This window comes from Notolepis coatsorum, assembly GCF_963971535.1.
Source record: "Notolepis coatsorum genome assembly, chromosome: 7".
NCBI lineage: Eukaryota > Metazoa > Chordata > Actinopteri > Aulopiformes > Paralepididae > Notolepis > Notolepis coatsorum.
Genome location: NC_140171.1, coordinates 97,228,570 through 97,372,748, shown reverse-complemented (window position 1 = coordinate 97,372,748; position 144,179 = coordinate 97,228,570). Strand labels below are relative to the sequence as shown.

General features: G+C 45.6%; 1 protein-coding gene across 1 annotated transcript; it reads right to left on the bottom strand.

Annotated features, from left to right (window-relative positions):
- Positions 1–40,605: 40,605 nt before the first annotated feature.
- Positions 40,606–138,220, bottom strand: grap2b (GRB2 related adaptor protein 2b). Its single transcript, XM_084319287.1, is given in 7 exon segments — positions 40,606–41,255; positions 79,252–79,414; positions 90,337–90,456; positions 109,594–109,685; positions 137,470–137,496; positions 137,499–137,625; positions 138,183–138,220. Coding segments are annotated over 6 exon segments (639 nt in total). The 5' UTR covers positions 137,550–137,625; positions 138,183–138,220; the 3' UTR covers positions 40,606–41,069.
- Between the last annotated feature and the right edge of the window lie 5,959 nt (positions 138,221–144,179).

Below are 144,179 nucleotides of genomic sequence, written 5' to 3'. Positions count from 1 at the left end.
AAACGGAGCTGGGAGGAAAACACTCAGCATATTTTCCCCCCTGGAGTCGGGGCACTCAGAAGTTCACGTTTCCACCTGACTACCTAACGTGACATCCCATTAGTAGTATAAAACTGTCTGGCGTCACTCAGTCTAGTAGTCTACTACAAACATGTCTGAACATCATCCCCTCGCGGAATTGATTGAAAATGTTATTAACAGAGCGGGCACGTTCGAATCCTCTATTAGTGTATCTAACATTTAGCACTTTAATAGCAACTTATTTTCACCGACGGGACATTTACTGAGGACCAGCAGAGCACACCACTGTGGATATTATGATTTAACAAATCTATCTGGCAAGAGGAGGACCACATTATTGACCAGGTAAGCACTGAGCAGCCTGACTGACTAACTAACGTTATCAGGCAAGCTTGTATACCCTTTCATGACTGCAATGCAAGCCAGGGGCTGGAATACGCAGTCACTTATTCCTCCGTAGTAGCCAGGTTAATGTGCACCATCAAGCACTGCTTAAAAGCTAGCGGTGGGTCCAAAATATATCGGATATAAATGTCAAAGGTACCCAGCGTTCCATTAGGGTTTCACACACAGATGCGGCGGGGTTTGAAAGCTCGGCGTTGCTAATAAACATTTTAAATCATTTTTATAAACGAGTAAAACCGAGGCTGAAATGGCTGCTTCCGCATTTTACAGTAGGAGCGCTCTGATGGCTGGGCGCGCCGCGCAACAGACACGTGAATGAATGAATGAATGAATGAATGAATGAATGAAAACTTTATTTAACAGATTGCAGAATGGGTACAATACAGTACGGCTCAATACACACAATTGTTAAGGGGATGCAGACCAGAGAAATACGTTTGTCTTGTTGTCACATTTCAAGTTTCAAGTTTCTTTAATATTTGTCATACAGAAGTACAGAATACTTTTATACAAAATGCTTCTTACTGTTACGCTCCAGAGACTGTGCAAGACAAGATAAGTATGAAATAAAATAACATAGTAAAATTAGAAGTAAAAAAATGAGGTCACAGTGTTCAGTTTAGACATATGTACAATGTTCGATGCAGAATAGACGTAGTTACCATACAATATACAATACTGTGCAGTGTACTAATATACAATACTATATAGTGCAAGGCAGAAATGGGACGAGGTGCAATTTAGGTACAATTCACAGTAGGTGTACGAGTTGTAGTGCAAATCCTTTATCAATAAATATAAAGTGTAAAGTGTGTTTGTGTGATCTAAAGTGTGGAGAGTGGGTGCTGCAGTGTGTTGTTTGTTTGAGTGAGTGTGTGCGTGTGGGTGTGTGTGCTGTGTGCATTTGATGGTTGTTGCATAGTGTTTATTGTTCGTTTAGCAGCCTGATGGCCTGGGGATAGAAGCTTCTTCTGAGTCTTTCTGTGCTCGCCTTAAGACTCCGGTATCGCTTGCCTGACCGCAGCAGTTCAAAGAGGCAGTTGTTCGGGTGGCTCGAGTCCTTAATAATTCTCTTAGCCTTCCCCTTGCACCGCTTGTTGTAAATGTTCTGGAGGGTGGGAAGCCCCCCTCCAATTGTGCGTTCGGCTGAACGTGTCACTCTTTGTAGTCTGCTACGGTCTTGTGCAGTGCTATTCCCAAACCAGGAGGTGATGTTGCCGGTCAGGATGCTCTCTATTGTACATGAGTAGAAGTTCCTAAGGATCTTCTGACTGACTTGGAACTTCCTTAGGTGCCTGAGGAAGTAGAGGCGTTGTCGTGCCTTCTTCACAACACTGTCAATGTGTGTGGTCCATGTCAAGTCCTCGGATATGTGGGCTCCGAGGTACTTTAAACTGTTCACTCTCTCAACCGGTGCCCCGTCGATGCTGAGGGGGCTGTAGTCCTTGACCCCCGACCTCCTGAAGTCCACAATCATCTCTTTTGTTTTGCTGACGTTCAGGGAGAGGCAGTTCTCCTGACACCACTGTGACAGGTTCTCTACCTCTTCCAGGTAGGCCCTTTCGTCGTTGGCAGAGATCAGGCCCACCACTACTGTGTCATCAGCAAATTTGATGATGGTGTTGTTGTTCCGCTGTGCTACGCAGTCATGTGTGTACAGGGAGTAGAGGAGGGGGCTCAGAACACAGCCCTGGGGGGCCCCTATGTTGAGCGTGATGGATGAGGAGGTGCAGTTGCCGGCTCTTACCACCTGGGGTCTGCCCGTCAGGAAGTCCAAGACCCACTGGCAGAGGTCATAGTTCAAGCCCAGGTCCCTGAGCTTGGCTATGAGTTTGGAGGGGACTATGGTATTGAATGCTGAGCTGTAGTCGATGAACAGCATTCTCACATAGTTCCCCTGCCTCTTGTCCAGGTGTGATGCTGCTGTGTGCAGCACATGGGCTATGGCGTCCTCCGTGGACCTGTTGGGGCGATATGCAAATTGCAGAGGGTCCAGGTTGATGGGGAGGGAGGAACAGATGTAGCCCTTCACTAGCTTCTCAAAGCACTTCATGGCTATGGAGGTGAGGGCTACAGGGCGGTAGTCGTTGAGGCAAGCGGGCGTAAATTTTTTGGGTACAGGGATGATGGTGGACTTCTTCAGACAGGTGGGGATGACAGCCTGTTCCAAGGACAGGTTGAAGATGTCAGTGAATACCGGGGCCAGTTGGTCGGCACAGACTTTTAGGACGCGGCCGGGGATGCCGTCCGGTCCTGCTGCCTTCCTGATATTCACTTTTTTAAAGATCCGTCTCACCTCATGCTCTGTTACCCTGAACACTGAGTCTCCATCAGCAGACCCCCCCCCCCATTGCCGTGGTTTGTAGGCTGGTGTTGTTATTCACAGCCTCAAACCTCGCATAGAAGGAATTGAGATCATTTGCTAAGGAGATGTCACTGTTCAGTTTGAGGGGGGTGCCTTTGTAGTCTGTTTGTCTAATAGACAGTCATATTCTCTCCCGGCCATATGTATATTTCTCTCCCACCCACCCACCCCCTCCTAATGTACAGTCCCCTCCCCATCATATGTATATACTCTGTCAGGATCTATGGGTAACAGTACTGTATATTTGATGTCATGATGTCTTGTATGTCATAAATGTCACTATGAATTGAAAATGGGGGACCCTGATGTAAACAAGACAAACGTCTTTCTCTGGTCTGCATCCCCTTATACAATTGTGTGTATTGAGCCGTACTGTATTGTACCCATTCTGCAATCTGTTAAGAAAGTTTGACTGGCCGCCGAGCCATACTGTAGTGTAAATGGTGACTGCTTGACTTAAAAAAAAAATTAAAAAATATTAATAAAAATATTTAATAATTCTTTTTTAATAATTTTTTTTGGCTTCCCCTGTTATTTTACCCATGCGACGCCACTGGGTAGCAGTCGCTGTCGCTGCCCCCTGATGTGGAGCCTGGAGGCTGCTAGTCGCTGCCCACTGTTGTGGAGCCTGATGACCGCTAAGGTACCCTAACCGGCGTGATACACGTCATACGTTATATGTTGTAGTCTGTGCCGTTTAGGTGGGAGTCAGACACACTCAGTGATCAGACATTCCTATTAGTTCTCAAGTCCTGCTGCTAACATAAACTTATATAAAGCCTTAAGTGTTGTTTCATTACTCATGAATGGGTTTTATTCTTTAAATGTGTAAACTGTTGACCCTGTTACTTTAGAATGAAAACACCCCTTCAGAGATAATGGGCTGTTCCAAGAGTCGCGGTTTCCAGGAAGTGAAATGGTCTGCCTTTTCTGAAGTTGATGGTGAAAAGACAAGTGTCTTCTTCTTTTAATACATTTTCTTTTAATGAATGTATATAATGTCTGACAGAGGGGGGCACACTCATTGTGTCAACCCTGTTACCATAAAAGCACATTATTTGTTTGAAAATGTACAGTAAATGTACATATATAACAACATTTAAGCCTCTCATGAATGCTCTTCATGTGGTGTCATGACCTTTACCACATGGCTAATAATGGCTGCCAATATAAAAAAAAATTGTCAACCCTGATTCCATTCTGGGGTACCCCCAGGGTTGATGGCAGTATATGTGGCTCGTCATGGTCAACTTTTCATATTCAATATTCATCCAAGCTCCTCAATATTCTCACTTTACAAACACACTTAGTGTAACAAGGGGGGTTTTATCTTTCATAATATATCAGATTTGTTCTAAATATGGGTTTATAACCTTCTCAAACAGTAATTTATATACAGGGTTGATAAAACACACATTCTTCTGAGAGGTAAGGATCTACTTCATCCAAAAAATTACCGTAAAAACTTTAGAAACAGTACTTTGAAAATTAAACATTAAGAATGGGAAATGGCACGTTGTCATGTAATGACTTAGCACATGAACTATATAGGCTACCACACAACAGAACACCCCAGGTTGTAAAGCCTCTGATCTCTTTTATAACCCGCCATTTAACCCGCATGACAGATCATAGGCTTTCCGGTAATGGCGTCTTTTCACAGAATGTCCATGGAAGAAACAACGACTGCTACAGTATGTGCAAAACAGCGGTTGCTATGTGTTGTTATATGAGAAATATATCAACAACTACAAAGGTGGGCTCAGTAGAGTGCAAATCTCCACCAGGCGGCAGCCACCTGTTTCCTTTCTATTGGCTTACACATTAGGCAAGTGTAGGGGGCGGGGCAAACAAGGAAATCAGATCTCCCAGCATTATTCCTATTATACTATTACAACTATGTATACACTAAGTATGACTATGTACTATACACACTGAGTACTACTATATACTACACACACTGTGCATGTTTTTTTTTTAATTCTGTCAACTGTATGCTGATTTTATGCCTATGTTCCTTTTATGCTATTTGCTGTGGGGCACTTTGGACTGAGGTCCATGTGTGAAAGGTGCTATATAGATAGTTATTATTATTTATTATTATTATTATTATTATATTGTAAAAAATGTATGCATTGAAATGTCTGTAAGTCTCGACGACATTGAAAATGAGGGTGACCCCAATTGTCCTTTTCGAGAATAAATAAAGGTTTGAATGAATGACACTGAGTACTACTATGTACTATTTTTTTATTTGATTTTTTATTTGAAATCTTTATTTCGAACATGTAAATGAATACAACAAAATAAATAACTAAACAAAATCAAAACATAACTCAAACTAAATAAATAACTAAACAAAAGCAAAACATACTCAATTTACATGTTCGAAAAGGAGTAGGAAGAAGTATACACTTATTTAATCCTACCCCTTTTCCACTACTCAAATTAGTGTACTAATTTAAAACATTTCAAAAAATATATATATGCCCAAAAAAATTTATATATATATATATGTAAAACATGAAAGAAACAAAATAAAAATTGTAAACACCCGTGAATATCAAGTCCCTTCCTCATCCCTGTACCTCGTTGAGAGAAAATGGTGGTTTTTTCAATGTATATTTGGTTTATAAACTGCTTTAAGAGGGTAATATCATTATCATCACGGGATGATATTGACGGTGGAGAAGAAGCGGTTTCACAGCACACTGCCAGCGAGGGTGTTTGTTTTGAATTCCTTGGAAGAACACATAGATAAGAGCGAGTGTAGGCCCAGACCATGGGAGAGAGGTTCATCTTAATGAAACGTTTAATGGTGTGAAAGGTTATTAGCACGTCGCATGACAACCAGAAGGCGGGGCCGTCGTTGCTACGACGAAGATCTATAAGTCGAACAGTGTTTCCGGGTGTGAGGCAGACCAAAGAAACGAATCCCACAGGAGGGGAGAAACCAGAAGAGACTCTCTCTCCTCTCACCACGGAGGGGGGGGGGGGAGGAAGGATGCCACATCATCATTAGCTTCGGCTACCACGAGGATGGTCTTGGCTACAGACCAGGCCTGACCACCAGTGGACTGAATAGCAAAAGGACGATAGATAGACTGAACACACCGAAAGATCATTAGAATACACTCTTCAAGGACAATACAATCTGTTAACATCTGAGCTGAGGTTTCTGTTTATCAAATAAACCACGCTTCTCCTTGTAAGGTATTTCACGTTGTCGAAGTGTCGAATTCTTATGGAGGTGGAGAATTATTATGGTTCGCGGATTGTACTAACGGGGAGAGATAAGGATTTGATCAACCAGTATCGGAGACGTCAGGACCATTAAAATGACACAACGCAGAGGAATTGGATGGAGAGCCAAACAGACGAAGACGTGATACTGGCCAGATTGATCAGGATCTAACACTCGTGAACATCATCTCCTTATAAATCAGTTTGAATTGTCTCATATTTGGACATTGCTTCAGCACCACATCCAGACTGTTCCACAGTTTCACTCCACATATCGAGATGCAGTGTCTTCTCATGGTAGTGCGTGCATTAAGAACTTTTAAATTGAGTTCTCCCCTCAGATTATAACCCCCCTCCCTATCAAAGAACAGTTCTTGAATGTTTCCTGGAAGTACATGACCTATAGACACTGTCTATACACACTGAGTATTACTATGTACCTATGTACTATATACACTGAGTACTACTATGTACTATACACACTGAGTACTACTATGTACAGTACTATACACACTGAGTACTGCTATTATACACACTTGGCTACTACTATGTACTATAAACACTGAGTATGACTATGTACTATAAACACACTGAGTACAAAAATATACTATACACACTGAGTACTACTATGTACTATACACACACTGAGTACTATATACTATACACACTGAGTACCAGAGGTGTGGACTCGAGTCAGACTCAAGTCACGAATGACTTTAGACTTGACTTGACAAAATCAAAAAAGACTTGCAACTCGACTTTGACTTTAACAACAATGAATTGTGACTTAACTTGGATTTGAGCCTATTGACTTGAGAAGACTTGATACCTTCCCCCATGCCCAACGATTAAAAATTATTTTGTGTTTGGCCACCGACCGTTGAGTGCCATAAACGTAAAAAGTCGTTTTTGGATCGTTTGATCTTTTTACTTTGATCCCCACTCTACACAGTTGCCCAGAGCGATCTGCATCATTTAGGCACATCCCGACACATTGGAACTGCATTCTGATCGACTATCACCAGGTGCCAGTATCGTCCCGTGTCTGAACTGCATGGGGCTCTGGGCTGATAGTCAGCTTCACTTTCAGTTTCTCCTTGCGAGTGGCCCCTCCTTCTCGTGGGACAGAAATTCACAGTCCTCGCCTCGGGATTCCGTTGCATAAGCGTATTTGACCATCGGAACGCGTATAGACATATACACTGGTAATCGCGATGGCGATGCGATCACTTGGAATTATTCTTTTGGAATACCTTCTGGCTAAGGTAAGGTACATTCTATGTCTATTTTACCTAATCTGAAACGTGTTTTTCTAACTATCACAGTTCTGTGTTTCAACGGATGAAAAACATGCTCGGCAAACGCGATCATAGTTTTGAGTAAAAACGACCCCCCCCCCCCCCTTGATGATTTTGTGATGATACATATATACAAGTCATATACCTTTGATATGGGAGTATTCAGGGTTTCAGGGGATCAGCCAGAACGGTTTGGGCTTATTGCACATAACGTGTTTTATCTCACCATCTATGAAAAAATACTGTATTATCTTGGAAATGCGCGATGTTTAGCGTGTAATAAACTACAAACTACAGTGTGTGGAAACAAACTATTATTCCCATGCTGGACTACAAGTAATGTTTGTCAAAATGAGCCACACCATGTCTCATAGAGCTATAATACATAGTGCAAACATAGTGCAACGACCACGGAAACGACTAGAAGGCTGGCATTCTAAGGGTAACTTTAACCTAACGTGCCACTGAAAGTGTTAAATGTGCCATGAATTAATTCATTTCCAGCTAATCAACACTTCATTTCCCAGATCCACTTTGTTTGAAACAATCCAACAGCATCAATCAAGTTGCGCGAGAGAACCACAGAAGAAGAACTAACGTTACAATTCAAAAAGACGGATCCAGTGGAAAAATGATACCAAAGATGATTTTGTTTGCTTATAAAAACTACATGGTGGTCAACAAAAAACGAATTGCAGTATGCAAAACATGCGGGTCGAAAATCCTAGACAGAGACGCAACAACTTCCAACTTCGTTCGACATTTGAAGCTGCACAAAGAACGGTAAGTAACTTGGCTTGCTAGCTACAGTAAATCAATGAGCCATCGACACATCGTCAGTGTGTTACGATTTGGTTGGTGTGTTGGACTCAGGTGCAGTGCAGAACGGATAAACGAGAGGCAGGTGTTGATTCTCAAACAAAGGATGCTTCTTTATTATAAATGAGCAGGACGTACACACGACAATGGTGTAAAAAGAGGAGAATCCTTTGTCTCCAAAATGGGAAAGTAAAGGGGATAATTCTAGTCTCCAAAAACACGCTGTAGCTGTAGCAATACACATAAACTGAGCTGTATCACAAAACGGGGAAAGCAAAGGGGAGAAACGCTGTCTCCAAAACACATAACAAAAGAACATGTCGAGCGACGGTGCTACATCAGCACACAGCAACGTTATACAAAATGAAAAGCAACAACACGATAATTGTTACAAAGGGTCAGATTAAACCGAATATATATATTTAATGCCTGAGATCCCATGTATAATATTTGTATATCGTTTGATATCCCCTGTATATTCCTTGTACAATATATACGGAATATCCCTTTACCTGGTAGCAGGACAGACCATAATATTCGTTCTCCTATTGGAAGCGATCCCCTAGGCGCCAGCGCCTTACCCCCTCGAGCTGACTTCAAAGGTACCGACGAGATATGTCTGTACATGCCCAGCTTCTGCCCACTAATACGGCTACCGAAAGCAGAATGGCACTATTTGTCCACGGTACATATAAATAGGGCGCAAGAAATGTAGAACTCCCCTTGCAGTTCCCTTTCAGTTCGCCTTCAGTTCAGTCTGGTTCAGTTATCCAAGCAACGCCTCACCCACTACGCAACGTGGGCATAGCAGGGCTCGCATTGCCCCAAGATAGTCTCGTGTTATCCTAATACGTCTGTTTGTCGTATCGTTCGCTATTTATTAGTAAACCTTCATTACGAGTCAAAGACCACGTGGAGTGAGTGATTGTGCGTCTACATAGAGCACTTATTGCCCGTGCTAATAGTATAGTAACGTCAAGGTCAACCGTGCACTACCGCACCGGAGGATATCTACACCGGAGCAGCAGCACCACGGGGGATTTACACCCCGCCCGCAGTGCCACTTTTCCGGCAAGGATTATTATTCTTCATTCTTCACCAAGCTGCTGGAAGCAGAAAACCGTCTACACCCACTGCTGTGGGATCCACGTGCCCGTGGGGACATCACTCAAGCCCGTCTTTGTCGTACCAGAGACCCCACGGCTTCACCTGCAAGGCGCGCAACCTGGGACCAGGCTGCCTATCCCCGCTGACACGGGGGTGACATCGCCTCCTTGAACCCTGGACTTGCATAGAGCTTTGGCCCCCTCTGCTGGCTTACAACCGGTAGTACCCCCCATCCCAGAGTACCAGAGATAATCCTTAACTAAGTCATGTAATATAATCCCTTTTATGTAATAAATATTGTAAACGAGTATTTTGTGTGGAAAACCGTGTTATTGTGGGAGTGTTCTAATCTAACATACTTATGTACAGTATTGGCCAGGAGTACATAGACGGTAGTGATTTAATGATATCAGTACTTGATTAATACAGTCAGGGAATTGTACCCCTCAGTTACAATAATCAATATAAGAATTGCGAATGAACTTATCCTCTGTGGCAAGGAGTGATAAGGCTTTAACCTCTTCCGCCTGTGCAAATGACATCTGGTCATAAATTAATATTTTCCAGACTGTTCTATAAAAATAGCGATTTAAATTTCAAACGTATTCAAGTATAAACATCATAACCATGTCACAACTGCATTTAGAATGTATATTATCATCAATACGTTAGTTTAGGAATAGGTTAAAGTGTGTATTAGATAGATTTTCCTCTTCGAAATGTCTATAATCCGCGAGAGGCGACCATTTTGTAAAACCTTAAATCATGGGAATTGTAGTTTTATTGCGGCCATTTTGTAGCGGAGATCCAGAGCTATGGATTTGCGTTGGAATTTTTCAAAACTACACTTCCTGTAAAGTTCTATGGGGTTCAAGGTTAAGAGTTCTGTATGAATTATTTCAATAATTTTAAATAAATTATTTGGGATAATTCTACCACAAAAGGTAAAGTTTTTGACAAATATTGAAACAGAGTTAGTTTCTCTTCCCTATTGTTAGCATGCAGCAACAATTAGATCTGAAATTAGTTTCAAAACGGTTGCTGTAACAATCCCAGACCCAGTCCGGGCTGCGTGTACCACTTCCGCAACGGATTTGATTTCCGGGGTTGGCCTGATTGGCCACTAAGCCCACGTGACCCTATGCTAGCCCGCCCCCCTTGCCCCGCTTACGCCTGAGAGTCACACACCAGCTAGCGGCAGCCAGAGAGCCTTGCTACTACTAGCCGAGTGATGAATGAAGTTCTATCTGTTTCACCTAACAGCACTATTGCTCCGTGATCATAGCCATCCATCTCTAAAGCTAACCACTATTTGTAAAAGCCACAACCACGTTACCATATGTAATAATCAGGGCCGCCTCAGGGGGTGTGCGAGAAGTGCGGTCGCACAGGGCCTCGCGGGAAGGGGGGCCTCGCACAAAATTTTTTTTTTTTTGCGAGATCCCCCTTCCCGCGAGGCCCTTTTTCATCACAGACCTAAAATCTAGTTTTGCTTATATGCTTATATATTTCACATTAGACACGTTTGTAGAATGTGTCTGACTTGTTCCTGGCTCTGCAGGCAGCTCTGAGGCTCTGCAGGCAGCAGAATTGGTTTCAATGAGGGGAGGGGTTACAGGTAAGGTAGCGTCTGTTGAGTTCATTGTGTGTGTCTGTGTGTGTGCCGGGGGGGGGGGGGGCGTGAACCGACTCATTGCCAGACATGAGCGATTCGACTCACGCTCACGGCAATGAATCGGCTCTTATGAACGAGTCGCTCATGACCGACCCATCACTAGCGTCTGACTATTTCCTGCGTTCCTTGGTGCAGGTAAGATGTCCATTGGACATTACCCCACTCTTCCTTCCTTCCCCTCCCGAATGTTTTGTTTTTCCAGGCAAAACATATGTTACTTCACAACATTTGGAGATACGACATGTGCTGTGTGTGAATTGTCTTGGTCGTTTGTGTAGCTTGGGTAGCGTTGGCCAAAGCTGTGTGTGGCCTGGTGTCAGTACCTGGCTACTCTATTTGCAGTTAGCCTATTTAGCTGATGTCGGCCATTGGCTCCTTGCTACTTTGTTTTCTCTGGTATAGACCCTCTTCTCTTTGGATTTAAGTGTTGATCTTTGTCCTTTTGGATCTATGTATATTCATGTTGCCTTTGTGAAGTTATCTTTTTCTTCTGTTTTGTTCTTCCATTAAAAGGTGAATATCCTTTAGGGGCTCATCTTTGCTTATCTCTCTCTCATACATGCTCTCTCTCTAACACACACGACACACAGACATGCTCTCTCTCTCTAACACACAAACACACATGCTCTCTCTCTCTCTCTCTTTCTAACACACACAGTCTGCCTATGGCGGCCTTTCTCGATGGCTAAGCTGTGCTCGCTGAGTCTGTACCTAGTCAAGGATCTTCAGTCACAGTGCTCAGGTATTCTGCCACTGTGTACTCTCTGTTTAGGGCCAAATAGCATTTCAATTTCTTTCCAATGTCTCTCTCTCTCTCTCTCTCTCTCTCTCTCTCTCTCTCTCTCTCTCTCTCTCTCTCTCTCTCTCTCTCTCTCTCTCTCTCTCTCTCTCTCTCTGTACACTGTATATTGACTGTAGAACGGGAGCTGTCTCTCGCTCTCTCTCTTGCTATATGTTGACTGTATCATGCCCAGCCTCGGGCAGCGCTATTATTTATAGGGGGGGCCTCGCGTTTAAATCTCGCACAGGGCCTCGCATTTCTCCCAGGCGGCCCTGGTAATAATGTAAATCATTGTGTCGTTGTACATATTGTGTACACCGTTAGAAGCTAACGCAGCTTAGCCTGGTAGCTATTGTTGTGCTAACAACATCCGATGTAGAAGGCATAGACGCAGGTCGCTTGTTGGCCGGCATGAGTGCCCGATTTGGGGTGGTTCTCTCCTCTTTGTGTGCCTTTGTCCTTGCGGGTGTTCTGCCGGGGGAGCTTGTGGACGCGACAATAGTGGTGGTTGTAGGGTGTTTGAGCTTGTAGCGCTAGTTAGCTCATAGCTACCCAGCTTGTTAGCCAGCATGAATACCCGATTTAAAATGGTTCTCTTCTCCTTGTATACCCTTGTCCTCACAAGTATTCTGCCAGGGAACTTATGGACATGACAATAGTATTTATAAGGTGTTTGATCATTGTGTCGTTGCACATATTGTGTATACACCGTTGCGTTAGAAGCTAACGATAGCTGCGAGCTAACTAGGCTACAAGCTCAAACACCCTACAACCACCACTATTGTCGCGTCCACAAGCTCCCCCGGCAGAACACCCGCAAGGACAAAGGCACACAAAGAGGAGAGAACCACCCCAAATCGGGCACTCATGCCAGCCAACAAGCGACCTGCGTCTATGCCTTCTACATCGGATGTTGTTAGCACAACAATAGCTACCAGGCTAAGCTGCGTTAGCTTCTAACGGTGTACACAATGATTTACATTATTACATATGGTAACGTGGTTGTGGCTTTTACAAATAGTGGTTAGCTTTAGAGATGGATGGCTATGATCACGGAGCAATAGTGCTGTTAGGTGAAACAGATAGAGCTTCATTCATCACTCGGCTAGTAGTAGCAAGGCTCTCTGGCTGCCGCTAGCTGGTGTGTGACTCTCAGGCGTAAGCGGGGCAAGGGGGGCGGGCCAGCGTAGGGTCACGTGGGCTTAGTGGCCAATCAGGCCAACCCCGGAAATCAAATCCGTTGCGGAAGTGGTACACACGTCCGGGCTGGGGTTGTGAGGACAAGAGAAACAATGATCTCATGCCTCCTTCTAGTGGGCACCATCAAATGGTGCAGGCTATCATTATACCTGTGTTGACAAATATGATTAGTATGATTAATGTGATTTCATTATGCGTGTTGTCAGGGGCGGACCTTCCTACAGGCGATATAGGCGGTCGCCTAGAGCGCCACCCAGAGGGGGGCGCCAAAAAAAATTAAAATCTTTTAATTTTTTTTTTTTAATTTTAAATAATTTTTTTTTCTCTGTGCAGTTTTGGCGCCCCCTCTAGATCTGCAACCATATTTTTACATAAAAAATTCTAACATAAGGGAAAATGAGCCAAAAATCTAAAACCGTCGGTCGGTCTGAGCCTCAGCTTTAGGTGTTCACAGTCAGAACATGCTAGAGCGCTGTGCATTGATGGGTATCGGTCAAGTGTTTATAGAATTGAGCGTTGAGGAAAGAAAGACTAACGTTAGAGAACTATGAAGAGGCAAAAGCCATCTGGCCATCCAGTTTAAAAAGAGAAGAAAAGAAGAAGGCGAGAAACGTGCCAAGGTGAAAGGTATGCAATTTTGTACAACTTCCAAGACCTGCCACACCAAGAGCTGATGAAGCAAGCAGAGGCACTTGTACACACCTTAAACCATGGAGCGCAATCTGATTTGGATGGGAAGGAGCTGGCTCAGGAGTTGGACAATTTGATGTGATTGATGACTTTGCAGCGAGGAAGGCCAGAAGGATTGCACTGTAAATGGAAACCAGTAGGAGCTACAGGCTAACCTTGAAGTGTGATGATAGGGAGTGGAATGTAAATAGTTCTTTAGACAAAGTGAATTTGTAATTTTTATTTATTTGTTTGTTTATTTAGCATATTATATTTTGATTATATATGTGTAACATATTTTACAATACATAATTTTCTTTTAAAGCAAATTTGCACGTTATTTTATTGTTTGTTATTATTATTATGTGTTAGCTAAGTTGTTTATTTGTTTTAATTCTTTAGTGTGCATTTTACATTTATTCTTAGCTCTTGTTCTTGCTTGTAAAAATTATAGGTGCAGTACTTTACTGTATAACTGTTAACCCTTTCACTGCCACACGACGGAGGGTTAACCCTTTACTATCACACAACCGACGGTCGTGAAAGGGTTAACCTTCGGTGTATTGTCGCAGTGAAAAGGGTTAACTGGTTGGTAGCGCGGCGATGTTTTGATTTGGGGGGGGGGGGGGGCTCAGACCGACCGACCGTTTTAGATTTTTGGCTCATTTTCCCTTATGTTAGAATTCTTTTTATGTAAAAATAATGGTTGTAGGTATATAGAGGGGTCTGCCAAAACTGCGCAGAGCAAAAAGAAATATATTAAAAAAAAATAAAAAAGTAAAAATATTTTTTTTGGGGGGGGGGGGGGGGTGCTAGGTCCGCCCCTGCGTGTTGTTGTTGGCTTTCCCTTCCCTTGTGTGATGTTGTCCTCCTGTCTGGTTGGGTTATTGTAATAATGCTTTTGTGTCTAGTTTGGTTGATTTTGTGTTTTGGACTGGCTGGCCAGCTGTTACCAATTAGAATTAGTCTTGTGGGTCTGTCTTCACTTCCTTGTGGCGTCATACCTCCTGTTGTGAAGGGCCAGATTAACACTGAGAATCTACGTTTTATTGTTTTATATAACTTGTATATTATTTATTAGGGATGTCCGATATTATCGGCCGACCGATATTATCGGCCGATATCGGCAGTAAAATGTGATATCGGAAAATATCGGTATCGGGGGAATTTTTTTTTTTTTACATTTATTTAACCTTTATTTACCCAGGCAAGCAAGTAAGAACCAATTCTTATTTTATTTATTGTCAAAAGTATGCATGTTGGTTTAATTCAACAACAAGAGATATGTAATGTTAATTTTTACTTTTTTAATTATCATATTTTGCACAGATAATGCTTACATTTAGAAAGCCTTTTGAATGCATCCAGTGAAATTATTAATTACCTGAAATTATTCATTTTATTTGGGGGGAAACCCTGCATATATCGGTATCGGTTGATATCGGTATCGGTATCGGTATCGAAATTAAGAGTTGGACAATATCGGAATATCGGTATCGGTAAAAAAGCCAATATCGAGCATCCCTATTATTTATATATATAAGCTATATCCCTTTAAGCCTCCGTTTGAATCATAGCATTATTCGCTTTCCTCATTGGATAATGCCCTTGACGTTCGCGGCGCCAAGGACCGCGCCCCTGAGACAGGTTCAAAGGCGAGTCTGGACAAGTTGGGACATGCCTGGTGCCAGCGCATTGATTCCAGACAAGAGCTGAGGCTGGGCACTAGAAAGCCCTCTAAGTATATATATCGTGGAAGGCGCGAACAGTGGCAGTTCGGAGTTCGGCGTTCGTGTGTGAAGTAACGTGAAGTTCGTCCGGAGTAATGCAACAGCAGTAGCTGCACCTAGCGTATAGTAGAGTCAAGTTCGACCTAACTTAATGTGAAGTAAAGAGTCGTCATTTAGTGTGAATCGTATTACAGCAGTTCGTTCGGTGTGCAGCATTAACAAGCAGTTCGTTCGTTTAGTAACTAGTGTGAACCTTAGCAAGTGTGTGTGGACTTAGTAATTAGTGCCAGCACACGAGGAGGGCCTAGTAGCAGAACTATTGGACATGTGCACATTGGAACCTACCGCGGCGATATTGTAGAACCATTATTGGTTGGATTATAGTGATTGTGGAACGTACTACTGTGGAGAAGAGCATCGTTAATACCCACTGTCGTTTGGATTTAACTACCTTGAAGATCTTACCTTGGGCTAGCTTCGAGGACGAAGCTGGCTGGCTATCATCATTGCTACTGAGCACTTGGATTATAAGGACCGGATCCGTATGAGAACCCCTTTTCTTCAAGTGAACAGCCTGAGTATCCGTACCTTCTTCCTTCCCCTGGAGCTTACAACTCTGGGAGGATATCACCTGTCTCCAGCGGTACCCTCGTTTGCCCCCCTATATTGCCATCCCACGCCAGGCGGCGTTTGGTCTAGTATACCCAGCTTAGGAATTATTCATTCCCACTGACTTTGCTACTCGCTGACTTTCTCATATTATTCGCCATAAAAGAGCGACCAAGTCATTCCCATTTGTATATTGGCTGCATAATAATAAATACTATAAATGATATCTCCTTGTCACCGTGCCGTCTATTCTGAGTGTCTGCCATATTTAACTGTACAGTCTGGCAAGTAATAATAATAATATGTAGTAGTGGTTTAATCTATCACAATCTTTAATACAGTCAGGGTTTTGTAACCCCTCAGTTACACCTCCGGTTACCTTTTTCCTGTCCACGTCGTCCTTTCCCTGTAGTTGTGTTCTTGTCTAAGTAAGTGTTCGATAGTATTCTGTTTTGTTGCCTTTTATTTTCGTGTTCACAGTTCGTTTTTCCTCAGTGCCAGCTCGGCTGCACCTGTTATGTTCTTTTGTAACGTGCCTTTGTTTACCGGCTTGCTCTGCAAATACATTTCATTATTTACTACTCTTTCGTCTCTGCCTCCACTCTCTCGTCATCATTGTCCTGCAATATTAGGTTCTACTCTCCTTCCCTCACCACCCCCAATCCTAACAGGTTGCACTGTGGTTCAAATAAAAAGTACAGTAGATTACAGTAGATTTTATTATATGTTCTTATGCACGCCTGGTGATACTAAATCCAAATTGAACTTTGGCAACAATATTTCTGACACTGGGAATACATTCACTGAGGTCCATAGATGTCCCTAGATACCAAGAATATGCAAATTGTCCTTGTAGAAGTGGAGCAATATTCCATGTATTTTAGGCAGATTTTCAGAAAATAGGCTCCGGGTGGAAGAGGTTAAGAAGGTATGGTACTACTCACGACAAGGTTCAGTGATCGACTGACAGTCTCAATAGTAACCAGGAAGAGCATATAAAGCCAACCTAACTAGACACACCAGGTGCCAATGAATGCAATCAGGGCAGATAGACAGGTACTTACCATCAGGTAACGAATAGGGCTTTGCTCCTTGGAAAATCCCTGGAAAATAAGAAAATAAATCCCTGGAAAATAAGATAAAATGCGGCTTCTTTGTTTGCACTACTTGTTTTTTTTATTAAGTTCAGTCGCACTTGTTTTAACAGACCCTTGACTAAATTATTGTAATTAGCCTATATGACAGGAATAACTTGTGTGTCTAGAGCAGGCCAGCCGGTTTGTTTTTGTTGTCATATTGATGTGCCTTTCTCATGGGTATGTATTTCCATGGAATTATTGGAGGTTTATTTGGAAAGTAATACATAAAAAACATTTAAACCATTCATGCATTACATTGTGTAAATGTAATATATTATTACTCTGGTATTACATTTGGTTAAGCGTGCATTCTGACTTGTTTAGGACTCAAACCTCAAAGGTTAGGACTTGGGACTTGACTTGGGACTTGTCAGTCTTGGGACTTGGCTGTCTTGACTTGGGACTTGAGTACCAAGACTTGAGACTGACTGACTTGCAAAACAATGACTTGGTCCCACCTCTGCTGAGTACTACTATCTACTATACACACACTAAGTACTACTCGTAGTGCTGACCAAGGTGGTGGATGTCTCGGGGTCTTGGCCAAGATTGCAGCGACTGTTCTACGTGCACCACCGAGGCCATGGATCAGCTTCTTACCATCTTCTGTCCGTGGTCTGTCAACGTGGTTTCATTGCTGGGTTAAGTACTTCTATTCTATTCACATAATATGCTTACTTCATATATCTATTCTATTCACATATATGCTTACCACTTGTATCTATTGCTATGTCCGCCCATCACAATCACTCAAGCTGTCTAACGCCTGTCCCGTCTCCCTGTCTGCCTGTGAGTGGCTGTCCCGGAGTGATGACCTGAGTGTCGGACGTCCCGTGATGAAGACGGGGAGGTTGCGACCCTCTCTGCGTGCCCTCCTGTCTCCCTGTCTCCGGCTGTCTCGTAGTGATGACCGGAGTGCTGGACGTCCCGCGATGATGACGGGGAGGTTGCAACCCTCTCTGCGCCGCCCCCTGTCTCCGGCTGTCTCAGAGTGATGACCGGAGTGTTGAACGTCCCGTGATTAAGACGGGGAGGACGCGACCCTCTTTGCGCCGCCCCTGTGCCTCAAATAGATCTGCTATCAGCTCTATCTTTAATCTTTCAAAATGTTCAGTTGCTATCGCTATCAGCTCCATCTTAAATCTTTTAAAATGCAGTTGCTATTGCATGCACTCATCTGTGTTTCACTACACACATGAGTGCATGCTTACCAACTGTCCGTCTGCAACACTACTATCACCGACATCTAAGAAGGGAGATCCCCCCTTGAATGGCCCTTCTAAGGTTTCTCTCCTCCACATTGCCTGTGGTGCATTTTTTCCTATTGCTAGGTTTTAGTGAGTTTTTCCTTACCTTCGCATGGGGTATGTCTGGGAGTGTTGCATTCATTTATTTTGCATTTATTTAAAATTTGTTGGACCTTATGGTGTTCTTGTTTTGTTCTTGACTTATTGTGATGTTTCTTCTTGACTTGTTTAAAGAAGACACTGGTAACGTCGAACCGTCCGACTACATGCGAGCTGGACCAGCTACCCTCCCCACTCCTCCAGACCATAGCACCGGACATCCTCCCATTCCTAACTGCAACCATCAACTCCTCACTCAACTCGGGGGTGGTCCCCACCTCCCTAAAACAAGCCAGAGTCACGCCCCTCATAAAAAAACCAACCCTGAACCCCACCGTCATAGCCAACTATCGTCATGTCTCTCTTCTCTCCTTTCTTTCTAAAACACTTGAACGTGCTGTATCCAACCAACTTACTGCTTATCTCTTACAGAATGACCTCCTAGACCCCAATCAGTCTGGCTTCCGGACTGGCCACTCCACAGAAACGGCCCTCATTGCGGTCACAGAGGCACTTCACTTAGCAAAAGCGAAAGGCCTCTCCTCTGTCCTGATTCTCCTAGATCTATCTGCAGCCTTCCACACAGTCAACCATCAGATCCTCCTCGCGGCCCTCGCAGGAATGGGAGTGGCTGGATCTGCGCTGACATGGCTGACATCATACCTCAACGACCGCTCCTACCAAGTGTCATGGAGAGGGACTCTGTCGGCCACCCGCCCCCTCCGGACGGGTGTCCCCCAGGGCTCGGTCCTAGGACCCCTTCTCTTCTCCCTCTACACTAAATCACTGGGTAACATTATCACGTCTCATGGCTTCTCATATCATTGTTATGCCGATGATACTCAACTCTTCCTCTCCTTCCCTCCCTCAGATATCCACGTCTCTGAGCGGATCTCGGCCTGTCTGTCCGACATCTCCGCCTGGATGACGACCAACCACCTCAAACTGAACCTAAGCAAAACAGAATTGCTCCACCTGCCGGCCAAATCCTCCCCCCTGACCGACCTCTCCATCACAGTCGAGAATGCAGCTGTGACCGCGTCCCCGACCGCCAAGAACCTTGGTGTTGTCCTCGACGACCAGTTGAACTTCTCTGCTCACATCACAGCGACAACCAGAACCTGCAGATTCCTCCTGAGCAACGTCAGAAGGATACGCCCCTTCCTGACAAAAGAAGCCACCCAACTCCTCGTCCAATCAACAGTCATCTCCCGCCTCGACTACTGCAACGCACTGCTAGCTGGCCTCCCGGCCACTGCCACCAAGCCTCTTCAACTCATTCAAAACGCAGCGGCCCGCCTGATCTCAAACCTACCGAAGTCGGCCCATGTCACCCCACTTCTTAGGGACCTGCACTGGCTCCCCATTGCTGCACGTATCCGCTTCAAGGCCCTCGACCTAGCATACCGTGCGGCAAAGGGAACCGCTCCCGCCTACCTCCGGTCAATGGTCTCTAACTACACACCCTCAAGACCCCTACGCTCTGCATCTTCTGGCCGCCTCAGACCTACTCCTATCCAAGCTCCCGGAGGGTCATCAAAGAGAAGCCGCCTATTCTCAGTCCTTGCCCCACAATGGTGGAATTAACTACCCATCCCAGTTAGGACAGCCGAATCCCGTCCAATCTTTCGCCGTCGACTAAAGACTCACTTCTTCTACCGATACAAATACCACAGAATCAATTCAGGGAGTGGGACAGACTGATATCGAGGTTCATATGGACGGGGAGAAGACCACGGGTCAGATATAAAACACTACAACTACCAAAGGAAGAGGGAGGGATGGCAGTACCCAGCCTACAAGATTATTACTATGCAGCACAACTGAGAGCAGTGACGTGCTGGTGTAACGACAGATATGAGGCAAGATGGAAAGACATTGAAAAAGAAGGGGAGGGATACAAGGTACAAGCTCTGGTGGGGGATAGGGAACTATTTAAAGAAAAAGAGGGACTATTAGATCCAATCACCAAATACACCTTGACCATATGGAACAGAGTAGTAAAAACACACAAATTGGAGAAGCAGTCAGGGGTCCTGAGATGGGTAGCACATGACAAGAGATTCAAACCAGGGAGGTTAGACCATGGATTCAGAAGGTGGGAGAGGGGGGGGCAACAGCAATATGCAAAATGATAGAGAAGGGAGAAATGCAGACACTACAAAAATTAAAGGAGAAATTTGGACTAGAAAACAGGGACCACTTCAGATATCTACAGGTTAGAGACTACTACAACAAAGAAATAAGGGGGGCCAAAGACGAGGAACAGAATGGAATAATAAAGATGATAGTATGGGCATACGAAGGGGGGCAAGGAAGAGTAATATCAGCAATATACCAGGCTATAATGACCAGCAAGGGACACACGACCGATTACATAAGGGAGAAATGGGAGAGAGAGCTAGAGATATAACAGGGAAGGAATGGGGGAACATATGCGAGGTACAACATTCAACAACAGGATCGAGAATATGGAAAGAATTTGGATGGAAAAACATAATCAGATTCTTTATAACCCCAGAGCTGAAGGGAAAATATGCACCAACACAAAAAGCATGCTGGAGGATGTGTGGGAAGGAGGGGGCAAATCACACGCACATATTCTGGGGATGTCAGAAGCTGAAGGGGTATTGGGAGGAGATAGGGGAAGCAATGATCAGAATATTAGGATACGGGATACCACAAACAGGACTGGTGCTTTACTTAGGAGACCTGACACACAAGGGAATACAAGGGGGGGACAAATATTTAATAAAGATAATGTTGATAGCGGCCAGAAAAGCAATAACGAGACTGTGGTATAAGGAAGACCCACCGACAATAGCAAAATGGGTAGGAATAGTGGAAGAAATACAGGATATGGAAAGGATAACACACATGCTGAGGTTACAGGAAGAGAAATTTGGGGAAAGATGGGGAAAGTGGGAGGATTATAAAAGGAACGAGAACGACATCACAGAGGAAGAACCAAATGCAACACAAGAGAGCGAAGGGTAAAGGAGGAAAGATGTTCAAGCAGGGTCTATGAACCCATGTCACACACCTGTACTTTAGTTAATATTATCTATTTTGTTTTTGGGATATTACAAGTGCTGAATGCTTTTATACCTTATTATTTATGTCTGTTTAACGGTGTGTTATTAAATATTCAGGGATGATGTGGTTTGTGAATGGGTGAAACAAAAGGCAAAGTGAAAGTTAATAAACAAGAGAAAAAAAAAGAAAGGACGAAGGAGAAGGGAAGAAAGAAACTCAAGGAGGGTCTCTGGACCCAGATCACACATACAAACCTTAGCCAGCATTTATTGTCTTTGAGTAGGAATTACCTGTTTATGCCTGTTTAAGGGAGATACACAATCAGCCTTTGTATCAAATACCTAGAAAACAACAGTAGGGGAACCAGACAACTAACCATGTGATACCCATGTAAATATTTATGTGCACTGTTTTTTCTTTTTGTTTTTATTGTGATACTAGTCTCTTCATTTTTTATTATTTATTTTTTGTAAGTGCTGTCTGTCTGAATAAATGTTAATAAAAAATTTAAGTTAAAAAAAAAAAACACTCACTTCTTCAACCATTATCTGAAATGATTAAAAAAAAAAAAAAAAAAATCTAACCCTGACTAACCTTACTGTCATGCACTTGTCCTAATAAACTAACCTACACTGTAACACGCAACACTTTGATGAACATTGTTACTCAGCTGATAGAGTTGTACCCTTCTTGCTGTCTTGTCGTACAGAACTTGTAAGTCGCTTTGGATAAAAGCGTCAGCTAAATGACTAAATGTAAATGTAATTGTCCGGCCCATGGGGACATTAACGTGTGTTGTCGGGCCTTACAAATAAATTTGATTTGATTATTTGATTTACTATATACTATACACATTGAGTACTAGTATGTACTATACACATTGAGTACTATGTACTGAATACTGCTATACACACACGTGTGTACTACTATGCACTACACACTGAGTACTAATATACACTATTGGGTGGAATAAACCTTTAAAACTACTTTGGGTGCAATAAACCTTTAAAACTTGAAGCTAATTGACACCTCCCATAAGTCTATGACAAACAGATCATGAGATACTTCAATGGACAATGAAGGAAATTATTAATCAAGTATTTGAATGCATAGGTATATAAACAACAATAGGTTCACCAGTACCACAGCACAGAAAGTATTTGAAAGTGGTTCCTTTTACACATGCAAAATGTATAAAGGCTTTGATAAAATTAAAGCAATATATTACCATCTACCTCTATTCTGCATTTTATTGGTGATTCTGTGATCAACACTATTGTATCTTTTAGCAAAGAAAATTATATATAGGGCATGCTGCAGGTGTCTGTATGGGTAGGTCTACAGTTACTTTTGCACATTTGTGAGTTGAGCCCTATTATCCAATGACAAAACTACCCTGCAGAAGCTAACCGCCTTTACAGTTCTTTGACTATCCAGGGATTTTGTAGTTACTGCAATTCTTTATACCCCTTTTCTCCAAAAACAGAACACGATTGAACTCTTAAACGTTTGTCACAAGATAAAACAGATATTGAGAAGTTCAATTTCACTTATAACTCAATTTTGAAAAAAGGTAGTAGTTACTGCAGTTCGCTTCTGCAGGGCAGTATAGCATAGTAATATCAGCATTGTTGTCTTGGCAGATCTTGTTTTCAGGCTGTACAACTTTACAAAAGATTACAACAACAACAACAACAACAACAACAACAACAACAACAACAACAACAACAATCAATTGGTTGTGAGAAATATGAAAAACAGTCATAATATATCCGCTTGAAATAAATCACTGGACTAACGTCTTGAAGTGGACCATGTTCCTTTTTTCTTTTTTAATCTATCTAGCACTCTAATCAGCCATATACAGATGTTTTATACATATGTTTTTGAGAGCAGGTTTGAAGTATCTTCTATCTTCATTTACCTATATCTAAGTTCAGTGATCGTATAGTTTTCTATATTACCCTTCTCCTGCATTTGTTTGTTATTTCAGATGTTCGGTTCAAGTACAGAGCATGAGGTGAGACGGATCTTTAAAAAAGTGGATATCAGGAAGGCAGCAGGACCGGACGGCATCCCCGGCCGCGTCCTAAAAGTCTGTGCCGACCAACTGGCCCCGGTATTCACTGACATCTTCAACCTGTCCTTGGAACAGGCCGTCATCCCCACCTGTCTGAAGAAGTCCACCATCATCCCTGTACCCAAAAAATCTAAGCCCGCTTGCCTCAACGACTACCGCCCTGTAGCCCTCACCTCCATAGCCATGAAGTGCTTTGAGAAGCTAGTGAAGGGCTACATCTGTTCCTCCCTCCCCATCAACCTGGACCCTCTGCAATTTGCATATCGCCCCAACAGGTCCACGGAGGACGCCATAGCCCATGTGCTGCACACAGCAGCATCACATCTGGACAAGAGGCAGGGGAACTATGTGAGAATGCTGTTCATCGACTACAGCTCAGCATTCAATACCATAGTCCCCTCCAAACTCATAGCCAAGCTCAGGGACCTGGGCTTGAACTATGACCTGTGCCAGTGGGTCCTGGACTTCCTGACGGGCAGACCCCAGGTGGTAAGAGCCGGCAACTGCACCTCCTCATCCATCACGCTCAACATAGGGGCCCCCCAGGGCTGTGTTCTGAGCCCCCTCCTCTACTCCCTGTACACACATGACTGCGTAGCACAGCGGAACAACAACACCATCATCAAATTTGCTGATGACACAGTAGTGGTGGGCCTGATCTCTGCCAACGACGAACGGGCCTACCTGGAAGAGGTAGAGAACCTGTCACAGTGGTGTCAGGAGAACTGCCTCTCCCTGAACGTCAGCAAAACAAAAGAGATGATTGTGGACTTCAGGAGGTCGGGGGTCAAGGACTACAGCCCCCTCAGCATCGACGGGGCACCGGTTGAGAGAGTGAACAGTTTCAAGTACCTCGGAGCCCACATATCCGAGGACTTGACATGGACCACACACATTGACAGTGTTGTGAAGAAGGCACGACAACGCCTCTACTTCCTCAGGCGCCTAAGGAAGTTCCAAGTCAGTCAGAAGATCCTTAGGAACTTCTACTCATGTACAATAGAGAGCATCCTGACCGGCAACATCACCTCCTGGTTTGGGAATAGCACTGCACAAGACCGTAGCAGACTACAAAGAGTGACACGTTCAGCCGAACGCACAATTAGAGGGGGGCTTCCCACCCTCCAGAACATTTACAACAAGCGGTGCAAGGGGAAGGCTAAGAGAATTATTAAGGACTCGAGCCACCCGAACAACTGCCTCTTTGAACTGCTGCGGTCAGGCAAGCGATACCGGAGTCTTAAGGCGAGCACAGAAAGACTCAGAAGGAGCTTCTATCCCCAGGCCATCAGGCTGCTAAACGAACAATAATCGCTAAACGAACAATAATCACTATGCAACAACCATCAAATGCACACAGCACACACACCCACACGCACACACTCACTCAAACAAACAACACACTGCAGCACCCACTCTCCACACTTTAGATCACACAAACACACTTACACTTTATATTTATTGATAAAGGATTTGCACTACAACTCGTACACCTACTGTGAATTGTACCTAAACTGCACCTCGTCCATTTATGCCTTGCACTATATAGTATAGTATTGTATATTAGTACACTGCACAGTATTGTATATTGTATGGTAACTACGTCTACGAACATTGTACATATGTCTAAACTGAACACTGTGACCTCTTTTTTTACTTCTAATTTTTACTATGTTTTTATTTCATACTTATCTTGTCATGCACAGTCTCTGGAGCGCAACAGTAAGAAGCATTTTGTACAAAAGTATTCTGTACTTCTGTATGACAACTATTAAAGAAACTTGAACTTGAAACTTGAAGGAGAGAAGCTGACGAAGTGGTCAAATCAACAGGCTGCGGTGTTTATTAATAAACCACAGCTTAGGAATCAAAACAAGTACATCGTCTCTTTGGTATATCTAATTGTCTCTTTGATATATTTAATTGTCTCTTTGATGTGGCTGTTTGGTCCATGCTCCGATCAGCTAGGGCCGATCAGAGCTTTCTTCTCCGTTGCGGTTCTCTGTCTCAGGTTGTCCATGGCAACACGAGTCCTCTCTTAGTGGTTTGCTGGTCGTTTCCTCGGCGGTCAGGCAGGGAGCGCTTGATTTTCGTCTCGGCGGAGTCTGCTATGAGCCTCGGCTCTGTCATCTGGTGTTAATGGCTCGGAGTCTCCAGTCCCCCTCTGTCGGTGGAGGTTTCAGCGCTCCAGGTCTGTCTCTCAGTCCCCAAGTTCCTTCTCGCTGTGTCTCAGGCTCGGCTCTCGAGTTCTGTGTGGCTCGCCTCCCAGGATCCTCTCCGGGTCTGTCCCCGGGTGTGTGTGTAGTCTCCATCTCGTCAGCCCTATTTAAACAGGGAAGAACAAGACCTCTCGCCTGCCTGTCTAGTGACGTCACTTCCACTATCTGCCTTCCCTATTTGGCCACATTCCTTGTAGCAGGAACTTGTCTGCTGGGTCTTGCGTCAACATGTTACACAATTATTCTGCTGACACAACCGTTCACCATAGAATCTGTCGGGCTGTTTAATCATTACTTGATGAGAGGATTCGTTTTTCACTGAGTAACACATCCTTATGCTTGTGACTAAATGTTTACACAGTGTAACTTGTAAGCTCTTGATTCACAGATAATAGCATACGTCCATCAATAGAAAATAGAATACTTTGTCTCTTGATTATCCAATAAGGAATCCTGTGTCATGGTTTCTTTTATCCTTATTATTCAATAGTTATTCTTTATTGTGACTACTGTTTTCCTAATAGTTTTCTAAGAGTTATGTCTACATGTAACTTATGAAATTGCTAAACCTATTAGTATATTATTGATTTGCACTGTTTTTAACTGGTGGCAGTTTCTGTGATGTGAAAGGAAGATTCCAACCGTTTTGGTGTCACCTTTCTGACCTCTGTACCTTAGTCAGCAGCAGCTGCCGTTCTAACCTGAAATTACTTAAATATGACCTTTTGATCTCAACTGTTATTCTCAGTTGGTTCCTGTTTCAAAGATAATTATATCCTTCCTTGTCTGTTTGAGGTGACCATTTCCCTTTAGAATGTGCTGTTTGGAACGGGGGTTTTACTCAATCTCTATAGAATGCCAAATGGTCTCCTGTTTGACGTATACAAGGCTATTTGGTTTAGTGACCTCTGTGGCCTTGCGGTAGGTAGCTATTTGACAGGGGGAGGGTTTCTCACAGTGGCCAGTACACTAAAATACCAACTCCTTTCTTGATTACCTCAATATAGTCTTGAGGGGTCATTGATTATCTTAAAGGTCAGCCATCTGGTCTGGGGAGTCAACTATCTACCCTCTTTCAACCAACATGGTGTTTTTCCGGCTCCTTCTTGTAACTCAACATTTTGGTACATTTATAGTTTGCTTTATTCATGTTTTCATTTAGAAATATACGACAATCCACCCTTAGGGGGTTTAATAACCCAGTATACAGCACCAGTATTCTAAATTAAACATGTTAAAATCATAATCATAATTTTAGCTAATATTTTCTAAAATTTCAAAAAAATCCAAAATTGACACAAATCGAACTACAAAACCCCTTTCCATCTGTACAGTTACAAAATCATCATTTCACCTACCTTTTCCTCCTTTCACAGTTATACACATTATCAGTTATAAATACGACTTCCAGTCTAAGAAAGCTGTTCCTGTTTTTACAAGAAACACTCTTTCAATAATAGCTTTTTTGTTTTGACTATTTTATCCATGTAATTACCAAATGTCTATTTTGTGTAATGGACTCTGCAAGAAAAGATTAATACATCACACCACTAAAAGATTAACACTCTAAACATTTGAGGGAACTTCAAACAAGCAACATAAATCATTTCTTCTCCTTGAAAAGACCACTGAGGCCTCAATTATTTTTCGCTTTCATCCCTGTCAGTTATCCCTATTTCAACCTCCTGAGGCCTTTACTGCTAACTCGTTTTTGACCGTTTTGTTTCTTCTTGTTGTATTTTGTGCTAATCACCGCCTCTTCTTTGTTGTATGCAGGTCTCGGTACTGCTCCGATTTTCCACAGAAGGAAACGATTTTCCCTCTGTCCTTTTTTCATTTTGGATTATTATTTACAAACACACAATAGATTGGAAACTTTTATTTTCGCAGATACATCTCTACTGTTCTGCATTCTGACAATAAATTTTTCTCCAAATTAATTATCTATGTATTTCACAGCTTCTTAAGTTATTATTCAATCAAATCCCCTTTGTCTCATTTCTTTTTGTGCTGTACTGTTTTACTAGATCAAATATCTCAAGTTCAACACAACTACCACTTCCACCCTTGAAAGTGGAATAACCATTATTTCACTATCAATACCTTGTTTCCAGACAGCTCCTCGGTCCGGACAGTCAGCTCCAGACGAGACCAATCACCAACAGAATCCTATGTGCATGGCAACAAACCACAGTCCCTTTAAACACACATCCCACACACTCCGCCAGCCTTCAACAAGCCGGTGCAGAGTCTCCCATAAGTCAATCATCAAATACACATGTCTGCACCCTACATGAACACTATTTCGGCCAATTTCGACCAAAAACCTACAGTGCTTTCTATAGACAGAGAAATATGTTTCCCCAACACTTACCATACCCCAAAATGTGACACAACCTCCCAGATTCTACATCTGGACTCCTAATGAGCGGAAAACAAACCATGAACCAGCTCCCGTCCATTCTCAGTTTCCAGCACATTATATCAGACCTCCTATCAGTCTCGCTGTGTCACCACCACCTGCTATCCCTGACCGGCGAGAGATCCCCCCCCCCAGCCAGCCAGTTCCTATAAAAAATAGAGTATCAAACAAAAACAAACAAAACTGCAAATGAACAAAAAAATTGTGAGTGCCTACATGCTACACACCCATCCAGCAGAATTCAACCATCATCTAGAGGCATAAATACCCCCGCAAAAACTAAGACAGCAAAATTAAAAACCCAAAAAGAAATAAAATAAGTAATGAAATAATAATGTGCGTCTTTTTTTTTTTTTTTTTTTAGTCTACTTGACCACCCTTTGATCAAGTATGTAATCACCACTATAAATAGTCCTTCGTTTTTAACTCTGTCCAATATTAAATGTTCCATTGTTCCTGTTTAAAACCCATCATTTTTGTTAGTACGATTAGCCCATGCGATTCCCAGTTACTTCATCCCATCAACAGCCCCAACTTACCCTGGTTAGTCTTCCAAACCATTTTAGTAACTTGCACACCTAATTAAACCTTATCTATGTATCTTCGTCTCTATCTTTATTCTAATCAGTCTCATTATCCATTTTAATTTATCAATAACTCCATTTACTCGAGCACTCAAAAGGCTTTGTTTGTGCATTTCCGCTTCGCTCTTATTCAACCTATGACCTATGCAGACAAAACCTATTTACACCCCCTCTGAAAATGTCCCAACTCTCCACATTTCCAGCAACTCTGTTCTCTGATGGACTCTCGCTTTCTACTGGACTTTTGCTGAGCCCGCCACCCTTTGTCACATGACCGAGCGAAATGGCCAATCTCCCCACAATGCCAGCACTCAGCCGACGCCGGCCATCCCAGGGGTTCCGTTCACCACGACTCCCGCAGTCTCTCGGCTGGCATCCCACAGTCCTCGCCAGGTCAACCCCTCTCCCGTCCTCTGGGCGCATGTCCTGTTGCCTGGAGGAGAGAGGGGCATACCTGTCCTTTTCTGCTGCCTCTCCTCGGGCCTTCTCTTGTTGGGAGGGGCCTGGAAACTCACCCCTCCTGCGGTTCCGTTCACCCTGTTGCGGCCCAGTTCCCTGTCCGGGCAACGGAGCACAGGGCACTCTTTGATCACGGCGGCCTAGGTCAGACGCCCGAAGCATGACCTCAATAGCTGTCGCTTCTAGTAGCGCAGCCTTTCTTGCCAGTTCTTGTTCCAATCTCTGAGTCTCGTGTGCGGCTTGACCGATCTCCAGCTGTGTCTTCATCAGATCTCGATGAACTGCCTCGTGTTGTTCGAACGCTGTCATAAACGCTCTCTGTTGTCTATAGGATGCTGCCTCTTCCCCCATCTCAGCACTGGCGGTTTGACTTCCCATCGCTGGGCCCCGCCTCTCATCTTGGCTTTGGTGCTGAGGGACGACTGGACATGGGAAACGAGTGGGCTGTAGAAACTGTTCGTGTATTGTTCCATACCTGCTGTCGGTCTCAGTTCCAGCCATCCGGCCAGAGTGGACTTCGTGGGACTGCTGTAACAACGCCGCTCTCCTCAGTCTCTTTTTCTGTCCATTGGTTAAACCGCAGTCGCCTGCAATGGACACTCCAGCATGGATCGGTTCCGGTTGGAGTAACACCGTTGTCACTGGTTCACTCCCCTGTATTGGAACCAAAGTCAACATTTCAAGTCCTTCTGTCGTACTGGTCACATGAGAGAAGTCCATCCTATTCCAATCAATCAGATTATCATCACTGGTAAAGTCTATCTGGGAAATGTCTGCAGAGGCTCTCGGCCTTCTCCCCCCAATGGCCTGATCACTAAGGCCCTTTTCCATATTGTTGTTGTTGTTTTTTTTTTTTTTTTTTTTTTTTATACTACAGGTTATTGAAACAGACTGATTGTTTACTCTTGTTTTTGTTATTCCATTGTTATTGCATCTAACGCTTCAGTTGTTCCTATCAATGTTCCACTAAGGTGAACTTCCTATGTTACAGTCATTCACTCCACTTTCAAACACTCCTGCAATCACCGTTTGAAAAAACAAGTTTCTCCGTCTTTCACTATTTCTACTTACTTGAGTTAAAACACTCACACTGTCAAATTTTTACTGTGCAGACAAGGATTGATAACTGGCTTATCATTCATACTTATACCAAGGCTTATTAGCCGTTTCCCCAGTTGGCTTATGGAAATCGTTAGAGCTCCTGTCCGGCCAAGCACCTGTGCAGAAAGAAAGCAAAAACATCCATTAACACAGTGGCATTTCCCTGTTATTTCCACTATTCGTTATGCATTGGAAATGTCGGGCAACACTATACTAAAATATTTAGAGAGACACGGTGCGATTTGTTTGAAAATAACGATACAGCTTATCTTGTGTTTGTCCGTTTCCTCCAACAGGAACACTGGAGGTTTCCAATCCCCTGTGTGTTCTCTTCACCTGATTTTCTGGGAAACATAATCATTAGTCCCACGCCTATCAATTGTCTAATAATCTTGGTAAACCTGGTCCTTCATCCGTTCCAATCTCTCTTTGCTTGATGAATCTGTTCATCCTAATCTTATTTCTTACTTTAAATGCCAGAGTAGCGTATCGACTAAATGTATTATTCGCTTTTGCTTCACACTCCTCATACAACATCAATTTCATTCATCCCCACACACACACTTACATCCTTACACACAACCATTACCCCCTCACAACACTAATAAAAAATCCATTAGTGTTGTTACTGCTTCCAACTACCAATCAGGGAAAACAATTAACTTTTAGCAACTTAGATCACTAAAACCCTGACCGTCACATAGCACAGCTGGCCACGTTAATAAATTCACGGACACCCGTACTATACCACCGCAATATCCTTCAGATCCTTGAATTCACAAAGAACCGTCAACTCACAGCCCAAAGCGTCCTCCCTTCAGTTTCGAACCTGAACGGAAACACCCCAAGCTTCATCACACCAAGAATATCACAACTCATCCTACCATCACCTGCACCTAGACAGGCCAGCGCCCATCCGGTACCTACTTCACATACACAATAACAACGCAGTTCAAATAAACCTACAACCCAATAACCCACAACACGCCGCAAAGCCAGGGATGGTGAACCACAGGGAGAAATACAAGGAGAGTCAGAGGGGGGGCGGAGGGAAGAGAAAAAGGAGGGAGGGATACAGGGATCCAGGGACTGAGGGGAGGAAGGGGGGGGGGGGGGGCTCACAATGCAACATTAACTATTACCAAAACCGTCTATACTTAATCAGCAGATCACCCCGTATTGCCTGGTCCAGTTAACCCACAGGACTCCAAACACTACTAACCTTAACTCAAATCAAACCCTAACTTTAATCAGACTAAAAGAGTCCGCATGGAGCTCCTAATATATAACACTATACTTTAAATCCTACTGCCGGGGCACCACAACCTGAATCAACCCTGGCCGCCCAACAGTAACTAGAGACAAAGGAGGGAGAGAGAGATAGAGGGAGAGAGAGTCATAGAGGGAAGAGAGGGTCATAGAGGGAGGGGGGGAGGGCTCCAAAACGACCATGAATATTCTATTTATCCTTATGTAATCCTAATTTAGCAAGTAACACTATATTAATATAACCAATACTCCAAGCCCCCCATAAAGGCAATCCATCCTGAACAAAACTCCCTTTGCGCACCTGTCATCTCACAAAGTCAAGCTGGGAGATAGGGATGGAGCGGAGGGGGGCGGGGGGGGAGGGAGGGAGGGAGGGAGGGAGGGAGGGAGGGAGGGAGGGAGGGAGGGAGGGAGGGAGAGAGAGAGACAGGGAGGGAGGGAGGGAAGGAGGAAGGGGAGAGTGTGAACGAGGGAGGAAGAGACAGAGGAAAAAAAAGGGGGGGGGGGGGGGTTCACGCAAATCCCATCACACAACGCCGCTGCTCTCACTTCAACCATTCCTGACCAACATCGCCCCCCATAGCCCTTCACTGTCCACTGCCCCATCAAACGCCCATAGTCCATCCCCCTTGCGCCGACCGACCGTGGCGCGCATACGCAGACAGACACATACCGTCAACATGTCTCAACCCGTCATTCACATCAGCAGCCTATAATTCGAACAAACTACTCTAACCAAAGTCACAAACAAACTCACCCATCCATCTCATTTCTATCCCACTAGCGCCATCATACTTGGCCCATAACAAATACAGATCGATAACCAAACAAGTATATACATTCGTCATCAATAACTGAAAAAAAAAACGATAAAAAGAATTTACAAATTCCCACAGATGATCGCACTTTAAAACCCATGATAACCACAAACTGTTCCCTATTGCCTACTGCACCTCGTTCACCTGTGAAGGAGAGGTGTAACTATCAAAGAGGCAACACTGCCCTCCGCTGGAACGTTTGTCCATCACCACCATTCCACTACAGTACTCACAACGTCCTGCAGGAGGCGCCCACGCCCTCCCCCGCAAGTGCGTCATCACGTAACACCACACCAAGACGTCAACTTGACGTTCCACCTCAACCACAAAACCCCAACCCCCAGAACCCCCTACACCGGAAGTTCCCTGTCCTCCGCTTCTCTAAGGTCCCGTCTCAGCCACCAAGAGTAGCATCACGCGATATTCCCCGAGAGTTCAATCATGCTATATTGTTAGCACAGGTAGCTTAGCATCTTAGCTTCGTTAGCTCAGTACTGCTAGCTCCATTAGCTTAGCTTAGCATCCAACATCACTTCTCCTAAACGGCCCATTATCCTGTTGATCCGAGCGGCACAACACATCGCGACGTTTACACAACCCCTGCTATACCCCGCAACATAACTTTATCCTATTTAGCCCCCGTTCACAGAACATATATCATTATCTTTATCCTAGTATGCTCGCCCGTTTGGCCCCGCCTGACCGAAATACACAGTATTTTAAACCCAACGCTCCCCAAGCCTAGACGCTCCCAGTGACGTCATCAGCTCCAAAAACTTTGTTCATTTTGATCGCTACTACATTAAATTCAGACCCCCACACCACCGTTTTGAAAAATTTCAACGAACATTACACATCATCTAGGTTCCATCACACTTGCCATTCATTCAATTCACTCGACAACGCAACACAGCGTCCACACGTTAGTCCCGTTGCCCTCAGCTAACGCCGGCAGCTAAATAAACGCCTCTTCCCCCGGACAGGGTTGCGGTTTCTCCGCTGCCGCCTTGGCCACCAGTGTTTATACAATAATACAAAAAATACATTGGCATTCACTCAGAGCTCCTAACATTCACCCATTCAAACACATATACTTAGCAAAACAATGTCCCATTCATAAGCATACCATTCATTTGTGCACATTCATCCTAAACGCATTTCCTACCTCGCCCATTTCACACAATATTCTCCTAAATTCTAATCTCATGTGCAGTTACCCCACAAGTGCATTATTCCAAGGGTTACTTTCCCCCCGTCATTCCTCTTCCCATCCTCTTAATCTTCATATTAGTGCTGTCGGGGAGCTTACCTGTCTCACCCCCAACAACCAATACCTCCCCAAAATTCGTACCAAAGGCGAATTTTTAAGCAGATTACGTCGGACCACGATACAACAGATCTGCATGAAACGTCTTTCTAAACTCGTCTGTCATACGCGCCGATTCTAAGAGTGAAGCCGCGATTAACGGTCTGGTAAAAAGCAACAAATTAATCCCCATATTCAACATCCATACTTGTTAGTACCCTAGCCCCTGCCTATCCTCTTCTCATCACTCTGTTCTCTGTTTCTATGCTATCCGTACCCTGTACTCTGTTCTCAGTACTCTATACTCCGTTTTCTGCACTCTGTCCTCCATACTCTGTTCTCACCGTGGAACCAGGATCTCCTGTACTACAATCATGGTTCTCTCATTAAACTCTTTACCTTACCCTATAATCTTCTCTGTAAGATCTGACCACTCCGCATTACCCATTAATGAACCACTTAGCCACTCACAGTCTCACGTCCCGCATATCTGTGACTATTCCCCGTTCTACCGCTTCTACGCCTACGCCTTCTAGTCAATTACCTATCCCTAACCTATCCCCCTAAGTTAACTAAATATAGACATCTATATCCTCTCCTCACTTGGCATTGTACCAACCATAGGCATCCTAACCGAACATCCCCTATCCCCTACGCTTCCTAAGTGCAGCGCCGGTGTGTGGCTGAGACCAGAGCCAGGTCGTGAACCCTGGACCCCGGTACTCCTCCAACACCAGCATTATCCTGGTCCATTTACATCTCATTTCTAACCAAAGTAATAGCAACCCCAAAAGCGAGACTGCTTCGACCACCACCAATCTTAAACGCATCAGTACTACTTACCTAGTCCCGCTGGCCTCGGCCGAAGTGGTAACGATCATTCAGTCGTAGAGAGCTTCGATGAGGGACTGGTCCATTTTCCAGAAGTCGCTTTCCGTCGTCTCCAACTGGCTGTGGCCGAATGCAGCACGGGTCACGGACCAATTGAAGTATCTTCTATCTTCATTTACCTATATCTAAGTTCAGTGATCGTATAGTTTTCTATATTACCCTTCTCCTGCATTTGTTTGTTATTTCAGATGTTCGGTTCAAGTAAGGAGAGAAGCTGACGAAGTGGTCAAATCAACAGGCTGCGGTGTTTATTAATAAACCACAGCTTAGGAATCAAAACAAGTACATCGTCTCTTTGGTATATCTAATTGTCTCTTTGATATATTTAATTGTCTCTTTGATGTGGCTGTTTGGTCCATGCTCCGATCAGCTAGGGCCGATCAGAGCTTTCTTCTCCGTTGCGGTTCTCTGTCTCAGGTTGTCCATGGCAACACGAGTCCTCTCTTAGTGGTTTGCTGGTCGTTTCCTCGGCGGTCAGGCAGGGAGCGCTTGATTTTCGTCTCGGCGGAGTCTGCTATGAGCCTCGGCTCTGTCATCTGGTGTTAATGGCTCGGAGTCTCCAGTCCCCCTCTGTCGGTGGAGGTTTCAGCGCTCCAGGTCTGTCTCTCAGTCCCCAAGTTCCTTCTCGCTGTGTCTCAGGCTCGGCTCTCGAGTTCTGTGTGGCTCGCCTCCCAGGATCCTCTCCGGGTCTGTCCCCGGGTGTGTGTGTAGTCTCCATCTCGTCAGCCCTATTTAAACAGGGAAGAACAAGACCTCTCGCCTGCCTGTCTAGTGACGTCACTTCCACTATCTGCCTTCCCTATTTGGCCACATTCCTTGTAGCAGGAACTTGTCTGCTGGGTCTTGCGTCAACATGTTACACAATTATTCTGCTGACACAACCGTTCACCATAGAATCTGTCGGGCTGTTTAATCATTACTTGATGAGAGGATTCGTTTTTCACTGACTAACACATCCTTATGCTTGTGACAAAATGTTTACACAGTGTAACTTGTAAGCTCTTGATTCACAGATAATAGCATACGTCCATCAATAGAAAATAGAATACTTTGTCTCTTGATTATCCAATAAGGAATCCTGTGTCATGGTTTCTTTTATCCTTATTATTCAATAGTTATTCTTTATTGTGACTACTGTTTTCCTAATAGTTTTCTAAGAGTTATGTCTACATGTAACTTATGAAATTGCTAAACCTATTAGTATATTATTGATTTGCACTGTTTTTAACTGGTGGCAGTTTCTGTGATGTGAAAGGAAGATTCCAACCGTTTTGGTGTCACCTTTCTGACCTCTGTACCTTAGTCAGCAGCAGCTGCCGTTCTAACCTGAAATTACTTAAATATGACCTTTTGATCTCAACTGTTATTCTCAGTTGGTTCCTGTTTCAAAGATAATTATATCCTTCCTTGTCTGTTTGAGGTGACCATTTCCCTTTAGAATGTGCTGTTTGGAACGGGGGTTTTACTCAATCTCTATAGAATGCCAAATGGTCTCCTGTTTGACGTATACAAGGCTATTTGGTTTAGTGACCTCTGTGGCCTTGCGGTAGGTAGCTATTTGACAGGGGGAGGGTTTCTCACAGTGGCCAGTACACTAAAATACCAACTCCTTTCTTGATTACCTCAATATAGTCTTGAGGGGTCATTGATTATCTTAAAGGTCAGCCATCTGGTCTGGGGAGTCAACTATCTACCCTCTTTCAACCAACATGGTGTTTTTCCGGCTCCTTCTTGTAACTCAACATTTTGGTACATTTATAGTTTGCTTTATTCATGTTTTCATTTAGAAATATACAACAGGTTTGAAAAGCACAAGATATGTCCTCATGATGTCACAATTAATGAAACAAAGAAACAACATTACTATAAGGCTGGGATCACATTGGACGCCTGCTCGTGCCTCTTTTCAATGGTTTTGTTGCGACCAGCACGCTTCTCCAAAATACGCATGTCACGTTTTTGAAGCTACACTTTTTGGCGCTCTCAGTTAAAAAAGTTAACATTTTAGGGGGGGGCAGGTGGCGCACGGAGATTACGTTCGTCACCAACACCGGGAGACACTGGATTCGCCTGTTCGAATCCAGTTCCCGGCGTTGCTATCAGCTTGGCTGGCCTCTCACACTGATACAATTGGCTGTATCAGGGGGTGGGAAAGCTGAAGGGTGGGTCCTGGGCGTTGTGGACAGCGACCCCTACAGTTCGGTCGGGGCGCCTGCTCAGCGAGGGTTGGAACTAAGGAGAGATATTGTGGCCTCCCACACGCTACACTCTCCCCGGTGAGAACCTGCGCGGCCAGGTTGGCCTGCCCCAGGCTGCACATGCGTCGGAGGAAAGCATGTGACAGTCTCCGGTCTCCCGGACCAACAGTAGGGGAAAGTACGCAACAACCAGGAAGGGTGGGATGGGAGAAAAATCAGGAAAAAGGAGGGGAAGAAAAAAAAAATAATTAACATTTTAGCCGCGGAGCGCACCAACGTCAATGTCACCTTGTCGACGGACCAATCAAATCAACCTGAGGACAAGCTAATTTGGGCAGTTTCTGACAAACCTTGTTTGTACGAGCAGGTCTTACCACAACCGAGATATGAACAGCAATGGATGTGCTGTTTCTTGTGGAGCCCCCCCCCCCACACCCACACACATACGTGGCGTTTTATATGTCAAAAAAAAAAAGCTGGATCCGTAACATTGTCCAACCAATCCTCCTGGTTTTCATGTTCAAGCACCGCCGGCGGCGGGGCTGTCATCATCGCGGTCTGCCTCAGAGTCAGAGTCATTGGTGTTGGTGTTGGTGTTGGGGCTGGGCTGTGGAGATGCGGCGGGCGTATACGAACAGGTGGCAGCCACTGGTGGTCAATAATAATAACGTTAGCATTCTCGTCCTCTCTGCCCGCGGCGCCTGGCTCAGCCTCTTTAACGTTGCTGCTACTACTAGTGCTAGCCAGGGGGCTATCCTCCTCCTTACCTGACGGGGTGAAAAAAGTAGAGATAGTCGGTATGCTTTGCCGAAGTAACGCGCTCTTTCTGTCCCTTTCCTGTTTAGATTTTAACTTAGCAGCTCCGCTTTCCCACCGTTTAACTTTTTTATCCATGTTTTTTGAGTCTCATATGATCATACAGTACTACTCGAGTCTTAGCCTACTTGATCAACTTGCAAGTGCAATTCTCGCGGTCAGTGGTCACCTGACCTGACAGTGACCCCTGGACCTGGACGTCAGTGTCACGTAGACTCAACGTCTCTCACCCCTCATTATCAAACAATCAATCATATTTTTATTTGCAATACAAAAAATGTAATAAAAATAGATAGAGAAGAGATGAGATGATACTAGTAGTCACTATAGATGCTGTGAAAGTAAACGCTGGATGAGGATCTGATTATATATATTTTTTTTTCGTATTTTTTATTTTTTTTTTACTAGTGTGTAGTGGAGGCCCCTAGTCACTAGGGGGAGCTCGATGATATCCGCTCAAGATTAGCCACTTGCAGACGGCAGGGTGTGACGTACTGTATATTTTAGTTGATGAAATATTTTTGCATTTCAGTGTCACAGTATGACATCGATTTCCAAAATAAGAAAAAAAAATTAAAAAAATGTGGGGCCTCTAGTGACGAGGGGCCTCCAAAAAAAATTAAATATATATATTTGGGGCCTCTAGTGACGAGGGGCCTCAAAAAAAAAAAGTAAAAAAAAAATGTGGGGCCTCTAGTGACGAGGGGCCTCCAAAAAATTTAAAATGAAAGTAAAAAAGAAATTATAATAATTTGGGGGCTCTAGTGTCGAGGGGCCTCCAAAAGGCCTCTAGTGACGAGGGGCCTCCAAAAAAATTCAAAATAAAAGTTCAAATGTATTTTTTTTAAATGTTGGGGCCTCTAGTGACGAGGGGCCTCAAATCTTTTTTTATTAAAATAAATAAATAAATAACTTTTTTATTTTTTTAGGCCCCTCGTCACTAGAGGACCACGGGCCGCGGCCCAAACGGCCCGGTCGTTAATCCGGCCCTGGCCACGCCTCACGTTTGAGCGTGAGAAAAAGGCGGCCAATGTGATCACAGCCTAATAATGACACTATTGGGCCCAATGTGTTTCATGACTCAGGACCAAGACGTCACATTGAAAATCCATAGTAAAATGTTACAAAACACAGCATCCATGGTAGTTAGATTTGCTTGGTGCGTGAACATGTTGGAAGATATAACTCCCCACCTCCCTCTTCCCCCTGAAGCATCAACAATGCCTTTAAAAGGGGAAATGAGGAGGGCAGGATATAAATAGCTTCATTTATATTCTATTCTATCTAGGTGCGCGTGTGCTCCACCATCCACCCAGCGATCACACCTCCTGGTCAGTCGGTCAAGCGGAGGATCAAGGCGGCCAATGGGACCTGGTCGTTTGGCTGGATTCCGGCCCCCACCCCTGTGATTGAGTACAATAAGCACATGGGCGGAGTCGACTTGTCCGATCAGCTGCTGCAGTACTACACCGTCCACCGGAGAACTGCCCGGTGGTATCGCACAATGTTTCAGCATTTTGTTGACATGGCGACCACCAACTCCTACATCCTCCACTGCGACTTGTGTAGGGCGAAGCAGGAAAAGCCTCGCTCACACAAGGCGTTCCTGGAGAGGTTGATGGAGGAGCTGTGTGGAGTGGACAGCACAGGAGTTCCTGTGGACAGGAAGACAGACCATCTCCCTGTTGCCATCAATCCTCCCGCAGCGGACGCGGACATTAGCATGAGAGCCACCGCTGGCCGTAAGACCTGTGTGCAGTGCACCAAGGCGGGAAAGAGGAACGTCACAGCATGGAAATGCAAGCGCTGTGATGTCGCCCTCTGTCTCATTATAGACAGAAACTGTTTCGAAGATTGGCACAGTTGAGCACACACACACACACACACCCACACACACACACACACACACACACACACAGAGGTCTGCCTGACTCCACCCCTGGGTCTGCCTGACTCCACCCCCCCTGGGTCTGCCTGACTACACCCCTGGGTCTGCCTGACTACACCCCTGGGTCTGCCTGACTCCACCCCCCCTGAGTCTGCCTGACTACACCCCTGGGTCTGCCTGACTACACCCCTGGGTCTGCCTGACTACACCCCTGGGTCTGCCTGACTCCACCCCCCCTGGGTCTGCCTGACTACACCCCTGGGTCTGCCTGACTACACCCCTGGGTCTACCTGACTACACCCCTGGGTCTGCCTGACTCCACCCCCCCTGGGTCTGCCTGACTACACCCCTGGGTCTGCCTGACTACACCCCTGGGTCTGCCTGACTCCACCCCTGGGTCTGCCTGACTACACCCCTGGGTCTGCCTGACTACACCCCTGGGTCTGCCTGACTACACCCCCCCTGGGTCTGCCTGACTACACCCCTGGGTCTGCCTGACTACACCCCCCCTGGGTCTGCCTGCCCAGGTATGACTGCACTCTAGAACATTTGTGATGTCACAGTATGATGTCATAATAGACCATTCTAGAACATTTGTGATGTCACAGTATGATGTCATAATAGCACATTCTAGAACATTTGTATATATGTATATTGAATATCCCACTTTACTTATTTTTTACTTTTTTACCGTAAAACTTTTTTAGTTTTTTACTTTTTTTTTGTAAAAAACGTACTTTTACTGACTTTTTGTAAATGGTGATAATTTCCAGTTGAGAATCAAAATTTCGTCTGTGCTTATTACCTGTGTATGGAGAAAATAATGCTTTGTAAATAGAATTCTGTTCCGTTCTCTTTTGTTTATGTAAATATACTACCTGAAGGTGCATTTCCACTGTTTTATATCCTTGATTTCATATGTTTGCATTGGTTCATACTAAAAAGAACACATTTTCTCAATCCGATTTTGTGTTTTGGGTTGTAGATTATGCAGTATACAGTATATACAGTATTATACAATATGAAAACTAACTTGTCAGTCATATAGGTGAGACTGTGCTGAAAAAATAGATACCAGACATATCATGGTAAAACATTTTAAAATGGGAATTATACAATTTAAATCAAAATTAGCCAAAACATTGAAAATATCTTGGACCTGGAAGAGTCTAATGCTATAGATAAAGACATGTATGTGGAGTAATCATTTAAAAAATAATTATACATCCACAGAGATTTTAGAAAGGTGCGGAATAACAGTATTGCTTTTTTCTCCCCCTCAAAAATGATTGATTAATAAATGTTTGCGGGTCCAAAATGAACGTTGTCGTTTACATGTTGCATGCATGTATCCCCTCCCTACTATCCATTTCCCCATGTGGAACGCACCTGATTGGATAAAAGACACGCTGGTACTCTAGTGCGACATCTTGTGGCTGAATGTTATCTATAGCACCTTTAACCTTCTGTGAAGAATAAAATATAAAATCGACAATAAAAGTGCTCTTGGGTTCAGGGTTATCAAAAAAGTGAGGAGGAAAAAAGGTCCTGGGAATCCCAATATACATGGTCCTCTCAGACGGGCGCGGTGTAGTTGGAGGGGAAGAGGCCTGTTCTTCCACACAGCTTTCCCTTCCACCACGACGGGTTTGATTTGTCTATGACCTCGATGATGTCCCCACTGCTGAAGTCCAGCTCATCCTGGTTCTCCGCACTGAAGCTGTACAGAGCTTTCACCTGCATCTTAGCGGCAGAGGGGCACTAGAGACGAGAGACGTGTAGACAGGTGAGTCAGAGATATACCTTAACATTTGACATTTACATTTAGTCATTTAGTGGGCGCTTTTATCCAAAGCGACTTACAAGTTCTGTACGACAAGTCAGCAGGAAGGGTACAACTCTTACAACTGAGTAACAATGTTCATCAAACTAATATTAGTATAGTAGGAAGAGTGCATGATAGTATAAGACAGTAAGAAGGTTAGTGATTTTTTAAATAAAAAAATAAATACATTTAATTTCAGATATTGATTGAAGAAGTGTGTTTTTAGTCAAACGCACAAACGCAAAGACAGACACACACATGCACACACACACATACATGGATTGCAGCTCAAAGTACTTCACAGTAGAACATAGGCATAAAACTTGCATACAGTTGACAATAAAAGCAATGCATAAAGTGCAGTCATACGAATAGGTATAAAAGTAGTGCAATGTAGAAAGTGCAGACATAAGAATAGGCATAAAATAAGTACAATAAGTACAGTGTTGCTCGAAAGCACCCCCACACTTAACTCATTGGACGGCAAAAACGAGTATACTAGTTTTTTTGTGCCCATGCGTTGAACGCCAAAAACGTTTGTTTTTTTCAATTTCTTTTTATCCACTTTTTCTCCTTATTTTTTCTCCCATCCCAATTTCATGTTTCCAATTCTCCCCTGCCCTGTCTTGAATGTTGCTCGACTATGCCCCCCACTGGTCGGTTGTAGGGAGGATAGAAGCCTTGCATCACGTGTCCCCTCTGGTACACGAGGAGGCAGCCTGTCACATCTTTTCACCTACCAGCGCGGACTCTCAGTGGCGAGGTGTAACGTGTGGGAGGCTCACACTACCCCCGCCATTTCCTGTCTCAGCTGTGCAGGTGTCCCCCAACCGACCTGTAGGAGTCGCTGTCCACAACGTCCAAATCCCCATCCATTGACTTCCACCCTCTAACTCTGCCAATTGAGCCAGTATGACGGCTGGCCCAAGCCGGAGGCAATGCTGACACCCGGATTCGAGACCAGAGTCTCTTGCATTGGTAACGAGCGCAATCTCCGCTGCACCACCCAGCCGCCACATTTATGTTTTTCTTTATTATTATCATACTAAACAGTCCGCCAGAGTTTGTGTGTGGTCCTGGTAACCCTAAGATAATTAGAATTGAGATGATGATCGAATCCCGATAGGTGGCAGCAGTGGCGGCTCTGCCACTAGGGGCGCACAGGCGCCGCCCCACCTGCTGTTAAATCAGAGAAGAAGAAAATAAAACGTTTTAGTTTTTTGTTTTATAGCCCTATAAATAATATAAACATGTTTAAAATGAATAATATTTACTCATTTTAAGTATGTTTGTATTTCCAATGCACAATATAACGTTATTATCTAAAATAAAAAACACTCGTTTTCCTGAGCAGGAAGTGACTCACGTTTTTTTTATTTTTTTTATTTTTTTGTATTTCTCGGCCCGGGCTAGACGCGATAGCGCTCTGAGTGCGCGTCACAGTTTGATCGCTGTATTCGTCACAGCCAATCAGTGCATAACGCGTTGTGCGTTGAAATATGACTATTATGTTGGAATCCGGGCGCGATTTGAAGCGGTCTAGCCAGTAGCGTCAAGAATTTCTGTAGCCGCATTTCGCGGAGACGCTCTCTGATTGGCCGACGCCAGTATTTTTTTCCGTAGCAGAATTTCACAGAGACGATCTCTGATTGGCCGAATCCAATTTCTAATGTTCCAATTCTAGCTTATTCCTAGGTTGGTCCGTTGGTGGTAGAGATAGTTGTGTTGTTGTGAGATGCAGGCAGCTGTTTGTCTTAGAGCGTGCCGTGACTGCAAGTTCTTTAGACTGTTAAGCTTAGGCACTCTTTCAAAGTTGGTTAAGGTTAGAGTTTGTCTTAGAGCATGGCGATAGAACGCCAGGTAGTTTGCAGTCTGTTCGAGCGGAAATGGACAAAGGAATGAAGTACTTGTGTTGTGTGGTGCTGCTAACTGCTAACAAGCTAACACTTGGCTAACAAGCTATATGGCGGATGCAGTCTGGACACAGTGGACAGTGGTCTGGAATACATCAACAGTGGATTATACACTACTTCATCAAGGCAAGCCCTCCTGCCCTGGACGTGTCAACTAAACAGTGAGTCTCTCTCTCTCTCTCTCTCTCTCTCTCTCTCGCTTTTGGATTGAAAATACGTGGATTATGGCTTGTTCAATATCGTCTATGTTTGAATGAATGAATGAATGAGAACTTTATTAACAGATTGCAGAATGGGTACAATACAGTACGGCTCAATACACACAATTGTTAAGGGGATGCAGACCAGAGAAAGACGTTTGTCTTGTTTACATCAGGGTCCCATATTTTCGATTCATATCGATAGTTTAATAGCTAGCCTTGGCTCGTTTAACAATATGCAAAATATGTGTACAGCCCTGTACTCATACTGAAGTTATTCTTGGTATATAATAGGTCTGATTGTGTAACGAATCGATTCCACGTCGCGCTGTGTGTGAGAGAGAGAAGGAGAGAGGGAGAGATCTGCGTGTGTTTGGAGACGGAGCGAGTTTTGTTTCTAACTTTTCTATTTATATATTGTGTTTCAAGTTGTGAATTAGACTATACTTTATTTGACTGGTTGTGTGTTGTTGTAGTAACAGCTGAGCGACTCGTTCATAAGAGCCGATTCATTGCCGTGAGCGTGAGTCGAATCGCTCACGTCTTGCCGTGAGTCGGTTGCGTGGTACTGTACATGTTTGCAAAATGTTTGGTATAGCGCCCCTAGTGGCGAAGCATCCACGAGCCGCTACTGGGTGGCAGTCTCGCCTACCATTTGATCTGGGCTAGTTTCCTGTGGGGGGGGGGGGGGTTGCTCACTGGCCACAGTATCCAGCAAACTGTCTGCCTCTGCAATGGCGATCGCATAGAGCGAACTATTGGAGATTATTATGAAGAGGACTGTTGGCGCAGCAGCCATTACCAGCAAAGGTCTAGATAGCCTTGGACTAATACGGAGGAATAAAAGATGCCACACACTTGCATGTAGTTCACATGACACCAACTGAATCTCACAAGTGAGCCAGCAATGATCCCTTTATTAGCACCAGCTGTGTTAGTACAACCTCTACTGATTGTGATTGACAGATGACTGATAATGACATCAGCATAAGAGCATTCAAGAGATGAATCGTTCACAACAGTTCAACACCCCCACTTGATCTTATTCTGACAAAACCTTTGACATTTACACCTTTTTTTCAACACCAAAAATGAAATACACAAACTTTTCATTCAATCATGACCTTTGTTACAGGTTTGGTTAAAATATCAGCTACCATTTCTATTGTTGGACAGTATTCAATAATAATGTTTCCATCACTAACTGCAGATCGAACAAAATTATATTTGATGTCAACATGTTTACACCTTTGGCGACACACAGGATTCTTTGATAGTGCAATTGCCCCTTGGTTGTCCTCAAAGATTGTCACTGGTGCATAATCATTTCCACTGTCCATTCCTTTTAATAACTGCACAAGATAAAAACGTTCCAGTGTAGCAGCTGCCAATGCCATATATTCTGCTTCACATGTGGATAAAGCAAATGTAGGCTGTTTCTTAGATTTCCAGGAAAATAACAGGTCCTGTCTGACAGACTAAGGCTACGTTTAGACGGAGAGAGTCTGAACAGAAACCGCAAAAGTCGTCTTGCGGTCTCACTTTTAATTTTGTGTTTAGACTAGCGTTTTGGGATGGAATTCTGCGTGCAGACGACGCTGTAACGACTCGAGACGACAGAGCCCCACTGTCACACGATTGGCGCATATGTCACATGACGTGCTGTGAAGACCCGCCCTACTCTGCCTCTGATTCGCAGACTGTGGGTGGGGAATGTGATTGGACCAAAGCAGAGTCACTCACAGACAGTGGGTCCAGTACTAATAGTTGTGATAGCCGCGGGACAGATTCTTGTGTATTTAAAAGTACTGCCAATGTAGCCTTCAGGTGATCGCCATGGATAGAATCAGACATGCTTTGTTTACGCTTCTAGGCTACTGGCGCATGCCTGTGATGTAAGCAGTACGCGCGACGAGAGCCTTGACAACCCTTTCGTCATCGTTTTATGCGGTTTGACAGTTTAGATGATAGCGCAAAGGTTTATCGTTTCTAGGAATTCCACCCTGGAAGGTGGTCTCACTTTTTTACGGTTTCACCCCGTAAAAACGCTTTTTCCGTATAAACGAAAGGCACATCCGAAAAAATATTTTTGCGGATTCACCTGCTAGCGTTTCCGTCTAAACAGGGCCTAAAACAGTACCCAGTTGTGCTCCGTCTGTCATTTTGATCTGCTGCCCAATCAGCATCACAATATGCAACAAGTTTTAGTTTTGAATCACTTGGCCTCTAACACAACTCCAGGGCCCTATTTCCCATACCTGGTTCAACTAAATCGATCAAAAGTCCCATTATCCAGATTCAATTAACCCGATGTTTGAATCCAGGCTTTCCCTGTTCCTCGAACGCTGATTCAGTCTCGTTAATTCAAACCAGACTTGATACTCAGGATAATTGCGTGCGGCCGCCTCACCTGAAAAGACAGCAGGTGTCGATCGCAGAAATCCTGATTTTCTAACGCATTGATTGATTGATTGATTTAAAACTTTATTAACAAGATTGCAGAATGGGTACAATACAGTACGGCTCAATAGCCTCGCAGACAAGTTAAATGCATAATCTATAGGCACATTTTAAGTCCCTCATTACCATTAAAACGTTTTGTGAGGAGCGGCTAGGTGGTGCAGTGGGCAAGGCGCTCACCTCCAATGCTGGAGACGCTGGGTTCGAGCCCAGCTCTCCACATTGCTTTCAGTTTGGCTGGTCGTTCGTACTAATACATTTGGCAGTATTAGGGGGAGGGAAACTGATGGGTGGGGATCGCAAGTTGTGGACAGCAACTCCTACAGGTTGCTGCGCCTGCGCAGTAGAATCAAGAAGCGATGGGGGCGGCGTCCCTCCAAAGCGCAGACCCCCGACGCTGAAAGATCGCACTGTGCAGGTGAAAAGATGCGACGGCTGCTACCTCGAGTACCGGAGGGGACTCGTGCAATGTATGGCTTACACGTCCACAATACAGCCGGCTTGTGGGAGGCATGAAACAGAGTTCGAGATAGGGGAGGGTTGAATTGGACGATACGAAATTGGGATGGGAGGAAAATAGAAAATGGGAGAAAAAGTGGATCAAAAAAGAAAAAAAAATTGTGAGCAGAAGCGCATGCACGCACGGATATGCACGCGCGTGCACACAGGAATGCGCTGCACTCGACTGATGCGCCAACTCGCAGTACCCACCTGGCTACTTTGCATATCAATAGCACCGGTCGTCAGGTGTTACATTCCATTCGTAGAGGCAATTAGGCACTGTTTTTAGTCTGTCCTTATGTGAGGGAACATTTATGCGCATGCGCACGCGCCTGGGAGCACGCATGCATGTGGCGTCATTAGCGTGCGTGCAACCAGTGTTGATATGAGCATCGCAACACTGCTCATTACCCCAATCAGATTATATTTCTTTAAATGTGCCTGCTGGCAGTAGGCTTAATGGAATGAATAATCAAATGAGATCTTGCTAGCGAAAATAATTAGTTCAACTCTTTCAGAATAAGGATATAAACAAGCCCAAATAGTATATCTAATTGATACGAATTATATTATGAGGATATCTGTACTGTATGTGCTTAGGTATTATGTACTATATACATATTATACATGGTTCCCAAAGAGAGGCTTGGAGGGAGGCTTGCAGTTACACTATTAATCCGGTTTTAATCTGTTTCGGACATCATCCATACATGCATTGAATTGATTAACCTTTGGTTTATACCAGTGACACCTCATGTTCATCATCAGATAACAGTGCTTGAAAAGATAAATGCATTTTCTCAAATGCATTCATCAAAAACGTCAAAGGCTCATTCAATTTATCAAGTCACGTCACGTCATCAAATCCATCAAACAGCGCATCTCCTCATATATTTTAAACCCAGTTACAATATCACAATATAACGTGTGACACTGTCACAGTGACAGTGATACAATTAAACAATCCACAGATCCAGATTCCTCATAATTCATATCCACAATCCGCGCATAGACGCTTCAATGTATGCTTGAATGAAACACAATCCGGGCGCTCCGTTAAGCAAATACACAGCGAAGAATATTAAACTAATCAGAGCCAAACACCCAATAGGTTTCATTCATTAAAAATATGCCCGCGGAATTCACATTTGCAATGATCCGTTTAGTCCGTTATTAAAATAACTGTGTGTGTCGCGATCGCGAGCACCGTATCCGTATAAATATGACTTGCATTATATAGAACAAAGTAAATATATGAATATGATTTATTATCGGCATTTTAGGTCTATTATTTTACATTTCAAAAGCCCCCTCTAGAAAAACTTTCTGATCTGTTACCATGGCGAGTTAGACAATCCGACGTCGGGGAACGGAAAGGTCTGGCTTAAGTCAAGCTATCCTGAAAATTATCCGGCTAACTCAGTTAGCCAGGTACGAGGAACAGGGCCTGGTCTACAGTTCCCTTCAAGTATCCCTCCTTGTACCTCATCCCATTTCTGCTTTGCACTATATAGTACTGTACATTAGTACACTGCATAGTATTGTATATTATATGGTAACTCAGTTACGTCTATTCTGCATCGAACATTGTACATATGTCTATACTGAACACTGTGACCTCATTTTCTACTTCTAAATTACATGCTATACTATGTTATTTGATACTATCTTGTCTAGCACAGTCTCTGGAGCGTAACAGTAAGAAGCATTTTGTATGAAAGTATTCTGTACTTCTGTATGACAACTATTAAAGAAACTTGAAACTTGAAACTTGAGGTAAGGAATCTATTTGACCAGTCTTAGGGCCCGTGTAGACGGGGGACGTTTTATGAGTTGTCAGCTCCTTTCTGTCATTAATTTCTATGCTACAGACGCGACAGGCGCGCTCCTTTTCCCAGCGCCGCGCCTCGCGTTTTAGCGCTCTCGGCGGCCAGCGTTTTTGGGCGGTACGCTCCCAGCGCATAAAGTTGAAACTAGTTCAACTTTTGGAGAGGAGCGCTGCTCATCAAGGTAACTTTTTTCGACCGACCAATCAACATCCAGCAAGTGGCGGAGCCGAGGCAGTCGCGAGACTCAGGAAAACGCTCTGAGCATGCATATTTTTGCTTTTCAAAGCGGTCCGCCTTAAAAAAAACGTCCCCGGTGGACACAAAGCCTTAGGATAATCAGAGCTTTTTTCACAGAGATATCAATGTGTGCCCTATGTGTGTGTGTGCGTGTGTGTGTGTGCGCTGATCAGGAAATGAGATAATACATTTTTCAGCCTGCTTCTATAGCGTGCATAAGTACACATAAACTATCGATAATCTAGCGTTTATTTGAAAACTATTCATAAATAGGTAGAAAAATGACAACGTTTTTTGTGTATTCCAGAATATTCCAGTAAAGGGCGATTATCACGGAATCTTTATATTTTCCTGAAACTTTAAAAAACCGAGAGTTTTTCAAAATGGTATAAAACGGAAATTAACCGATTAAAAAACAATCCGTTTCGACTGTTGACTGCAAACAAGTCATTGATAAGCGACGGCCAGATTATACACATAGCCATAATTTAAGATGTAGTTTATGCGTTTGCCAATATGAGAGCTCTATCATTGAAGTGGACGCCGGCACGCAACAGGGTTCTGGGGCACCGGAGCTCCGGCACGGAAAGTGTTAAGGGTAAATAGGTTGTGCGGCTCCCTGAGCATTTTATTTTGTGGGAGGGGGGAAAAGTGGCTCTTTTGATAGTAAAGGTTGCTGACCCCTGCCCTAACAGGTATAATGCGCTTTCATGTAGCGCGCTACGACTGGTGTCATGGCTCTGCTTTGTTGTTGCATCGTATCAGGGGTGAGGGGTCATAAGGGGTGGACTAATAAACCCCTCCCCCCTTTACTGATTGGCCGGGAGGTGGAACCTCCTGCCTGTCAGTCTCCCTGTCGGCTGAGTGGTCAGCGCATCACAGGGAGGGGGAAGGGGGGGGCGTTCCCTGGTTCCACTCCATGTAAGGATGGGTGGGTCACGGGATTTCCCCCCGGCCATGGAATACGTCACTGGGCGCGTTTTTTCCTATTGGCCATGAGACATCCGTGAGTTTTCAGGCTCTGTGCTGCAGACCGCTGTCATTGTCAAAGTTGGATGATGCGATGCATTCGAAAACTGTTTGTTTTCTGCTCTGCTCTTTATTAAAGTGTGTATTGGGCCGTTGGTCACTTGGCCCAATTATTATTACATGTATCTTTTTCAATTGTTACTCACGTAGAGGTCTCTCTGGGGGAACTTCTGTCTTCCCCTCTTATGTAAAGAGCAGAATTGACAGGGTTTTACCCTCAGACGCGTCATATGAGACCCGTGTCTGTGTCTTATAGGCCGGCTTCGTGCTGCTCGTCCCAGACAGCATGGAGGAAACGTTGTCTGGTGTTTCTTATTAGAATTCACCATCGATATGTTTCGGGTTCTCGACGTGCATATAGCGCTGGCCCTGGGTGCTTTCCATGTGGAACCACTTTATGGCTGGCGCGCCTTGGTTGCCCAATTCATAGAAACAGCGTTTTCTATGCGGGCGGCTGGGAAGGAGATTTTATCTCTACCGAGCGCCAGTGCACTAGGTTAGACTCGACGGCTCACGTGCATCTCCGGGGGGAGATGACGGAGTAGATCAAAACATTGGCGGAGGGTCTCACGCCCATGAGGTGGGCCACCAGGAGCAGTGCATTCAGGTACTGACCGTCTTGGTGGCGCCCTCTGTGATGTTTTGGATCGACACGCGTACCTACCCCCCTCTTAGGACTGGGGATGGCGGTGTGACTAGGACGCGGGACTGGTTCTGGTCGCGCCGGACCAGGTCAGTTAACCCGTTGTCCGCCGGGGCGCAGATCTGCTGTTCCTGTACCCCGAGGACTTTGTGCTTTTCTGGGGGGGAAATGCCGGGTCGGGCCGGGCGTCGCAGGGATTGATGTCATGGATGTGTGTTTCATACTGTATGTATGCCACCACGGGTTGCCCTTAACAGTGACGTGCTTGGTCCATACTGTGTTGTACCTTGCGCTGTGTTAGGGGGCTTGGTCCCTCTCCATTTGTTTCACCCCTCCCTCCCTGCTAGGATGGGGCTGGGAGGGGGCTGTCGGGGAGGTAGTTGTAGTAGTAGTAGTAGTTTATCTGTTCAGTCATCATCTCACACAATACAATATACACCATCATTTATCAATATTTGATTTTTTACAGTGACTGAAAAGGTACAGACTGAAGCATAGTGCTTATATGTGCCTGTCCTATATTCTTACCAAAAAAATACAAAAATGTTGACTCCAAAACAGTATTCTAAAGAAAAAAAAGAAAAAAGCAAGCAAAACAGTATTATTCACCCTTGTAGTTTTCAAAATTAGCTTTACAAAAAAATACAAAAATGTAGATTCCAAAACAGTATTCTAAAAGAAAAAAAGAAAACAAAACTGTGTTATTCACCCTTGTAGTTTTCAAAAATAGCTTTACAAACCTTTTTCTTAAAAACCTAAATCAAATTACTCATTCTTAACTGTATATCAGCATTGTTCCACAAGTTAACCCCAATAATAGAAATACACCTCCTTTTAATCCCTTTCTTAGCTTTTTGAACAGTAAATTTACAAATATCTCTCAAATCATATTTTCTTTCATGTATTGAAAAAAACCTTTGCACCCCATCTGGGAGTAACTTTGCTTTAGCTCTGTACATTATTTGCATAGTTTTATAGTAAACCAAATCATTAAATTTCATAATATGAGACTTTATAAACAATGGATTTGTGTGTTCTATATCGTATTCGCTTCCGCTCAGCGTCTACTGCACATATCTCACTCCAGTGACGTGCACTGAATAAAAACTTCACAATGTACCTTTACATACCAACATCCGTCTGGCCACACCCCCATCTGCTACCTACATAAGCAGGGGTGTGGCCACACACTCATCTCCTTCTCAAAATTCACCACAAGAGAGTGCCTGTATACACCACTTAACGAGGTTGTTTAATTGAAGAAAGGAAAACAGAAGAACAAGGAGATACGTTGACGTTATATCTTTATTTTCTCTCTCACTATTTTTGAGAAAATACGGCGATAATGTCTTCGTCACTGGGGTGTCTGGAAGATGATGATCATTCTGACCTCCACCGGCTTTTTCGTATTAGGGGCTCGCATCGCTGATCTACTCCCCACCTGCAGTCCTCCTTGCTGCGGCTGGATAGGTATTGAACCTCCGGTTATACAGCTGGACTGTAGGAGGCACCGGCTGTTGTGAGAAACTGGTTGTTTTCTGGGTTGGGTGAGTAATGTTTTGCTATGTGAGCACCAGTTGTCTGCTAATGCTATGGGGGTTGGCTGACAATTTTACGAAGGCCGGCCCCAGATTGGGGTCCTCTGCTCGGCCTCTTAGGCGACGGACGGAGGGTCCTGGTCTGACGCCCATGATGGTCAAACTAGTGGGCCGCGACCGAGATCTGGTTTAAACCCGGGGTTCTCTGGACGAGCGGTTGCTTCTCTGTCCCGTGAAGGCCCCATCTTTCAAATGAATGTGAGAGTACACCCTAAACACGAGGAAATGTGGGTCTGGATCTTCTTTATCGGTAGTTCCATGCTCAAGTCGGCTGCAGATCGTATGGGAATTGTGCCGACTCCGCTGTCTGTTAAATCACTGTTGAAAACTGTGTTGACATTTCTTTTTCTCTTCTCTCTTAGGATGAGGAGGGATTCGGCGACGGCCTGTCTGAAGTGTGGCTTGTTATGTCGTTGTGTACAGTTCAGGTGATAGCTGCTTAGCTTGCGTGCTAGTGTGTGGCCTACTGTTAGCCAGTCAGCTGTTAGCTGTAAAAATGAACTGGTTTAGTTGTGTTGAGAACATGTGTGTTCATGTAACGTTAGTAACGTGGTTGAACTCACAACTAAGTGGGTTAATTAACCTATGAAGCTATGCTTAGTGACATGTGATTGAGGAATAAATTCTTCTCTCAGCTTGTGATGACAATGAACAGCGTGTTCACATATTAACAGGGGTACCTGTTCAATCTGGTCGTATCAAGGGTAAGGTAGGAGGGGTGACCCCCCCGGTTTTTCCCTGGGGCTTCCCCCCCTCCTCTCAGACATGTTTTGTTTACAATATATTGTATCACTGTGTTTGTGGGGATACGATGTAACCCTCAGCTTAAACTGCTGGGGTTGTGCTTCTGCTTGAGAAACGATTTTTTTCCTAGGGAAAAGGTTGTTTGGTCACTGTCATGTGTTCTTAGCAAGGCCTGTGGCCAATACATAATCGAGGACTTATGTCTCTCTCGTTATGAAAAACGTCATTCCTCTGTAGTAAGAGTGTACTTTTGCCATTTTTTGTTGTGATGAAGGGTTGTGTGTGTCGTTGAGATCTACAACTGGGTTAGGTTTTGGCCCACAGAAGCACATGTGTAAGTCTGGTACCGGGGCTCTTAAAGGGGCCCTCTCTGTTCTGTGTTTTTCCTTAGTAAAAATCAGATAGCAGGTTCGCACATGAGCTATGTGAAGCTGTTAAATGCTTCATGTAGCATGCTATGACTGGGTCATGGCTCTACTTTGTCATTACATCGTATCAGGGGTGAGGGGTCGTAAAGGGGTGAACTGGTAAACCTTTCCTCCCCTTTTCTGATTGGTCAGGGGTTAAAACCCCCTGTCCTTCGGGCTTCCTGTCACGTTGCTGGTTCGGCACGTGACAGGGTAGGGGGGGGGTTGGGAGTTTCCTGGTCCCACGCCCTGAAAGATTGGGCGTGTGCACCGCGGAAATTCCCCCGCCATAGAGTAAGTCACTGGGCGCGTTTCTATTGGTAAGACTTCCGTGAGTTGGTCAGGTTCCATGTTATGGTTCTGTTTCAGGGAGTTTTCAGAGCCTCCTCCTCACAGAGCTCTTCTTCGGACCCTCCCTCCCAGTGAGGGAGCCTCCTCAGAGTTTCAGAGCCTCCTCCTCAGATTGTCAAGGTGAGTAGAACTTCGAAAAGGAGTTCTGCTCTGTTGTATGTGTATTCGATTCAATTCAATTCGATTATTGAGCTTGGTGGGTGATGCAGCGCAGTAGAGACGTGGTTCTTCTGCGCTGCTCCCTACTGGTAGTGTGTGTATTGGGTCAGAGCCTCCTCCTCTGGTGTCGGAGTTTCTCCTCGGGGAGTTCAGAGCTCCTCCTTGGAGAGTCCTAACCCAATTGTTACATAGCTCAATGCTGCAATATGTCTTTTCAATCTATACAGCTCACGTGGGAAGTCGTTCTGGGGGTTCCCCGTCCTCTCCTTTTTGGAGTAGGTGGATGGGGTATTGTTTAGGGTTTTCCTGACTCCTCGCCTTACAGGTCTGTTGAGTCATGGGTTTCCCCCCGTCATAGGGGTACGTCGCTCACCGTCCCCTCTTATGAAGTGTGGTTGAAGGGGTGGTGTTTTCCCTCAGCCGTGTCGCATGGGACCCATGTCCGTATTATTTTTTCTTTTTTCTGAAAAAATTAAAAATAAAAAAATCGGCTTCTTGTCGTTCCCCAGGCGGCTTGGAGGAACGGTATCTGGTGTCTTGTTAGACTATCCATTGATGTGTTTTGGGTCTCGACGTGTACATAGTGCTGGCCCTGGGTGTTTCTGATAGGAATCACGCATGAGGCTTGTTTGCGCCTTGGTTGCTCATCATTAAAACAGCGTTTTTATGGGGCAACTGGGATGGAGTTTGTCTCTTCCGAGCGCCAGTTTACTAGGTTTGTCTCGACGTATTCTCGTTCATATCTGGGGGATGTTAACGGAATAGATCAAAGCATAGGTAGAGGGGTCTCACGCCCTTGGGGTCGGCCACTGAGCGCGGTACGAACGGGACCGTCTGGGTGGCGCCCTCTATAATGTTTTAGATCGACACGCGTACCTACCCCCCCCTCCTAGAGTTGGGGATGTCGGCGTGATTAGGACACGGGACTGGTTCTGGTCACGCTGGTCCAGGTCAGTTAACCCGTTGTCCGCCGGGGACGCAGATCTGCTGTTCTGGTACCCTGAGGGACTTGTGCTTTTTTCAGGGGGAAAAATGCCGGGTCGGCCCGGGTGTCACAGGGTTTGATATTATGGAGATGTTCGTTCTCCATTTTTTTCGCCCCTCTCTTCTCCCGCTTACGCATGGCTGAGAGGGGGCTGTTGAGGTGGTTTTATAGTACTCCTCTGGCATCCCTGTGTGCGTCCCGGTCCGCCCGCCGGGCCCGGTCCGAAGTCGTTTTTCGTCGACCCGTAGGCCTGGGATAACCCCTTTTTGAAAACCAAAACACTTGTACTGCGGTATAGCCAGTGTATACCCGCAGGTGTGTTTTGGAGTTTTTTCCTGAGGGGTTATAGGAACAACCACCGCATGTTGAACCAAGAGGGTGGTTGATTCCCTGGTGTGATGGAGCGGAGTCAACTCCCGGGTTACCCGGTTGAGTGTGCCCCTGCACATTCATGACGTCTGCCAATCGTGTCAGCCTTCTCTGCCTCAGCCCCTCTAAAGCGTCTGGGATTTTTGGTGGAGACTTTGACATGGTGCTCAACAATGCCAGCATACGCCCCTTCCGCCGGGGTGCTGTTTTCAGTTGACCCCTTTGGCGCCTGTCTCGTCCGCAGTGCTCCATGCTCGGGTCAAGTGCCTGCTGCCTGGATTGAGGGATCGGCCTCTTCTGGAGGTCGTCTCCCCGGTGCGCTGCCTGCTCCCGCTGTAGTGTAGCCTCTTGAGTGCTTCGAGTTACAGCCATGCTGACTGCCTGAGTATGTCAGGGTCAGTGCGCCAGGCGGCGTGCTAGTGGGGGGAAGGGCCTGTTCTTAGATGGGCCCTGTCCGAATACCCTGGCGATGTGGGGGGGGTGGTGTCACTAGTGACCGCCTGGTGAGGTCTTGATGCTGTGGCGTCATTGGCCTCTCCAGGCCCCCTTTTTTCCGGGGGGATCCAGTCCCTTCTGGGTCTGGGTCTTCCTTCGCGCTCCGCTGCTACGGCCTTGCCACGGGGTTGAGCTTTGCTCTTGACCCCGTGATTCTGGGGGCGGTAACGAGGTTTGTTCCTTCCGTTTGTTCCCTGGTGGCATGCGGGTTGTGCGTGTGCGTAGTCGTGGGGTCAAGCCATGGTCTGCTCACCCTGTGCGTTGAGTTGCTTGAGTTCCTCTTCGCATGGTCGGATCCCTCTCCCTCCCGTCCTCCAATAGGGAGGGTATCCCTCCATTAGTGAGGATCGGGGGGCTCGTCCTCCCCGGTTCTGATGGTTGTGGGGGGCCTCAGTGGGGTACATTTGTCAAGCATCAGCTCCCGCTCAGCTCCCGTTGTGCAGTAGACGCTGAGCGGAAGCTAATACGATATAGAACGATAGGTTATGAATATAACCGTAGTTCTATGAGTATTAGTGACGCTCAGCGTCTGGACGCCACTGCGGCCCTTGATCTTACCTTGTGGTGAAATGATTGAGAAGGAGATGAGTGTGTGGCCAGATGGATGTTGGTATGTAAAGGTACATTGTGAAGTTTTTATTCAGTGCACGTCACTGGAGTGAGATATGTGCAGTAGACGCTGAGCGTCACTAATACTCATAGAACTACGGTTATATTCATAACCTATCGTTCATAGTAACCAGCCTTGAAAGGGTTCCGAATGGCCCGCTTTTGCAGTACGACTATTGGATTTACTGTATTCTTAAATGTCGACCCCCATACTTCCACACAGTAAGATATGTAAGGAAGTATAAGTGAGTGTTTCCATGTTAATTTCTGGTAAATAACTACCCCTAGAAATGTTATCTCAGAAACTCTTTCTATTTTTACATCACATATTTTTAACTCTATCTCCCCTCTATTTCTTTTCGATTACCAAAAACCATAAATTTAGTTTTCTTAATATTGAGAGACAATTTATTAACATCAAACCAAGTTGAGAGTTTCAAGCTCTCTTTCAATATCAAACAAAAGTTCCTTTAAATTACTTCCTGAGCAATATACATTTGTATCATCTGCAAAAATAACAAACTTTAACAGTTCAGCAACATTGCACATATCATTAACACTTTGAGTGCCACGAGGTGGCGCCAGAGTTAGCGCTTCAATGCCACCATCGGCGCCAATGTTACGCTTAATATCGCCTAATCTATGTTTTATATTATGGCTATGTGTCTAATCTGCCCGTCGCTTATCAAAGAATCCTTTTCCAGTCAGTGCTGTCAAGGCAGATTGGTTTTTTATCGCTTAATTTCCGTTTGAGAGCATTTTGAAAAGCACCCGTTTTGAGGTAAAAAACAGTTAATTCTAGACCATTCTATGATAATCGTCTTTTACTGGAATATTCCAGAACGTTGATATTTTTCGGCCTATTTATGAATCGTTTTCAAATAAACGCTAGATGATCAATATTATACGTGCATGCAAGCACATTCGAGCCGCGCACGGATAATCGCCGTGTTCATTTCCTCTTGGACTTTTACAGTGAAACCGAAAGAGCCCATTTCACAAAACAGCTTATATCTTCATCAAAATTAGTCTGATTATCCTAACACTGATAACATAGATTCCTTACCTGACATCAGATGGTATCCAACTGGTATATTCCAATTCCTGATCACCATTCGAAAAAATCGACAAGTGTATGGATCCAACGTGTGTACAGTGCAGTACATGATTCCGCGGGTCTCAGAGGCTGTGAACTGTGATAACCCCGGCTGCATCAGTGGACTGGAAAATGTGGAGTACAGGATTTCTTTCCCCATCCATTTTCATTGAGTCCATTCCAAAATCCCTTATGTCATCTGGGAGACGATAGGGTGCGCTTTTTTCCACATCTGATCGCCGGCGGCGCTCGGGTATACTAGGGTAGGCTCGCGTGATGCAATATGATTTCAGATCGCTAAAAAAAAAGAAAAAAAATATCCGAGAAATCTCGTGAGTGGCTTTCAACATAACTATCGGAAACCCGAGATATCTTGTGAGTGGCAGTGAAAGTGTTAATATAAAGTATAAATAGTTTTGTCAACTCCTCTAGGCATCCCTGTGTAGGTCCCAGTCCGCCGGGCCCAGATCCGAACTCGTTCTCGTCGACCTGTTGGCCTGGGTTCTTTGAAAACTGAAACACTTGTGCTGCTTGTATAGCCTGTGTATACACGCAGTTATGTTTCTGAGTTTTCTTTGTGGGTTAAGGGAACAACCGCCTCCTGTTAAACCAAACATAGGGGGGTGGTTGGTTCTCCGGTGTGTTGGTAGCAGAGTCGACTCTCGGGTTGAGGCCGGGCTTGACCCCGTCTGCCCGAGAGTATGCCCCTGCATCTTTCATGACATCTGCCAATTGTGTCAGCCTCTTCTTTGAACCTCGACCCCACTGGATTGGGGGGTCGGGTTTGTGGAGGTTATGACATGGTGCACAGCATACCGAACACCCCTTCCACCGTGATACTGTTCTCACAGTAGACCCTTTAGGCGCCTGTCTAGTCCGCAGTGCTCCAGGCACAGGTCGAGTTCTGCTCTTGGGGCCTGTTGCCTGGATTGAGGGATCAACCTCCTTGGGGGTTGTCTCCCCGGCACGCCGACTGGCCCCACAGTGTTGTGGGGGGGTAGCCTCTTGAAGAGTGCTTCAGAGTGGCGTGCCAAGGGGGGAAGGGCCTGCTCTTGATTTGGGCCCTGTCCGATACGCTGGCGATGTGGGGGGTGATGTCACCAGTGACCGTCTGGTGGGGTCCCGATGCTGCGGCCTCGTTGGCCTCACCAGGCCCCCTTTTTTCAGTGGGTCCTAGCCCTCAGGTTGTCCTAGGGCTGGGACCTCCTCCGCGCTCCGCTGCTGCAGCCTTGCCACGGGGTTGGGTTCTTGACCTTCGACCCCGTGATGTTGGGGGCTGTGACGGGGGTGTTTTGCTTCCCGTCCGTTCCCTGGTGGCATGTGGGATGCGCGCCTGAGTGGTCGCGGGTCCTTCTGAACGAAGGTAAGTCCCACGGTCTGCTCACCCTGTGCATTTGAGGTGCTAAACCCTCTTCGCACAGTCTGATCCGATTCCCTCCCGTCCTCCAATAGGGAGGACCGGGGGGCTCGGGACCTTCCCGATTCTGATGGTTGTGGGGGGCCTCAGCGGGTACATCTGTCGAGCTTTTCGCTCTGCTCAGCTCCTGTGTTCCAATAGAGCAGAGCGTGAAGCTATATGATCTATAACGTAAGGTTATCCTATAACCCTAGTTATATGAGTATAGCGAGCGCTCTGCTCTGACTCACTGAGGACCCGATGGTCTTTGCCTTCGGTGGTGAAAGACTTGGGAAGGAGCTGATTGTGTGGCCACAACCCCGCTTATATAGGAGCGGATGTGGGTGTGGCCAGGCGGAGGTAAATAGGTGTGTGTGTGTATGTGGAGAAAGTTATTCATTATTAGAGTGGATAAAGGGATAGTTCCAATAGAGCGGAGCGCTCGCTATACTCATATAACTAGGGTTATAGGATAACCTTACGTTCTCTTGGTTCGGATAAGTGTTGAGACAACTTACTGAAAATAAAACTTGGATCAGGTCTAGTACATGTCATTACATAGATCAAGCTGCCTACCACTTCACGATACCTCTTTTGATCAACAGATTCACCTTCATTGTCAATTCAAATTGTAAATACTCACATGGAGTCGATCTTACCTTGCAGTCAGACATGTCAAACCTTTGCAATATGTTCATGATGTACCTTTTCTGGTTCATCTTTATTTCACCATCTGTCTGTGTGAAATCAATGCCTAGAAAGTTCTTAAGTTTGCCAAGATCTTTCATCTTAAATTTGGCTCCCAAAATGTCTTTTACATTTTGGATTGTTTGACTGTTGCTTCCTGCAATGATAAGATCATCAACCCAGATTATCAAAATAATCCTTTCACCTTTAGATGTTATTTTACTGTAAACACAATGGTCAGCCGGATTTTGAATAAAACTCTCTCTGACTCTCAATGACACTCTTGGTGATGAATTTGACCAACCTATTTTTGAGTACTTTTCCTGTGTCCGGATAAAACACCAAATAAGCAGGGCTGTTCTTATCATAGCCTACAAAAATACCCTTTTCACATCTTGAATCAAACTTTTTCTTGTCTTGCTTGTAAGCATAGCATGGTAACCCAAATGTTGTCATTTTTTAAAGGTTAGGCTTCTTTCCTGTCAAGATATAGTATGGAGTCTGTCCTACACATTTGTTGTAACACCTATTGCGAATGACGACAGCAGCAGTCATAACTGCATATGTCTTTTGGTAGGTTACTCTCAATTAGCATGCATCTTGCTATTTCAAACAATGTTCTCCAATTTATCTCAGCTGTCCCATTCTGATGGGGTGAATAAGGAGCTGAGGTCTCATGTCTGATGGCATTTTTACTTAGCAATGACTGAAATTGACCAGAAGTATATTCAGTACTGTGACAGATCTACTCCCCCCTCCTTGGGATATGTAAAGGAAGGAAGATATATCCGTCACGTGGGTAGAGGATTAGGACTGATGTAGCACACCTGCACAGCATTTAGGCACATTCACTTCACACAGGGCAAAACAGGGCAAAACAGAGTCCATTCTCTTCGGTTCAAATAACAAACTCAGCAAGACCGACGGCTTCTCAGTTACAGTGGGTGACAATATTGTCACAAGGAAAGATGAAATTACCTACCTGGGTTCCATCCTAGAGGCTAATCTCTCCTGTGACAAAATGGCATCCAATGTAATAAAAAAAGTCAACCAACGAACTCGATTCTTGTACCGGATCTCCTCTCTGGTAAACAAGAATACCCTGAAGACTCTGGCAGGAGCACTCATTCAGGGGTACTACGACTATGCTTGCACCTCATGGTACCAAAGCACCTCAAAGGCGCTAAAAACAAAATTACAAACATCTCAAAACAAACTGGTCAGACTACTGCTTGACCTTACTCCTAGAACCCACCTCACCCCTGCCCACTTTGACAACCTAGGATGGCTTAGAGTAGACGACAGAGTACAGCAACTTGCAATGGGCCTGGTCTACAAGATACACTACACGACCAAGGTACCCATGTACATGTCAAAATACTTCCCAAAGGTCAGTGAATACCACGATCACAACACCAGAGGGAGCTCCACAAATCATGTTAAACCCAGATTCGGCTCAAATAAGGGACTAAACACGTTTCGCAATTATGCCACATCAATGTGGAACGCCCTACCCAAAGCTGTAAAGGAATGTGGATCACTACCCACTTTCAAAACCTCTCTCAAGGGACACCTACGGGAGACTGCAATTCAACACTGGCCCCTGTAAATATCCTAACCCAACCCCCTCCAATGTACAGTCATTTACCTAGTATGGTTTTGTCAATAGTCCAATGTACAATTTTGTATGTTTGTACAGTGTCTCCCCCCCCCCCCCCCCTCAATGTACAGTTTTGCTTGTATATACAGTGTGCCCCCCCCCCCCAACCACCTCCAATGTAGATTACCCAGTATGGTTGTCAATATCCCAGTGTACCCAACCTCCTCCAATGTACAGTTTCTACGTCAAATGTATATACTCCCTTTTCCTGACTCCTTCTGTATCACAAACAGTACTGTATTTGCAAATCTGGTATGTCATAAATGTATAGATGTAGCAGTACTGACTATCTGTATGTCATGTATGTCATATATGTCCTGATGAATTGAAAATGGGGGACCCTGATGTAAACAAGACGAAAGTATTTCTCTGGTCTGCATCCCCTTAACAATTGTGTGTATTGAGCTGTACTGTATTGTACCCATTCTGCAATCTGTTAATAAAGTTTTCAATCAATCAATCAAACACACACACACACACACACTAGCTGATTGCGCTGATCAGGGCCGCCTCAGGGGGTGTGCGAGCAGTGCGGTCGCACAGGGCCTCGCGGGAAGGGGGGCCTCGCACAAAAAAAAAAAAAAAATTATGTATAATTTTTTTTATTTTTTATTTTATTTATTTTTTGCGAGGCCCCCCTTCCCGCGAGGCCCTTTTTCATCACAGACCTAAAATCTAGTTTTGCTTATATGCTTATATATTTCACATTAGACACGTTTGTAGAATGTGTCTGACTTGTTCCTGGGTCTACAGACATACTCACTATTGGAGCTCTGGGGCTCTGCAGCAGACATACTATTGGTTTCAACGAAGGGAGTGGTTACATCATGTGTACGCCGGCGTGAGTCAGCTGCGTTTGACTATTTCGCGCGTGCAGCTTTGGAGGTTATGCTTAGTTATGCCAGCCAAGACGAAGAGGTCGGTCATTATCAGTCGGTCGGTCACCAAGGAACGTTGACGAAAGGCCTCTCGCTGGCGGGACAAAAAGAAGCTATGGTGGAGCCTTGTCATGGTGCAGTCGGGATATAGCCATGATGATGTCGGCTAGTAGCTAGCTTAGCTAAAGGCTAACTAGCGTTAGCTAACCTAGAGACAGCACATGCAGCCAAGATGAAGAGGATGGTCGTTTGGCAGATGAACTTCGTCAACTCCACGCGGTTGTCTCCATCCTCTTGGACGTTTGGTGAGTTTTTAACCTATTCTATTAACTCTATTCTATTCCCGCCGTGGATCTCTCTCTCTCTCTCTCTCTCTCTCTCTGGAGCCAAACTGGCCGACTAGCTGTTGTAGTACTAGTAGCTAACGGTGTGTGGCCTGGTGTCAGCACCTGTATTGCTTTTCTCACGTTGTACAGTTGTTCAGTGGTAGCCGCATAGCTTGCTTCTGCGTTAGCTAATGGTTAGCGATAGCCGGGTTGAGCTAACTGTTAGCCAGTTAGCTGTTTAGCTACGACGTTAGCTGCCGGCTGCGCTCGGCCTGGAACGTTAGCTTGATGCTATCAGTTAGCCTAGAGTTAGCTGTTAGCTTGTGCTACGACCATTGACATTAGCCGTGAGAATAGCAGGGGGTTCTGGCACTCTGACTACGACATCATCTTTGACAGAAGATGTAGTCGGGCCTGCACCATGACAAGGCTCCGGCCATAGCTTATTTTTGTCCCGCCAGCGAGAGGCCTTTCGTCAACGTGGAGACCTGTGTTGCGGCCTTTCGCCCTGCGTTCCTTGGTGCAGGTAAGATGAATGAAAATGTCATGACATTACCCCACTCTTCCTTCCTTCCCCTCCCGAATGTTTTGTTAATAACAATGTTTTTTTCCAGGCAAAACATATGTTACTTCACAACATTTGGAGATACGACATGTGCTGTGTGTGAATGAATTGTCTTGGTCGTTTGTGTAGCTTGGGTAGCGTTGGGCCGTTGGCCAAAGCTGTGTGTGGCCTGGTGTCAGTAGCCTACCTGGCTAGCCTATTTAGCTGATGTCGGCCATTGGCTCCTTGCTGCTTTGTTTTCTCTGGTATAGACCCTCTTCTCTTTGGATTTAAGTGTTGATCTTTGTCCTTTTGGATCTATGTATATTCATGTTGCCTTTGTGAAGTTATCTTTTCCTTCTGTTTTGTTCTTTCATTAAAAGTTGAATATCCTTTAGGGGGTCATCTTTGCTTATCTCTCTCATACATGCTCTCTCTCTAACACACACACGACAAACACACATGCTCTCTCTCTCTCTCTCTTTCTAACACACACAGTCTGCCTATGGCGGCCTTTCTCGATGGCTAGGCTGTGCTCGCTGAGTCTGTACCTAGTCAAGGATCTTCAGTCACAGTGCTCAGGTATTCTGCCACTGTGTACTCTCTGTTTAGGGCCAAATAGCATTTCAATTTCTTTCCAATGTGTCTCTCTCTCTCTCTCTCTCTCTCTCTCTCTGTACACTGTATATTGACTGTAGAACGGGAGCTCTCTCTCGCTCTCTCTCTTGCTATATGTTGACTGTATCATGCCCAGCCTCGGGCAGCGCTATTATTTAAGAATATGTTGACTGTATAAAAAAAAAAATAAAAAAAAAATTATATATATATATATATATTATTTTTTTACCTTTTGGGGGGGGGGGGGGGGCTCGCGTTTAAATCTCGCACAGGGCCTCGCATTTCTCCCAGGCGGCCCTGGCGCTGATATAGTACACCTGCACATAATTAGTAGAGACACACCCCACACCCCACGTGCACTCACAAACATCTCACGCAGTACATTAACCAAGGGAGGGACAGAGGTTAGTTGAGCGGAGTTTGGTGTTGGAGAAGAGAGAGTGTTATTAGTGTTTAGAGTTGTGACGGTGAGAGGAGAAGTAGAGGAGAGGAGATAGTGTGATAGGTGTGCCTTGTTGACGACCCCTGGAACGGCTGAGAACCTCCCCTGTGTACTGACCTTCTTTGGACCAGACGATGGCCCTGAACCCTGGACAATCCCTCTTTCTGTCGGCAAGCCTGTTTTTGTGTATCGACCCCGGAACGTACACTGACCATTCTACTGCTTTACCCATTGGATTTTTCGCCTAATCAAAAATAATTTGTATTTATTGTAAGGCCGGGCCGTTAACGCATTTACCGGGCTAAGTTAACGGCAGACTATTATCGCACGATAAAAGAATTGCCACCGTTAATCTATTCTCAAAAGTCGATTTACTCTGTGCGTAGAACTCCTGTGTGCAGAGACACGTTGTGGGCGTGTTTGTTTACACACTGCTACTACACTTGCGTCGCCAATAAACATAATAGTGTAGCAGTCTGAAAATATTGTATATTATTATTATTATTCAGGACTGCTGACTGGTGTTTTATATTCCCTTTGTACACAAAGACATCATTGATATTCCCACGAGCAATGATATGAGTTTCTCTTCCTTCTATCGACTGAAGTATGGACTATACACAGTATCGCTGGACCATGATCAACATCCTTCCCTGTGTGACTAGTAGGCGGGACCAGCAGGGGGCGGTGTCTGACAGAGAGTGTTGGACAGAGATGGAACGTGATATATGGGGGCGGAAGACGGAAAGAGAATCTCTTCGGCAGTGAACTTGAACAACGAACAGTCGCAACGAACGGGGGCTCTTGAGAGCCCTGTTGCTTAAGTTATGCCAGAGGGCCCCGTGAGATAGCAACGGGTGATAGGAAGTACTGGCTAGTGGACACGATATCCTAGCAGTACCAGCGATAGTGTGTGAACAATTAGTGCAGAGCCAGGCACTAACAATCGGGTTATAATAGTTACTGTGTGCGGTATAAGTAACGTGCGGTTAACCAAGTATCAAAGTCCTTAACAATCGAGTTATAGTAGCTACTGTGTGCGGTATAGAGTACGAGCCCCGAGGCGAGCGTGGGCCAAGAACCGTTCTGCTCCGGCTGACTTCAACCAGATCTGCACCCGGCTGCCTGCAATCAGTCTGCTCCGGCTGACTTCAATCAGACCTGCACCCGGCTGCCTACAGCTTACGGGAGTTCGTCCCGTCCAGCAGGGGTCGTCATCGCTCAGCACACGCTCTCAGCCGGCGCTGCCTCTCTGCCCAGCTCCGCCTGCTAACATCCTCACAGAGAGCGTTCGACGCCATCTTGCCTCCCGGACAACAGTGGCGTGGCGAGGCGGCTGTCGTGAATTTATCTAAATAAAACAACTAAAACTGTACAAAATGATAAGACAAAATGCTGATTTGACAAGAAGGAGCAGGAAACACCATGTTGGTTGTAAGAGGTTGAGACAGTGACTCCCCCGACCAGGTGGCAAAGGTCATTAAGGTCATAAACGGACCCCTCCAGGCTATATTGAAATGGGCAGGAAGGAGGAATATGGACTTTAGCTAAAGAGGAACAAAAGCTTACTTGGAATGACTCATTTCCCCCACCGGGCGAACCTATTTGGTAAGAGATAAAAGAGGAAACTAATTATCTTAGAACAAGAAAACCAACTGAAAATAACAGTTGAGATCAAAGGTCATATTGACACTAAGCTAAAGCAATTTCAGGTTACGACGGCAGCTGCTGACTAAGGTACAGAGGTCAGAAAGGTGACACAGACTATTTGAGAATCTCCCATTTCACATCCAAGTAGAACGCCACCAGTTAAAACAGTGCAATCAATAATGTACTAACAGGGAGCTGTCATACCAAATTACCTTTGATAATAGGTTTAGCAAGCCAGAAAAGTTGACAATAAGTGAACCGAATACAAAGACATTGTTTGTTAATTAATGTTAATACTGAACAAAATACTTAGTGATCAAAATAGAGCTACAACCTAGATTACAGATTACTTTAGAATAGACAATACAGAGGCGGTTAGGTGGCCGAGCGGAGATTGCGTTCGTCACCAACCCCGGAGCTGTGAGCTGGATTCGCCTGTTCGAATCCAGCTCACAGCTCCGGGGTTGTCACCAGCTTGGCTGGCCGTCTGCACTAATACAATTGGCTGTATTAGAGGGTGGGAGAAGCTGGCGGGGTGGGTCCGGGTCGTTGTAAACAGCGACTCCTACAGTTCGGTCGGGGCGCCTGCTAAGCGCGGATAGGACTTGAGGGGGATAGTGTGGTCCTCCCACACGCTACGCCCTCTCGATGAGAATCCGCGCTGCCAGGTGAAAAGAAGCGGTGATTGGCTGGACGTGTGTCGGAGGAAGCACGTGGTAGCCTCCACTCTCCCAGATGATCTGACTGTGGGGGGTAAGTGCGCAGCGACCAGGAAGGGACTGGGAATTGGCATACGACTAACATTGGGATGGGAGAAAATCGGAGGAAAATGGAGGGGGAAAAAGATAAAAAAAATAAAAAATAATAATAGACAATACAAACAGTAGGATGTAACATTAAATAGACAATTACATGAGTTACAATATGGGCATAACTTAAAACTATTAACGGTAGTCACAATAAGGTAGTCACAATAAGGAATAAAATCTCTTAATGCTAGAAGATAAAACTATACAGTATTGGTCAATGGTTAATCAAGAAACAAAATATTCTATTGAAGGACGTACATGGTTTATTATCTGGGCATCGAGAGCCAGTCTGTCTCCCCAAGTTAGACTGTGTAAACATTGTGTCACAAGAGCATGAGGATGTGTCACTCATTGAAAAGGATCCCCTAAAAGGAAATGTAATATAAATGGCTAACTGCTAAACAGCCAGGCTGATTGGACTGTGGAAATGTTGTGTCAGCATACCAGGCTGACGTGTCATGACGTGTCACTCAGCGAGGATAATTTGACCAATGGAGAAGCCCGAGCCCTGGGACACACGGGGGGGGGAATTCCTTCTTCTTCCCTTTTTAAGCAGGGCGGATGGAGATGGACGAGAGCGAGAAACACACAGAAGGGACCTGGAGACTGGAGCGCTGAACCTCCACCGACGGAGAGAGACTCACCAAGCCGGAGACTCGAGAGCCGAGCCGGAGACGCACAGAGCTATGGACCCAGACGATGATATACGATCGCCTCGCAGCAGGAGAGCCTGCTACCGAGGGTAGACGAAACCAAGCGCTCCCAACCCGCTGAGGATCCGAAAGCAAGGTTGCCTTGGCGACCACCACAAAGAGAAGCCGCGTGTTGTCATGGGAAACCCGAGAGACAACAATACCACCACCGAAGAAGAAGGCTCTGATCGGCTCTAGCTGGTCAGATCATGGACAAAACTGCCACATCAAAGAGACAATTAGAGTACAGTAAAGATCTTGTACTGGTTTGACTAATAGCTGTGGTTTATTTAGAAATGGAAATAAACACACCAGTTTGTTTTATTCAGACCACCTCGTCAGCTTATTTCCTTAACTGAACCGAACATCTGAAATACCAAACAATGCAGAGGAGAAGGGTAAAAGACTATACGATCACAGAACTTAGATATAGGTATAAATGAAGAGAGAGATACTTCACGGCCATTTCGGATGAGTACAAATGAGCATTGATGCTCCCGAGTTATTATACAGTACACAGTGTGGTGCAGCCTGCGGGCGAAAGTAACGTTGTACCATTCCATAGGGGTACCCCAAACAATATATGCCGGCATTAAGATAGGACTTTACTGGTATTTTGTGGGCCCACTCTTTTGTTTTCGTTCCTTTCCTTTGAGCGTGATAATATGTGTGTTTCCTAATATTTCCCATTCAGTGAACCCTTCTATTTCCTCCCCTCTGTTCCCCCTTCCTTCCCCATATTACCGACCTGGAGCAGTATATGTAAACCCTTAGGGAAGGTGGATACTGTGTTTAGCCCAGACGTGGGCAGCACTTAGTCTGTGTACAGTGGACAGCACTTAGTCCGGGTACCGTGAGAGCACTTGGTGCCTAGGTGTAATTATATAATTACCAGACTGTAAGCATTGTGTGATGATACCCATGGTGCAATAATCACCAGACGTAGCAATGTTGTAACTAGGCCCCTGATATAATAACACTCAGACTGAACGGGAGCACGGTGTGTGTGTCTTTTATTGAGTCTAATTCTAACCCTTTGATGCGGATAATATATCCATTATTAACCCCTTCCTATTCAACCTTCCCTTTTCCATTGTAAGGTTTCTGGTGTTAATGAGGGAGGGTACTGCTTGCGGGGGGAACCAAGTTATTTATTTACCATTCGGTCATTAGGTGTGGGGGGGTGCTAGGGGACAATTGGGGAGAGTGAGGGCGTGTTGGGGAGTACTGCTGACTGCCCAAGAGAGAGGGAGGAAGACCGGAGTACCGGACTAGGTTTGTAAATCCTGGGCCTCATACACCCCACTGCCAGCCTCCAGTTGACGCTCCTGACCCCAAAGCCGGAGGTGCAGCTAGCCCGAGTTCTACTGTGTCTCGCTACCTAGTGACCGTGCGCCCCAGTTCCCACGAAGCAGGGATAATCCACCCTGCTACTTGTTTACATATTGTGGTGTGGATTAAAACATTCGTTTCTGGACCCGTTTTCTGCCTGAAATCAAGCTGGCGGGCTCGTTCAGAACACAGCTACAACCTCCACCACAAGTCTCTGTAAGTAAGCTAGCTAATGGCTAATGCATCCTTACACTACTGGCAAGTATTTTCATATCTTAACCAACGTTGCAACTTGCAAGGTGCTTATAATGAAACGTTCCAACAGCGACATCAATTGTTCATCAATTCATTCAACCTAGCGTGCACTTATTTTCAACCTAGAACCTAAGCGCGCCCTCTCTCTCTTTTTCTCTCTCTCTCTCTTTGTGTGTGTGTGAGAGAGGGAGGGAGGAAGGAAGGAAGGGGTGGGGAGTGAGGAAGAAAGGGGGAGAATGAGAGACAGAGAGCTAAGAGACATACTAGGAGAGAGAGATTAGTGGAAACTGTCAAAACGATTAACAGATGTTGACTGTAAGAATCTGTAAGGGCATCAATGGGAGCAATAATATATTTTTTTAAGTAACTAAATAGTTACTTTTCACAGTAACACATTACTTTTGGGTGTAAGTAACTAGTAAAGTATGTTAAAGTTATGTAATGTATACGATTGCATATAACTGTTTCCACAAGAGGGCGCTATAGGCGGAGCTATTAATGCTGGCGCCAGGTAAGAGGTGTAAAAGGAGATGTTAACTCTCCCTCTGTCTCTTCCTCCTTTGCTCTCACAAGAGAAGGACTCTCATGTACTGTTGGGTGCAATGTGATAATAAACCACGCCGTTTAATGGCTAAGTGAGAAGACCTTGTCGTCATGACCAATTTATTGTCGCCCCATAAGTGACTCTGTCAACAAAGTAACTGAGTTACTTTTGAAATGAAGTAACTAGTAAAGTAACTGAGTTACTATTTTTCAGTAACTAGCAAAACACTGCGTAGAACACACATATTTTGAATGCCTTCGGCAGACTTCAAATGAGCCATTTTAATCTAGATTAACTCCAGGATTGCAGATAGATTAATCTAGATTAAAAAAAAGTATCTATGCCCACCTCTAATTTATTGATATTGTTCTGTGTGGACCTTCGTTTTTGTTTGTATTTGAACCGTGGCGAACCTGCATCCTATCAGGTTCGTCACAGTACCATTATCAGATCTAATGCATTTGATTTTTCCATAAGGTGAAACGTCAGCAATGTACTTCTGAGTAGCCTTGACTGTGTCACTCTTAGATAAAAAAAAAAAAAGAAAATGCTCCTGAATAGTCATCAGTAAATGCTAATGTGTATCTGAACCCATCTTTAGCTGTAGGATCTATAGGTCCAGCCTTTGTCCTTTCATTTGGCTCTCTGCTCCTGCTCTGAGCAAATTTACCTTTTGTGCACACTTCACATGTCAAATTAGATGCATCAGTTTTGCCTTTAATTGCAATACCCTCTGTGACATTTTGCAATTTCAACACATCTTCGTAGTTACAGTGACCTAAAATTTTGTGCCATGTTTTGATATCATAACACCCATGACATTCATCAACATTTTCATCATTAACTGTGTTTAAATAAAACAATCTATTGTACACCTTAATATCCAATGTCGTACCGTTCTCGTGAATGAGCTTGTTCTGTCCTTCTTTGAATACAACCGTGGCTCCATTGGCCGTCGCTGCTTTGACCGAGAAAATGTCTTGGGGAAAGGATGGGACGTACAGCACCCCCATCAGCATCGTCTCCACCTCTCGACCCGTATTGTCTGTCAGCCAAACTTTGGCTGCACCTCTCTTCAGCGCTATGCCAGAGGCCCTCACTCCATCAGCCAACTCCAGGACATGTTTTCGTGGCTCAAAACTCTCGTCAAAGTCTTTGAATTTGTTCATGTCAGTCACTATGTGCGATGTACACTGGTGTCGACCATCTTTGCTTCAGTCCATCGCCCGGGTCGCTGTCCACCTGTCGTTCGCGGGCCTTGAAGGCGAATGTGTGGTGGTGGTTGTGGTCCTCTTCATCCATGGCCTGTTTTACGTTGTCTCGTTGTCCTCTCCGCCTGCAATTTGCATCTCTGTGCGTGGAACTCCTGCAAAAACTGGACCACTGTCTCTGTTGTTCCCTGTCACCAGCAGCCTTGCACTCACGGGCCATGTGGCCCTTCTGGCTGCAAGTATAACAGGTCAGCAGCTTCACATCAAAGTCTTTGCCTCTTACTTTCATCATGCTGTCGTCAACTGCGTGAACTTCTCAGTGCTCTCGTAGCTCCTCAGCTTGGTCTTCTCATCACTTTGTGTAGTGTGGATAGAAAACGGCTTAAATGACTGTGGCAGCCCCTTCAGAATCATAGCTATCAATAAACCGTCACTCAAAATCTCTTCTGCATTCCTCAGTGCTGTGATAGCAGTCTCTGCCCGTATAATATAGTCTGTGATGCTTTCATTAGCAGATTTCTGGAGAGACGTAAGCTCTGTATACAAGCTGATCACACACGGTTTTCCTTTACCTGCGTAGCGATCCCTCAGAAACTGTTATATTCCAACAATTAAATAAGTTCAGCGTAGACTTCTTCATTTTTATCAGCGTCTTCTGCGTCCCCGCCATTGTCAGGCTCTTTCAATATGGTGCTTTTCAGCCCTTGTAGACGCAGGTATAAAGTTAAAATAATGGTTTAAAATGTTCTAAATGTATATTTTCAGCTGTACAAAGGGTAAAAGTGATGACAAAAGAACCAATGTGTTTGTTTATGTAAGATACATACAAAACAATATATATATGTCTATTTGAATTTGATGAGTGTAATGTTTTAATTAGGATAAAAGTGATCTCCACAAAATATGTGGAGGGGGAGTGTCTACTCTAGAGGACTCCCCCGTTCTCAAAGATGGCCGCAGACAGCTTCAATTGGCTGTGCTCTTGCTAATGTCATAGATGATGACATCAGCAAGAAGGCGGGACAACTTGTTTAAATTACGGTTCCCCGGTAGCGTGTATCACTTCCGCAACGGATTTAGTCGGATTTCGGTTTCCGGGTGAAATACTATTTTATTTCATACTTATCTTGTCTAGCACAGTCTCTAACAGTAACAGTAAGAAGCATTTTGGATAAAAGTATTCTGTACTTCTGTATGACAATAACAATGTATGCCTTTCAAATGTTAAATGATAAATGATTAAATGATACACACTGAAATCTACGCTCTCTCATCCTGCTTTCCACAACACGACAATATTATTAAACAGCAGCTCAGTCATTGAAGTGGGAAAAGTGAGCCGTATTGTATATTAGTACATTGCATAGTATATTGTATGGTAACTCAGTTACTTCTATTCTGCATCGAACATTGTACATATGTCTATACTGAACAGCGTGACCTCTATTTTTACTTCTATTTTACATGCTATACTATTTTACAGCAGCACGTCTGCACTCAGAAGATGGCGCGACAATATTGCTCTGGCGTTGAAGTGGGAAAGCGGCAGTGAAGTCTGCCGCTGCCGCGGGGGCGTGTCACGTGGCCGTCGCGGCCAATCAGGCGAACCCGGAAACCGAAATCCGACAAAATCCGTTGCGGAAGTGATACACGCTCCCCGGTAACATGAAAACACGGACGCTGAGAAAGCTGAAAGAAGACACGCCATCCAGGAAGGACCCGATCGCTGATGAAGGCGTAGAAGACACCCTTTGCTATACTGCAATTTAGAGCGAGAGCTATTTTTTTACTATGCAAAATCTTTTGTAAACTGTACTTTTTAACTTAGGTGGAAACTAGGTATACCCTGTCATATTGGTGTACTTAGAATCCTCCAGAATCTAGAGTGTATACTTTGCGTGGAGAGTGAATTGGGACGACCGCAGCGAGGACGATTCAATAAAACTCTGCCTTCTTTTTAAACAACTCTAAATCCTCTGTGTGGGCCTCAGTTAATCTGCAACTCCTACACTGCACCAGACCGGTGGTCACCCACACACATAGGTAGAAAGTACTAGCCACAGAATACACGTCACAGACTCAGACACTTTGGAGCAAGAGTGGATTGGGTTTTGGCGGACCTGCTGACAAAGGTAACGTCTATTTTACCAAACCCCATCATAAAACATGCCTTTGTGATGATCCCAGCCTCAGAAAACGAGTATGGCCGCTATGGCGAGGGAACCCCCCTGGTGGCTTTGTGAATAGAACAATTCCATGTATGGTCATGTCTACCTTTGACCTGGAAATAATATAGGTGTCAGGTGAGCAACAAGTGCGAAATGCACATGCTGCACACAAAACACGCAATATCTCGCATTCTAGGAAATTATCCTGGATTATTTTGAAACGGGACCCTTTTTCGCCTGTGATTACGCAGGAACGAAGGTATGTAGAAATAAACGGTTTGTTCCCTGTTGGAGTATAAATATTGCCTTTCAAATGAGCCATACTATTGTCTCCAAAGCTATAATATAGAATATATGATGGGTCTGCAAACATCGTCAAAATGGTCTGAAACGCTGGCGCCAGATATTAAAGATGGAAAAACAGCGTGGCAGTCAATGAGTTAAAGGGGACCTGCATTGCTATTCCTAGCACTATTCCTAGCGTTTCATTTAGTTAGATTTAAATTATAATTATATTGACCAAATTGTTTACACTGCTTCCCCCATGCTCAGTATATTTTTACTGTATTTATTTCTGTATATTTTATTTCATTTCATTTTATTCTATTTTACTCTACTCTTATCCTAGGCAACTTGATTTGATTTGTGTTATTATTCTAATTTGTGACCTGTCCTGTCTAAATGTTTAAATGTTGAGCGATTTGCAGTGCCAAATTTCCCACGGGATAATAAAAGTATTTCTATTCTATTCTATTCTATTTGGGCAACTTTACACAATTCCTGTGAGTCTATGGAAGACATCTGTAAGGTTTATTAAAAAAAAAATCATTGTTTTATATTTCTAATGGAGTACTCAAAAGCATGATTTTCCAGCCTCAAGATTTCAGCCTGTTATTGGCTGGGCTCCGCCCATAAGCACTTTCAGTGACAGTCATCCACACAGTCTGCGAGTGGCAGACAGAGAGAGAGAGAGCACTGTGTAAACACAGCTGCGTGCGAGGTACGCAGGTCCCCTTCTCTTTCTCTCTCTCCCTCTCCCGTTTGAGGAAGCTGTAGCGCGCTGCACAGTGGAAGGCTATAGACGGGGCGTTATGCTCCCGAATCGAGAGAGAGAGAGATAGAGAGGGGGAGAGAGAGAGACAGACCGAGAGACGACAGCGCAGCGCGTATGTGTGCTCTGTTGCGAGGGTCTATCTGATTCTCCCTCTCTCTCTCGCTTGCTCTCTGTGCGCTACAACCACAGAGCCAATCGGATCACTATCCGCTCCATCCTCGCCACATGACGTCACCATGCGAGTCAAATCAGAATGACCTGATTTTTTCGAACCAGGAAATGAATGACCTGAATGACGGCAATCCGCCAATATGGTATTTAGAGACACAAACACATTGATACTAACTCCTATTACTATAATACAATGCTAGACACTGAAAAAATACATTTATAATGCATGTCACCTTTAATGTATTGCGTAATTTCAACGTGGAAGTAAGGAATATCAAAATAAAAGCACACGTTGTTGAACTTGATCATGCATATTTATTAGAACATTTGATTACATCTGTTATGGTTTGTAACCGACCCCAATCGCACAACACAAGACAGGTATGAGAGTAAGCCAAAACAGGGCATTTATTCAATACAAACAAAAAGCGGCACTGTCCCTTTAAGGGACAACACAAAACACTGGAAACAAAGAAATAGGGAAAAATGTGGCACTGTGCCTTTAAGAGGCGAGCAGGCTAAGGGGAAAGGCTAAGGGACAGGGCCAGGGCAAAAGGACAGGGCAGGAACAGGGGCACTGGAGAGGGGGAAACAGGGACAGAGGCCCGGGGAGGCGGGCTGGAGACAGGGACAGAGAAAAACAGGGTTAAGGCCTTGGACAGGGCGAGGGCCAGAGCTGCTTACAGGGATGGCAGGGTTCAGACGGCGGAGGCCTGGCAAGGAGATCCTCCTCGGAAGTGAAGAGACGCATCCTCCCGTGGGATAATGAGCGATGCGCGCCGGCTTGAGCGTCTGGAGTAGGAGCGCGCCGGCTTGAAGAGACTCATCCTCCCGTGGGATAGGAAGCGATGCGCGCCGGCTTGAGCGTCTGGAGTAGGAGCGCGCCGGCTTGAAGAGACGCATCCTCCCGTGGGATAGGAAGCGATGCGCGCCGGCTTGAGCGTCTGGAGTTGGAGCGCGCCGGCTTGAAGAGACGCATCCTCTCGTGGGATAGGAAGCGATGCGCGCCGGCTTGAGCATCTGGAGTTGGAGCGCGCCGGCTTGGAGAGACGCATCCTCCCGTGGGATAGGAAGCGATGCGCGCCGGCTTGAGGTCTGGAGTGGGACACTGGAAAACCTCCCGTAGAGAATTAGAGAGCGCAGAACGGTGTCCCACTCCAGGCAAACGGCGACAGGTGGTGATGGCTGGCACCTCGTCTCACGCCGGAGACGCGGCAGGTGATGGTAACGTCCAGGACTCCATGAACACTGAACACAGAAAAGGATAAAGAGTCCAGAACAAAGAACCAGCTTACAGAATGGCACAACGTCTCCCAGTGAGAACAAAGGAATCCTCCCGTGGAAGAATAGAGAGCGATGACGATGTCTCACCAGGAGCGCGGCGGTAGATGGTAGCATACAGAACGACCCGACGAGGACTGGAGGGGAGGTCCAGGTATTTAAAGCCCTCTGGGGCGCTAATCATAACTTATCACAGCTGTGAAAGGTAGTCCAAGGGTGGGGGCTGGTGAAGAGCAGAGGAGAGTAAAACATCGCGAGGGTGGGGGCTGGTGAGGTGAGGAGACAGGGAATTAAAGGTCCAGGGAACAGGCGAACCTCACAGTACCCCCCCCTCCACGGGAACCACCGGGCGACCCAAAAATACAGACAGTGGGGCAGGGGACATGACAAAGCAACAAACAAAAAAAAACTGGGCCATGCTAGCAGGGGAAGTTACACCTAAAGTGGGGCTAGCAGAGGGACAGGGAAGCTGCCAGGGCACTGCTAGCTACAGGGCCTATGCTAGCTGTACTGCTACATTAACATAGAGGCTGCGCTAGCTGCCAGAGCTAGGCTAGCAGACAGGGCTGGACCAGCATGAGAGAACAAGCTAGCTGGAAGGACAGTCCTAGCTGTGGGGAAACTGACCTTGCTAGCTGAAGGGGCAGTCCTAGCAGTGGGGAAACTGACCTTGCTAGCTGAAGGGGCAGTCCTAGCAGTGGGGAAACTGACCTTGCTAGCTGAAGGGGCAGTCCTAGCAGTGGGGAAACTGACCTTGCTAGCTGAAGGGGCAGTCCTAGCAGTGGGGAAACTGACCTTTCTAGCTGAAGGGGCAGTCCTAGCAGTGGGGAAACTGACCTTACTAGCTGAAGGGGCAGTCCTAGCAGTGGGGAAACTGACCTTGCTAGCTGAAGGGGCAGTCCTAGCAGTGGGGAAACTGACCTTGCTAGCTGAAGGGGCAGTCCTAGCAGTGGGGAAACTGACCTTGCTAGCTGAAGGGGCAGTCCTAGCAGTGGGGAAACAGGGTAGCTAACAGGGGAGCTAACGAGGCTAACAGGGAAGCTAACAAGGCTAACAGGGAAGCTAACAGGGGAGTCAACAGGGGAACTAACTGGGGAACTAAACAGGGAAGCTAACAGGGGAACAAAAAAGGGCAAACTCACATACACTGTCTGTGCTGGCTGGGGTCGTCGACGGGTCGGGTCGTACTGTTATGGTTTGTAACCGACCCCAATCGCACAACACAAGACAGGTATGAGAGTAAGCCAAAACAGGGCATTTATTCAATACAAACAAAAAGCGGCACTGTCCCTTTAAGGGACAACACAAAACACTGGAAACAAAGAAATAGGGAAAAATGTGGCACTGTGCCTTTAAGAGGCGAGCAGGCTAAGGGGAAAGGCTAAGGGACAGGGCCAGGGCAAAAGGACAGGGCAGGAACAGGGGCACTGGAGAGGGGGAAACAGGGACAGAGGCCCGGGGAGGCGGGCTGGAGACAGGGACAGAGAAAAACAGGGTTAAGGCCTTGGACAGGGCGAGGGCCAGAGCTGCTTACAGGGATGGCAGGGTTCAGACGGCGGAGGCCTGGCAAGGAGATCCTCCTCGGAAGTGAAGAGACGCATCCTCCCGTGGGATAGGAAGCGATGCGCGCCGGCTTGAGGTCTGGAGTGGGACACTGGAAAACCTCCCGTAGAGAATTAGAGAGCGCAGAACGGTGTCCCACTCCAGGCAAACGGCGACAGGTGGTGATGGCTGGCACCTCGTCTCACGCCGGAGACGCGGCAGGTGATGGTAACGTCCAGGACTCCATGAACACTGAACACAGAAAAGGATAAAGAGTCCAGAACAAAGAACCAGCTTACAGAATGGCACAACGTCTCCCAGTGAGAACAAAGGAATCCTCCCGTGGAAGAATAGAGAGCGATGACGATGTCTCACCAGGAGCGCGGCGGTAGATGGTAGCATACAGAACGACCCGACGAGGACTGGAGGGGAGGTCCAGGTATTTAAAGCCCTCTGGGGCGCTAATCATAACTTATCACAGCTGTGAAAGGTAGTCCAAGGGTGGGGGCTGGTGAAGAGCAGAGGAGAGTAAAACATCGCGAGGGTGGGGGCTGGTGAGGTGAGGAGACAGGGAATTAAAGGTCCAGGGAACAGGCGAACCTCACAGTACCCCCCCCTCCACGGGAACCACCGGGCGACCCAAAAATACAGACAGTGGGGCAGGGGACATGACAAAGCAACAAACAAAAAAAAACTGGGCCATGCTAGCAGGGGAAGTTACACCTAAAGTGGGGCTAGCAGAGGGACAGGGAAGCTGCCAGGGCACTGCTAGCTACAGGGCCTATGCTAGCTGTACTGCTACATTAACATAGAGGCTGCGCTAGCTGCCAGAGCTAGGCTAGCAGACAGGGCTGGACCAGCATGAGAGAACAAGCTAGCTGGAAGGACAGTCCTAGCTGTGGGGAAACTGACCTTGCTAGCTGAAGGGGCAGTCCTAGCAGTGGGGAAACTGACCTTGCTAGCTGAAGGGGCAGTCCTAGCAGTGGGGAAACTGACCTTGCTAGCTGAAGGGGCAGTCCTAGCAGTGGGGAAACTGACCTTGCTAGCTGAAGGGGCAGTCCTAGCAGTGGGGAAACTGACCTTTCTAGCTGAAGGGGCAGTCCTAGCAGTGGGGAAACTGACCTTACTAGCTGAAGGGGCAGTCCTAGCAGTGGGGAAACTGACCTTGCTAGCTGAAGGGGCAGTCCTAGCAGTGGGGAAACTGACCTTGCTAGCTGAAGGGGCAGTCCTAGCAGTGGGGAAACTGACCTTGCTAGCTGAAGGGGCAGTCCTAGCAGTGGGGAAACAGGGTAGCTAACAGGGGAGCTAACGAGGCTAACAGGGAAGCTAACAAGGCTAACAGGGAAGCTAACAGGGGAGTCAACAGGGGAACTAACTGGGGAACTAAACAGGGAAGCTAACAGGGGAACAAAAAAGGGCAAACTCACATACACTGTCTGTGCTGGCTGGGGTCGTCGACGGGTCGGGTCGTACTGTTATGGTTTGTAACCGACCCCAATCGCACAACACAAGACAGGTATGAGAGTAAGCCAAAACAGGGCATTTATTCAATACAAACAAAAAGCGGCACTGTCCCTTTAAGGGACAACACAAAACACTGGAAACAAAGAAATAGGGAAAAATGTGGCACTGTGCCTTTAAGAGGCGAGCAGGCTAAGGGGAAAGGCTAAGGGACAGGGCCAGGGCAAAAGGACAGGGCAGGAACAGGGGCACTGGAGAGGGGGAAACAGGGACAGAGGCCCGGGGAGGCGGGCTGGAGACAGGGACAGAGAAAAACAGGGTTAAGGCCTTGGACAGGGCGAGGGCCAGAGCTGCTTACAGGGATGGCAGGGTTCAGACGGCGGAGGCCTGGCAAGGAGATCCTCCTCGGAAGTGAAGAGACGCATCCTCCCGTGGGATAATGAGCGATGCGCGCCGGCTTGAGCGTCTGGAGTAGGAGCGCGCCGGCTTGAAGAGACGCATCCTCCCGTGGGATAGGAAGCGATGCGCGCCAGCTTGAGCGTCTGGAGTAGGAGCGCGCCGGCTTGAAGAGACGCATCCTCCCGTGGGATAGGAAGCGATGCGCGCCGGCTTGAGCGTCTGGAGTTGGAGCGCGCCGGCTTGAAGAGACGCATCCTCCCGTGGGATAGGAAGCGATGCGCGCCGGCTTGAGCGTCTGGAGTTGGAGCGCGCCGGCTTGGAGAGACGCATCCTCCCGTGGGATAGGAAGCGATGCGCGCCGGCTTGAGGTCTGGAGTGGGACACTGGAAAACCTCCCGTAGAGAATTAGAGAGCGCAGAACGGTGTCCCACTCCAGGCAAACGGCGACAGGTGGTGATGGCTGGCACCTCGTCTCACGCCGGAGACGCGGCAGGTGATGGTAACGTCCAGGACTCCATGAACACTGAACACAGAAAAGGATAAAGAGTCCAGAACAAAGAACCAGCTTACAGAATGGCACAACGTCTCCCAGTGAGAACAAAGGAATCCTCCCGTGGAAGAATAGAGAGCGATGACGATGTCTCACCAGGAGCGCGGCGGTAGATGGTAGCATACAGAACGACCCGACGAGGACTGGAGGGGAGGTCCAGGTATTTAAAGCCCTCTGGGGCGCTAATCATAACTTATCACAGCTGTGAAAGGTAGTCCAAGGGTGGGGGCTGGTGAAGAGCAGAGGAGAGTAAAACATCGCGAGGGTGGGGGCTGGTGAGGTGAGGAGACAGGGAATTAAAGGTCCAGGGAACAGGCGAACCTCACAACATCACTATGTTATCAATACACATTTATAAAACAAGGCCTATTTAGCCAAAATATGTTGGCAAAAGAAAAAGAAAAAAAACGATTTATTTAGTTTTTTTATAAAAAAATTTGTTTACTTGCCAATGCACTGTCACCTACCCACGACCCGACTTTGGGTCGCGACCTGTAGTTTGAGAACCGCTGAACTAGAGGTTCAGCTTCAAAGGGTTGTGTTCAGTTTGAATGCTGCATGGTGTAAAGGTTTAACTAGAGGTTCAGCTTCAAAGGGCTGTGTTCAGCTGTGTCTGGCTCTATGAGCCTCGGCCTACCTGTTGTCCAGCCTCCGACAGCACGATGCTACTCTGCCTGGAGACAGAGTTCTTCTTGTAGTACTCCACTAGCTGGTTGAGAGACGGAAACTTTTCAGCCCAGAGGTAGAACTGCCCCATCTTGTTCCGCAGCACTTTGAAGTGCTGTACGTCTGCCTCGTGTCTACCAAAGAATGGAACAAAAGAAAAAATATTATAGCTCTATGTTCTGACAGCCATCACTGATATAGAGTCAGTAACATGGTATGAAAATAACACTTACAGCACCTTTAATTACGTCCTTAATTATTGTCTGAACATTCCAGCACTCATTGTTTTTGCAAATCAAGTTTCTAATTTCTAAGATTAAAATAGTTTTCAGTTACATTTCGTTCCTTGCTTTGCATTCTGCTCTATGGGAATTAACCTCATGACCTATTTATCACTGAAAACTTTCGCTACATGCACCCATCATTTGCCCAGCCACGCCCATTTCCGCTTATGGATATAATCGAGGGGCGTGACCATGCTTCGTCCTTCCCTCATATTTTCATTTGGAAGGTTTTGCTACAAGCGCACCTTAGACAGTGGAAATTTAGCTTATAGTTTTCTTGTTGCTGTTTCTTCGAGATGGAATCACCACCAAGACTCGAGAAGCCCCTGGGGCTCCACCAGCACTCCCTCCTCCCAACCTCCGCCGTTCGCCCCGTTGGCAAACAGCGCAGAGTGTAGTGCCACCCGAAGACCGTCGAGCACCCCTCGCTCACGAGAAAGGTAGCTCCGGCGTCGCCATCAAACAGACCCCGACAGAACGGGCACGGTCTCTCTGATGGAAGACGATTGCGGCACAAGCTCTCCGCCTGCTTGCTCCCGCCGTTAAGAGCGGTGGTGAAGCGAGCAGGGCGGGTGGTTGGTAGTAGGAGGCAGAGTATGCAGGCCGCGGGGTTCAAGTCCCTCCGTCTCTACGGAAATGCTGGTGCCGGAGAGGGCCTTGCGCCCCCTACCATCACATCCCAGAGTGTTGCATGGAGGGGACAGGGGTTTTATCTTTGATGCCTCGTTGGTGAAGTCAGGGTTAAATTAGACCCCCGACCCCAAATGGCGAGAGACGCAAGATATAAACACGGAGAGAGAAGCGGCAGTTGGAACGCACCTCGAGGAGAATGCGCCACGCCCGGCAGCAGGTAAGGGGAACGGCTAGGCCTGGCAGGCTGTATCCCCCCCTTTTAACTTCACCTCTCTTCCGCTGTTTTTTCTCTTACAACCTAAACCCTAATATTCCCCCCCCTAAAACAACTAAGTTTCCTTCAATAAAGAGACCCTCTTAGGCAGGCCCGGACTGGCCATCGGGAGCACCGGGAGTTTTCTCGTGGCCTGGCCTGCACAGATAAAAAAAAAATTATATAAATGTTATGATTGGGGCTGAAGTTGAATAAACAATTTATGAAAGAGAAAGTAAAAATAATTCAAAGATAATTCAAAGATTACACACCTTTGCCACATTGGCTACAAACATAATCACTGCAAAGTTATCCAAAAAATAAGAATCTGATCAGACACAAGGTTTAAGTTGTTGTTCCCTTTCTAATTTCCTCAAAAACATCTAGTCTAGTTAATGTGATCAATATTATTTGACAATTGATGCTTTTTGTTGGAAATTTCAGTCCGTGAGCTCATACTTTGAGCTCATTTTATAGTTAAAATGATTGAGACAACGCAATCTTCTGTCTTCGTTGTGCATGCATGCGTGTGCTCACCACACGCGATACATGTGTCACTATTCTGGCAGTGGCTACTGGGCCCTGTTTCTTGTACGTGGTTCAACTAAGTCGATCAAGATGTCATTATCCAGCTTCAGTTAACCCGATGTTTGAAGCCGGGATTTTCCTGTTCCACGAAGGTGGATTCAGTCTCGTTAACTCAAGCCAGACTTGCGACTCAGGCTAAATGCGCGCAGCCGCTTTAGGTGAAAAGCCAGCACGTATCGATGGCAGAGATCCTGATTCTCTAACGGCATTGATTGATTAATTGATTTAAGACTTTATTGACAGATTGCAATACGGCTCAATCGCCTCGCCGACAAGTTAAATGCGTTATCTATAGGCTAATTTTAAGTCCCTCATTACCTCAATCAATCAGATTATATTTCTTTAAACTTGCCTGCTGGATTGAATAATCAAATGAGATCTTGCTAGCGAAAATAATTAGTTAACTGTTATACAGAATTACGATACGGCTCTCTTACCCATTGATTGATGTATAGTCAATCTTTAACTTATCTCCAATGTGGTCTAACGGGTTGTTCTTTTGACTTTCACACAGACGACCGGGGTTCGAGACCCTAGTCGTCTCCTTCTTTTTGCAATATAGGAATAATTCAATTTGGTGCACGTTGAGAGCTATATAAAGAATGACATCCTCAATGCATGTAGATTTATAATATTTTAACTTAAAACCAGGCTACTTTGGCGTATAATCATTAATATTATATTCAAAAAAATCATATTGGAAACACCGGGTTTTGAACCCCGGTCGCTGGGTTGGCAGGCTTGAGCACTACCGCTGCACCACTGTGCCAGATGGGATAAATTCATTGTTTATACATTAATGAACGAGAGACCCGTGTTTAGAATATCCTTTGTTTTGAATGAAGTTTATCTCTTTATCCTCATTCATTAATGTGACGTCAACGGCTCATTCAATTTCTCAAATCCGTCAAACAGCGCATCTCATCAGACATCTTAATCCCAGTTACAATTAAAATAACCACATAATGTGTACATCGCACGAGCGAGCGCCACCGTCGCCACGGTATATATAACGTGCATTATTTAGGACAAAGTGAATTTAGTATCAGCATTTTGGGTCTATTTTACATTTCAAAAGCCCCCTCTGGAAGAATGGAGCACAAAAACGTAATTCAGAATGGTATAATGCAGATCGTAGACTGTGGGAATAGTTTCAGGAAACGGGCTGTCACTTCTTTGCGGGGGCGTGGCGATGGGTCAGGCTAACTTGAACTTAAACTCTGCTTTCGACCAGGCTCAAACTTTTGGATATGTTGTCATGGTGATTTGGAAAATCCACGTACAGGGAACCGGAAAGTCCGGCTAACTCAGTTATCCAGTTAAAGTTATCCGGCTAACTCAGTTATCCAGGTACAAGAAACAGGGCCCTGTTATTATAGTATTGTAATGAAAGGTCTGTTATTTAATGTTTGTGTAAAGGGCTATTTTAACTGTTGATGGGTAGTGCACAGTGGCGGCTCGTGGATGCTTCGCCACTAGGGGCGCTATACCAAACATTTTGCAAACATGTACAAGGCACGCATTGGCGAATATTATCACCATTGCCATCGATCAATATATGATCACAGTCAGTCAAATGCAACCACGTTTCCAATAGCCCAACACAAACACGCACAGCTTTCTCTCTCTCTCTCTCGCTCTCTCTCTCTCTCTCTCCCTCTCTCTCCCTCTCTCTCTCTCTCCCTCTCAGATCGATTCAATAAGAAACACATCTGTATATATTGTCATTTTAAACAAGTTACCATTCATTGTCTGAGTGGTTATGCTCTACCCGCGGCGAAATTAGAGAGAGAGAGAGAGAGAGAGAGAGAGAGAGAGAGAGCGAGAGAGAGAGAGCGAGAGAGAGAGAGAGAGAGAGAGAGAGAGAGAGAGAGAGAGAGAGAGCGAGAGAGAGAGAGAGAGAGAGCGAGAGAGAGAGAGAGCGAGAGAGAGACCGAATTAACTCACTGTTTTACGTGGTCCACCACTCACTGTTGTCCCGACTCCCCAGACTGTTCTTGATAAAGTGTATAATCCGCTGTTGATGATGTATATCCAGTCCACTGTCCAGACTGCCATATAGCTTGTCAGCTGTTAGCAGTTAGCACCACACAACAAGTAGTTTGATTTCTTTGTCCATTTCCGCGTCGAACAGACTGCAAACTACCTGGCGTTCTATCGACCATGCTCTAAGACAAACTCTAACCTTAACCAACTTTGTGCCTAAGCTTAACCGTCTAAAGAACTTGCAGTCATGCTCTAAGACAAACAGCTACATCTCACAACAACAACAACTATCTACCACCAACCTAGAATAAGCTAGAATTGTAACATTAGAAAGTGGATTCGGCCAATCAGAGATCGTCTCCGCGAAATGCTGCTACGGAAAAAAATACCGCTTCAAATCGCGCCCGGATTCCAACATAATAGTCATATTTCAACGCACAACGCGTTACGCACTGATTGGCTGCTACGGATACAGCGATCACACAGTGACGCGCACTCAGAGCGCTATCGCGTCTAGCCCGGGCAGAGAAATACAAAAAAAAAAAAAAAGTGAGTCACTTCCTGTTCAAGAAAACGAGTATTTATTATTTTATTTATTAACGTTATATTGTGCATTGGAAACACAAACATACTTAAAATGAGTAAATATTATTCATTTTAAACATGTTTATATTATTTATAGGGCTATAAAACAAAAAACAAAAAAATTATTTTTCTTGTTATTCTCTCATATAACCAGGGCAGGGCCTGAGGGGGGGGCGGCGCCCTAGCGCCCCCCAGTGGCGGCCGCCACTGGTAGTGCATCAGTAAAGTGAATATGGTATTGTGCTCTTGCTCTGTTTGAATAGGTGGAAAGAGTGGTTAACTGTATTATAATAGTAAATAGAAAAATATGTTGTGCTCTTTTTTTGAAGGTGGAGAGAGTAGCATTGCTAGTGCTATTTGAGGTTCATAACAGTACATTGTACTAAGCAATTGTTGGCTCATTAGTTTGTGATTCACATGCACTAAAATTCACCAGAATGCAGGAAATTAAGTCTTTGCAGTGGCGGCCGCCCATAGTGGGCGCTAGAGCGCCGCCCTCCCTGCTTAACCCTGGTTAAAAGAGAGATGAACAAGAAATCCCTTTTTTTTGTTTTTAGTTGTATAGCCCTATAAATAATATAAACATGTTTAAAATGAATAATATTTACTCATTTTAAGTATGTTTGTGTTTCCAATGCACAATATAACTTAATTTTACAAATATTAATAATCGTTTTCCTGAAACAGGAAGTGACGATTCTGTCTGATATAGACCTTTTCATTACCGTAGCCGCAGGCATTTCCCTCGCCGTATTTCTCTCTGGGCTAGGAGCAATAGCGCCTGGAGTGCGCGTGCCCGCCGTGCACTGGTTCATCGCTGTATCCGTCGCAGTGCGCAGCTGTGCGTTGAATATGATGTATTATGATGGAACTCGGGCGCTGGTCTAAATCGACCTAGCAAGCAGCCGAGCGTCTAAAAGCTCTCTGATTGGCCGACGCGGTACTTTCCGTAACCGCAGTTTGCAACATGAGTTCAACAAAGTGAGTTTATGCTGTTGAGTGATGCAGATATTTGTCTTGGAGCGTGATGGCAAGTTCTTTCAACGGTTAGGCTTAGGCACTCTTTCAAAGTTGGTTAAGGTTAGAGTTTGTCTTAGAGCATGGCGATAGAACACCAGGTAGTTTGCAGGCTGTTCGAGGCGGACATGGACAAAGGCACTCACAGTACTTGTTGGCTATTAACAAGCTATATTATGGATGCAGTGTGGAGGGACATGCATGGACAATGGATAGACATCAACACAGGCTGGATGGACAATGCCATGGAGTGGATATACTTTATCAACAAGCCCTTCTGCCAACAACAAGGTAGATTAGCGATCTTTCTCTCTCTCTCTCTCTCTCTCTCTCTCTCTCTGCCACTCAGATAACGCTTCTCTCTCTCTCTCTCAGCCACTCCGCTAACGCTTCTCTCTCTCTCTCTCTCTCCCCCTCTCTCTCTCTCTCTCTCTCTCGCTCTCTCTCTCTGCGTGTGTTTGGAGACGGAGCGAGTTTTGTTTCTAACTTTTCTATTTATATATTGCGTTTCAAGTTGTGAATTAGACCAGGGGTTCCCAAACTTTTCAGGCCGGGGCCCAGAAAATAAGGCGTCAGAGAGCCGCGGCCCAATGCACATCGTCTGGCTTTTTTTTTTTTTTTTTTTGCCAGGCGACTGATTTTTTAAGCCAAATATCACTTCAATCCTATTAAGTTAGTTCAAGTTAGTTATTCATTTATATGTGCTATTTATGAGAGGGCTAACTTGTTGCAAAATAATAATGATAATAATAATAGCCTCATTAAAATACTATTGTTGCTTCGGTTGTTTTCAGCGTTTTATGTCCATAATCTGTTATTTAGTTTGAAATGTTCGTTGAAATAAGTAGATTTTTCGTTTTTGTTTATTTATTAAGTTAATATAAAACCATATAGTCACATTTTAGAATACAATAGAATAGAATTTTAGAATACAACTAGAAACACTGTCCTGGCCTGCTTCTAAGTTCAATGGCCTGACAAAAAAATTAAAATAAAAATATATATATATATATATATATATATATATATTTTAAATTTTTTTTTTAAATCATCTCGCGGCCCACCCGTGGCTGCTCGCGGCCCACCTTTGGGTCGCGACCCCGACTTTGGGAACCACTGAATTAGACTATACTTTATTTGACTGGTTGTGTGTTGTTGTAGTAACAGCTGAGCGACTCGTTCATAAGAGCCGATTCATTGCCGTGAGCGTGAGTCGAATCGCTCACGTCTTGCCATGAGTCGGTTGCGTGGTACATGTTTTGCAAAATGTTTTGGTATAGCGCCCCTAGTGGAGAGAAACCAGCAGCCGCCACTGAGTCTTTGTAACTAATATTTTCCGGGTGGGGGACCCCCAGACCCCCCGCTTAAAAAGTGGCCTGATTGGGGCTATATTTCGCGCTATATCTCCCGGTATGAATTATTTCCCCAGTCCGGCCCTGCTCTTAGGAGGGGCAGGTTTTTATTGAAGCAACGTGTAAACATTTCACTGAACGTGTTGTGTATGCCTCAAACGTGAGTATGAGTGTTACGGGGCAATTCTTGCTTGTGAATGGAGCCGCTGGTGCTCGTGTGGCCAAGTTTTTAGACAAACGTGGACCTAGGGCTCGCGGTTGGTGGCTAGCTTCGTGCTGTGGTTTTTCTGATGTCCATAGAACTATAAATCGTTGGCTCACTAAATAGTACAGATTGCCAGGATTAGCCAGGCAGCAAGACTCTGAGGAATATTAATATCAACCTTGAATCTAATCTATCAAATTAAAACTAGGGCTGTCAGTTTATCGCGTTAATTAGATTAATTTGCATGTTCTTGGTATCTGATTCTAGGGACATCTGTGGATCTCAGGGAATGTATTCCCAGTGTCAGAAATACTGTGTCTGTTACTAGGCTTGAGTAAATTGTAATGAACCAAATGAGAATATCAATATTATCTTTGACTGTGAATAACACCATGCTAAAATTGACCAGACCTGAAAAATCTAAGCAAATGAATAAATGGAAGATGATTAAACAGAAGGTTTTGTAGATACAGTACTGAATTCTGCCATCCGGACACATGCCATTTGAAATATGATTATAGAATATAGAATATCAGGCCTAAAATGGTTATGCAATTAAAATGCGATTAATTAGATTAATGAATTACAAATCCTGTAATTAATTAGATAACTTTTTTTAATCGCCTGACAGCACTAGTTAAAACAAATGCGTTGTTTGCAAATAGTCTTTGTAATAGAGTGATAGATTGTAATAGATTGTAATAAACCGAACAGAATAGAACAGAACAGAACAGAACCAAATAGAAAATAACAACATTTTCCCAAGGGAGAACTTCACGGGAGAGAAATAACTGAGCGAAATGTCAAGAAAGAAATGTCAAGGTGGGAACAGGGTGGAAAGGATTCCCAACCTGAGTATGACACAAGAGCAAAATGGCTACCGTGTGAAAATGGTCAATGGAGTAAAAGAAATTCAATTAATCTTTTTTTTTTTAATAAATAAAGATTTGAATTCAATTCAATTCAAATTGAGGTCACCCTCATTTATTTATCAGGATGTTGGGGAATTTCAGGAGGGGTGAATGTAACAAGTGTTAGATGAACCTTGTTTATTATTTTTGTGTGATTGAAATGTCACCAATTCTGGTGTTTATGAATACTGTTTTGCAATTGTTTTATGATTTCCCGAATTCTCAAGACAGTACAGTCACTTTAAGAGAGTTCACTGCCGAGAGCTTTGCTCTTCCGGTTCACTTAGACAAGCTCACTGTCGAGAGCTTTACTTTTCCGGTTCTGCATTCAGTTTGCGCCAGGCACCCAACCTAAGAGGTACGTTGTCAGTTTAGCGCGCAGCACTTTGTGTATTATTATGTTGTATATATTCAGAATAAGAATTGAATGTTAACTAGATGAATGTTAACTCAGTATTGTTGTTAATGGTTTGGTTCGTTTCTATGCACAATTGGATGTCTTAGCCGGTGAATTTCGCCGTTGGTTACAGCTAGTCATTTCATTGTTCTTTGTCGACAGACTTGGACTATGTCAGGAATTGTACAGTAACACTGTTCCTTTTGTGGTACCTTACCAACCATTTTGTACAGGTATGTGTATTTCTAAAATGTCAACTCATTCTTATATTTGGTTGTAATTCATGTCATTCATGTTTCATGCTAACGGGTTTAGTATGCTAGGTTATTATGTGAGATGTGGCTAGGCCACGCGGTTCATGTAGTGACGTAACCATGCAGTTTGCGCCAGGCGCCCAACCTAAGAGACTTGGACTATGTCAAGAATTGTACAGTAACGCTGTTCCTTTTGTGGTACCTTACCAACCATTTTGTACAGGTTCCTCATCATTCAAAGTGAACCAGCAATAAATGGCCGTTAATGCCAACAGCAGACCAGTCTCCGCAGGGACGCGGGAAGGGGGGGTGCGGGGGGTGCTGCAGCACCCCCTCTCAATTATTGCAAAAAAATATATATATAATTTTTTTTATAATTTTTTTTTTTATGGCAGTATTTATATATTTGTATATACTGTAACTGTATAACTGTAACACTGTATATTATAAGTTTATCCTGCTCAAAGCACGTCACCATTTTAATATTGTGTGTATTGAGCCGTACTGTATTGTAGCCATTCTCCAATCTGTTAAATAAAGTTTTCATTCATTCATTACACTACTGTATGTACACAATCATACGTGTAAAACCGAGTAGATTTTCGAGTGATGACAGACTGTCACAGACTGATTGAATGACAGGTGAAACAACTAATTGTATTCACCTCCCGTCTCCCGCCCTTCCCACGCGCCACGAACCACTGAGCTACTGTGATACAGTGCTTGCGCAGTCAGTCGATTTGAGCTAGTAGTCAGACTTTGCTAGCACAGAATGTCTCACTCGCAGAAAAGAAAAATATCAGATTTATTTTCGAAACGTCCCGCCGGTCCCAGTGACAGTCCCACTAAATCTGATAAACGTCAGAGAGAGACAGAGACGACAGGTTCAGCCTCAGCATCAGGTATTGAAGAGTTAACTGAGTCTGTTCCCCTATACCCCCCCTCGGGCGCCAGGGGCTTCCACTGAGGGGTGATGCAAATAGGGATGGGGTGTTATGGCAGCTCATGATGGAAAGAGTGCGCACCGAGTCTGATCCCGAGTTGAAGAATTGGCTCCAAAAGAGAGACAACTGGATGTCCAACAACATCCAAAACGAAATCTTACAGCTGCTTGCCCATGATATTCAGCGACAAATTAGAGGCAAAGCATCCAAAAGCCCAATCTTTGGCTTGAGCGCTGACGGAACCACTGATGTCACTCACTAGAAAAGAACAATTCTCGTGTAATATACAGTTAGCCGATGACAACTTGGAAGCTCAGAACTTCTTTTGGGGTTTTTACAATGCCCGGCCCAGACACAACAGCCGAGACGCTGTTTTTGTGTATAAAATACTTTTACGCCTCGACCTGCCCATGGAGAGGCTGATAGGATACTGTTTTGACGGGGCCAGCAACATGTCTGGGGGGTACAGGCTAGACCAGGGGTTCCCAAATTTTTCAGGCCGCGACCCAAAAAAAACGGTGTCAGAGAGCCGCGACCCCCACTATTATAGGAGGTAAAAAAAATATTTTAAATGGAAATGTATGGTTGAAACATGCAAACGTTCAAACGCACACACACTAATAAGCATTGGAGGCTTTTAACCAGGGCCGGACTAGGGAAATCATTCAGGCCAGGAAATATAGCCCCAGTCAGGCCACTTTTTAAGCAGGGGGTCTGGGGGTCCCCCACCAGGATTTTTTTTGTTACAAAGACTTAATTTCCTGCATTCTGGTGCAGGCATTTTTTTTATTTGTACCATTTAAATGCCAGTGTTTGTGATGGCATCACAACTTATTGTTAAAAAACAGGCTAGCATATGTATGATTAGCAACAACACAGATTTTTATGGATTTTCAGTTTTTTGTAATTGATAAATACAATATTTTATTCAACTTCAGCCCTGATCATAACACCACATATTCATTTTATAATTCTAACCCTTTAAATGCCAGTGTGTGTGATGGCATATATTTGCAATATATCAAATGCAAAGTAAATTTTTCTGGGGGGGATTATTACAGGCTAGCATGTGTCAATGATTAGCAGTTTTTCGTAAGGATCCCGCCTCCACCAAGCACATGCGGCTCCCTTTGTGTGTGTGTGAGAGCAAGAGAGAGAGAGATAGTTCTCCAACTTGTGTGAGTTGCAGTGATCTCCTGGTTGTTCCCCACCTAAGTTATCTAACTATTGCGCTGGTGCAAATAGAAACACTGGCCTGGCCTGCTTCTAAGTTCAGTGGCCTGACCAAATTTTTTTATTTTATTTTTTATTTTTTTTCATCTGGCGACCCCCCAGCACCCCCTGCCGTTTTATAGTTCCCGCGTGCCTGAGTCTCCGCCTTTCCTGTGGTGCAAGACGTCACGCCCATTGGGCCCAAGAACACAAGGCAGAACAGAACGGGTGCTAGCCGAGACCAGCACATATAGGAAACCCCGTTACATAGGCATAAAAGACAATAAAAGTAGTGCAACGTAGAACATGCAGAATAGAGAGGGAGATAATATGACAGGAAGACTGAGACAACAGAGAGAAAGGTAGAAGGACCACTGGCTCTTGACTGCAGCACACACACCTGACGGAGAAGTCTCCAGGGGAACTCATGCATACCTGACGGAGATGGAGAAGTCCCCAGGGGAGCTCTGGCTGCCCCGGATGAGGAACGCCCCCACGTGCTGAGACATCAGACCGCCCTGGGCCTCGCCGCGGCTGGCGTTCTCCTGGTACCATCTACATGGGGCGGGGGGGGGGGGGGGTTATATAGAAGGGGTCAGGGAGGGAGGGAGGGGGAAATGGAGTCGAGGGGAACGAGGCGAGAGGAGGGAGAGGAGAGACAGGCATGGAAGGTGAGAAGAGACAAATCCATAAGAGAGAACTAGATGGAACATATTGTGCACACGACACCATGTGGTGCCTGCCACAGTGGTTACATCCACATACTAGATCAAGATACAATACACAGGGAGAGAAGGCCCTGCCATTTATCATACTATAGTAGTATTAAAGATATATAGGCCCTCCCATGTCTCATACTAGTATTAAAGATATATAGGCCCTGCCATGTCTCATACTATACTAGTGTTGTGAAGGGCCAGATTAAACCGAATATATATATTTATTTATATATATATATTTAATTGTATTTGTATATTCTCTAATATTCCCTGATATCCCTTGTATATTCCTTGTACAATATGCATTGAATATCCATTCTAGCCTACTGAACATCCCATAATAGTCTCCATTCTACTATTGGTCGAGACCTTGGTGCCAGGCTGCCATACCCCTCAGACCCAGTTCAAACGTACCGCTCCACATGTACGAACAAGTCCTAGTTCCGCGTAGGAATCTGGCTACCGCACCACTAATGGGACTATTTGTTCATAGTGCGTATATATACTGCGCTACTAAAGTAGGACTTTCTTTTCAGTCCAGTTTCTTACCCTCCAATAGAGTCACAGACGTAAAGCCTCCCCGCGACGCCACGTGTGGGAGTAAGGCCAAGTTCGCCTACCAGCGGTATTGAGACATCGTGTATATTAATATTTGAATAGTCATATTTGGCACTATATCGTCGAGTTGGACGTAGTCTATTAAGCTAATAATAGTCTGTTAATATATAGTGCTTCGTGCGGTGAGAATACTACCGTAGTCAGTACCCCATCGTTTCGGGCAGAGAACTGGCTGCTTACCCAGGGTGGTTGACCCCATGTGAAGCTGCACCCGAGGAGCCCCAGGGCCGACGAGCGAGTGGACCTGTATACCGGATTATTCTACCGACGACAGCCCGCCTTCCCAGGCACGGATTATGCTTTGTATACTTTGATTATTCCATGGATAAAGACCCCCGACACTGCCGTGTGTTGGAACCCCCCCCCCTGGAGAGGACGCAAGGTGAGGAGACGCTCTGCAAGACGAGGTCGCTTCACGTCTCTCCCCCGTGGACCGGAGAGAGCCGGCCCACAAAGAGTCCACCTGCTTTCATCTGTGGTCCAAGGATCGCCGGCGCATTGAACGGCACTACAGTGGGTTCACCTGGGATACCCTTGGCCGGACGAGGCAGCCGGATTCTACCCCCCCCCCCCCCCTCCTACTCCTGTCGGCTTACAAGCGACCGGATTAACCCCCCCTTAGTGTATCTAGTATATAATCATTAAAGTATCATTGCTGTTCTTCCTTAACTATTCCAGGTCGTATATTTACCACCTGCGCCATCAGAGATTGGACATTCTCTATTGATATACCGACGAATACTCTTTGCCATAAAAGTGCATACTATTTCAATTCATAAATGTAATTAAGTGATTACGTGCTTGCTCTACACACCATTGCTGTGTAGTAATAAACGCATACTTCGACTTCGTACATTTGTGTTGGATCCGTTTCATCTACGTGAGAGTGTTTATGATAATATATTTATGCCGTGTACTGGGTGGCCGAATATTAAGTACAAAGGTAGTGGTAGTAAGTATCATATCTAGTAATACAGTCAGGGAATTGTACCCCTCAGTTACAATTGGTCCTTCGAGCCGGAGGGTAATCAGTGTAATATTAATATAGTGTTATTAATATTGAAATGGCCTATGATGAACACTCCACGAAACGATCCTCCTAACCAACGCCCGCAGCGCAAACGACGGCTCCCTCAGTACTTAGAGGCCTACGCTGTCAGTCAACAACCTAGTCTTCTACTAACAGTAAACGCGGTAAAACTAGAAAGTAAAAGTATGTCTAACCCCAACGCCCAGACTACCCCGACCATAGAGGCCCCTACGGGCTCTAATGTAACTGACCAAGTTCACGGTGGGGACCAGTGGGAACCAGACATGACTTCACACCCCGCCAGTACTGAAGAAGTAGTCCCCGATGAGTCCCGGGAGGAATACAACGCTACCGAGAGAGAACTCGGCACGGAAGAAGACGGGGAGAGCACCGTGGAGATAGAGCTCCAAGGCTCCGCAAGGAGTACCCCGAGGGAAGGCTCCCCTATACAACCGCCTTCTCCCAGCGAGGCAGAGAGGACCCTACAGCAGGCCTTCCTCATCAGCCTGAACGCCGCTGCTGAACGCGACCGACTGCAGATCCAGCAGCGAAGCGAACACGAGCAGATACGTCTAGAAATAAGACGCATTCAGATGGAAGAGGATGTGGCCCGAGAACGAGCCGGTGCTCAACGGGACGCAGCGCGCGACAGACAGCAGTCGCAACTAATAGAACAGCTGATCAGACGGACAACACCCTCTCCCTCCGCCAGAGGCTCCAGGAACTCGTCTAGACACACCTCCAGGGTGGCATCCCCTAGCCGAGTAAACAACCCTGAACTTGACCAACAGACGAGGTCTATACCCCCCACAGACCACCTCCCCCCACCGGTCCAAGCGAGACCTAGCAACCGGGAAGGAGCAGCATATCCTGTGGAGAGGCTAAACCAGAGACTACAAGCACTGGATGACCTAACTGAAGACGAAGAGGAAGAGGAGGAGAACCACGCCCGAAGACAGCACAGTACTCTACCGGACCAGGAGGTCCGGTACAGCCCAGGCTATACCCCCGCGGAGCTGCGCTACAGACCCCCGACTCTATACACGGATGAGCACGACGCACGACCCGCACCGAGGAACAGCACCTGGACAAGCGGGCCATGGTACACTGCCGGTACCAGCCCATACCAAGGAGCGGGAGGAGACTCGCCTAGGAGGCCTCTCCCCCAACGCTCGCCGATGTATCCACAGTCAGCGTCATACATTGGCACGCCTATGGTACCCGACTTCACCCAAGAGAACCGGGCCCAGTATACAGAACTCCGCATGTGTCTGGAGACCATGTTGGTGGATGTATTGGATGAACACCACAAATACGCCATCCTACTGAAGCACTTAAAGGTACCCCGCGCACATAATATAGCGCTCGCCTACGCGACTTCCACCACCCCATACACAGCAGCGCTGGTAGCACTGGACCAGAGGTATGGGCGCATATGGGATTACGTGATCCAGGAGATCCGACACATCGACCGCTTACCCCCAGCAATAGACAATCGAGCACTGGACGACCTGTCCATCAGAGTGCAGTCCCTGGTAGGGATGTTGGGAGCGCAAAGAGAGAAGGGGAGGCATGAACTTTACGCCAACTCAAATGTGGAAAGGATTCTGGAGAAGCTGCCGCCCGCTCGTCAGGAGCGCTTTAGGCGGCAGAGGGACCACAGAGACCCGAATGGCCCCGAACCGAACCTCCTCGATCTAGCAGACTTCCTGGCGAGAGAAGTCAGCAGCCTACGGCTAGATACATTCGGACGGAGCACCCCTGGCTCCAGAGAAGGAACCAGACGACTAAATGATGGAAGAAGATCGGTGACTGTGATGCACCAATCGGAGTCAGTACCGAGCAGCAGGAGCCACAGTACCCCCTCCAGAACGGAGAAGTGGAAGATAGTGTGCCCCTACTGTGAGAAAGAACACTGGCTAGCGCAATGTGACTCTTTCCCCAAGCTGAACGCGGAGGAAGCAGGTCAATGGATAAAGTCCAACAAGCGCTGTTTTCGCTGTGCGCGCTCACACATGGCAGCCGAATGCCGCTTAAAGAAAAGGTGCACCAAGTGCGATGGAGCCCATCTGGACATACTTCACGACAGTAACAGACGGCGCCCTTCACCTGCACCATCCAGCCGCAAAGCGAGCGTCATGTACATCGATCCCGCCAGCAGCAGTGGAGCCCGAGTACTCCTAAAAGTAGTGCGTGTGACACTAAGCTACCAGAATAAAGTCCTGGACACTTACGCCGTCCTCGATGACGGGTCAGAGAAGACCCTGCTACTCGCCTCCGCTGCGGCCCAGCTAGGGCTGCGGGGAAGCGAAACCCAAATGACAATTCGGACAATAAGACGAGATTTGAAGACGATAAAGGGCGAGAATGTCTCATTCTCTATCGCAGCAAGCGGCCAGCCTGAGCGACGGTACCAGATTACAGACGCTTTCACCAGCCAAGAAATAGGACTGTCGCGGTACACATACCCCGTCGCCAAGCTGATGGAGAAATATGCACATCTGCGCAAGTTACCGATCCCGCTCATAGACAATGCTATGCCGACCCTGTTGATAGGCTCCGACCATGCAGACCTCATTGTCCCGATAGACCGGGTTCATACCGGACCCCGAGGCTGTCCTGCAGCAGTCGAGACCCGTTTGGGATGGACTCTCCAAGGCCCGCTCGCCAAATCTCTCAACCGAAGTACAGCCACTAGATGTCTCCACTCCCGAGTCACAGAGGGAGAAACCGCACTCCTGCAACACGTAGAGCGGCTATGGACCTTGGAACAAATGCCCTTTAAGAACGGAAAGAAAGACATTCGCTCTAAAGATGACATTTACGCCATTCACCTCCTCGAGACAGGGACCAAGAGAGTCCCGGTCAACGGCGGGTTGAGATACGCCACGCCACTCCTGCGGCGAGAAGGAATGCCTACTTTCCACGCCAAGACAGACGCCACAGAACGGTACCTGCTGAACACGGAGCGGCGCTTAGCCAAGAACCCCGCCCAAGAGAGTGTATACCGCGCTGAGATTGAGAAGCTCATCACAGCGGGACACGTCACAAAGATGGACATTAAAGAGGCTGACCAGACCACTGAATCGTGGTACGTGCCCCACCACAAGGTCCATCACAACGGTAAAGACCGCATAGTATTTAACTGCAGCTACCAGATCGGATCCCAAAATCTAAATAAAGAGTTACTGCCCGGTCCCACACTCGGCCCCTCCCTACTCGGCGTTCTACTCCGCTTCCGCCAGGAAAAGGTGGCCATCAGCGGGGACATTAAAGGAATGTTCCTGCAGGTGAGATTAGTAGAGGCGGACAAGCCCCTGTTACGGTTCCTATGGAGAGAGAAGCCAGGAGATGAGCACCCAGCCATCTACCAATGGGAAGTCCTCCCCTTCGGAACGACGTGCAGCCCCTGCTGTGCTACATTTGCACTACAGAAACATGTAGCAGAGGACCCAGCAGCGGACGAAGAGGTCCGACACAGCGTAAAGAACAGCTTCTACGTAGACAACTGTCTACAAAGCCTTTCAACCCAAGAAGAAGCCGAGGCTCTCCTGATTAAACTCCGCGCCTCATTGATCAAAGGCGGCTTTGATCTCAGGCAGTGGGCCAGCAGCGATCCGCAAGTACTGCGCAGCCTCTCCTCCGAGGACAAGGCAGCCAGCAGCGAGACCTGGATGGCTACAATCCCGGGAGAAGCCCAGGAGATGACCCTGGGATTGGTGTGGCGATTCAAAACAGATTCGCTTCACTACAGACACAAGCCCCTGACTACGGAGCAGGGAAGGCCGGCGGCGGCGCCGACCACCAGACGGAGTGTGTACACAACACTCGCCCGACAATATGACCCGCTAGGATGTATTCTACCGTACACCACCAGGGCAAAAATGATTGTACGAGCATTGTGGGACAAGGACCAGGGCTGGGACGACCCCATTCCCGCACACCTTGCATCCACCTGGAGAGAGTGGGAGATGGAGCTCCACTCACTCCCAGGCGTTAATATGCGCCGAAGCTACTTCCCACCCACGGTGAGGCCAGAGACATGTAAAATGGACTTACACGTCTTCAGTGACGCCTCAGAGGTCGCATACGGATCAGTAGCCTACTTGCGGGCCCAAGACCAAGGGGGAGAGATCTACACAGCATTTGTCCTCGCCCGCTCGAGAATAGCCCCACGCAAGCAACAATCTATCCCACGTCTAGAGCTCTGCGCAGCCCTAGCCGGAGCGCACCTAGCCACGCTCATCCAACGTGAGCTCACCATACCGGTGTCTAGAACAATCCTGTGGTCAGATTCCACGACGGTACTCGCCTGGATCAAATCGGACTCATGCAAGTACAAAGTCTTCGTGGGAGTCAGAGTCACCGAGATTCAAGACTTAACCGAAGAGTTAACCGGAGAAACAGAGTGGCGCTACGTTGATACAAAACAGAACCCAGCTGACGTCATCACCCGGGGGATGCCCCTGGATGACCTCACCCGTCGCAATGTCTACAGTGACGGCCCCGCATTCCTAAGACTCCCGGAAGGACAGTGGCCCATGCCTATCCCGAGGGAAGCAAGTCCAGAGGAGGTGGAAAATAAGAAGTCTGTGTTCTGTGGATTGAGCACCGTAGCCTCCACCGACCCTAACATAGACGATTGCACGTCCATAGAGAGTGCACAACAAAGAACATTCCTGCGGTACCACCCGGAGTGCAAGTCCCCCGCTGATATGTCAGCAGCTAACTACGAGGAAGCAGAATTGCTTCTACTGCAGCGAGCCCAGAGAGACTCGTTCCCCGATGAATTGGCCTGTCTACAGGGAGGAAAGCCCGTCCCATCCGACAGCAGATTAATTCATCTGGCCCCCGAGAGCGACGCTCATACCCTCATCAGAGTGGGTGGTCGCCTACGCAGAGCCCCCAATCTACCGGATGACATTAAATACCCGATCGTATTGAACAGCCGACACAAGGTCACAGAGCTGATTATAAAGAAATACGATGAGGATGTACATCACACAGGAGCAGAAAGAGTCTTCGCGGAAATCAGACGTCGTTACTGGATCCTACAAGGAAGAGAGGCGGTACGACGCTTCCAGCGAACATGTCTAGACTGCCGCAAGTGGCGCGCGCAGCCCAGCATACCAAGGATGGCTGACCTTCCTCCATGTCGCCTCCGAATCGGTGACAAGCCATTCCACTCAACGGGTATGGACTGCTTTGGCCTGCTGCACATAAAGAAAGGAAGAGGAACCGAGAAGCGGTGGGGTATTGTATTCAAATGCATGACCACCAGAGCGATACTCATCGAGCTTCTCCCGACCATGAGCACAGACTCATTCCTTATGGCCTTCCGTAGATTCACATCACGGAAAGGAAGACCGTCTACCCTATTGTCCGATCATGGGACAAACTTCAAAGGCGGCGAAAGAGAGCTGAGAGAGAGCTTCCAAGCTATGGGCCCAGAACTTAAGACCCACCTCGCTCCAGCACAGGTTGATTTCCAATTCAACCCCCCAAACGCACCCCACTTCGGTGGCACTTGGGAACGAGAAGTGCGCTCCATAAAGACAGCCCTGTACGCAGTACTTGGGGCCCAGACTGTGGCGGAAGAAGTCCTAATGACAGTCCTCACGGAGATTGAGGGAGTACTTAACTCGAAGCCCCTCGGATATGTCTCCAGTGATGTGGCGGATATCGACCCAGTTACCCCCAACACACTCCTGATGGGGCGGCTAGATCCTGCATTACCCCAGACAATGTACCGGCCTGAAGAAGCGAACGGCCGACGAATGTGGAGGTACAGCCAAGTATTAGCCGACAAGTTTTGGAACAGTTTCCTACTGCACTACCTACCGTCTCTACAGACCCGCCAGAAGTGGGTAAAGGAGAGAGACAATTTGACAGAAGGAACAGTCGTCATGATTATTGATCAATCACTGCCCAGAGCTATGTGGCCGGCCGGCCGCGTAAGCAAAGTGATCACCGGTGCCGACGGCAAGGTCCGAGCAGCTGAAGTGCTCGTCCAGGGTCGCACTTACACCCGTCCCGTGGCGAGGCTCATAGAACTGCCTCGACTCCCAGACACAATCGATGATGACCATGACCCTACAACCCTATGACTTTGTGAAGTTGACTGACCCCTACAGCAAACCCTTATGTGTAAATAGACAACGCGATTAATCTGTCTCTGTTTAACTGATTAGGTCTGGGACCTATTCAGGGGGTGGCTGTTGTGAAGGGCCAGATTAAACCGAATATATATATATATTTATTTATATATATATATTTAATTGTATTTGTATATTCTCTAATATTCCCTGATATCCCTTGTATATTCCTTGTACAATATGCATTGAATATCCATTCTAGCCTACTGAACATCCCATAATAGTCTCCATTCTACTATTGGTCGAGACCTTGGTGCCAGGCTGCCATACCCCTCAGACCCAGTTCAAACGTACCGCTCCACATGTACGAACAAGTCCTAGTTCCGCGTAGGAATCTGGCTACCGCACCACTAATGGGACTATTTGTTCATAGTGCGTATATATACTGCGCTACTAAAGTAGGACTTTCTTTTCAGTCCAGTTTCTTACCCTCCAATAGAGTCACAGACGTAAAGCCTCCCCGCGACGCCACGTGTGGGAGTAAGGCCAAGTTCGCCTACCAGCGGTATTGAGACATTGTGTATATTAATATTTGAATAGTCATATTTGGCACTATATCGTCGAGTTGGACGTAGTCTATTAAGCTAATAATAGTCTGTTAATATATAGTGCTTCGTGCGGTGAGAATACTACCGTAGTCAGTACCCCATCGTTTCGGGCAGAGAACTGGCTGCTTACCCAGGGTGGTTGACCCCATGTGAAGCTGCACCCGAGGAGCCCCAGGGCCGACGAGCGAGTGGACCTGTATACCGGATTATTCTACCGACGACAGCCCGCCTTCCCAGGCACGGATTATGCTTTGTATACTTTGATTATTCCATGGATAAAGACCCCCGACACTGCCGTGTGTTGGAACCCCCCCCCCTGGAGAGGACGCAAGGTGAGGAGACGCTCTGCAAGACGAGGTCGCTTCACGTCTCTCCCCCGTGGACCGGAGAGAGCCGGCCCACAAAGAGTCCACCTGCTTTCATCTGTGGTCCAAGGATCGCCGGCGCATTGAACGGCACTACAGTGGGTTCACCTGGGATACCCTTGGCCGGACGAGGCAGCCGGATTCTACCCCCCCCCCCCCCTCCTACTCCTGTCGGCTTACAAGCGACCGGATTAACCCCCCCTTAGTGTATCTAGTATATAATCATTAAAGTATCATTGCTGTTCTTCCTTAACTATTCCAGGTCGTATATTTACCACCTGCGCCATCAGAGATTGGACATTCTCTATTGATATACCGACGAATACTCTTTGCCATAAAAGTGCATACTATTTCAATTCATAAATGTAATTAAGTGATTACGTGCTTGCTCTACACACCATTGCTGTGTAGTAATAAACGCATACTTCGACTTCGTACATTTGTGTTGGATCCGTTTCATCTACGTGAGAGTGTTTATGATAATATATTTATGCCGTGTACTGGGTGGCCGAATATTAAGTACAAAGGTAGTGGTAGTAAGTATCATATCTAGTAATACAGTCAGGGAATTGTACCCCTCAGTTACAACTAGTATTAAAGATATATAGGCCCTGCCATGTCTCATACAGGCCCTGCCAAGTCTCATACTATAGTATATAGGCCCTGCCATACTATATTATACAGGCCCTGCCATGTCTCATACTATTATATAGGCCCTGCCTGCCATGTCTCATACTATATTATATAGGCCCTGCCATGTCTCATACTATACTAACAGGCCCTGCCATGTCTCATACTATACTATACAGGCCCTGCCATGTCTCATACTATACTATATAGGCCCTGCCATGTCTCATACTATACTAACAGGCCCTGCCATGTCTCATACTATACTATACAGGCCCTGCCATGTCTCATACTATACTATATAGGCCCTGCCATGTCTCATACTATACAGGCCCTGCCATGTCTCATACTATACTATACAGGCCCTGCCATGTCTCATACTATACTATACAGGCCCTGCCATGTCTCATACTATACTATATAGGCCCTGCCATGTCTCATACTATATTATACAGGCCCTGCCATGTCTCATACTATACAGGCCCTGCCATGTCTCATACTATATTATACAGGCCCTGCCATGTCTCATACTATACTATATAGGCCCTGCCATACTATATTATATAGGCCCTACCATCTCTCATACTATACTATACAGGCCCTGCCAAGTCTCATTTTATACAGGCCCTGCCATGTCTCCCACTGATTATGTACTGTGCAGCTAATATGACAAACTCAATCAAGTTTTATCAAAATAATTATAAATAGCGCATGCATAGATTATATTGAATAAGCTTGTTTTAAACACCTCCAAGACTAAGAGTATTGTTTTAGGGTCTAGACACAAACTGGCTGCTAAGCCAAAATTTGATCTCTATGTAGCCAAGGAACCCATTGAACAAGTGGAGAAGGTAAAGTTACTTGGTTTGGTCCTTGATAACCATCTGTCATGGTCAGGGCACATTGATGGAATCATCCATGAAAATGGGTGTAGGTATTCATATCACAAGACCATGTGCACCTGTGTGTGTGTGTGTGTGTGTGTGTGTGTGTGTGTGTGTGTGTGTGTGTGTGTGTGTGTGTGTGTGTGTGTGTGTGTGTGTGTGTGTGTGTGTGTGTGTGTGTGTGTGTGTGTGTGTGTGTGTGTGTGTGTGTGTGTGTGTGTGTGTGTGAGAGCGCACAGTGTCAACAGTGTCAGCTGAACTCGCACCAAACAAGGCATAGGGAAATAGTCAGACAGACATCCCAGAATTATTTCTTAATACAAAGTTTCTGAATGGATATTTGGATTAAACCAAGTTGTATGCAATGATGAACGGTCTTTCCCCGTGAAACAAGTTACTTAACGTTACACGGGTCGCACTAACGATAGCAGTGTGACTTAATGTTACAGGTCGCGCTATGCATGCTTTTTTCGAACGTTTCGTTTTCTTCGCTATGATGAGCTCTGCTCTGCTTCAGCACGGACATTACCTCTCAAGTACCCGTATGCATGTGTGAGTGTGAGCGTTTTAGTGTATAACTAACAGCCCCGCTCCTCGGAGAGAGACAGAGGGAGGAGAGATATAGAAAACGGCCAGCAAGATTAGTTTGCGACGTTTAAATTCCTCTGGGAAAAAAGGAGTGAAATGCGATTGAAAGGGTTGAAATCAGTACTCGCAAGAGTGCCCCCAAATATTTTTCTCTACTCGTACAGACTAAATTCTGTGGGCCTCAGCCTCGAAAACAGAACTGTCAAAATTACAAGTTGCTCAGAACAGGGCTGCAAGACTTGTTCTTTGTTGCTCTACTAGAACGAGCATTCACAAGATGCACTCTAGCCTATTGTGGCTTGATGTGGAGAAGAGGCTAACATCAAGCACAGTGACATAAACCTCAGTTCTTGCAAGATCAAATCGTTCTTTGTAATACTGTTCATAACCATAACACCAGAAAGGCTGACAATGGTGATATTATGCAAGCCAAACAAATAACTAACTTCCGGAAAAGAACAGTGCTTTATAGAGCCAGTATCATTTGGAATCATTTACCTCTTGATATCCACAAAGGGAAAAAAAATATTGTTCAAAAAGAGACTGAGGCTGCGGTTAGACTTTCGTTTCGTTTTCAGATGAGTTTCGCTTTTCCAGGGTCGCAACGTAGCGGGAGGCGAGTCACACTTTCGTTTTGTCACCTGAGCACAGTGATGTAGTACACTGCCAAAGCAGTAGGTGGCAGTAGGTGGCGAACATGAAGGCAATTTTCAACCAATCAGAACTTGAATGTGCCAATACACTTCCTGCAAAGAAAATGTCAACAAGGCGGGCACCGCCATCTTTGCCTATTTACCCAATGCAGCACTTCTTTTTCAGCAAAGTGTAATAAAAGTGCAATAAACAAAACGGATACATTCACTGTGTGTTCTGCCTCTCATTTGTTGATGAAACAAAACTAACATCAACACAAGTGACCACCAAGAGCGGATAGTTTAGTCTCAAAAAGGATCGGCTACATTGTTAGCTACATGCTAATGTGACTGGAATATGCCAGTATAACAGTATAGCATTGTGGCTAGAAGCTAACGCTAGCTCACGTTAACCACCCAGCACCAAACTGATGATATCGGGAGCTATCAGTAGCTAGATAACATTAGAGACAACGCCGTGTGTATTAAACAAAGGTGAATAGATGACTGGGCCATTTTGTTTAATGCTTGTTAAGATTGAAAGAGGAGCTTAAGCTAACAGGGTCTGATAGCTAACGCTAGCTCACGTTAGACAGCGGCAGTGCTCATGCAATCGGTAATGCTAGCAGAATGAATGGATGTAAACTTTATTTAACATATTGCATAATGGGTACAATACAATACGGCTCAATACAAACAATTGTTAAGGGAATTCAGACTGTTGTAGCTTGGACTGGGGTCCTTATAACAATAACTTGACAACACATGGTAGCTGCAGCTATTTGGGACAGCTCTGTTGTCACCGGAAGGGCACGCAGATGGTATCTACTGCGCATGGGCGTTGAGCAACAACGGCTCTGCGCAGATTACACGACATGTTGTCGGCGAGTTTTGGCGCTACTCCAAAACGGAAAACACAATTTAGCGTTTTCAGTAGGGCCACAACGTATCCGCCAAAAACGGCATTTCTATGTAAAAGGGACAGCAAACGTATTCAAAAACGTATAAAAACTAGCACAAAAACACTGTGTGTCAGGATCCTAGGCCCGGTCCTGGCTGGACTGGGCAGGATGGTAACATTGGGCAGTACCCTTCACCTAACTTTGGGCAATGCCCTCTATCTGACATTGGCCCTCGGCCTGACATTGGCGCCCTACCACCCTCTAGTGGTGACAAACAATCGGTGCGCTCCAGTACACTGGACATCCTGACTACTGTGATAACAATAATTAATAGTATGATTAATGTGGTGTCATGGTGTGTACTGTTGTTGACTTTCCCTTCCCTTGTGTGATGTGGTGTACTGTTGGGTTGTTAGGAGTTGCTTTTGTGTTTAGTTGTTCTTTGCTTATTGTCTAGGTGTTGTTTGTGATTCTGTGTTGGCCAGGTGTTCTTAATTGTTAATTAGTCTGGGTATATAGGGTTCTGTCTGTCCTCCCTTCTGTGTGGCGACATTCCTCCAGTTACCCCCCTGTTCCTCCACGTCGTTTCGCACCGTTCTCCCTCTAGTAAGTCTTAGTGTTTGTTGTTTTGTATTGTGAAGTTTGTTATTTAGTTTCTGTATTTTCCCTGTATTGCACTGGATTCTACAGTAAACACCCTTCTCCAAGCTTCACTCCTCGCCTCTGCCTCCTCCATTCTTTCCCTTTCTGTATTATTGCATTCTACCTAACCCCATCGTGACAGAATGTCGCCACCAACATTAACGAATGCAGCAGGAAAGGCAAGCGATACCATCACCGTTGTCCTGGCCCTGATGGCCGGTGACATGAAGAGTTACTCACTGGCCAAATGGGGGTTCCTACTCCGGAAGATCGACCAGGTCGCCACTGAGAATCCGACACTGCAGACGGCGATGTGGGAGATGGCTGGACATGTTGCTGTCCTCATGGAGAAGCATAAACCGAAGGCTAGGGTAGCTAGCCTGCCGACTGTTCTCAGGCTTACGGTCAGCCTAGAGCCCCCCACAGCCGTTGAGGCTGTTCTGACGTCTCCAGTTAGCACAGCTCCGCCTGTTAGCTCCGCCACTATAGATGGCCAGACGTCCCCAGTTGGTACAGCTCCACCCGTTAGCTCCACTCATACAGCTAACCAGACGTTCCCAGCTAACATAGCTCCGCCCGTTAGCTTCGTGCCGAGCGTACGAAGCGTGTTAGCGTAGCCCCAGCAGCTAGCCAGGCATTCCCAGCTAGCACAGTTCCCACAGGGAGTCCAGGGCCCACAGTTAGCCTAGCCCCCGAGGCTAGTATGGCTGGCAAGGCCTCCACAGCTGGTCCAGCTTCCAGCTGGTCCAGCTTCCACGCCCAGTCCAGCCTCTGCTCTGGGTCCTGGCTCCTCATCCCCGGATCCTACACCATGCCTCGCCGCCGAGACCGGTCCAGTCTCCACGCCCTGCCCAGCCTCTCCACCTGGTCCGGCTGCCGTGCCGACTCCCGGCTCCTCGACGGATCCTGGCTCCTCATCCCCGGATCCTACACCACGCCTCGCCGCCGAGACCGATCCGGTCTCCACGCCCTGTCCGGCCTCTCCACCTGGTCCGGCTGCCGTGCCGGCTCCCGGCTCTTCGACGGATCCTGGCTCCCCGTCTGGTCCAGCTCTGCGCCGTGATCGGCGTCCTGGTCCTCGCCGGGGTCTCCGCCGTGGTCTTCGCCGGGGCCTGCGTGGGATCCTGCTCCGGGGGTCGTCGCCGCCGCACCTCCATTCCGGCTCTCCTGAACCGGCCCCTAGTCCGGCGGCTGGAGGGCCTCTCGTCCGGGATCCGGCCTCAGGGTCCAACTCCCCTTCCCGGGCTTCTACACCTGTACCCACCCCCCCTCGTCGGGCCTCGCTTCCCAGGTCCAGCCCTCCTCGTCGGGCCTCGGTTCTCAGGTTCTGCCCCCCTCCCCGGGTCTCGGTGCCCATCCCCACCCCCCCTCTTCGGACCTCTGTTCCCAGGTCCAGTCCTCCTCCCCGGGCCTCTGTTCCCGTCCCCACCCCCCCTCTCCGGGCATCTGCGCCCGTTTTCTACCCCCCTGGCTGCTATGCCCCTCCTGGGTTTTTCGTTCAGCCTCCTGGTCCCTCGTCTTCGGGTCCTCTCCCTGGGTCCTCTCCGGGGTTCCGGCTTCCGGCTTCCTCCCTCACCTGCTTATGGATGTTGTTTTCGGGTGTCTGGAAGCCACCCGTTGAGGGGGGGGTACTGTCAGGATCCTAGGCCCGGTCCTGGCTGGACTGGGCAGGATGGTAACATTGGGCAGTACCCTTCACCTAACTTTGGGCAATGCCCTCTATCTGACATTGGCCCTCGGCCTGACATTGGCGCCCTACCACCCTCTAGTGGTGACAAACAATCGGTGCGCTCCAGTACACTGGACATCCTGACTACTGTGATAACAATAATTAATAGTATGATTAATGTGGTGTCATGGTGTGTACTGTTGTTGACTTTCCCTTCCCTTGTGTGATGTGGTGTACTGTTGGGTTGTTAGGAGTTGCTTTTGTGTTTAGTTGTTCTTTGCTTATTGTCTAGGTGTTGTTTGTGATTCTGTGTTGGCCAGGTGTTCTTAATTGTTAATTAGTCTGGGTATATAGGGTTCTGTCTGTCCTCCCTTCTGTGTGGCGACATTCCTCCAGTTACCCCCCTGTTCCTCCACGTCGTTTCGCACCGTTCTCCCTCTAGTAAGTCTTAGTGTTTGTTGTTTTGTATTGTGAAGTTTGTTATTTAGTTTCTGTATTTTCCCTGTATTGCACTGGATTCTACAGTAAACACCCTTCTCCAAGCTTCACTCCTCGCCTCTGCCTCCTCCATTCTTTCCCTTTCTGTATTATTGCATTCTACCTAACCCCATCGTGACACTGTGTGTAACAAGCACCTGAAGATGCACTTATTAAGTGGTTGTTTCATTTTCTTTGTTTGTTTAGTTGGGTTTATTGGACCCAGTGATACAGGGTGGGTGTTGTGGTAGGACCCAATAGCAGACAGAACGAGGAGGAAGCAGGCAGGACACGGCGGGGTGTAATTGTAAAAAGAGAGAGAGCTTTACTCAGAACATAAAGCTAAATACAACAACCAAAAACGAACATCAAAACACACAAAACAAAGACCTCAGCAATGCTGGAAAAAGGTGAAAACGTAAAGGCACAAGCTAACACAGGAACACTAAGTACTACGAAGGAAACAACCGCTAAATGCACAGGAATAACACTAACCACGAATACGACAGGAAACAGGATACACATGATACAGGGTAATGAACCGAAAAGGAAGGCAGGGCAGACAAGACATTAGAGCTAGGGATGCTCGATATTGGCTTTTTTACCGATACCGATATTCCGATATTGTCCAACTCTTAATTTCCGATACCGATATCAACCGATATCAACCGATACCGATATATGCAGGGTTTCCCCGTCCAAAAAACTGAATAATTTCAGGTAACTAATAATTTCACTGGATATATATATAACAAATATTGTTATTGTTTTTTTTTGTTTTTAAACCAATACCGATATTTTCCGATACATTTTACTGCCGATATCGGCCGATAATATCGGTCGGCCGATAATATCGGACATCCCTAATTAGAGCCATGTGAAATCCACGTTCACGGAATCGTGGACGGAATCGCGGAATTAACCAATAAAAATGGAATCAACTGAAAAACGTGGAATATTGCAGAATTTGGCCTAATCTGGACTGAAATTCCGTTTTTGGGTGGAACGTTTGGTGCACACGCGACCGGAGAGGTGGGGACGCTAGAGCGGGTTACACACAACACAGCAGTGCTCAAGCGTCTGGCTGCTTCGGTGTTAACGTCGTCAAGAAGCTAAGAAATTCCGCAATAAGCCCTCAATTCAGAGCAGAGCAGTATCCTAATGACTTTTATGCTTCAGTCGATAAGGTGTTTTGCAAATGCTGTCAACGTTCCGTGGACTAGACCCGCAAAAACACTTGCGACACTATTGTGATTAAATGGCTATGTAACGTTACAGTACATAGGACTATAGATGGAAATAGCTAAATCTAGTGCACCCATCCATTTGTTTAATGCAAACGATTGTCATTATACACTGTCCTTTATAAACGAAATAAACTAAAGGTGCCTAACTTATGCATTACTATATTCATCACAATAGAATAGATATAGCTAGGCTACTGACATTGTCATTGTGATAATGTCAGTAGTAGCTAGCTGTATCTATTGTTTACACTTGAAATGTGTATTTTTATTTTGTCACAATATTATTTGAAAAATATTGTGTAAAATTTAACTGTATTTCTGAGTTGCAGCACTTAAAAACGTTAAATGGACTGTTATATCTTATTCAATTGTGGACATTTATTCATTCCCACTTATTAGACACTATTTCTGATGGTAAAATGAGCATAAAAGGCTAAATACAGAATTCTGAAATATTAAAATGGAAAAAACGGAATTTGGGAAAAAATTAAATGGAATTTGGAAAATAATAAAACGGATTTCATATGGCTCTACAAGACATGTATACACAGACTAATTGACACATGAGGGTTATTGGAAACGAGACACACCTGGGATGGGAACAGAACGACAAGACTAGAGTACAAGACTAAATAACAACACAAGACAAGACTAAACATACTGGGGACATAATACTAAAGACAAGAATACAACCTAAACCAGACAAGGGAAAACAAAGGGCAACAGGCACACTGGGAGAGACAACAAGATGGGGAGAACACAGAGGAACATGGATAACTTAATCAGACAACAGTGAATGAGAAATCCCAGAGGTAGTGAGGGTACTTGTCCAGCAGGTGGGGGGAGAGGACCATGAACGAGTGGAGGATGTGAGGGGAACTGTCCAAGGGAAGGAGATAGGGAGGTGAGGTGCATGGTTAAGTCCAGGAAGCCTGTACGTTAATGCCAAGCAAGCAGTGCAAAAATGCTTCCGCATTCGTCACCGCACGCTAGTGCGGTAAAGCGCCCTTCTTTTCAGACAAATGCTACCGTGCGTGCACCGGCGGCGGCGTGCTCGCTCAGGTGCGTGCGTGCGCCGGCGTGCTCGCGCGAGGTGCCCGCGCATGCGCATGAGATCCCGCCTTGGTTGGAGCTCAATATATATAAGTCACCGCCCCTTATTCAGTATCTAGCAATAGCTCAATTGGCAAGGACACATGGCTGTGGATCCTATGGCTTGTTTGCTGGCGAGTTCGAATCCCATTGAAAATATTTTTTAACGTGATTTTTTTTTAACGTGTATTCTTTCGCCGGTTAAGGTTAGGCATGGTTAAGGTTAAGGTTAAGGTTAGGCATTGTTTCGGAGTTGGTTAAGGTTAGAACGGTTAAGTTTAGGCGCTGTTAAGGAGCTGGTTAAGGTTAGAGTTTGTCAAAGAGAATGGCAATATAATTTCTATGGTTAAGGTTAGGCATGGTTAAGGTTAAGGTTAAGGTTAGGCATTGTTTCGGAGTTGGTTAAGGTTAGAACGGTTAAGTTTAGGCGTTGTTAAGGAGCTGGTTAAGGTTAGAGTTTGTCAAAGAGAATGGCAATAGACAGCCTATTTCCGCGCGACCTGGGCGCTGGGCGGCGGAAAATGAAAGGCGCATTACTGCATGCCACTACGGTAAGTTTTTGCACTGCTTGCTTGGCATAAAGCTACACGCGTCCAGGAATGCGAGGGGGGACGAGGGCAGGACCGGGTGGAACATAACATAGAGATGTTTGCTTTTGGTTCATGTTTGTATAGGATGACAATGACTCTATGACACTTTGGATTAAACTGGATTTGTTTTAATATTTTACTGTGTCAATAATTGTATGTTCTTCTGTTAATAAAAATGTGTTTGGTTAAATATATTTGTTTACTGTATTATTTGTTGTAATGTTGATTGTGTGTAGACCCCAGGAAGATTAGTAAACTGCTATGACATAAGCTAATGGGGATTCTTTAAATAAACATCATAATAACAAAGCCACAAAGTCTGCTCTCCTGCAGATCACGTGGAAGGTGTTAGGTGGGGGAGGGGTTAGGTGTAATTGCAATGGCCTTTGAGCAAAGTACAGTAGTGTAGTACTGTAGTGTAATACATTGTTAACAGAAACAGCTCCAAGCTTTTGAAGGTCTCTGGCTCAAAACGAGCTATTGTGGTATATCAGTAGACAAGTATCCGCCAGATTTGTGCAAGTGATGGCTTATTTTGAAGGTATGAATCTGTACTTTCATATCATGTCAAATAAATCTGATGTTCATTTGTTTATTTGATCTGTTCCCATCTTGTATTGTACAATAATTGAAAAAAATAAATAAATAAAAACTTCTGGTATAAGCCATGCCCATTTCCCTCTTTCTATATACACACTCTAACACCCCTCTCTTTCTACATACACACACAAACCCCCCTCTCTTTCTACATACACACACTATTCCCCCTTTCTCTCTCTACACACCTCTCTCTACACACACACACACACACACACACACTACCCCCTCTCTCACTACACACACACTACCCCCCCCCCCTCTCACTACACACACACACTACCCCCCCCCCCCCCCCCCTCTCACTCACCTAGGCAGGTCACAGTGGATGAAGTTTTTTGGTATCATCCCTTCGCGTCCATTAAGCTCAGCTTTGTACCAGTCATTACTAGTTCCTAGGAGCTGAGCCAGGAGAGAGACAGAGAGACATAGAACATTTACACTGGTGTTGAGACAGAGAGACAGAGAGACTGATAAACGGAGAGACAGATAGACAGAGAGACATGCTACATAGAACATGTATGCCTTGTCTCCATTAGCTATGTTCAGCCTGGCTGGGGCTAGTCATGGTATGGTAGTTGGATTTGCGTCTCCATTGTGTTTCTTGTAAACTATCCGGTTGCTAGTTAACTGTTCAAAATCCACACCACCAACTGTGGTACACAAGATGATACAACAGTCCTTTGGCCAGGTTGTGAATGGTGGCTGTCTCAGCCAGGTCTGGCCAGGTTCGGCCAGGTTCTAAAGACAATGGAGACACTCGCTGTGTGTCAGACAGGCCACAGCATGGCTAAACCCTGGCCAGTGGAGACAAGGCCACAGCACAGCTAAACCCTGGCTAGTGGAGACCAGGCCACAGCACAGCTAAACCCTGGCTAGTGGAGACAAGGCCACAGCACAGCTAAACCCTGGCTAGTGGAGACAAGGCATCACACTGGTGTGGAGATAAATGCTACATCTGGTGTGAAGATAAATGCTACATCGACTTTTCTGCAGCAGTAGTGAAAAACAATGCAGATTTTACTTTCCACATATTCTCACACACATTATCCCAAAACTCTAAACCGTTTCACACACACATTAATTTAGTTTGACAGTTATTGAGAGTTAATGAGGTTGAATAATGTCCTCCGGTGATGTCATCGGAAGACACCAAATACTTGTGTTGTGTTAATTACAGCTCAGTGAAATGATGTAGATGAAAAAAGTAGCAATACTGATTGTAATATAGCGATTGCTATTTCTTCATCTACATCATTCCATTGAGCTGTAGTTAACACAAGTATAAGATCAGTGTATTCCGATGACACAGACAGTATCATTGAATGGAGAATAGCACGTATATTCATCAACAGGAAGTAAAAGTGCTTATTATTTGAAACAAACATAGAAATTAAACCATAAGTTACCATACAGTAAATGTTGTTAGGGATTAGTGTTGGCGGGAGGACCCAAGCGCAGAACAGGACGAGGAGAAAAGCAATAGGCACAATGAGGCGGGGAGCCAGGGGTGAAGTATTCAATAATAGAGCTTTACTTTCAGTAACAAAACAAGGGAGCACAGCAATGGCTGGCAAAGGGCAAAACATAAAATGATGAACCAAAAACCACAGCAGAGCTGGTAGGGAAAACTAACTACAAATAAAACACTAACAAAACGAGACTAACTGTACACGAAAACAAAGATGGTAGATAACAACAAAAACAATAACACTTACTGACAAAAGGGTGGAGGCTCACGAGAGACAAGGTAAAAAAACAGAGAACAGGAACATGAAGCAACAGCCAGGAACATTAGACAGCAACAGAAAACATGGACACCAAACAGAAACAATGGACCGATAAGGAGTACAGGAAACACACAGCATATATAGACAGACTAATTAACAACATGAGACAGCAGGGCAATCAGCTAAACGAGACACACATGGGAAGAGAGACAACCAGAAAGGAAACAGACACAAGAAAAGACTGAACACTAGACAGAGTAAACATAACTGTTGACAGAATCCGGCTATAGGGCGACAATAATGTGGTCCAGAGGCATGGTTTCTATCTTTAGCCTTTAACTGGCGTGGTTTATTTATTTACATGGTAAGAGCAGTAACACATGAGTCCTCCTCTGTGAGAGGTAGGTGGGGGAGAGAGATCGAGTAGGAGGAGACATCTCTATTTATACTCGCCACCTGTTGGTGTCTTGAGTGGCTCCGCCTAGAGCGCCCTCTAGTGGAAACAGTTATATATGCAGTTAGACAGTTAATAACAATCCTACCTAGAACCTCTGACTTCAACACTCCCACTCCGAAAAACATTTTACAAAGGAAATAATATAATCCAAAAACATCAAAAGAATATGGCAGTCAATATCTACACACATCTTCTCTGATGACAGATCTGATGAAATTATATTTTATATCGACATGTTTACATCTCTGTCGGCACACAGGGTTTTTAGCAATCGCAATGGTTCCCTGATTGTCCTCGTAAACAACAGTCTTCTTATATACATAGGTATCCATCCCTTCGAGCAGTTGTTCCAGATAAATACACTCCTGTATGGTCATAGCTAGAGCCATATATTCGGCTTCACAAGTTGATAGAGCCACTGTGGGCTGCTTCTTTGTTTTCCACTAAACCAGTGAGCTGTCTGTGTTCAAACTCACACAATATCCTGTGGTACTCCTTCTATCTGTGGTGTCAGCTGCCCAGTCTGCATCACTGTAGGCTTTAACCCTTTTAGGTCGCGGGGCTTGTTTGGACCCGTGGGCGGAGAACAAAGGGATTTAGAATGACTCATAAATGCTCTGGAAGTCGCGCTTTTCAGAAATCTGTAAAAATAGAAAAATGACAATTTCGAGTGCTTTGAGATTTACTATATATGTCTCCTTACTTGCTAAACATAATACGATTTGTAAATACGTTTAATTCTTGTATTTGTGGTATGCTTGTAATTATCTGCGTTTGCCAGAGAACTACAGCGCGTCACGAAACGCACGTCACGCACGCGCGCACACACACAAGAGAAGCGTGTGCGCTGTGAATAGGTGTTAGACCCCCGCGCAGAGGTGAGAGGTATCAGAGACTCGCTACCCCCCATCCAAATTCTAAACAACAGATCGGCATCGGCTTTTCATAATATGTATGAAATATCTCTTGCAATAATATCCACGGGACACTGAGCTGCTTCGCAGAATAATGTGGTGTGTGTGTATGTGTGTGTGTGCGCTGAGACGCAGCGTCAAGACGAAACTTGTGTCGAGTCTGCTTCTATGTGCAACAGAAACTCCGCAGCATCCTGACAGTCCTGTATACCCACGTCGCGCTAAAACATTAACTACTGTATGGCAGAGTGCGTGTGTGTATATGAGTTATGAATTATCTCTCGCAGTTCATTCAAGCGGACAGTGGAGTGGACTACGTGAACTACAGTATCAGCCACTCGCTGCTGTGTGACGAGTTTGGTGTTTTGGTCACCCGCGCTAAACACGGTGCTTTAGTTGACAGCGCATCGATGCGCTTTGTGAAGGAAAGATGACGTTGTCTCTCTCTCTCTCTCTCTCTCTCTCTCTCTCTCTCTCTCTCTCTCTCTCTCTCTCTCTCTTTCTCTCTCTCTTTCTCTCTCTCTCTCTCTCTCTCTCTCTCTCTCTCTCTCTCTCTCTCTCTCTCTCTCTCTCTCTCCTTCAAATGGGCTTTATTGACATAGGAAACATACGTTTACATTGTCAAAGCCAAACAAAACAACTATTTGCACAGCCATTTGAAATCTACAGTTACACATTGCTGTATTTAGTGAGGTAAATGAGTACAAGACATGTTTCACAGACACACACACACACACACATACACACACACATACACAGACAGACAGACACAGACACACACACACACAGAAACACACAAACAAACGATCAAATTAAAAGCTGGATATAAATCTGCCACACGTGCTGTCAGTGAGTTTACTAAGTCAAGGATGTCTTACTTTCACACACGCGCGCACGCACACACACACACACACACACACACACACACCACACACACACACACACACACACACACACACACACACACACACACACACATTTACATTTATACATTTACATTTACATCTAGTCATTTAGCTAAGCTTTTATCCAAAGCGACTTACAAGTTCTGTACGACAAGTCATCAGGAAGGGCACAACTCTATCAGCTGAGTAACTAACAATGTTCATCAAAGTGTTGAGTGCTACAGTGTAGGTTAGTATATTAGGACAAGTGCATGACAGTAAGGTTAGTTAGGGTTGGATTTGAATGTGTGTTGTTTGTCTCTCTCTCTCTCGCTCTCTCTCTCTCTCTCTCTCTCTCTCTCTCTCCCTCTCTCTCTCTCTCTCTCTTTCTCTCTCTCTCTCTCTCTCTCTCTCTCTCTCTCTCTCTCTCTCTCTCTCTCTCTCTCTCTCTCTCTCTCTCTCTCTCTCTCTCTCTCTCTCTCTCTCTCTCTCTCTCTCTGTTGTGGGTGTGGTTTTCAATTGCAAATATAGCACTTAGAGGGAAATACCAGAGTCAATGGCCCATGATTAGGTATGCAGATAGGTATATATTTTCTTTGGTAAACAATATTGTCACAAGGAAAGATGCAGACCAGAGAAAGACTTTCGTCTTGTTTACATCAGGGTCCCCCATTTTCAATTCATCAGGACATACATGACATACAGATAGTCAGTACTGCTACATCTATACATTTATGACATACCAGATTTGCAAATACAGTACTGTTTGTGATACAGAAGGAGATGTTTGAGTAGAAAGCCTTGGTCCAGTAGAGTATCCAATGTAATAAAAAAGTAGAGAGGTGAATACATACCTGCAGCCGATGACCCACCTGGTCTTCCAGCAGGAGCTGGTAGCTGAGCTGTGTGGCATCACAGTTGTACAGGTGCCAGTGGACAATCTACCCACAGCACCAGTGGACCGCCTACCAAGGAACCATTCACCTGTTGCGATCACGCAACAGGCAGATAAATCCCAGAAGGCCACGGCTGGCCGCCTGTTTTGCGTACATTGTAAGATGAAGACCCCCTGGAAGTGCGGTGAATGTGGTGTGGCCCTCTGTCTCATTCCAGACAGGAACTGCTTTTTCACATATCACTTAGTGGGATACAAAACAGGCAGATACAACCATGAGGAGACACCTATTTTTTTTTATACATGTGCATAATTTTATTTTTTTGGAGATTTTGCCTAAATTCATTGTGGTCGCGCTCTCTGCCAAATATCATATGAGGCACCTTGTATTACTATTGTAATCCAAAAGTGATATATAGGGTTGTTCATTGTACAATACAATTGATACAGTTGATGTTTCTTGTTGATTATTATTCTCTATGTGTTTTTAATAAAATTGTGTGATATTCTATTCCAGTTGTCTTTGGTCTTGTTTTCTCTGGTTATGATCATGTTATTAGTGTGTGTGTGTGTGTGTAAAAAAACGAATTAATAATATAATTATTATAAATGTCGCTCTCTCTCTCTCTCTCTCTCTCTCTCTCTCTTGAAATCTACAGTTACACATTGCTGTATTTAGTGAGGTAAATGAGTACAAGACATGTTTCACAGACACACACACACACATACACACACACATACACAGACAGACAGACACACACACACATTTACATTTACACATTTACACATTACATTTACATCTAGTCTAGTTTGCTTATTTTTTTTTGATATGGTACAGTACTGTAGATACAGACACAGACACACACACACACAGAAACACACACACACACACAGGCTAGGCCTCCTGCTGGGTCCATTCACTGGAATAACAAAGGAATGACTGGGCCTTTGCTCAGGTGTGAAATGGTGCTAGTGACAATGATCACATTGAATTCTGGGAGTGTAGTTCTCTCATCAGATAGCTGAATGAACTTGATTCTACTTCAAGTCCTATATTGAAAAGGTGTTAGGATTTTACCAGAATGTTTGATAGGACATTGATTGAAAACTATCGTCTCAAATTTGACAATTGATGGCTTATTTTGAAGGTATGAATCTGTAATTTTATATTATGTAACAAAAAAAAGGGGGAAATTCTCAGGAGGAGGAGCTATTTAGGTTAGACTTCTAAGGGTTAAGTCCTAGACCCTCGCTGCTCTTTCTGAAACACAGTTGTTTGTCTGCTGTACCTTTAAGATAACGAAAGACGGGGCGTGGCTAGGCGAGCAATGGAGTAACACGCTGTTTGTTCTAGCTCCCGTCGAGCCTCTACTTATTTTTATTTTATCTTAATTTAATAAGCTTACGGATTTACAAAACGTAGTGAATCTTACTCAGGGTACATTTGTTCAAACCAATGGTCATTGTTTACACAGACAGATGGCATCAAACCTACGCAAATACAGTTACGTCTCGAATCCAAGTAGGCCTGTAAAAGCCTCGACTTCCATTTCTGGGCCACCACCGTCCACACCGTCAAAGATGTCTGGCGTGGATACCGCAGCCTTAAAGGCGGAGATTCTCCTCGCGCTGAAATCGGAACTCGCAGAGATAATACAAACGGAATTGAAAGGTGCACTTTCCAAAGAGTTCAACCTTATCAGAAATGATTTGAAAGTGATGAATGAGGAAATGCGAAGCTGTGTAGCGACACTGCGTGTGGACATGAACAAAATGGAGGCTACAGTTAAAGACGTGGAGGGTGGTCTCTCGAGGTGGTCGGACGAGGTGGTAACGCTACAAACCACAGTCGAAGACTTAAAATCAGAGATGGCGGGTCTCAGAGGGAAGTGTGAGGACATGGAAGGAAGAATGCGGAGGTGCAACGTGAGGATAATTGGGGTGGCTGAGACGGAAGGCTCGAGCTCCACTGCGTCGGTCTCAAAACTACTGAGAGACGTGCTACGAATGGATAATGAAGTGCTGGTAGACCGCTCGCACAGAACACTGGGGCCGAAGAGGACGGACGGGAAGCCTCGTGCTATCGTGGCTAAACTCCACTACTACCAGGACTGTGTCGAGGTTTTGAGCCGGGCGTACGCTCAGGCCCCAATACAGTTCAACGGAATGCCTATTGCGATTTTCCCCGACTATGCCACGAGTGTCGCGAAGGCCAGAGCTGCGTTTACAGAGGTGAGGAAGCTACTACGCGGTCGTGAGGGCACCCGGTACAGCATTATTTTTCCAGCCCGACTTCGCATCACACACGGGGGAGAAGATAAAGAGTTCATCGATGCAGGTGAAGCAATGAGCTACGTCAGAAAGAACATTGTACACGCTGCAGCGGGTGAGACCACATAGAAAGAGAGATGTATCGGTGTGTACGTGCTGCTTATGATATGCAGGTGATGTGAACAATGTATCATATAACTACTACTGTAATGTCTACTGTGTGATCATCTATGTGTAGCGTCATCTGCCTAGCATTGAGAGGACGCCACTGGACACCATATATCAAGCTAAGTGACTCACCAATCTCCAGCAAATTCATTGATCTCTACTTATGATGTACAGGTGATGTGAACAGTGTATAATTTTGGCCCCAATAGGACAATGTGTGTATACACATACAGACATATAAATATGTACACACATGCTCACACCTACGATGACGCACGATGCTCGCACACCTAATGGATGCACCATCTAGAGATTCTAGACGTACCACACACACGTGGGCGCATATTACGTGCATGCACAGACACACATGTAGACACACATACACGTTTACACATTATACAGATACGGGGGCATGGACCCACACACTCACGCCTACACACCCATACGCTTACATCCTGGCTGTGTCCGATACATCCATACACACACACACATAGGTTCACGTGCACGCAACTGCACGAACACTGAAGGGCATATGCCCAGGTACACACCCATTTGTAGACGCATTGACACACGCACACTCCCACACCTCTTCCAATTTATTCTATATCACCCAATCAGGCACCCTTTTTTGTGTTTAACGGGGCATGTTGGTTGCCCTTGCTCGGGAGTAAGGTGTTGTGCCTTATTTCGGGGCCTGCTTGATGTGAGGTTGTTAATGTTAATATATTATTGTTATGCTTACCGTTTACCGTTGCCACCTATATTACCTTACCTGGTTGGGTGTATCCCACTGGGCAGCTGAAGACCTTATATAATACCAAGATCTGAGTAAAAACTTTTACTCTTACTTTTCTTTTCTTTCTCTTTATTATTTTCTTTTACCTAAGGGGCTCGACGGGGGCCTGAGCGGCTGGCTCCATAGGTAGAACACCTCCAACATAAGCACATTATGTGTGGATTAGTTTCTGAAGGGTATTTTGGGCACCTTGTTTTTTATAGGTGTCAGGGGGGGGGCTTACCGGACTTGTACATTCGACATGCTTAACTGATCAGACGTCTGTTTTGCTTTTCACCTGCAGTTGTGCTGAGCTCTCTCTAGGTTCCAGATGCATGGCCTCTCTCATCTACTATGATCGACACAGGTGATACCATGGGGCTGGAAGGGTGCTCTGTCAATTTTGTGAGTTGGAATGTTAAATCACTCAACCACCCAGTAAAGCGTAAGAAGATACTTACACATGTAAAACAACTCAATGTAGACATAGCGTTTTTACAGGAGACACACTTAAAAACTGCGGACCATGCTCGACTGGGGGGGGGGGGGGGGGGGGGGGCAGATGTATCCCTCCAACTTCCACACGAAGGCCAGAGGGGCAGCCATTTTGATAGATAAAAACACGCCATTTACTATTTACTATGTCAAGTGTAGAGGCCGACCCTGCAGGGCGCTATATTATAGTGGTGGGGAAACTGCATTCATTTCCGGTCATTCTGGCTAATATCTACGCACCAAACTGGGACAACCCTTCGTTCTTCACCAGCCTTTTTTCTCGCCTACCGGATATGACCTCGCACCATCTCATCCTTGGCGGCGACATGAATTGTGCACTCTCCCCGGTGCTGGACCGTAGCTCGCCCAGAAAGGCCCCCCAGTCCAGCTCGGCCCGCGCAATCCGGCGCTTTCTTAAATCATATGGGGTAGCTGACGTGTGGCGGTTTCGTAATCCTACATCCAGAGGATACTCCTTTTTTTCCCCGGTCCATAATACCTTCTCGCGCATAGACAGCTTTCTCCTGGATAAAAGACTCCTTCCCCTCGTAACCAAATGCGAATACGGAGCGATAGTTATCTCAGACCATGGTCCCTTAGTTATGAAAATGAGTATCCCGAATACACGGCTCGGCCACCGCCAGTGGAGACTCAACCCGTTGCTCCTGTCGGAGGAAGCCTTCACAAGCTTCATCACCTCGGAAATTACATTATTTCTCGACATTAATAATAATAATAATAACTTTATTTGTATAGCACTTTTCATACAGAGGTTGCAGTTCAAAGTGCTTCACAACAGTAAAAAATACAGGCATAAGCGAGCATAAAAAGATAGACGGGTAGAATCACAGTGTTTCACATTAGGATCTAGCATCCCAATAGGCTCTCCGCTTACAGTTTTCAGTAACACAAATAGTAAAAATAGTTTAAAATGATTCAGTTTAAAAATAGTCAAAAAATTATAAAATAGAACGGACATAAAAAATACAGGCATGAGCGAGCATAGCAAGATATGGCAAATCACAGTGTTTCACATTAGGATCTAGCATCCTAATAGGCTCTCTATTCAGTAATACTCCTGTAGTTCATGAACAAATAATCACAGTGTTTCACATTTGGATCTAGCAAATAATAAGAATAAAATGATTCAGTTTAAAAATAGTCATAAATAATCCTGTATGCATCGTTGTTTAGTGTGTATGTGTGTTTATTGTGTTGTGTGTGTGTGTGTGTGGTTGTACTTCAGCTACTACTACTCTACAACTACCACTCCAGGACACAGTTAACCTAGATCTACTCCAGGACACAGTTAACCTAGATCTACAACTACAACGCTACTCTACAACTACCACTCCAGGACACAGTTAACCTAGATCTACTACTACTCTACAACTACTACTCCAGGACACAGTTAACCTAGATCTACCAGGACACAGTTAACCTAGATCTACAACTACAACGCTACAACTACTACTACTCTACTCCAGGACACAGTTAACCTAGATCTACTCTACAACTACCACTCCAGGACACAGTTAACCTAGATCTACTACTACTCTACCCCAGGACACAGTTAACCTAGATCTACCAGGACACAGTTAACCTAGATCTACAACTACAACGCTACTACAACTCGGTGTGTGTGTGTCTGTGTGTGACTGTGTGTGTGTGTGTGTGTGTGTGTGTGTGTGTATGTCGGTGTGTGTGTCTGTGTGTGTGTGTGTGTATGTGTGTATGTCGGTGTGTGTGTGTGTTTGTGTGTGATTGTGTGTGTGTGTGTGTGTGACTGTGTGTGTGTGACTGTGTGTGTGCGTCACAACCCGCAGTGTTTCACATTTGGATCTAGCAATAAATAAGAATAGTTTAAAATGATTCAGTTTAAAAATAGTCATCAGTAAGAAGTAAAAAGTGCAATAACCGACACATGAATTTGATAGGCAGTGTAAAAGAGTAGGCAGGGTAAGAATAAATACAAGTTGTGTCAGGATATCCCTGATGTTTCCTCTTGCCACTAGGTGGTAGCAGATATCTATCAGTGAAATGCCTGAGCAAAGAGATAGGTTTTAAGCTGTCTTTTAAAGATGTCTAGCGAGTTGGCTTCCCTGATGTTTTGGGGTAGTTTGTTCCATAGTTTTGGGGCATAGTTGATAAAGGCTGCATTACCGATCCTCTTTTGACTGCTTCTGGGAGCCTCTAGTAGTCCAGCAGCTGATGATCGCAGTGTTCTTGCTGGTGTGTAATTTATTAGAGTGTTGGCGATGTAGCTAGGTCCCTGTCCATTTAGAGCTTTGTATGTAAGGAGAAGGACCTTAAAGTCAATTCTAAATGTTACAGGAAGCCAGTGTAAAGCGGCTAGGACTGGACTAATGTGCTCTCTCCTTTTGGTTCTAGTTAGCAGTCGGGCTGCAGAGTTTTGGATTAGCTGAAGCCTCTCTGTGGTTTTCTTAGGGAGACCTGTGAAAAGTGCATTACAGTAGTCTAACCGGCTAGATATGAATGCATGAATTAGCTTCTCAGCATCGTTCTGATTAATAAATGGTCGTACTTTTGCTATATTTCTGAGATGGAAGAACGATGTTTTCGTCACTTTGCTAATATGAGAATTGAAGTTCAGTTCTGAATCTATGATAACCCCAAGACTAGTGACCTCAGATTTGATCCAAGGGGTTAGTCCCCCCAGGTTCTTTATTAATGTTTCTTTTTTAGTTTTGGAGCCGATAATTAGAATTTCAGTTTTGTTCTCGTTTAGTTTCAGGAAGTTCTTACTCATCCATTTATTTATTGACAGTAAGCAGTCTGTAATGGAGCTAATCGCTGTATCATTTGGTTCAGCAGATATGTACAGTTGTGTATCATCCGCATAGCTATGGAAATCTACATTATGTTCTCTGATGATATCACCCAGCGGTAACATGTAAAGGGAGAAGAGTAAAGGACCTAAGCAACTCCCTTGTGCAACTCCATAGTTGTTGTCGTATATATCAGACATGTGATCTCCTAGTTTAACATAGAATTTCCTCCCTCTGATGTATGTTTTAAACCAGCCCAGCACATGGTCTGAGAAACCGACATGGTTTTCAAGACGATCGATTAGAATATCGTGATCGATTGTATCAAATGCTGCACTGAGATCCAACAGGATAAGGATGGAGATCTTATTCTCGTCAGAGTTTAGTCTGAGGTCACTGATTATTTTGGTGAGGGCAGTTTCAGTGCTGTGATATTTTCTGAATCCTGACTGAAATTCTTCTAAGATGTTGTTTTCTTCAAGAAAGGAATTTATTTGAACTGAAACTATCTTTTCAAGTACTTTACTAATGAATGGTAGGTTGGATATTGGACGATAATTTGCCATTTCATTACTATCCAAGTTAGGTTTTTTTAGTAATGGCTTTACAACTGCTGTTTTAAAGGCATCCGGGAAAATACCAGTCCTAAGGGAAGTGTTTATGATATCTAGCACAGGGCTTGAAACACTATTAAATACCCGTTTGAAGAAAGCTGTAGGTATAGGGTCAATGTCTGAGGTGGAGGAGTTACATTCTGAGACAGTTTTGCAGAGTACATCTAATGTGATGCATGTGAAACTTCTCATGGTTACATTGCACGGTTTGCCGCAATCAACTTTATTTCCATCATGAGTAATGCTGGCCCTGATCAAGGTTATTTTGTTGTTAAAGAATAGTGCAAGTTCTTCACACTTAACCGTTGATGACTGAGGAGGTGTAGGGGCAGTGTTGAGTAGTACATTAATAGTGGAAAAGAGGATTCTGGAGTTTCCAGCATTTTCTGTAATGATTTTAGAGAAGTAATCTTTCCTTGCTAAGCGGATGGTTTTATTATAAGCAGTTAAAGCATCTTTGTATATATCACAGCATATGGTGGTTTTTGTTTTTCTCCATTTTCGCTCCGCTGCACGACATTTCCTTTTTTCTTTGTTGACCGTATTATAGTTTAACCAGGGCGAGGCTCTAGTTTTCTTCTTTTTCGTTTTTAATGGGGCGACAGAATTTAATATAGATGACATTGCATCATTGAGATTTTCTACCATTTCATTTAGAGAGCTGTCATGATTGTGTGGTTCATGTAGTCTGATAAGATCAATGAACTTTGATTCAGCTTTGTCGTTTAGGAGCCTCTTTTTAACTATGATTTCTTTTTTTGTTTTAGTAAGGGTTATTTGAGTATCAAAAAATATACAGTGATGGTCGGAGAGAGGTAATTCAGTTATTGAGATATTTGTTATGCTTAGCCCAGTTGTTGTTATAACTAAGTCTAGTGTATTCCCAAGCCGGTGAGTTGCATTTGTTATATGCTGTATTAGGTCAAAGCTATCCAGTAGATTTTTTAGTTCCATAGTTTTGGAGTCTGTTTTCTTATTAAAATGGATGTTCAGGTCTCCATTTAGGATCACCTTATCATATCCGGTAACACATAGTGAGATCAGTTCAGAGAGCTCCTGTATAAATATTGGTGAGTGTCTAGGCGGGCGGTATATTGTGACAATAATAGTTGATTCTGTTTTTAGTTCAATGGCAAGATATTCCATTGACATGAACTCGCCTAGTTCTGTGATTCTAAACAAGAGTTTTGAGGAGAAGATTGCTGCAACTCCTCCGCCCCTTTTATTTTTTCTGGGTATTTGAAAAAAGTTATAGTCTGGTGGACAAGCTTCTATCATTATTGATGTAGCTGTGTCATTATTTAGCCATGTCTCTACTAGGCAGATGCAATCTAAGTTATTTTCTTTAATCAGATCATTTACTAAGAATGTTTTATTATTCAGTGATCTGACATTTAGGAAAGCTAATTTTATTTGTTGGACTTCTTTAGAGGAGGTCTGCTTTGGTTTGACCGTGATGGCCCTGAGGTTAATAGCAGGTAAACGCATTGGTGGCGTATATTTTTCACCATGCCATTGGCTAGTTATGATTACTTGTATGTTTTTAGAGATGGCATGGTAATTGTGCTATACTGTACCGTACTGACTGCACTGTGCTTTCGGGGACATTTGATCAGACGAGATGGCCTTGTGTGATATGGGGGGGGGGGGGACGGGGATGGGACGTCTTGTGCTGTACTTCGTGGTGAGATTGTGTCCTTCATGACTATCTCTCGTGCTGGTGTGAGCTTAATATTCTTGGAGGCCATCAAGGCATGACGCATGTTTGCTGATAGGAGCTTTGAACCTAAGCGATTTGGGAAGAAGCCATTTCTTTGAAAACGTTCTGGGTTATTCCAGAAAACATTGAAGTTGTCAATGAATTTCAGGCCGTGTACGAGACATGCAGCCCCTAACCATGAATTAAAATTTAGGAGTCGACTGAATGCTTCCTGTCCTCTGCGAAAGCATGCAATTGGTCCACTGATGGACACATCAGTGTTTGTGTACACAGACTGATGTTTGTCTAGTGTGTTCATTAAACGTGTGAAATCGTCTTTCAAAGTCTCTGTGCCAGTCTTCTTTCGCAGGATGTCAAACGATCCAGAGTGAATGACAATTTTTGTTATTCCTGGTCTGATTAGTGTTGGAAGTTTTTCGGCTAGCTCTTTCACAGTTGTATTGTCTAGACAGATATTTTCTGTGTTTGCCATCTCCACATACCTTGTTAATAAGACTCCGGGAATGTCTTCTTTAACCTTTGGGAATCACTGAAGGCGTACTTAAGGGGACAGGTGATTTCATATTGCGCCAACCAAAAGAAGATAAACACGGCACGCCTTAAGCAACTGACGGATGAGATTTTGGAGCTAGATAGACTACATAGCCACTCGCCATCAACCGACACGTTGAAAAAACGTATATCGCTGCGAACTGAGTTTGACCTCCTGTCAACGCGACAGGCTGAGTACCTCATTACTAAAACGCGACAGGGGTACTATGAACATGGGGAGAAGGCCAGACGGATACTTGCCCATCAGCTGCGACAAAGAACTGCCAACCAGTCCATCCCCACTATCAACGACGAGCGAGGCTCAAAAGCCACTGACAACCTTAAAATTAATAAAAGCTTTAAAACTTTCTACCAATCGTTATACACCTCGGACTCGCAAGTGGGGCCCTCCACGCTAGACGATTTCTATAGGACCCTCCGCGTCCCGACAGTCGACCCAGAGAGGGCCGCAGATCTGGAGGAGGAACTGACGGTTGCGGAGATTACGTCAGCGATTAGATCTATGCAGAGTGGCAAGTCCCCAGGGCCAGATAGCTACCCTACAGACTTCTACAAAAGATTCTCAACCCAGCTGTCCCCGCTGCTGCTAGCCGTATTTGATGAATCATTCTCAACAAATTCTCTTCCTCCGACCATGCGCCAAGCGGTTATCTCCTTAATCCTTAAGAAAGACAAGAACCCACTGGAATGCAGCTCGTTCCGTCCAATTTCCCTCCTTAACGCCGATCTCAAGGTTCTCGCTAAGGTTCTGGCCCGTCGTCTGGAGGGGGTTCTCCCCTCAATTATCTCGCCGGACCAAACAAGCTTCATCAAGAATCGGTACTCTTTCTTTAATATCAGACGCCTCCTAAATATCCTGTATAGCCCCTCTCCACCCGGAACACCTGAGGTGGTCCTCTCCCTTGATGCGGAAAAAGCGTTTGATCGGGTGGAGTGGGACTATCTTTTTCACGCTCTGGAGAGGTTTGGGTTTGGCCCTAAACTCATAGCTTGGATTAATATTCTATATACGTCTCCGATGGCTGCCGTTCGCACCAACAACAATCTATCCACCTACTTTGAACTCCATAGGGGTACGAGACAGGGATGTCCTTTATCTCCACTCCGCGATCGCAATGTAGCCCCTTGCGCTGGCTCTGAGGCAGAACACCGATATCAAGGGGATCATGCGCGCGGGCTCGGAGCATAAAGTCTCGCTCTACGCGGACGACATGTTGTTGTATATATCACAACCCCAAACGAGTCTTCCTCGGTTGATGACCCTACTTGCGGACTTCGGCAAAATATCCGGATACAAAATCAACATTCAAAAAAGCGAACTGATGCCCCGTCGGCACCTCGGCGGATCGGATACCTCTGAGCACATTCCCGTTTAAAATTAGCCCTAAAAAGTTCAAGTACCTCGGGATATGGATCACGCATGAACATAAGGACCTATATATGGCTAACTATCAACCTTTACTGTCTAATCTGGCGAGAGATATTGAACGTTGGGACCCCCTGTCGCTATCCCTGGGTGGGAGAATCAACACAATAAAGATGAATGTATTGCCGAAATTTCTATATGTATTTAAGAGTCTTCCAGTCTTTCTGACCAAGACATTCTTCTCCAAGATAAACAACCAGATATCTTCCTTTATCTGGAACAAAAAACCGCCCCGGATCAAAAGATCTATGCTGCAGAGACCCCGCGTAATAGGTGGGATGGCGCTTCCAAACTTTATTTACTACTACTGGGCAGCAAACATAAGATCGTTATTATACTGGGTAAAGGGGGAGGACACAGCCCCCTGGTGGACAGTACTGGAGAGAGCGTCGGTTAAATCCACCTCCCTATCTGCCTTGTTATGTGCTAGGCTCCCGTTCACACAGCCCATATCTAGCTTTCCCTCGAACCCAGTTGTCATCCACTCGATAAAAGTGTGGAACCAATTTAGAAGAACCTTCACTATCACTGGCTGCACTGGGATTTTCTCCTCTTCCATTTGCCTTAAACATGCGGTTATCCAATTTAAGATTGTACACCGACTGCATTGGTCTAAAGACAGGCTCTCTAAGATATATCCCGACATAGACAGGCTCCAGCCACTCTGCTCCACATGTTCTGGACGTGCCCAAAGTTGCACACCTACTCGCAGACCATCTTTGACACCTTCTCTAAGATATTTGGAAAGGAAGTGGAGCCATCACCATATATTGCATTATTCGGAGTGGCCCCGGCGGACATCCACTTTAGATGGTGGGAGTCTAGAATGCTGGCCTTCTGTTTACTTCTGGCCAGAAGGCTGACACTGTTCAAATGGAAGGACCCAGGTTCACCTGTCTATGGCCACTGGATGAGAGAGGTCATGTATCATATTAAACTGGAGAAGATCAGGTATACTATCAGAGGTTGTAAAAAAAAATTCCACAATATTTGGGATCCTTTCCTAACTTTCTTTGAGGGTATGGAAGCGGATAATGTGACAGAGGCGATCTGACTGGCCTTCCTGGTCTCTCAGGTTGTTATTATTATTTTTTTTTCTATTATGTTCTTACTTTTCTTCTTCTCTATCTGCAGAATGCAAGAGATATGTGACTGCTGTCGTGTGATTTAAAAGCTAAAAGGAAAAACAATGATTAATAAATGATCTAAGATATTGTAGAATGATTTTGTCTGGTATAGGGGTGGGGGGAGGGAGGGAGGGAGGGCCTTATTTTATTTTTATTTTATTTTGGCCCATGTGGGACCGCCTGTTAAAACAAAACTTTCAAATAAAAAAACCTTGTTAAAAAAAAAAGATAACGAAAGACATGTTTTGCTGTAATCCAATGCTCCTCTGTGGGGTCAGCGAAATGCTGTGACAGTTTACTCACTACAAAACATAGGTTAGGGTGGGTACATGTTGTTAAATAAATGAGGCTACCCACAGCTTCTCTGTACATTTTTACATCTGTCAGTTTCTGAGCATCCTCCTGTTTTTGATCACATGGTGTTTCCCTTGATCTACGTTCTTGCATGTCAAAACGTTTCAGGATCTTTTCCACATATCTCTTCTGGGATATTTTTACACAATTGGCAGACTGTTCAAAGTCCATACCTAGAAAATGCTTTAACCTCCCAAGGTCTTTCATTTTGAATCTGGTGGAGAGCATCTCTTTCACCTGTGCTAGGCTTCTAGTGTTGTCTGCTGCTATGATCAAATCATCCACCCAAATGACGATGATCACTTTTCCTGACTCCTTTGACTCCCTCGAGTAAACACAGGGGTCTACTGGGTTCTGTAGGAAGTGAAGCATCTCGTTCCAATTTCGCCCAGACTGTTTCAGGCCGTAAATGGATTTTTACAGCTTACACACTAGCTTCTCTCCTTTCTTTTCGTAACCCTCAGGTTGTTCCATATATATCTCCCTATCTATGGGTGCGTGCAGATAGGCTGTTTTCACATCCATCTGATGTCAAATTTAATTTTCCTCAGCTGCTTTCTGCACCACTACCCTTATACTGGTCAGATTGGCTGTGGGGGAGAATGTTTCACCGTAGTCTATCCCCTCCCTCTGACTGTAACCCTTAGCTACAAACCTCGCTTTGTACTTGTCGTGGCCTTCAATACCCTCCTTGATTGAATACACCCATTTCCCTCCCACTGTCTGTCTGCCCTCTGGTAACTTGGTTAGAGTGAAGGTGTGGTTGTCCTCTAGGGACCTCATCTCCTCATCCATTGCTCTCTCCCATTTACTTGATTCAGGGGACACTATGGCCTCTTTAAAGGTCTGAGGTACCCCACTAACTACCCTGTAGCAGTAATCAACGGTGGTGGGTGTACTGTCCTCCTCATCACTCCCTTTCCGGGCATAGTCTGTCAGATACTTTGGGGGTCTGTATTCCCTCGAGGGATACCTCCCACTGCTTGGGGCACTTGACGTCACCCTCGGGTGCTCCTCGTCATCGCCATCTGGGGGTGGCTGACTGTCTGCCTGCACGACCGTGCTAAGTACACTGGGCTGATGTGTCTCTGTTTCTACACACCTTACTCTGGAGTCCAGCTCTGGCTCCTCTGTCTGTGTCTCGCCCTCACATGTTGTCTTTGTGACAAACTTGACTAGCCTGTGGGTCCTGCACTCCCCCTTTACCGGGATAATAAACCAGGAAAGCGGGGCTTCCCTTGTCATGCCCTACAAAGAGTCCTTTTTCACATCTGGACTCGAGCTTTCCTCTGTCCTGCAGGTACGCATAACACACTGACCCAAATCGGTGCATTCTGGCTAGATTACACTTCTTTCCTGTCAGTGCTGTATACGGGGTGGTGCCCGTGTGCTTATTAAAGCACCTGTTTCTGGTGTAAGCGGCTTCTTGCACCGCATAGTGCCATAGACTCTTAGGTAAATTACTGCCCACTAGCTTACACCTAGCCATTTCGAAAAGAGTGCGCCATTCCCTCTCTGCCACTCCGTTCTGGTGTGGGGAATATGGACATGACGTCTCGTGTCTTATCTTGTCCGTCCTCAACAGTGATTGGAACTCTCTGTTTGTGAATTCGGTTCCGTTGTCGGACCTCAAACATCTTACGTTACCATAAGGGGCTATGTCTGCCAGGAAATTTTCCGTGGCCTGGAGTGTGTCACTCTTTGCTTTAAGAAAGTAAAGAAACACTTCCCCTGTGCACACGTCTGTAAAAGACTGTACATATCTAAAGCCTCCTATGGACTCGTTTCTTACTGGACCGGCAAGATCTGTGTTAACCAACGCAAGTGGTACCTTAACTTTTTCTGTGGGATTTCTGTTTCTCGATTGAGCAAACTTCCCCTTTATGCACACTACACATTCTTTAACAGGTCTACGCTTTTCACCTTCAATGTGCATACCCTCTGTCACTGCTTGCAGTTTCACTAAATCCTCGTAATTACAATGACCCATAATCTCATGCCATGTCTGAATATCGTGGCTGACAGTTGCTTTACAAGTTTCAAGTTTCTTTAATAGTTGTCATACAGAAGTACAGAATACTTTCATACAAAATGCTTCTTACTGTTACGCTCCAGAGACTGTGCTAGACAAGATAGTATCAAATAACATAGTATAGCATGTAATTTAGAAGAAGAAAATGAGGTCACAGTGTTCGGTATAGACATATGTACAATGTTCTGAGTTACCATATAATATACAATACTATGCAGTGTACTAATGTACAGTACTATATAGTGCAAAGCAGAAATGGGATGAGGTACAATTTAGGTACAATTTACAGTAAGGTGTACGGGTTGTAGTGCAATCCTTCATCAATAAATATAAAGTGTGGGGAGTGGGTGCTACAGTGTGTTTGTTTAAAGTGGGTGTGTGCTATAAAGTGTGTGGAGTGGGTGCTACAGTGTGTTTGTTTAAAGTGAGTGTGTGCGTGTGGATGTGTGTGCTATGTGCGTTTGGTGGTTGTTGTTGTGTAGTGTTCATTGTTCGTTTAGCAGCCTGATGGCCTGGGGATAGAAGCTTCTTCTGAGTCTTTCTGTGCTCGCCTTGAGACTCCGGTATCGCTTGCCTGACCGCAGCAGTTCAAAGAGGCAGTTGTTCGGGTGACTGGAGTCTTTAATGATTCTCTTAGCCTTGCCCTTGCAACGCTTGTTGTAAATGTTCTGGAGGGTGGGGAGCCCCCCTCCAATTGTGCGTTCGGCTGAACGTGTCACTCTTTGTAGTATGCTTCGGTCTTGTGCAGTGCTATTCCCAAACCAGGAGGTGATGTTGCCGGTCAAGATGCTCTCTATTGTACATGAGTAGAAGTTCTTAAGGATCTTCTGACTGACTTGGAACTTCCTTAGGCGCCTGAGGAAGTAGAGGCGTTGTCGTGCCTTCTTCACAACACTGTCAATGTGTGTGGTCCATGTCAAGTCCTCGGATATGTAGGCTCCGAGGTACTTAAAGCTGTTGACTCTCTCAACCGGTGCCCCGTCGATGCTGAGGGGGCTGTAGTCCTTGACCCCCGACCTCCTGAAGTCCACAATCATCTCCTTTGTTTTGCTGACGTTCAGGGAGAGGCTGTTTTCCTGGCACCATCCCGCCAGGACCTTGACCTCTTCCAGGTAGGCCCTCTCGTCGTTGGCAGAGATCAGGCCCACCACCACTGTGTCGTCAGCAAATTTGATGATTGTATTGCTACTCCGCTGAGCCACACAGTCGTGTGTGTACAGGGAGTAGAGGAGGGGACTCAGAACACAGCCCTGGGGGGCCCCTATGTTGAGGGTGATGGATGAGGAGGTGCAGTTGCCTGCTCTCACCACCTGGGGTCTGCCAGTCAGGAAGTCCAAGACCCACTGGCAGAGGTCATAGTTCAAGCCCAGGTCCCTGAGCTTGGCTATGAGTATGGAGGGGACTATGGTATTGAATGCCGAGCTGTAGTCGATGAATAGCATTCTCACATAGTTCCCCTGCCTCTTGTCCAGGTGTGATGCTGCTGTGTGCAGCACATGGGCTATGGCGTCCTCCGTGGACCTGTTGGGGCGGTATGCAAATTGCAGGGGGTCCATGTTGATGGGGAGGGAGGAGCAGATGTAGCCCTTTACTAGCTTCTCAAAGCACTTCATGGCTATGGAGGTGAGAGCTACAGGGCGGTAGTCGTTGAGGCAAGCAGGCTTGGATTTTTTGGGTACAGGGATAATAGTGGACTTCTTCAGGCAGGTGGGGATGACAGCCTGTTCTAAGGACAGGTTAAATATGTCAGTGAATACTGGGGCCAGTTGGTCGGCACAGACTTTTAGGACGCGGCCGGGAATGCCGTCTGGACCTGCTGCCTTCCTGATATTCACTTTTTTAAAGGTCCGCCTCACCTCATACTCTGTTACCCTGAACACTGCGCCTCCATCAGCAGCCGACCCCCCCCCCCCCCCATTGCCGTGGCTTGTGAGCTGGTGTTGTTGTTACCAGCATCAAACCTCGCATAGAAGGTATTGAGGTAATTTGCTAAGGAGATGTCACTGTTCAGTTTGAGGGAGGCGCCTTTGTAGTCTGTCATCGTTTTGAGCCCCTGCCACATAGCTCTAGAGTCAGCTTGTTCAAACTGGAGTTCAATTTTATCCCTGTAGCGCCGTTTGGCCTCTGACACTGTCCTCCTTACGTTGTATCGCGCCACCTTGTGGTCATTCATGTTGCCTGCCACTAGGCCGTCGTTGTATGCTTTGGTGCGCTCTCTCAGAGCTTCACGGACGGATTTGTCTACCCAGGGTTTTTGATTTGGGTAAACTCTCATTTTGGTAGTGGGGATTGTTTCTTCCACCAAAGTACAAACATAGTCCAGCACTGTCTCCGTGTAGACATTAATGTTATCTGTGTCGCGGAACACATTCCAGTCTGTGCAGTCAAACGCAGACCGGAGCGTCTCCTCTGACGTCAAATCCCATTTCTGCACCTCTCGCGAGACTACAGGAGTACTTTTGATTCTCTGTATGTACATTGGTGAAAGAAAGATGGACGCGTGATCTGATTTACCAAAGCCACTATCAGAATGAGCCTTGTAGCCACCTTTAAATTGCGTGTAACAGTGATCTACGATGTTACCGCCTCTGGTGTTGCAAGTCACATGCTGATAGAAGTCAGGCAATACCTTTCTCAGATTGGCGCTATTGAAATCACCCAGCACTAAAATGGCGGCGTTAACGTTCGCCGCTTGTATTCTATTTACCTCGTCGTGGAGTCTGGAGAGCGCGACGTTGTTACTGGCTTGCGGTGGAATATACACTCCTACAAGGATGATCGCCGTTAACTCCCTCGGGAGGAAGAAAGGACGACACTTGATGGTTATATATTCCAGGTCTGGGCAGCAGTGGTTGGATAATTCCTTCACGTTAGTTGGATCGCTCCAATTGTTGTTAAACATGAAGGCAATACCTCCTCCACGTTGTTTACCGGACTCTGCTGTATGATCCTTGCGGTGGATAAAGAAGTGTTCGGTGTTTGGTATTGAATCCTTGCTCGGATGTCATCCAGTTTATTGTCAATTGATTGTACATTGGCTAGCAATATACTGGGCAATGGCGTTCGGTGGCGTCTGGATCTCAGCCTGTTACGGATCCCAGCTCTCTTCCCACGCCGTCTGGTTCCTTTGTTCCTGGGATCAAGGAACAAAGGATCTGGTCCCATTCTCCGGAGAATCTCCTCAGGCCATTGTTGCGGTTCGGAAAGCTGGTCCAGTGAGTAATCCAATCGGTAAGTTTCCCGTAATCCGATGTCTATAAGTGATTGACGGTCATACACATTAAATGCACCTACTGTTGGTACAGACAAAACTCTTAAAACTATAAATATTAACAAAAGTAAGCACAGTCTCGACGGAGCGAACAGAAAGGCAGCCGGTCGATGCAGCGCCATTCTGTCGCCATTCTGTCTGTACACATATCATTGTCACCATTACTCTTGACGTTGTCATTACACTCTGTTTTCAGGTAATACATTCTCTGATACACCTCTATGTCAAATCGCGTACCGTTGGGCTCTACAAGAAAATGTTTACCTTCAATGAAGAACACTCTGGCACCGTTCGCAGTAGCAGCTATTACAGAGAATAGTCCTTGTGGGAACGATGGTACATAGAGAGCGTTCTTTAACGTCACTGTACGCCGGTGCCCCCCGCTGTCCGTGAGGCATACCTGTGCGTCTCCTCTCTCTTTCGCCAACCCGTAGGTGTGCTTTCCGTCTGCCAGCTCCATGCTGTGTCTCTCCGGGCGGAAAGTTGTGTCAAAGTTTTTGAACCGACTCCTGTCGTTGATGACGTGGGACGACTCACCTGTGTCCACGATCAGTCCCTTCCTCTGGGCCTGTTGCTGCTGCGTTGGCCTGGTGACGTACGCTGTCTGCGCCCTGGGGATGAAGCCCTCTCGTCCCTCTCGTCCCGCTACTCTCCAGGCGTCGCCTCGATTTGTCTCACGCCGACCATTGCCGCCATCTTGTCCATGCGCGTTTCTTCATGCACGCTCTGTCTGCGTGCCGCGTGGATCTGCAGAAGCCACACCAGACAGTCCACATGCAGTTACCTCTCCGATGGCCTTTCTCTCCGCATCGCCAACACGCCAGCTCTGTCGTGGGCCTGGTCCTTTCCGTTGGCGTCGCTCGGACCTTCAACACCCTCTCTCCCGCCTCCGCGGCGACTGGGTGGGTATCTTCTGAGGCCTCGAAGTTTCTTAACTTGGCCTTGAACAGTCTCAGCGTCATGTCCGCTGAACCGTGTGTTACCAGGAGTGTGAACGGTTTGTACAGCTCTGGTAGTCCTCTCATCATCATCGCCATCATTAGCCCATCGCTTGGTGCTTCTCCTGCACTCCTCAATGGCGTCGTGATCTGCTCCGCTCTGTTGACGTATTCGGTCACAGTCTCGGTGTGCCCCTTCTTCAGGGCTGTTAGTGCTATGTGGAGGGCCACGACTCGGGGTCTTCCTCGCCCGATGTAATGCTCTCTCAACACCTCCAGGCTTTCTCTGCCTTTGTCTTTAGTGTCTTGGAATATCAGCCCCAAGCTGGTGTCGTCGAGCAGTGGCGCTAACTCACAGTACGCGTCTGCGTTACGCTGGTCGTCCAGGGCTTGCTCTTCCGCCGTCAGGTCTCCCGTGGGGGCTGCCAGGATCGTCTCCTTCAGTCCCACACCGTGCATGCAGAATAGCATGCGCTCTTCCCAGCTCTGCTTTTCCATTGAATAAGGGCCATTTGCTCCTCCCTTTGGTCGCCACGCGTTCTAAGACGGGGTTCTCCCCCTCGCCTCCGTTGTGCTCAGCAGGCGCCACGCGTTCTAAGACGGGGTTCTCCCCCTCGCCTCCGTTGTGCTCAGCAGGCTCTGTCTCCCCCGGTGCCGCCTCCTCGGGGCTCTGCGCGCTGCTCTCCGGGCGGGTCCGCTTGTGCTCCAGCAGCCCGTCGGTGGGGTCGGTGCCCCGCTTCCTCTTGACGCGCAGGATCATCGTGTTGGATTCCATGTTGCTCTTTGATGGTGGGCGTAGCTTTTGCTCCTGTTGGCCTAGCGTCTAGCCACGCGGTACTCCCGGTGCTAACCTAGCCTATACTTTAGCTAAACTTGCTACCCTTATTATTTCGCCCCCTGGACAATAATATGGTCCAGAGGCATGGTTTCTATCTTTATCCTTTAACTGGCGTGGTTTATTTATTCACATGGTAAGAGCAGTAACACATGAGTCCTCCTCTGTGAGAGGTAGGTGGGGGAGAGAGATCGAGTAGGAGGAGACATCTCTATTTATACTTGCCACCTGGTGGTGTCTTGAGTGGCTGCGCCTAGAGCGCCAGTTGTCCAGTTGTTGCTGCCCAAAATTCAAGCAAGCATGAAAGCATTACAGTAAGCTTGCACACCACGCCCCCCGCTCCCTCGTCGGGGACACTGGCACGGACCCGAAACCACCTATTCCAGCGGTCCAGGTTTGGAGCGAATCAGCGTCCCCGGTGACGGGGGGGAGCGTTCTCATCAGGGACGATCACACCCTATTTTGGTGCGATCGTGCTCTGATTCGACCCCGAATGGCTAGTGTGAAAGCCCCCATAGTCCTTTAATGTAATTCCTTTACTCCTCATGACTATATTATACTATATACTGTTTTGTTTTATCGCACTGCAGTACTGAATCATTTTACCATCTATTCTATTTGACTAACTATTAGTAACTACTATTATTGCACTTTTTTACTGTCTATTCTATTTTATTATTTGTATTACTGCCTATTTTAAAACGTAATCAAACCGTAAACAGATAGGCCTATTGGGATTTTACATCCTAATGTGAAAAACTGTGATTTGCCTTACCTTGCTGCTATCTTTTTAATCTTTTTTATGCTCGTTTTACATGTTTACATTTACATTTACATTTGATTTTGTCATTTAGCTGATGCTTTTATCCAAAGCGACTTACAAGCTTTGTACGACAAGTCAGCAGGAAGGGTACAACTCTATCAGCTGAGTAACAATGTTCATCAAAGTGTTCAGAGTGCTACAGTGTCGAGTGTATGTTAGTATATTAGGAAGAGTGCATGACAGTATAGAGGACAGTAAGAAGGTTAGTGGTATGTCTGTAAGGTATGTCTGTAACCAATAATGTTTTATATGTCTGCACTTGTCTTTATGCATGGTTCATTTTATGCCTGTCTTTTTTTATTATTTTTTTTGCTGTGAAGCACTTTGAGCTGCAATTTCTGTATGAAAGGTGCTATACACATAAAGTTATTATTATTATTATTATTATTATTATTATTATTATTATTATTATTATTATTATTATTATTATTATTATTATTATTATTATATGAAGAGGAAAACTGATCTGGAATCAACATTCAACATGGCCCGAAATAGGGATCAAAAGAGTTTTGACATGTTTTTACTAAAAGAAACACAGGCAAATAAAAATGCCTATTGTAGATTTAAACAAGGTAGTAAGTTGAGGTGATACTGTAACAGTAGACGGCTTGGCCTGAACGCTGCTGGCGGCACCAGGCAAAACACACCGGCTCAACATTTGAATGTTTTGCATAATGGCCTTCACTGTAGTGGCTGCAGGCTGTGCTTTGCCTGGCTGAAAGTACAGGCCAGGGCCTATGTCCGTTTACATCTGTTAAGATCAGAGGCTCTGTGTAGGATTGTTAGTAACTGTCTAACTGTACATATGGCTGTTTACACTAGTAACTGTTTACCTGTATATATAATTGTCTCCACCTGTGGTTGCTTAGTTGCATATATCTGTCCCCACTGGAGGGCGCTCTAGGCAGAGCCACCCAGGTACTCTACCTTATGGCTACTATAAAAGCAAAGGTACACACCCATTTCGTTCTCTCCCCCAATGGCGTGTTGCTTATTAACAGCGGAAGAGTGCAAAAATGCTTCCGCATTCGTCACCGCACGCCACTACGGTAATGCGCCTTTCCTTTTCCTTCGCCCAGGTGCACCGGCGTGCTCGCGAGGTGCTCGCGCGCGCATGCGCATGAGATCCCCGCTTGGTTCGACACATATTAACACGCTTTGGTTCATATTAATCACCATACACGTGATGGACGCAGCAGGCGATCACTCCTACTGTTATTCAGCTGCGCCGAGGTACATGATTGATTGATTGATTGATTGATTGATTGATTGATTGATTGATTGATTGAGCACTACTGAGCTAACATGCCACTCTGCAGTAAACAGACATCACTGATATAGAGTGTCTGGTCAGTAACATGGCTCTAGAACCCACCTCACCCCTGCCCACTTTGACAACCTAGGATGGCTTAGAGTAGACGACAGAGGCGTAGTACATTTTCCTTTTTGAAAATCATCTGACATGAAGATGGAACACATTTTTGTTGTTAATATTATTTATATTACTGGTAGTTCATACAAGACATTATCCTCTAAGCCAAGCTGCACTTTAACATAGGCCTTTCTTTGTAAAATGTGTCATAATGTAGCATTTGTGTGTGTAACGTACACTGTAAAAAATTAATGTTTTTTCACAGGAAATTCACTATTATTTTACAGATTACTTTTGTTTTTCTACTTTAAGTGTAAATGCCATACAAATATAGTAAATTACCTTTTATCAAAATATGAACCATTAAATAAAGGTTGTAATTCCTTCATAGTTAAAGACAGTAGAGGTTATACTTTATTATCTAAAGATGGTAAGTTAGAGTGCTGTGTTCACTCATAGTTAAATACAGTAGAGGTTGAGTACTTCATTATCTAAAGATGGTAAGTTAGAGTGTTGTGTTCACTCATAGTTAAATACAGTAGAGGTTGAGTACTTCATTATCTAAAGATGGTGAGTTAGAGTGTTGTGTTCATTCATAGTTAAAGACAGCCGAGGTTGAGTAGTTTCTTCTGATATCACTTTCAAACTCCAAGTGATTTAGATCCAAAACATTTTCTAACAATACATGTATATTCCATAGTAAAGTACACGTTAACGTTACAATGTGTTGTGTTCACAACACTGTTTAGTCTGTGACGACGCGTCGCGATAATATACATGTATATTCCATAGTAAAGTACACGTTAACGTTACAATGTGTTGTGTTCACAACACTGTTTAGTCTGTGACGACGCGTCGCGATAATATACATGTATATTCCATAGTAAAGTACACGTTAACGTTACAATGTGTTGTGTTCACAACACTGTTTAGTCTTTAACGTTACAATGTGTTGTGTTCACAACACTGTTTAGTCTGACGACGCGTCGCGAAGTACACGTTAACGTTAAAATGTGTTGTGTTCACAACACTGTTTAGTCTGACGACGCGTCGCGATAATATACATGTATATTCCATAGTAAAGTACACGTTAACGTTACAATGTTGCGTTGTGTTCACTCATAGTTAAAGACAGCCGAGGTTCCAAGTGATTCGTTGCAATGTACGCGGAAATGCCATATGCATTTGTCTGAGCGGCGTGAAAGGAAAGGCGCATTACCGTAGTGGTGTGCGGTGACGAATGCGGAAGCATTTTTGCACTCTTCCGCTGTTAATAAGCAACACGCCCCCCAATGTCTCTCAGAGAGAGAAGAGTTGTATGACTGTTGCTAACCATGTGAATAAAGAGAAGTCACGCCAGTTCAGGCTCAAGATAGAAACCATGCCTCTTGACCACATTATTGTCGCCCTGTAGTTGAGTTCTGTTAACAACATCGATGGTGTTTTTTAGGTACTTTTGTAACTAACTGTCTCTCAATATCTGATTGCATTATTAGTGTTTATGTCCTTGACATACTTGTGGACATAAATAGATCATTAAAATGTGTGTGTGTGTGTGTGTGTGTGTGTGTGTGTGTGTGTGTGTGTGTGTGTGTGTGTGTGTGTGTGTGTGTGTGTGTGTGTGTGTGTGTGTGTGTGTGTGTGTGTGTGTGTGTGTGTGTGTGTGTGTGTGTGTGTGTGTGTGTGTGTGTAGGTGTGTGTGTGTGTGTGTGTGTGTGTGTGTGTGTGTGTGTGTCCCTACTTTCAATACGGCCCCCCTTCTGAAGCTCTGAGTTCATCGTCTGCCGTGGCGTCAAAGTCGTACTTGGCCGTGGCCTCCATGGCAAAAAGACTGAGAGAGAGACAGAGAGAGAGGGGGGAGAGAGAGGAGGAGAGGGCAGCCAGAACAGAACAGAGGCTGACAAGAAGAGAGACAGAGTGAGAAGAGAAGAGAGTACAGCCTCGTTTGAAGTTGTTTTTTGGGAGACGGCACAACCAAGTCATAAAACGCTTCTGATGTAGGTAAAGCAAACACAATCTAATAGGGATATGATTGAGTTGTTAAGATAAAATAGTAAATTATTTACATGATAAGGTGCTGTGTGTGTGTGTGTGTGTGTGTGTGTGTGTGTGTGTGTGTGTGTGTGTGTGTGTGTGTGTGTGTGTGTGTGTGTGTGTGTGTGTGTGTGTATCAAATAACGTAAATAAAGTAGTAGTAGTACGATAAATACAATAACATATCAAAATGAGATAAGATCAAATAAAATAGTACATTTCTACAGAAGTGATATTTTGGTCTGTAATTTCACCTCACTGGTCATTTGTCATGTGAAAGTAAAAAAAGACACATCTGTTCAGTTAGCCAAGAATATAGTCTTGCTATTTGGAAATCAAATACTGTCTTCGCAGCTAGACAGCAGACCTGAATTCACATTGTGACAGCTAGACAGAAAACGGTGTAACGGTGTAACTCACCATGTAACTTGTAATCCTCCGCAAGCAGAGTCAACGGGACCGTAGCTCACGGCGTGGCGACAAACTGAAACTGTCACCTCACAGGATGTGCAGTTTGGCCAAGGCGGCTGCCTGCTGCACTTGCGCGAACAGGCTTTCTGTTGTCAGCCATTTTGAGGATGTTAAGTAGATGCAAACACAAGCTCAACCACGAGCCGGTACAAACACAAGTACCTGAGCTGCAGGCTTCTCACAGCATGGCTCCTTGAATGCACTGGCATGCGCACACATACACACACACACACACACACACACACACACACACACACACACACACACACACACACACACACACACACACACACACACACACACACACACACACACACACACACACACACACACACACACAGACACACACACACACACGCACGCATACACAGTGACACACACACACACACACACACACACACACACACACACACACTAGGGCTGAGCCCAAACGTTCGAACCTTCGAACCTTCGTTCGTTACGTTGACATTCGAATTCTAAATCAACATTCGAATTTTTGATTTTTAATAAAAAAAATATTAGAAATATTGTATATATCCTTTTTATTTGTCTATTCATTCTGTTTAAACCAAGTTTCAAGTTTCAAGTTTCTTTAATAGTTGTCATACAGAAGTACAGAATACTTTCATACAAAATGCTTCTTACTGTTACGCTCCAGAGACTGTGCTAGACAAGATAGTATCAAATAACATAGTATAGCATGTAATTTAGAAGAAGAAAATGAGGTCACAGTGTTCGGTATAGACATATGTACAATGTTCGATGCAGAATAGACGTAACTGAGTTACCATATAATATACAATACTATGCAGTGTACTAATGTACAGTACTATATAGTGCAAAGCAGAAATGGGATGAGGTACAATTTAGGTACAATTTACAGTAAGGTGTACGAGTTGTAGTGCAATCCTTCATCAATAAATATAAAGTGTGGGGAGTGGGTGCTACAGTGTGTTTGTTTAAAGTGGGTGTGTGCTATAAAGTGTGTGGAGTGGGTGCTACAGTGTGTTTGTTTAAAGTGAGTGTGGATGTGTGTGCTATGTGCGTTTGGTGGTTGTTGTTGTGTAGTGTTCATTGTTCGTTTAGCAGCCTGATGGCCTGGGGATAGAAGCTTCTTCTGAGTCTTTCTGTGCTCGCCTTGAGACTCCGGTATCGCTTGCCTGACCGCAGCAGTTCAAAGAGGCAGTTGTTCGGGTGACTGGAGTCTTTAATGATTATCTTAGCCTTGTCCTTGCAACGCTTGTTGTAAATGTTCTGGAGGGTGGGGAGCCCCCCTCCAATTGTGCGTTCGGCTGAACGTGTCACTCTTTGTAGTCTGCTTCGGTCTTGTGCAGTGCTATTCCCAAACCAGGAGGTGATGTTGCCAGTCAAGATGCTCTCTATTGTACATGAGTAGAAGTTCTTAAGGATCTTCTGACTGACTTGGAACTTCCTTAGGCGCCTGAGGAAGTAGAGGCGTTGTCGTGCCTTCTTCACAACACTGTCAATGTGTGTGGTCCATGTCAAGTCCTCGGATATGTAGGCTCCGAGGTACTTAAAGCTGTTGACTCTCTCAACCGGTGCCCCGTCGATGCTGAGGGGGCTGTAGTCCTTGACCCCCGACCTCCTGAAGTCCACAATCATCTCCTTTGTTTTGCTGACGTTCAGGGAGAGGCTGTTTTCCTGGCACCAATGGGGTTTTTCTTCACAGTTGCAGATAAAGATTAGGCTACACTAATATTATAGTACAGTATAGTATAGAGCGGGTATGCAAGAAGGATGTGAGGGCTGGAGGAATCTTGCATGCAGCCCAACGAGGGGGCGTGCCGTTTTTGTCCTTCACGCACCTGATGGGAGTTTGCGATCAGCTCGGGAGAGTACTTGTATTGCAGACTCCCCTCCACTCCTTGTCGGGTCGTTCTTGTTACCACCATCTACTGCCGCGTCTCCGGCGTGAGACGTCGAGCCACCCATCACCACCTGTCGCCGTTTTCCTGGAGTGGGACACTGTCTTCGCTCTCTATTACTCCACGGGAGGATTCCAGTGTTCCCACTCCAGACATCGTGCCGGCTCCTTCCCTACTCCCTCTTCATGGTCCTCGTTCCTGGGGTGAGGCTCGCCATCGCTCCGTATTACTCCACGGGAGGATGCCCGTTTCTCACCCCGTTCCCCTCGGACACCCTGTGTGCTGCATTGCCCCTCGGCAGCGTCTGGTCGGGAGGAAGAAGATTCCTTGGCAGAGCTGCAGAACCGAGCCCTACTCGGTGTAGGGACGAAGATATTCCTGTAACTTTTTTCCCAGCCTGTTTGCCCGTTAAAGGCACAGTGCCGCCTTTTTTGTGTTCATGGACGTTGATGTTTTTACCCCCTTAAAGGCTGAGTGCCGCTTTTTTTTTATTAATAAATCATGCCCTTGCTTTGGCTAACTCTGATTACCTGTCTGTGTCGTGCAATTGGGGTCGCTATACAAACCATAACAGTACAACCCGACCAGTCGATGACCCCAGCCGGCACAGACAGTGTATGTGAGACAGCCCCTGCAAGCTAACCCCACAGCTAGGACTGTCTTTTCAGCTAGCTTGTTCTCCTCTGCTAGTCCAGCCGTCTGCTAGCTTAGCCCCTGCAGCTAACCAGCTAGCGCAGCCTCTATGTTGATGTAGTCTTACAGCTAGCATAGGCCCTGTAGCTAGCTAAGCCCCTGCAGCTAACCGGCTTCCTCAGCTAGTCCAGCAGTCTGCTAGCTTAGCTCCAGCAGCTTGCACAGCCTCTATGTGGATGTAGCCTTACAGCTAGCATAGGCCCTGTAGCTTGCTATGCCCTGGCAGCTAACCCTGTTCCCTCTGCTAGCCCACTTTATGTGTAGAGCTAGCATGGCCTCCACTTTGTGTGTAGCTACCCTGTTCCCCACTGCTAGGACTGGGGAATTCCAGTGTTCCCACTCCAGACATCGTGCCGGCTGCTTCCCTACTCCCTCTTCATGGTCCTCGTTCCTGGGGTGAGGCCCGCCATCGCTCCCTATTACTCCACGGGAGGATGCCCGTTTCTCACCCCGTTCCCCTCGGACCCCCTGTGTGCTGCATTGCCCCTCGGCAGCATCTGGTCGGGAGGAAGAAGATTCCTTGGCAGAGCCGAGCCCTACTCGGTGTAGGGACGAAGATATTCCTGTTACTTTTTTCCCAGCCTGTTCGCCCGTTAAAGGCACAGTGCCGCCTTTTTTTGTGTTCATGGAAGTTGATGTTTTTACCCCCTTAAAGGCTGAGTGCCGCTTTTTTTGTATTAATAAATCATGCCCTTGCTTTGGCTAACTCTGATTACCTGTCTGTGTCGTGCAATTGGGGTCGCTATACAAACCATAACAGAGGACAGCTGCTGGAGAGGTTGAAAAAGAGAAAGATGGAGTTGTGCGGGCATGTTCTGAGAGGATCCAGCGGGGGAAATGTTCAAGAAGGTGGTGATGGGGAAGGCGGATGGAAAGAGAGGAAGTGGAAGACCAAGAAGAGGCTGGGTAGACGACGTCTGTAATTGGAGCGGAGTGAGAGGCGGAGTCACGGAGTTAGAGAGAAGAAGTGGGGACAGAATGGGTTGGAGAGTGATAGGCAACCTTCGGAACGAAGAAGCCACCTGATGATGATGAGTATTAAGAAACTGATGAGTTATATTCATTAAAGAAAGTTGATTTAAAAAAAAAATTAAGACTCGTTTAATCAGATTAATCACTTTATTCAAATTGAGGATTTAGTTTGAGGATATTTATAAAAAGAAAAAAAGATTATAAAAATAATAAAAATTTGAAATTTCTTTTTGAATTAAAAACGAAGGTTCGAAATATACGTTCGAAAAACCCTGACGAAGTTTGAATCCCAAAAACAGGCTTCGGGGACAGCCTTAACACACACACACTCTCACACATTTGAATGATTTATTTATGTAAGTGTAGCAGGGTGGATTATCCCTGCTTTATGGGAGTGGTTGTACACGGCCACCTGGTAGCGGGACGCAGCAGAGCTGAGTCTAGCTGGATCCCCGACTGTAGGCCAGGAATGTCAAAGTGGAGGTCGAGCAGCAGGAGCAGATGGGGCCTAGGATTCACTGACCTAGGGATGGTACTTTGGTCCTTCTTGCCCTCCAGGGCGATCAGCAGTAGCTCCCCACACACCCCCACTTCCCCCAATACTTCCTGAGCCCTCCCACACCTGATGGCAGTAAGATGGATGATGTATTCGCTCCCCAAAGCAGTACCCTTCCTTAATGACCTGTAGAGACCTTTAACCATGAGCTATAGGCAGGGGTGGGGAAAGGGTTAAATAATAATGAGCATTACCCGGAGAGAAAAGGGTTAGATGAAATGCACATTAAGGACACGCACACAGTGATCCCATTTACGTCTCCTTTATATAGCCTGGTTCCATTTACACGTATATCACTCAATTAGAAAAGCTATTTTCCCACAATGACAGCTATTCCCACACTGACAGCTATTCCCACACTGACAGCTATTCCCACACTGACAGCTATTCCCACACTGACAGCTATTCCCACAATGGAAGCTATTCCCACACTGGGCACCTTGTGCTCTCTCTATATTACAGACGCAGTAAGAACCTCTTCCCCTTTATGGGTTATCTACTGCTCCGCTTCGCGGTAGGGGAGAACCAGGTATGGATTAAAGGAGTTTGTAGGAGCCAATTTAGGGCTTAGGAATGTCATGTGAGGAATGTCATGTGACTACTTAGTGTCAGCTGGGTAACAGGCAGCGGCAGTTTTGTGAATGAACCCAGAGTAGTGGGTAGCGTTATAGTTTTTTGACCATGCGAACAGCGATTTAACATGTTATGTTTTTCTTTTATTTATTAAATACTAAACGGTACACTGTGGTCCTGTCGTGCGCGTTCAGACTCCCGTTAATGACCTACTCTGCTTTAATGGTTTGTGAAACTCAAAGACCGTCGGATATATACACCTACAATTGTCAAAAAACTAGTCTACGGAGCTTGTTAACACTGCAACGGACTTGGAAATGGATGGATGGATCCGAACGACAACAGCATGAAGTAGGAAAACAGCCAATCCCTTGATTCTACGACAAGGTAATGAGAAGCCTTCATGTTGTTATGTTGCCTGCCCGTGACGGGGCGAAGAGCGAAGGCTTCGCCGACGGCCAATGAATAAATATGAATACTATGAATATTCATTATATTATGAACGTGACAGAATGACACGAAAGTGACAGTTCCCCTGCAGGCAATCTCACGTCGCAAACTTAACTCAACCAAGCAGAGTGCGTCATAATATTAGAAGTTGCTTTGATCTAAGAATAAGAAAAGTGACTTTTAAGTTAAAGGTGCTTTTGAACGTTGCAAACTAGAATGAGTCACTCTGCAATTGTTATGATGGATGCGGGAAAGGAGCATGACGTGGGAAATCCCAAAGATCAGGGAAGGTCACATAAATTAACTGAAAAAGGATTGGAGTATAAGTTGCAAAAATGCATTGGACTAAGAAGACAAAGGCTGCGAGACCTGTCTAATAAAATGAATATGATGGAGTCATTAATGGAGGACGTACAAAATGTACAACACGTCCAAAAAGGGATGGAAAATGACTTTGCCAATGTATTAGAGGAATTCAACTGTCTTAATAAAGAAGTGACATGCCTATTATCTGAGGAGGAACAAGCACGTGACCAAGATAGTTGGTTTGAGCCTAAAATGGCGCCCATCAGACACTTTATGAAAACGACAAAACAATGGATTGCAGCTGTGTACACATCACATCAGGTGGAGGATCAGCATAAAGAGGATGTTCAGCCACAAAAAGAGCCTGAAACGGAAAAAGATTTGCAAGATGGCGTCCAACCCGATGACAGCGCTTCACACACCAGCCACGCTGGACACGCCCGCCCACACGGGTTTCAAGTAAGCCGCTTATCACTGGGATCAAGAGTTTCAGCAACACATGCTAAACAA